Source organism: Ambystoma mexicanum, chromosome 5p, assembly GCF_040938575.1.
Source record: "Ambystoma mexicanum isolate Mex_15411 chromosome 5p, UKY_AmexF1_1, whole genome shotgun sequence".
Classification (NCBI taxonomy): Eukaryota; Metazoa; Chordata; class Amphibia; order Caudata; family Ambystomatidae; genus Ambystoma; species Ambystoma mexicanum.
The window spans coordinates 664463610-664607788 of NC_090930.1; positions in this window are offsets into that span (position 1 = coordinate 664463610).

Here is a 144179-nt window from a genome sequence, read left to right on the forward strand (position 1 = left end):
TGCGACATGGTCCAGGCTCTTCATCCGTTGACTGGTCCTCCCAACTGCCGTCCGAATCCCCATCGTTTTCGCGTGCTTGCCTTTCCAGTAGTTCCTCCTCGGTGTACTCGGGCTCGTACATATACGGCATTATTGTGGCCATTGTGCGGTAAAGATAGTAAAATAATTTACAGAGATGGTACAGGTGTTCACACGGGCTACAAGCGGCGAAGGTAGCTGACCAGAGCACTGAAACGAGTCACAGAATACTCAAAGTAACACAGAGAGAGTAATGGAATCGAAAATCTGCTGCTGTATGTTGTGAAACGGTCTGTTTATACTTATTGGGGAAAGAGGCGTCCTGCCATTTCCATGGCAACACGTCAATAGCTGAGGCGCAGCGATTGTTGACACGAGACGTGCTTGAAATGGGCAGTACGCGTCTGCTGATGTCAGGCTCAGGGGCGGGGGATTTGATTTAGTGCCGCAAAGGCAGGTGAGCCAGGTCGATGCGGCGAAATGATAGGATTATCACAAAATGGAGGCTGATTTCGAGTGCGATAATGGGCGAAAAGTCGGGTAAGGTCCATAGGAAAGTTTCCTACGATCTACCGATTTATGCTTACAAACACATGGCCGACCCGTAGGGACAATAAAAAAAAAGTCCCGGAACTATCCTTTAATAGTGCTCCGGTGCAAAGAGTTCAGAAAACCTACTACTGCCACCACAGTTGAGGTAGTGCATCCTGCCAATCAAGTAAACCACACACTTTCCCAGTCCCCCAATACAAACAGAGGCTCAAACTTTCTAAGCAGCATTATTTGCTTAGCCGTTAATGCATTGCACGAGATCATTACATGTCTCACAGACTCACTTTTACCTAGTTGATTGCAGAAGCTACAATCAGCAGAGTCTGGTTGCAACATACCATATCTAACCAGAATTTTTTTGGTTTAAAACAGATTCCATCGGAATCTGAGGAAGGGACGCCAAATCTTCCTATCAGGATAAATTGCAAGATAGGGAGTTAATGCTTCCACCTGCTTATGCTCAAAGCACAGGTGACCCAATGTCACATATTTATGCAAACCTTCGACAGTTGCTATCCACTCATGTTCGGGCCTTTAACTCATCCTGGATTATCCACAAACTCTATAGTTGATGATCCAATTTGGTTAAGAATGCCAAGACAAAACACAGAAAACTCTGTTACAAATATATTGCCATTCTCCTCTAAAATAACTTTCAAATGATCAAATAGAGAGCCCTTCCAATGGACTCCTAATCTTAATATAAAAGGCTGCTTGTAGTGTATTGCTAGTGTGTGTGCAACAACAAACTAAGCAAATACCATTTCATAAAAAGTAAAGAAATTCACCTATATATGTACATGACTGTCAGCCCCCCTTGAAATCATAGAGGGCACCCAATGTAAAGACGAGTTTCACAAAAGGAGATGGCAGCACTCATGAGGCCATTTTATACATGGGACTACCAGACAGACAGCAGGACCACTCCTAGGGAAATTAGGAAGGCCATGGCCGATTCTAGAGAGGCGAGGGAACCAATAGGAAAGACATCCGTGTCACGGATCCTTTAAACTGTAGCACACAGTGCGGGGGCGACTCTCATCCCCACACTTAGATCAGCACAGGAATGGGGAGATCAGAGGACGTCTTTCTCAGCTGCTGCCAGTCTACCACTGCTTCTCAAAACTGGCTCCTTGCTCTGCCCTATTTATTTTAAGGATCCACAGAGAACAACAGCACAAAACAAAATGAACAAAGCAAACACCACAAGCCCCCATGACAGTTAAGACCAAATAGAGTGTAATGCAAACCAAGTTACTGACAGATTCATGGGCTAATAAAGAGTTTTACTGCATTACTATGGAAACCGGCAGCAATGATGTCATATGCTTGAGAGACGAGCCTCGTTATAGACACAAGCAATATTCCAGCAGCCACAGGTATTTCAGATTGTTTTCATCTTTTACAGTAAAGGTGTTCATTTTGTTTCGCTTCACGTTTGTTCCCATGACAACACGCACAAAAAGTTCCTCCCTTTTCTGCTGCCAACGAAGACTCTAAGCAGTGTGAGATTACTGCGAGCAGCCCACTTCGAATTCCACATTATTTCCAAACAAGGTAATGAAAGGTGTGAAACTCTTTAGGTTTCATGCCAAGAAAATGTTGCTAGACAAACCAATCAGAGCCATGCATGCTAATGGCCACATTGTGTGCAGTAGCCGTCTAAGCGGCCCTTCCACTGGCAGGTGTGGGCTACTATACATGACAGGGACCTTTCCAGAAAGTGGCCGTCTTTTCAGGCTGCATATTAAATTCACATTTCCGCGCTCTGGAAAAACAAAAACAAATTTGCAGGGCTACGTAATGAGTTTGCCGGATCTCGTTTTACCGCCACGTGCAGTATTTCTGGAAATCCGCCTAGTTACGGGAAAACTGCCACAAACTGCCACAGTATTTCTGGAAATCCGTATTAAAAAAAAAGAACTCTACCTTTTCTGCATTGTTTCGCAAAGGCAATTTGATGTCCTAAATAAGGATTTGTTCCTGCAGTGAAGGTAAGTGCTTGTGCTTCAAGTCACACCCGGAAAAAAATAGAAAACTGTGAGGTTTATAATTATGATCTCCACCTCCTGTGTGTACGTAAAAATCAGAGGTGTGCTTGGCGATATTCAGACCTATAATCAGGTGGTATTTACTGCATGCGTAAATTCCAGGATCACCTCAAGCAGTTAATAATCCACAACTCAATAAGGGAGGGCAGTGAAACAGGCACACTAAATGTTGCTAAATGTTGCCCACATTATTTGGCGAAGAGCAAGTTGTTGCAGGCTAAGGCTTTCATGACGAGTTTTGTGGTATTTCCTCTGGATCTCAATCATGAAGGTGATACAGACACTGCTTGCCAGGTACACCTCCTTTGCCCCTTCTGGAAACATGACCGATGGCCGGCTTTATACTTCAGGATAGATGTGAGTTAGCACAGAAGCATCCAAACAGCAATACTACTGTGCTACAAAAATAATAGCTTGTCAACCAAAGATCTTTAAGTCTTTAATTAAACTCAAAATACAACACTAATCAAAAATACTATAAGAAACTCAATATGCAACCTTGTAATTAAAGGGGGCATTCATGGTCTGAAGACAAGGGTGCATAGGTAATAATGTATGCAGTGAATTCAAGTTCAATGAAGAAGTCTTCAAAAAGGTAAGTAGTGTGGTCCTAATGTCACTAGGACCCTTTAGTGCAGGTGAGGGCGACATAACCACTTTAAATACGTTTTAGGCTTCTGCTTGGGTCATAACAGCATTCAGGCAGGCTTCTAAGTGTTTTTTTTTGCAGCTCATGTCAATGTTCAGATGGGTCGACACAATTGCTTCCAGCTGGTCGAGTTGACATCAAGACGGGTCAAAACGATTGCTTCCAGTGAGTCGAGTTAGCGTTCAAGAGGGGTGAGTCAATGTCATCCACTGGGTCAGTTTGGCGTATGAGATGGGTGAGACATAGACTTTCATTGGTTTGAGTAGGCATCAAGATGGATCACGGATGGATCGAAAAGTGGAGAGTGTCAAAGGCAGTTCTGGATGTTTGCAGCACCTTATAAAGAGAATCCAACAAGTCAATCTAGCACAAAAGCACAAGAAAGTGGGCAAACAATGCGTAGAGCTGGTTTCTGATTTCTGCCATTGAGAGGTTCCAGGGGCAAGGTAGATCCTTGCATTGCACTTCCCAACCAGGAAAATTGCCATAGAGCATTTGCAGGTGCTTTCACCCCGAGTATGCAAGTTCCTGTGTACCAGGGGTTTCATCTTGCAGCAGGCCCTGTCCAGATAGCAGATCACCCCAAATGTTCCCAGGGGATGGTTGACGGAAAGGGTGAGTTCCGTTCTTGGAGTCTTTACTTTCTTGAAGTCATTATCTTCATCTCTAAGGAAGAGGACTTTGGGTTTATATGTACCCCAAAACATTTCTTGGTCTAATCTGTCTTATGTTGTCCATAGATGCTCCAACATGAGGGGTGGTCTCAACACCTTAAATAGGCAATCTGTCACAGAAAATCGGTCCCCTTGTAGCCTTTTGTAAAGGTCTGAAACCTGGATGACGTTTTCAGATTTGTTTGGCTTGTTGATGTCAGTCCCAGAGTGCTTAGTCTGTAGGACATGGGGAGGTGGCACAGTAAGTGTGGGAGCCCTTGGAGAATCCATGATGGTGGGAGCCTTCTGTAGACTGCTAATCCTTTCCTGGCTGCTCTGCTCTGCCTTCATTCCTGTTTGCCCAGTGGTTCAAAGCCCATCCCCTTGGAAGATTGTCTGTTTCCTGGAGAAAGCGGCACGCCTCCCAGATAGAGCAAAGGGGGACTAGTATTCCTACGCTGGGCCAAAATGTTGTTTTTGGTTAAACCCTTTCTCAGATGCTGATCACAGAATGCAGTGTGAATGAGTGAAATGAGCCACGATCAACCTAGCAGACAATATTGACACAAGAAGGTTATGGCCAGTATAACCGTACATTTCCACTGACGACTATGCCAAACTAGACATATCTTATATTTAGATTGTAATCTGCCACCCGGCACTGGTGGGATATTATTATATCATTGAAATCAGGGATGCCCATGGTTAATGGTAGTCCCTGGCTATTGGAACTTTGAGTTCCATCAGGGTGTTGTCAGGAATGCACATGTCACCCTGTAACTGCCATCCATGTTGTCAAACTATAAGGAAGCTGCTGATGGATGTCAGTCGAAAGGCTCTGCAAAGTCACATGTTTGAACTATAGTTTTCAGAATGGAGCATTATGAAAGTGGGATATGATTAGCAGATCTCTAAATAGATTTATCTGATTCATTTAATATTATCAAATAAAACCTCCAGTTATTCTGCCCTCACAGATTGCATTCTGTTACACATAGAAACTACAATACATGTAAACCTTTACTAGCAGTAATGTTACTCGTCACCAGTGAAGGATGACTGGGGATATTCTACAACCACAAATAAAAATGAATAATCCCTCTGTGCTGACAAAGGCCCTTGAAAATCTTCTCTGTGGGATGAAACAGGTCACCATATATCCACCAGTTGTGGGCAACTCTAATATTCAGTTAGATGATGTGAGTATCTGCTATCAAATGCATCTCATTGCAGACATTAGTCTAGCCTCGTTTGTTTTAACACCTACTTATGATGCACATATAACAACCATTCAAAAATGCCCAGTATGGAGCTCATGTTGCTCCTGGTGCACCCTTAATTGACAGCGTAAAAGTACTAGTTTTACACATTCAATTAAGGGTGCACCTCATGTTCATTCATTTGTATGGTAGAGATCATAAGCGGAAAGTAACTTACATTCCCACGATTCCCTTCCTTTCCGCCATACAAATATAAACCACCTGTAGAGGAGGTCCCAAATACAGCCTGCACTCCAGTCGCCCACTTTGAAGTACCAGGGGCATTCACAGCAAGATATGTGACGTATGACAAACAAATAAACCAGCAAAGTGCCGCATTAGGTCTCTGCCCAGTACCAATCAGAAGAACAATACCTATTGAAGTTCCAATAACCAGACAACCATGGACAGTAAGGTATCCATTGAGACAACCCTACCAGCAAATTACACGAAATGAAGATTACTTAAACACTGTCCCAGAAGAAACCCAAAAGGCCTTAATTGAAGGCGAATGGTGACGTTACGAGGGCCCGGACAGACTCACAGGTGAAAGAAACGACAACCAAGTGATGACACACAGAGATGAAAACACCATGAATAAGTAGAAGGAGAGATAATGTTGAAATATAAAGAAACGTAAGCTGTAAAGCAGGATGAAGATATCCATCCAGCTAACGCCTGTACATACGCTTGTAACTGCAAGAAGCTAAGAAAACAGTGCGGCTTGCTATGCTTCGTAGAAGAATAGAGCGGCAAGCGCCAACTATATATCTACCTCAACGAAGCACACTATATAAGTGTGAGTCCACTTTATACAAAGCAGAATTAACACAGGTCACTAAGGGTCAAACAGGACAATATTCTTATTCCAGCTGAAACAAAAAAAGAGACAGCAGAATCGAAACTCAGCAAGAAGCAGCTTGTGCCTGGGAAATCGAGGTCAAATCAGGAGAGGGAGGCGGACAGTAGCTTCGCAGAATAGAAACTTAAGAGCAGAGCACCCTGTCCCGTGAAGGTCGAGATAAGGAGGCCCAGGGAGGTGGCAGGCCAAAATGAGAATTAAATGCACAAATAGAAGGAAAACAAAGCAGATTCACGGTGTGCTAGCACGTGACCAGCCAAGCGAGAACAGGCACCTATGCCTGGTTGTCTCCCAAAACAGAAGATACCATACATTTTCCTGACAAGAAGCTACAGTTTCGAGGCCAACCACAGCCAACTAATTGACACATAGCAATAAAGTACTGATTGATGGAAGGGACGCTGGGTGAATCTTGGGGCTTCCTGCATCTGGGTGACCATTCTGTGTGCTGCTAATTTAAGTGGAGATTTATGCATGGGGTTGTAGCCAACCCAATCACAAAGGGCTAAATAATCTAGGACCCTATAGATAGTAGAACCAATACTAGTAGAATCATACTTTTAGTGACGTCTACAGGAGTAATGTTAGAGGGAAGGGCGTAGACACCCACCTGATAAAGGTTATCCAATCCTCACACTCCGTTACCATATACAGATATAGTACCTATAGTAAAGTTACCTTTTCCAACCAATAGAACTGCATGATAAACTTTTGAGTGTTACACGTCAATGATGATGAATTTTGGGTATAACTATTACTGTTTGCATGAAGTCGTTGGGAGTTGAAGTGAGACGGGCTATCGCATCACTGTTGATTTCCATGTTTCCCCGTTTTTTGTTGTTGTCATTAAACGGACTCCCCTTTGCCAAACCATTGAGTTGTCCTTATTGATTAGTTTTTGAGTAAGAAATCCTACACCCCATCCACCTCAAGGTGCAGCTATCTTGTCTTAAAGTACTCAAGAGCAAGCTCTGACTCTATGGACCGTTCAGGGGTCACTCCCTCTCCCGTACACTTGGTAGCAGAGGATGGTTGGTAACCATTGATTATTGATTATTGATTAAAAAAGACACCTATTGACCATCGACATAAAGTAACTCTAGGTATTTGGCAATATCAAAAGTCCTTTGCCATTTGGCTGAGTAGACCATGAAGCTTCCCGTAGACAATGTTAGTATAACCCAAGACTGCAGTCGGGGCCTGAAGGGACCAGTTTTACAAACACATCCCTTCCCATCCCTACGGGCAGCTGATAGGACGAAAATCTGAAGGAGGCGGTAACGGAAGCAGTGATCCTGAGGGTCCAAAGATGAACAATGGGAACGGTGAGTGAAGAAAAAATTGAGTGCTTTGACAAACAGTGTATGCCTTAAGAACAAGTAAAGGGAAAAGGTAACGGAGGGAGGAGGAAAAAAATAGTCAGACGTAGAGAAGACTGTATATATATATAAGGGGATAATGACTCGAGAATAATTGAATAAATAGAGGTTACTGGGGTGGACACCCGAGAAGAGAGAGGTCACCAGGGCGGACACCTGAGAAGTGAGAGGATACACCTTATTCCTGCGCTTTAATATAGCGGCCAGAAGAAACGTGTACCCAGAGTCCCACGTAACGGGGAACAATTAGACTACCACCACGTTTAAAGACGTCGTGAACGGGATTCATTTAATCTCCATGGAGGAGTAATGATTAGAGGCAGCTATATCTGTGTCCATCTGGTGTCCGTCTAGTCTGTCAAGTGTCTGTCTTACATGTTGTGTTGTGACGTCATATGTGAACATTTTTGTTAAGAGAACTGATTGAAAATTTTGCGCGATTCGATAGCTGAGACAGAATCACACATGAATTGATGTTTTTGAGCAAATTGGTAATATAAGATGTTTGTGGAAAATTTGGATTGGAGCTTGCAGTGTTTGGTGCTCGCTCATATTGTCACAAGGTGTTTGAACAACATGAAAGCATTAACAAGTGTCATATAAGAGGAAAGGGAACCGATTTAAACATGGAAGACATAACTCCATTAGCACACTTATGCAAGCAGTTGCCAAAACATGCACCCAAGCTAAAGAAGTATAGCACCGAGTGGGTTAAGGGTACCGCCCACAAGATGTTCATGCAATGGCCACAAAATGGGTCTTTATCTAAAGCCATTTTACAACATATGATGACATATTTGCATGCCACATATACAGGCAAAAAGCTAGAAAAACGCCTTGCGGTTCTAGAAAGATGTTTGAACAGACAAAGGAGGAAGAGCCACCAGCAGATTGGATACTAAATGTATGCACAGAGGGGGGTGAGTCGCCTACCGCGCTACCGGCCCCACCTGAAACGGCAAGTGAAGAAAGTAAGGATGAGGGATTATACCCGTTAAGGGACTTAAAGCAGCCATGGGGTACAGCAACCCTGCATATGAGTCACCTATGTATAGTACTGACAAAAATCAGGGGAAGGATAAGGATAAGAATCTTACCTCCACAGTCCCAAGGGACAAGGGGAGACACGATGATGAAAGAAAGGATCAGGCACAGGCATGTGCATCTCTTGACGAGGAGAGAGAGGGAAGGAAATGGAAGGAAAGTGAAGACAGAACGGATGAGATAGCATTCGCAAAAGACTAATGGATGGGAGGTCAAATCTTATTGAAACTCGATGGGAAAGGAAGTGATGACATGAGATCTAAAGAGAGGTTAGATGAGGCACAGAGAAAGGAGAAAGAGAAGGAGTTAAGAGACAAAAGGATAAGAAGGAATGATAGACTAAGGCGAGAACAGCTATACTGCGAAGAGAAAGAAAAACAGCTCCATCACAGCCCGAGAGCAGCCTATGATTGAGACAGACAGAAACAGCAAAGGTTAGAAGAAGAGCAAAGAGTACGTGAAAAAAGGATAAGGAGACGAAGAGATAAGGAAATTCGGAGGGCAGATGAACGTAGAAATGAAAAGAGAAGGGAAGAAGATAGGGTCAGAGAAGAGGCAAGGAAGCGCAAAGAATTTGATGACTATATGGAACATAAGCAAAGACAGAGGGCGCGCAATCTCAAATATTTGGAGAGCAAAGTTTAAAAACCTGATCCAGTAGTGGACTGGGAAGACATTAAAGAATTTTTTCCTGCGTACGATTCAGTACCGGGCACATCTAGGGCAAATATTTAAGATGATTTTGACACCAGAAGCATCGGAGAGAGGATCGATAGAATATATGATGAAATGGGGCCAGAACAAATACCCCAAGGAGAGGGGGTGGACGAGCGCTTGGAAAGCACTCAGCTGTGTGATACTGAGGATGTCACCCGAAGTAGTGGAAGTAATAAACTGTCCCTGGACAGATTAGAAATCAGTAGAAACAATGAAGACACAAGGAGTTGCGTGAATTGGGAACAAACCATGCCCGACTCTGAAGGGGAGGAGCACGAGGCAAACGAGGAAGGGAGACAGCGCGAAAAATGACTCCCAAGGGAAAGAGGGATACGATGGTCCAACACTAGCGAGTCCGCACTGAGGGCATCGGAGTCAGTCATACAATCTGACCGACATGAAGGAGTACCTCATGGTCAGAGGGGGGTGTCGTCACCGCCCTATGTAAACAGACTAAGGACATTGCCAGGCAGATGGAGATGCAGGAATATTACCCCTGCGATAGACAGGAGAACTATGAGAGAAGAGAAAGAGGGCTGCACATTCCAATTTCCGCTACTAGAAAAAGGGGGAGCAAGACTAACATATATTCCATGGCCACACATGGATCGAGAAAACTTGAAAAGCAAGCTTCGAATGCTGACATCGGGAGCCAGAAAATGGATACATGAGTTAGAAAAAATGACAGGAGTAAACACGCTAGCTATAGGGGACATTAAAGGTCTCCTGATCGCCATACTTGGTGAGACAGCAGATGATGTGTGGACACAGGGCAGGGTATCCTGGTGTGACCACAATCAACATTGTGCATGACAGAGCGCCATTTAACAATTGCAGAGCAGCAGTATGGAGTGCTTTACCCAGATACTTCCGATATGGGAGCTATAATAACTCGAAAAATGAAGGGGTCGGAAGATCCATTAATTTATATCCAGAATTTCCAAGATGCGTGGGTGTTCGAAACGCATGAATGTTGGACGAAATCAATACCTGTGTTTTACCATGTATTGTGCCAAGGGTTGCCAGAACCAGTGCAGAAACAGCTCAAGAAATTGGTAGGAGTGGAGGCTAAGCCTTGTTCTGAAATACAGCTGACTATCGCACATTACTGTAGACTGCTGAAAGAAAAGAATCGCAAGAAGGAGGCAACTCGAAAGGGTGTGGAAGCGAAGCTGGTGCAAATGAAATTATCAAAGTATGCTCTTGAGGGAGACATGCTAACTAATGCAGCTGAACAGAGCATGCCGCAGGTGGTTAATCCACAGCAGAATAACCAGGGTAAGATAGGGTTTTAACCACGTGGAAGAGGATTTAGAGGAACAGGATGGCAGAGCAATCAGGGTGGTTTCCAAAATAAACAAGGGGGCTTTCAAAATGTGCAAAATGGTAATCTGAATATATCAAATGTACAAATAATACGACCACTGCCAGTATGTTGGCTATGGGGAATGACAGGGCATTTGGTGCGCACATGCAGAAGTCAAGGCATGTTGCAGAATGGCTAAGGAATGGGAGCAGGCACGGTGAACCCACCTGCAACCTGACAACACAGCGCTGCACAGAATCACACAGTGCAGCAACAAGCACCAGGAGTGCAACACGGGGCGCATCCACAAAACATGGCACATTTTTCACAAGGACAATCCCAACAGACACCGTCGCACTTGTCACACATGATGAGCACATGGCAGGTCCAGGACCCTGGAAGGGAAAGCAACACCGGGAGTGGGGAAAATCCACAAGTACACAAAGGGCCAAACTTATACATAAACTAGGACAGCTCACTGGGAACCCTGATGTGCTCTATCCTATCAGTGACACCAGACCCTCCTAGGGAACCTAGGATGAATGTTGTTATACAGGTTAAAGAATATTCCATCCTAGTGGACATGCGTGCAACACGCTCGTGCATACGTGAAGGCAGGTTTTCCTTGTCCGGCAAGGCCATAGATACTCAGAGTTTTACAGGAGCTCACAGTCAAGTTCCCTTTACAGACGCACTCCCAGTCTCCATAGGAGAGTGCGAAATGAATGTACCTTTATTGTATTCGCGGCAGACCCCAGTAAACATTTTGGGTCGAGACTTGATGACAAAGTTGAACATGACAATCACGTTCACGGAGGAGAGCATAGTATGCTCCACTCCACGAATGCACCATTCAAATGTATGCGAGATGATTAGAGCATATGCAGGACACATAGTCATGAGGGCCATACCATTAGAGCCAGAAGTTTTCGTATATGGCATGCATGTGCTTATGGCAGGATTGCCAGGCCTTGCAGACGGAACCACGAGAATCCCTGATGAGTTTTTATTTAGACCACAAATACCTATGCATGAGGAGAAGGGACAAGTATTTTCCTTGATGATACACACAGCAGCAGTACGAAGGAAAGTAGCATTGGTTGATGGATACGATGATGAAGGCAGACAATGGTGCGCGATTATCGCCATCGAAGAAGAGAAGAAGGGTATCGAGTGACTGACGTCACCGATGACGATCTGTTTGAAGAACAATCAGACACAGAAGAGACAAGGGTGGAAGTGAGTCTCATTTTTTGGGTTAAAATTATCAAAAGGGAAGTGCCTCAGAGAATGATGTTGGCGCTGAAACATCTGGAATATTTTGATGATGACATAGCTAAAGTGCCTGTCTCAGTGTGGACTACAGGACCCTATGATTTGATTTTGATTTTGATTAATTTCTTACGCGCACCAAGCAAGCAATTGCATTTGAGCGCACATGTTAACTATATGTTATATGTTTAGCTGTGGAGGCTTAGGGTCACCATGGTTACTTAAGTTCATTTGAATAGGAATGTTTTTAATTCCTTTCTGAACGTTGCCAGTGTAGTGCATGAATGAATGCCAAAAGGCAGCTGATTCCACAGCTTGGGGCCGAACACGCAGAACCTCCTGTCTCCTTTAGAGGTGTAATTTGTCCGAGGGACACATAGCAGGAGTTTGTCTCCTGAACGGAGGTCTCTGGTAGGGTAATACTGGTGGATTCTCGTGTTCAGGTATCTGGGTGCTAGTTTGTGGTAACATTTATAAACCAGACACGCCAACTTGAATTTAATACGGTCCTCCACCATCAGCCAGTGGAATGCTTTCCGAGATGTAGAAATGTGATCTCTTTTGCCCAGGTGGGCAGTTAACCTCACTGCCGCATTCTGGGCCTTTTGTAGTCTTGACATTTGTTTCATAGGAATCCCTGTCATGAGACTGTTACAATAGTCAAGATGGGCATTTACCAAGGCTCCCACCACCACTGGCTGATCTTGGGGTGTTAAAAAAGAAAGTACGTTCCTAAGCAAGCGCAGGGCGTAATATACTGCTTTTATTTTTGCCCCAATTTGTGCTTCACTGGCCAAGTTTTCTTGCCAGATGCAACCAAGATTTTTTACTTTCCTAGAGAACGGGATGTTTTCACCTAAGATCTGTGGAGTTATGTGGGTTCCTTCCTCTCTGTTGTTGTTCTCTGATCTGAACAGGATTACCTCCGTTTTGGCTGCATTGAGCTGTAACTGGTTGCAAGCCATCCATTTTTTGACATCTTGCATATGACGTAGGCCTCTTGAAGGGGTTGGGAGAACTAAAGATTAAACTGAAACAAGGAGCAATATTACCAAGAGCCCGACAATATCCCATGTCCTGAGAGGCAGATGAACGGATTTCTAAGACAATTTCTGCCATGATGGACCAGGGCATCTTAGTGACGTCAGAGTAACCATGTAATACGTCAGTTTATCCTGTCACGAAATCAAAGTGGGGGTCTTGGAGGCTAATTCAAGATCTTAGACCGATAAACGATATTGTTGAGGCCGAGTTCCCTTTAGTCCCGAATCCCGGCTACAATATTGTGTAATATACCCGTCGAGGCAAATACTTTACGGTGATTGACTTGAAAAATGCCTTTTTCTCAATCCAGTTGCACCGTGACTCACAAGATCTGACGTCATTCATGTTCAGACAAATGCGTCTGAAAACACAAGGCTGCCACAGGCATACTGTGAGTCTCCGTCTATTTTCAACAGAGTCCTGCAGATGGACTTAAGCAATATTGCATTCAAAAGTACCATCTTGCAGTATGTGTATGACATCATAATCTGCAGCACCACTGAAGAGCAATGCAGGCATGATTCTGTCCAGCTACTGACTATACTGGCTGAGAAAGGTTATAAGGTTGACCAGGAAAAGTTACAATATTGTCAACAGGAAGTGCTTTACATAGGCCAGTTGATCTCACATGAAGGAAAGAACGTGACCCCAGAAAGGGCTGAAGCCATATTCAACATGGCTAAGCCACACACGATAAAGCAAATGCAGAGCTTTCTAGACATGTGCAACTATGTCAGGACATGGGTTTTCGATTACAGCTCCTATACTAAGCCTTTACTTCAGGCTCTAAAGAAGGCCCAGGTGACAAAGGAAAAGATTGAATGGTCTGAGACAATGGAGAAAGGGTTTACTGAACTTACGAGAGCAATTTGCACAGCTCCAGTTCTCGGAATTCCCAATTATGCAGAGGAATTTTACCTGTTTTCGCACACAGATGGTTACATTATGACAGCAGTGCTCGCCCAAAGAACCTTGGTGGGGTACAAGTCCTTAGCATATTACAGTGGGTACCTGGACCCAGTAATGAAGGGTCACTTCCCATGTGAACAAAGTTTAGCTGCCGCAGTGTTCGCCATAGAGAAAGCGACAACCATTGTAATGGGATGCTCCAAGACGTTATACGTCGAGCACTCATTACTTGCCATTTTAGAGAAACATTGACATCGCAGAGAGCTTCTGCCTATGAAGTGATCATATCAAACCCTTCGATTAAAATAGTCCGATGTAAGACAGTGAACCCAGATATGTTTCTAGCAGAGCCGGTCACTGAAGGAGAGCCAATACATGACTGCACGAATTATGACGAATTCTATGATGAAATCCCCAGGGTAAAAGAAAATGGGCCTCATTCCGAGGTTGGAGGTAGTCATGCGCTATTAGCACCATGACTACCTCCAATGCCGGTACCGTGTCTGTCCTCGTTCAATGGAGACTTACCGGTGTAGTCCGACCTTTGCGGGACCGGTAAATCCCCATTGAAAAAGCCATTCTCCATTCCCATTTCAGCCCCCACAGGGCTCAATGTGAAGGGGGAAGGTTCTAATAACGGTACCGCAAATTGTGGTACCGTTATTAGCTCCGAAGTCCCTTAACGGGCCCCGTCCATAACGCCTGGTAAAACCGTAATGAGGCCCAATGCCTTGGCAGGAGGAGAGATCGTCTTTATTGACGGTTCTTCGAGAATCGACCAAAATGATGAGCAAAGATACACAGGCGTCGCTGGGATGAAACACATAGCAAATGAAGAATTTCAAGTACTTGTTAGTGCGCGAATACCATCTCACTACTCAGCACAGGCTGCAGAATTATTGGCATTGATACTCACCATTGAGAATCATGCAGACCAGGAAGTAACATGTATAGTGACTCCGCCTATGTGACGTCAACAGTGCACGCAGGCTTAGCGCTCTGGAAAAGGAGGGGCTATCTCCGAACGGACGGCACGCCAATACAGCACGCAGCCTTATTGGACAGGCTTATGAAGGCACTACAGTTCCCAGTGGGCATAGCGGTCGTGAAATGTGCCGCCCACATGAAAGGGGCAGATTTTTGTCTCACGCGGAAATCACGCAGCAGACATGGAAGCCAAGTGTATGGCATCCAAAAATGAGACGGTTATGGAAGTGGAAGTGGAGTGCACCCATGAAAGGATGATGGTAGCACGAACCACACCGGAAGCCTATAGCAATCTTGGGCAAACGCAACTAATGGAAGAGAAAATCTTGTGGAAACATTTAGGGAGTTCTTTAAACCCCTCTGACAGCTGGTGGCGACAAGACAGCACTGGTAAACCAGTAATGCCTGTAGCCCTACTAAAAATTGCAGTGGAACAGTTGCATTACCCGATGCACATGACAAAAAAGAGTTTAGCAGCAACGCTCGCGGAAGACTGGTTCGTATCGAATTTAGCAGAGCATGTTGCATTCTTTATGGTGAACTGCATAATCTGCCAGCAATTCACCGCTGGGCACACATTAAAAGTTATGAGACAAGTCATCCCCTGGCCAAATGAGCCTTTTCAGCACTTGCATGTCGATTACGCTGACATGATTCAAGTATGCACATGACAAAAAAGAGTTTAGCAGCAACGCTCGCGGAAGACTGGTTCGTATCGAATTTAGCAGAGCATGTTGCATTCTTTATGGTGAACTGCATAATCTGCCAGCAATTCACCGCTGGGCACACATAAAAAGTTATGAGACAAGTCATCCCCTGGCCAAATGAGCCTTTTCAGCACTTGCATGTCGATTACGCTGACATGATTCAAGTATGCAACGGGTACAGATATTTAATTGTCGTGGTGTGTCCATTCTCTAGATGGATAGAAGCAGGTCCATGTACACACCCAGACTCTACCTGTCCGGCCACATTTTTAGTGAGGGAAGTGTTCTCCAGGTGGGGTGTGTGTGAAGTAATGAGATCAGATAATGGGGCTCATTTTGTAAATGCAGTCTTTGAACAGATTAGCTTGCTGGTTGGTATAAAGCACAAGTTCTTGTCGGCGTATCATCCAGAAGGTAATGGGATCTGTGAGAGGCTCAACGGCTTGTTAAAGGAAAGGATAGCCAAATTGAAGCTTACTCTAAAGATGGGATGGTCGCACTGCCTTCCACTGGCACTGTATGCTCTTCGGAACCAACATGGCTCTGACCATCATCTTACGCCACACGAGTCACAGGAAGAAGAATGAGAACTCCCCTCACACCCTGAGATAGAGCCAGAAGTGAAGCCCAGTCAACAGGAGAGGTTCTGGGATTTGAAATGCAAAATTATCTGAACTGCATGACATCTTGCCTTACTGTAATTTCAGACCAGCTGCAGCGATGACGAACAGGGTGCAAGGCAGCGCAGAACACAGAAAGAGACACTACACCAGACTCAGTTCAAGGTCTAAGTGTTCCACTCGTCTTCCCTGGAGACACCGTCTTGGTGAGAAACCACACGAGGAAAAAGTGGGATGAGCCAAGGTTTAACGAACCATTCATAGTTGAAGACGTTACTCCATCCGCAGTCAAGCTACAAGGAAGAAGAGCGTGGATCTTCCTGGGTGATATCAAGCCATACATCAGAGGAACTCCCCTGCCTGCACCCCACCAAGAAGAGACTACAGATAACGGGGAAGAACAACAACACGTGAAGTCGAGGTCCATGGCGAGGAAGAAGTACAACAAACCTTTTGCAAGTTGTGGCTTAACTTGGACACTTCCTCTAAGCAAAAAATGGGATAAGGACATAAAAATGGACACTCTGTGCACCTGGTTGCAGGGTGAAGAAGAAATTTGCACGTATAAGCCACAACATGTTTTGTTGACTCAAACTTTGAATGAAGACACTCTCAAGCCGTGAGGAGAAAAAGACTATGACAAATCTTTGATCAAGGATACATACACTGGAAACAGTTACAGCATCCCGATTCATCCAAAACTGAGACTTTGTTAGGAAGCACTTTGGTGTCCCACAGTAGAGACATCACAAAGGACGTGGTTATATACTTCAACCTCGTGTTAAGATCTTACCCGTCAATGGTAGGGAGGCTAACCGGTGTCACAGACTTTCTTCAAGATCCCGACAACGGAAAAATAATCAGACAACTGCTTACTGCCATTGCGGAAGCATTAATTCTACTCCCTGAGTACAGTGAGAAGGAAACAAATGCTTCCACCACATGCGGAACTAGATGAACACATCAATACACTTTTCTTTTGCATTATCGAAGACTGTCCATCTATTGTCTGGAGAACAACTGATATAGTGACATTCCTTCGAGATCCAGCAAACACTGAACATTTGAGCCATCTGTTGAATAAAATCAGTATTTTGGTCGCACTCGAGGCGACCGGACAGTGCAAACATTGTTTACGTCAAGGAAAGAACATATAATCCGGAAATCTCAACAAAGACTGGACAAATGTCCCTATCACCAGAAGACAGCAGATTAGCGCACAATGTCCTTTTTTGTGAAGTTAATGACTTTCCAGAATTGGTGGGCAGACCTATCGAGGTTGACGTCCTCACCTTCATCAGAGATCCAGCTAATGTCGCACAGATGGGAATGCTCCTGCATGGAATCATACTCCAAGTGGAACTTTCCAACCATCAGAGAGATTATCTGAGGAGATTCGGAGGAAACTTTCCGCCTAGGGACAGATCGAGGAAGCAGAGTCAAGAACCCGATTTGTTATATTTGTTGTCATTTTTCCCTATTTCGTCACACTGACCAGTGTCCGACATGTCCTCGGGACTGAAGCAGATTAGAGGAGTGGACTGGGAACTCACATACTTTGAACATGCACAGTAAAAGTGACTCATCGAAGTATTATTGTAATCTATTTTTCCCATAGTTTAGCAAAGGAACTGTATCCTGTATTAAGAGACAATCGTCACTCACAAGAGGGGGGACACTTGTGAAGCACCTGACACTTTTGACACAAAACTCAGAGAACGATATTGAGTGGGGGAACAATAACATTTACATTTGGCAAATGATCGAGATGGGGGCCCAGAGCAGTAACCTGGTCCTCCCACAAGCAGAGAGGCACCCCCGCTTCTCTGGAAGAAAATGCTGTCACCTTACATATCGAACTATAATGTACTTATGCATTGTATTTATCATTATTTTACTGTCATTAACAATCAGAACTGCATTTTTCATTGGTGCACAAAGCGTTCCAATTTCGATGCACCCACCTGATGATCTATGCATGAAACCCACAAAAGCACCCAGACCTTATATAGTCATTCCAGTCCCTAAGAGATCTAATGGTAAAGTAAATGAATGTGATTAGCAGTGATACACACACACTTGACGTAACGAATGAAGAGACATGCTGGAGACATGGTCAGCATGAGATGAATGAAGAAAGAGCACTCACAACTACACGCACACACACACACACACTGAATGCACACGAATCAGGCCAAGCGGCTAGGACCACAGAACCTCAAACAAAAGTAGCAGGGAAGATGAGACTGCCTACCGAAAAAACTTTCACAGGAGATAGTGAGAAAAAACAAGAAGATTTAAGAGGAAAGCCAACAGAAGCAGTCTTGTCAGAAGCCCTTAAGAAAACAGAAGCGGCTGCAGAAAAACTCTCTGTAAGGGCACAAATGTTAGTGGACCTTCTATTTCCACACCTGACCAGAGCGAGAATAACGACAAGAGGAACTGAAGAATAAAACAACAGAGGCTGTATTATCCAGCACGCATGTTCCAACACAAGGGACAAGTACCAGGCCTACAATACAACCATATACTGGACCAGTGTCAGGCTGGTTGCCATGGGCACTTGCACGCAGTAGAGAAAAAATGCACGAGGACCAGGAAAGAGCTGCCAGACTCTTGTCCACTCAAATGGCGTAGATGACGAAGCCTGCACAATGGACCAGGATGCCTGAGAATCGAGAGAAGCTTACATGAAGATAATAATGACCTGAACGATTACCTGGACAGCACAGCATATCTAGGGAACAACATTTGGTACCTACACATGAAAGAAGTTGGAAGATGAAATTCAGAAGGAGAATGCTTTGTTTGTGCACTTCTACCATACAGCATGGGGAAATCCAAGAACTTTGTGGCTGTAGAAATTGATGTCCCGACAGCACACTGTCTGTCACACGTAGCAATGTGCAACACTAGAGGCCAGTTCAAGGGAAGGGATGCCTCATTGATATGGGCAACTGAGGCAGATTATCCCGATGTAGATGATTATGTTCAAGACATTAATACGAGAAATAGAGCCCATAGAGCTATAGAAATCATGTGATCAGGTACGAGAAACCTGAAGTTAAAGTAGCAGGGATAAGATGGGAAATAAACCCGAGACTGAACGTCCAAGGAAAAACTCCAGAAGAGGCTCAAATTTGGAAAAACAGAGACCAAATGCAGATTTGGGGAACAGTGCTTTCACCAAATGGATGGGAAGAAGGAGTAGTGATCTGTCGAGCATGGATGGTCCTTGGAGCCTGCAAAGAAGCCATAGAAAACTCACAGAGACTGTGCAAACCACTATGGCCAAAGCTTACAAGATTATTGACATGGGTCAAAGACAGAGGAGGACCCCTGCAGATAGTGCCACTAGAAAGCCGGAAATTGTGCTTCAAGAACAATGGCACAAGGAAGATGGGAGAGAATAAGATCTGCGGACAAATTTTTGAGGCTCCAGGAATGACTTACGGGACTGCAGTAATCATGGATCATTATTGGGCGTGTGGATCCAAAGCATATATCAGACTGCCGAAAAACTGGGGAGGCATATGCACAATAGTGAATGTCCATGTTCCAGCACTAGTGATTCCGAAAGGTGACCTGAATATGGACAGTTTCCCGAAAGCAGATGCTCACCTTGGAAGAGGAGATCTGTGGAACTGACGACTCGAGTGAAGAGAGAAAACTATTTCTCTTCCAAATCAGAAGAAGCATTTCATGCAATCCCATATGAACACAGGCTGTTCAGCCTCACCTCATCAGTGTTCGCGACAATCCTCATGCCAAAATTCCAAGTCGAAACAAATACGAAATGGTTGCAGATAACCAGATGGGAGTTACTGCAAACCAACAACTCGACAATAAAGGGATTCAACGCGATCAAGGAAGAGTTAAGAGCCATCCGACTGATGACTCTCCAGAACAGATATGTACTTGACATGATCACAGCTATGGATGGAGGAGTTTGTGCAAAAATTGGAGAATCATGTTGCACTTTTATACCTTCTCATGACGAAGAAAACTGAACTTTAACAGAAGCCATAGGTATGCTGACAAACTTGCAGAACCAGATGATCAATGAAACGGACGAAGTTGATGATGACAGCTGGTTTGGATCACTGTTTTTATGGGTTCCACAATGGATGGCAGATGCATTCAAGCTCTTGGGAACCCTGCTAGTAATGATATTACTAGGATTTTGCGTTATCAAGATAATGATCTCTCAATGCTAGAAAACTGCAAAGAAAGCCATAGGGATGAAGATCATGATTGATGTCAAACTAGGATGGAAGCCCAATCTAACTGACGATGAAATAAGAGACTTTGTGAAGGCAAGCGAGAATGCATGTGAGGGTATAAAGTTTCTCTATCCCAGGAAACGCAGTAATTATGAAGGAAAATGGATTTACTGCATCCCAAATGGACAATGTCAGCTCATGACATGGAACAAAGACGAACACGTAAAAACAGCAGGAAGCCTGAAAGAAGTCATAAAAATATGGACTCCAAAGAGACACTCTTTCAAACCATCATGTACAAACCCAGAGGATGAAGAAGAGATGGATACAGAAGAACCAAGTAAGATGAATCCAAAAAAGGAAGCGGAAGTGGTTGATAAACCGACCAGAGGGGGGAGTGTAGAGGAGGTCCCAAATAAAGCCTGCACTCCAGTCGCCCACTTTGAAGTACCAGGAACATTCACACCGAGATATGTGATGTATGATGAAGAAATAAACCGGCAGAGAGCCGCATTAGGGCTCTGCCCAGTGCCAATCAGAAGAACAATACCTATTGAAGTCTCAATAACCAGACAAACATGGACAGTAAGGTATCCATTGAGACAACCCTACTAGCAAATGACACGAAATGAAGATTACTGAAACACTGTCCCAGAAGAAACCCAAAAGGCCTTAATTGAAGGTGAATGGTGACCTCACGAGGGCCCGGACAGACTCACAGATGAAAAAAACGACAACCAAACAATAACACACAGAGACGAAAAGGCCATGAATAAGTAGAAGGAGAGACAATGTTGAAATATAAAGAAACGTAAGCTGTAAAGCAGGATGAAGATATCCAACCAGCTAATGCCTGTACATACGCTTATAACCGCTAAGAAACAGTGTGGCTTGCTATGCTTAGTAGAAGAATAGAGCGGCAAGCGCCAACTATATATCTACCTCAACGAAGCACACTATATAAGTGCGAGTCCACTTTATACAAAGCAGAATTAACTCAGGTCACTAAGGGTCAAACAGGACAAGATTCTTATTCCAACTAAAACAAGAAAAGAGACGGCAGAATCAAAACTCAGCAAGAATAAGCTCATGCCTGGGAAAACGAGGTCAAACCAAGAGAGGGAGGCGGACAGTAGCTTCAGAGAATCGAAACTTAAGAGCAGAGCAGCCTGCCCCGTGAAGATCGAGATAAGGAGGCCCATGCAGGTGGGTGGCCCAAATGAGAATTAAATGCAAAAATAGAAGGAAAACGAAGCAGATTCATGGTGTGCTAGCACGTGACCAGCCGAGCGTGAAGAGGCACCTACGCCTGGCTGTCCCCCAAAACAGAAGATACCATACCTTTCCCTGACAAGAAGCTGCAGTTTCGAGGCCAACCAAATCCAACTAATTGACAGATAGCAATAAAGTACTGATTGATGGAAGGGAGGCTGGGTGAATCTTGGGGCATCCTGCATCTGGGTGAACATTCTGTGTGCTGCTAATTAAAGTGGAGATTTATGCATTGGGTTGTAGCCAACCCAATCACAATGGGCCAAATAATCTAGGGTCCTATAGATAGTAGAACCAATGAGACATCATACTTTTAGTGACGTCGACAGGAGTAATGTTAGAGGGAAGGGCGTAGACACCCACCTGATAAAGGTTATCCAATCCAAACACTCCTTTACCATATACAGATATAGTACCAATAGTAAAGTTACCTTTTCCAACCAATAGAACTGCATGATAAACTTTTGAGTGTTACATGTCAATGATGACGAATTTTGGGTACAACTATTACTGTTTGCATGAAGTCGTTGGGAGTTGAAGCGAGATGGGCTATCGCATCACTGTTGATTTCCATGCTTTCCCATTTTTTGTACTTGTCATTAAACAGACTCCCCTTTGCCAAACCATTGAGTTGTCCTTATTAATTGGTGTTGAAGTAAGAAATCCTACAGCCCATCCACGTCAACGTGCAGCTATCTTGTCTTAAAGTACTCGAGAGCGAGCTCTGACTCTATGGGCCGGTCATGGGTCACTCCCTCTCCCGTACACACCTTGTTGCCCTCCACTTTTGCACTCCACTGTGCAAATGACTTATATAAGGTAGCAGGGACGTTTGTCAGTTGAAGCGGAAACGTCACAGGTCCCTTTCGTATTTTAATTGGAGACTCAAATATGAGCTTGTATGTCTTTATGTAGAGGTTTCTTTCAGCCCATTTGGAAATCTGAATATTATAGTATTGTTCATACATTCTGACTTTCTTGTATATTCATGTCTTGTATTACTCAATCCAACCTTTTTACTCTGAATGCTATTTGCAGCGAATAAAAGAGATCACCCTTGATTGACCACCAGGAAGAGATGACTGCTATATATGAAATATAGCTACATTTGTAATGTTGGAATTTGTTAAAGAGAGATATCGCTGATTGCACACAACCCATCATGACAATCCCACCCCAAAATCTGGGACAAAAAACAGCCTGATTTAATCTGCATATTCAATTGTATTTAAAACAATAATAAAGAAATTAAAGGTGGTCCACTAACTTTTAATGCAGGGGCAGCTTCCCTACAGAATAAAAACATACATTGCCTTCTATTATTTCACTAATGTTTACATTCACAATACACACAGACATCATTATGTATGCAAGCAAATCTAAATGACTATGCTAGACAAAATAACTTATTTCTCTGCATTATGAACATACACATTGTCCTAGGGTATCAGATCCAAAAAGACAAATCCGTTTATAGCACATTTTGACATCAGAAAAACAAATTGGCTTAACATATAACAAATTCAACTCTAAAGGGTTCACACCATTGGCTTCTAGCTTGGACGCAGAGACAAGAATGTTTGATTGGGTTAACTTGGTTACACTTATTCTAGAGTACTGGGTTCAGGGTAGAAGCTTTTATTTTGGAGAGAAAAATATCTTGCTGTGCTGAAGTGTCACACAAGCATGAGAATATAACATTTAAATAGTAGATGACACCGTCTTTATAATTAGCATTAGGTGTCCATTTAAAGCTAAATCCTTCTCTTTCTGTACAATGTTATGTGGAAAAATGAGTATGGTTATTTAAATATACATTATTATCTCAGAATTGAATCCTAGTCCCCTTTTAATATATTGGTTTTTTTTTGTATAAAATACAATATATCTTTTTTGTAATATGGGTGTGCTGGGTATTTTGGCTTGACTTGCTTTGCCTTAAAGTTTTGGGGAGATTTTTATTTGATTTGCTTGGTTTGATAACTTTAATGGAGATTTCCTGTATTAGATTAGTTTTGTTGAGAGCCAATACATCTGATTGGAGTCTTGATATACTTTTATTGAACTGATTGGTCAAGAAAAGTGACCACGTACCTCATATGTGTTCATAAATATTGATGTTTTTTGTGCAACATGCCTGCAAAAGTATAGAAACAGTTTTGCATAAAACACCTGTTCTTGTGTTTAAGATTAGTTTACATGATACTAAATGCGAAGCCATTTAAAATGTACAAATGACAAGTACTAGATTTAGTCAAATAATTGCTACTGACTTTCACTGTGCCTATGTTAAAATGTCCAGTCAAGCTAGGAATAAGTACGTTTTTTTATCTTCGTTTTTCTTCATTTCCTGTTCTTGTTTTTTAAATTCTTTTTACTGTCCCGCATCACACTCTGTGATTGTGTCATCTTCTAGTGATTTATCTTTTGTTTCCTTTTAGTGAAGGAACCAACCATTCCTCCTGCATAGATTTTCCATTTGAATTCTTTTAAATGGGAAAGAGGTATAGGAAGGCTTGTTTAGTAGAATGCATGGATGGCAAAGATATGTCTACTTCCTACTATCAATTTTTTCATGAACATATTTTGACACCATACTTTTTACAAGTCCAATCCATGCATTCATACTTTTGCCATAACATTCTTAATTTCCTACTAACTCAGATTTCATTTTTAATCAGAGGTCACCTCAACTATTGGTTCCGATAATTTCTATATTTATCTAAGAATATAACCAAGGCAACAGGTCTTCAGCTCTTTGATATGCACCATCATTATTCTTTCTGATCCCCACTTAGTATATTTTCCCATTTTGTAGGCAACTGGAGATTTTGTGCCTTAACTTTTAAAGGCTCTGCTCCACCAAGGCAAGCACAAATGCTCATTATATCGTTCCTTTGGAATTTACAGAGATATATTATTTCATTTTCCCATAAAGTCACAGGCCTCATTACAAGTCTGCAGGACTGGAAATAAGGGTGCCGGTTGCAACCGGCACTCATTTCAGACCGGCTGGATACAACTGCGCCTGCCGGCGCCTATGCGCCCGGCAGGGTCTGACTTGCCGGGCGCATCAGTGCCGGTAGGCACAGTGATCACGGAAGCATCAGCTCCGTTACGAACGGTGCCGGTGCTTCCGTCTCCCCACTCTCATAGAGTCCTATGGGACTCTATGGGAATAGGGACTTACGAATTCCGCTGCCTGAGATCCCGTACCGCTGGGACTTGTAATGTCCTGATGGCACCGGGATCTCAGGCGGCAGAAATGGTACTACAGGGTTGGTAGCAACCAGCTAGTGGCAACGATGGGCTACCGACAACCTCGTAATAAGGCCCAATATATTCATAATGACTGCATGTTCCCCCAGGTTTAACTGTAAAGGGGGAAATTCCTGTGAAGTATTTTTTAAAGATGTTCAACATATTCATGATTATTAGAAACATCTGGTCCCATGTTTGGCATAACAGAGCTGAGGTAATACCATTTTCCTACCAGTCATTGACGGGGGCATTTGGGTGGGTGATGTAGGTGTAGATCTCAGAACCATCAGGACCTGTGTTATCTTAAGTCCTTACTGGGCAGAGATTAAAGTACAAACTTCGTAATAATTTCGGAATTGTCTTGTGATATCACTCTACCTCCACAGCAGATGCCTTACGGTAGGCACTGAGTGATTTCATTTCACTCCTAGAATGTCCCTCATCTTAGACATCATCTCACTGGTAAATTTAGTACCCTGGTTAGATTCAATACTTTGAAGAAGGCCAAAATGAGAAAGGATATGTGATTGATTAATACATTGGCAGCACTCTCTGCCAACAATGTGCGATTGGGGACACTCAATCCATTTCTTAAATAGGCAAGTATCGGTCAACCCTCATTTGTTGCTGTGGGCAGCATGAATTGCTGGTTCAGTGAAATCGATCTGTAGGTCATTCTTATTTCCTGTATAGGAGCCTGGTGAGTGAGTGAACTCTGCTGGAAGCGAAAGCATACCATCACCCCTTTATATATTTAGGTCTTGACCCATGTGTGGGTAGTAAGCAACCTCATGTAGACGCTCCATAATGTTTTTATATCCCTGATGAACAGTTGCTGCTTCATCATGGGTGTGATTTAACATTATGAATTGGAATGAGGTAAATACTACCCGCTAAGCATAACCAGATTGGGGTTTTATTTCCAACAGTCCATCTTGAATCTGCTACAACTCTGATAATAGCTATTATTAGTGTTTCTGATCCTGTTCCGCTATCAGTATGACTTTCCTTGCAATATATGCTAAGTAAATCCTTCAGTTGGAAAATGAACACTGCTATTTTACAAAACGAACATATTAAAGATGAGATTGTGAATGAATTTGAGAACTTTATTGCAATTTATAGAACTGAAGATATTGCTGTACACAGCATATGGGAGGCATTGAAATGCTTTATCAGAGGTGTTGTGATGTCTAAGACCGGTACTTACTGAAACGAAATGGAAAAGGAAGTGAAGAAACTGTCAAAAGAAGCCAAAAAACTGGAAAAACAATATGCAATGGCGCATGACCAAAAATTAAAATCAAACCTGAGGAAAAATAAATCTGAGCTAAACAAAATTATATCTGACCAGGTGGACTCTGCTTTATTTCGAAGTAAAATTAACTATTTTCAAAACGGCGAGAAGGCTGGAAGACTGCTTGCTCAAAGACTAAAAGTTGCAGAAATTGATCGATGTATCACAGCAATTACAGATTTGTCTGGCAAAATGGTGACACAGCAAAAGGCAATTCATTAAATATTTACATTTTTTTACGAGGAAGTCTATAAATCAGAGATAGATTGTGGCCAGAATGAAATAAAAGCCGTTCCAGATTGTGTTGATATCCAACGCATAACGAATGAACATCATCAATCTTAGAGAGCACAATAACAGTTTAGGATATTCGTATAGCAGTCTCCTTTCTCCAAGGAGACAAAACGCCTGGTACTGATGGGTTTCCGGTTGAATTCTACAGGATCCTGCCTGATTGCGCCCTCCTGCTACTTTGTGATGTATTTTCTGCATCATTTGAAACTGGATCTTTGACAGAATCTATGCGCCATGCCTTGTTAACAGTTTTGATTAAAAAAGACAGATCACCAACTAGATGTGGGATCTATAGACCAAACAGTTTGATTAACACTGACTGTAAGCTACTGGCAAAGATTTTGGCCAAAAGACTGGAATATATTGTGGCATCAATAGTGCAAGCTAATCAAGTGGGTTTTGTATCAGGAATTTTCAGTGGTGGATAATATGAGGCGGTTGCATCAGGCTATTGATATTGGGTGAAAGCAAATGCATTCTGTTGCGGTAGTCTCTCTGGATGCCGAAAAGGCCTTTCATAGGGTTGGTGGCTATACCTTTTCGAGTGTTTAAAGAGAATGGGTTTCGGAGACAACTTCAGAAAATGGGTGAAGATTTTGTACACTGACCCTAATACCAGTGTACTTATTAATGGCCTGATCTCAAATCCCTTCAAGCTTAATAGAGGGACTAGGGGAGGATGCCCGCTCTCCCCTCTACTATGTATCCTAAAGATGGAACCTCTGGCAGTGATGCTGCGATCAGATGAAGCTATCAGTGCAGTTGGAAAGGGAGTAGATGTTAATAAAATGTGCCTTTATGTAGATGACTTGCTGGTCTTACTATGTGACCCTGGCACTGGTATTGAACACCTCACGGACAATATTCAGCTCTTTTCATTAGTGTCAGGCTACAAGGTGAACTGGACCAAATCCAAGATCCTGCCGATAAACAACTACTGCTTGAGTCACACATGTACCCAATTTGACTTCATATGATGCCCTGAGAAAGAAAATACTTGGGTATTTGGATCTGTTCTGAGATTGAGAGGCTGCCAAAAATAAATGTTCACTATTTAATGTCCAAGACTAAATACGATATGGAAAGATGATCACTATTGAAATTATTGATATGGGGGAAAATAAACTGCATAAAAATTAACATGGCGCCAAGAATAAATTACATTCTCTCAATGCTACCTATTGAAGTGCTCAGAAGCATCTTCAAAGAACTGGATAGAGCTTTACAAAAGTTCCTGTGGGATGGCAAACTCGCCAAGGCTGGCTCTGTGGAAAATGCTATTTTTGCACTGAGACAAGGTGGTATGAATTTTCCTTACTTCTTTGATTATCATCTAGCCTTTTCCGTTAGGCACTTATGCCAGACTGTGGGTTCTGAACAAGATCTGCTGGATGAGGTTATAGCAGAGTGTAACAATGCTTTGCATTTGGCTCCCAAAGCCTTGTTGACAACAGTGATTAGACCTTCTCGTCTTGTTAACCCCTTGACAGCTTTTCTTCATGAATGTTGGTGCAACATATCACGCCGTATTGGAAGTGGCCCTTTCCTGTTCCTGGACGCATCAATCTGGCAAAATCCAGAGTTGACCTGTCATGGGAAAGTGCTCTTCTGGCCATCCTGGTGCATGGGGGGCATCAGATATATTAAAGATATGATTGTGAATGGAAAAAGGGTTCTCTTTGCATGTCTGTGTCACGATTATGATCTGAGAGGCTGCACCTATGCAGAGTACAGACAGCTAAGGGGAATTATTGCTGCCAAAATAGACTCAGCACAAATAATGTCTCTGAATACAGCATGGAAGGCATTGGTGGTCTGCAGAGGTGCGACACACCCACGATGTATGGCATGCTGTTATCCAGTCGCAGTGGGATCATGAGCTGGCCAATGTTTGGGCTAATGAACTAGGTGAAAGAATTTATCAGAGTTGTTGGCAAAGATGTTGCAACAATGTTTGTCTAGTCAGCATAGATTGGGGCCTGCGAGTGTCACAGACCAAACTTCTCCTCAGGACCTACTGGACTCCGGAGCGTATGTACAAAAGGTGCCTTATGGACAATGACATATGTTGGAAATGCAAATTGGCGAGAGGCTCGTTAAGTCATTTATTCTGGTCCTGTCCTAAAACAAAGGACTTCTGGAAAGGTGTTTTTGAAAGACTGGGCCTGGTTTTAAGCTGCCCTATTAATATGAAAGCATCGATCTTGATTCTTAGAAATGTATCGCTATTGGAGGACGTGCCTTTGTGTAAGAAAGTATGGCTACTCCGGGCCTATATGGTGGGAAAAAAATGATCCTGAGGGCTTGGAAGTCAACAACCTCCTTTTGTATCGATGATTGGGAGGATGAACTGTTGACCATATCCTCATATGATAAAGCCATTTACAAGCAGTATGGAAACTCTGTTAAGTTTACAGACATTTGGGAATCATTTCCGGAAACTTATGGATGAAGCGTGATGAAATGAAACTAATACTATTTATTGTATGTTTTATTTTTCCTCCACCCTTCCCCTTTTTTCTATTTTATTTTTTTGCGCTATTTTTATTAATCTTATTTGTATGTTTACTATGACTATCTGTAATTCCATGTTGATTGTTTTGAATTTGATGTAATGTAATATTTGATGAGTTTCTTGTGACTTGATTCTGATGTACAAAATAAAAATATTGAACTCGAATCTGTAACATTGACATTTGTTTAAGACTCTCAGGATTTCCCTTGTTCAGATAGGGGGAAAGATTTATGGATCTAATAGAAAATGATAACATTTAACAATGCGTAGGTCTCTTTTTTTTAGCAGTAATTAAATTGAGATTTTAAACACCTCTACTCCATTGATGAGTGCAAAGTGAACTTTCAGCATGAGTTTGAGATTGAGTCGCAGCTGGGTTTTGTATTTCTCCAAGCAGGTGTTCCATGTATTCCTCATGCATGGATAACCCCAATATTTGCTAAATGAGGTACCAAATCATTTTGTTTCAATCAGGACCCTCTACATAAGTCCGACATTACATTTTCTTGCAAGAGAGGGTGGTATTTCTTAACGTCACCAAATCATATATTGTTTGAATGCACTTTTTGTGTTTCAAGGGTTTTTTGTTAGCAACCAGAATTCCCATTGCTTTCATGATGATAACCATTTCTACAAATCCATTTCAGGCATGATCGGAGTCAGTACTTATCACTAGTTCTTTGAGTTGATGATTTACAGCAGTAGACATGGCTTGGCATATAGCCTTCAGTTCTCCCACCTAATGCAGGAACCAAGAGAATAACTGGCTGGACGTCCAGGTGTGTCATTCAGCCAAGCATGTTGGCCACAATCTACTAATTAGTTTTCATTATTTTCTCTGATATAGTGAGAACATTCATCCACATAAACTATGGGCATTACTTGACCAGTGGTCTCTGCATACATCTTGTGTTGAGTTGAGTGAATTTTGTATTATATTTGGTAGGTGGTTAACTGAGACTTGAATCGCTGATCTAACACTCCCATTTATGTATCCCACCAACAATTCAGGGCAGAGAATAGACAGGGATTTATTAAAACATTGAAATTTATTTTAAAGAATAGTTATTTTCAAGCAACTGGGTGTCCTACTTTACCCTGGAGCCCACTACAATATGGTGTGTATGTAAAACAAAAATGTAAACTATTTTTTTTTTTTTTTTTTTTTTTAGTTTTACAAAGGTAGCGGGCGCCCCTCTCTCGCAAGAACAGACATGATAACCTGTTCAGTGGTTATTAACCACTTGAGAGTTCGCAGCCACTGCTTTTACTCACTGTGCCTTTCACAGACGGGAAATATCCATTTGCATATCAGTCTTTGTCCTGCCCAGGGGCAGTCCAGCACCGAAATACAATGGCAATTCCAATCTGAACGAGAGTGCCACCAGCAACCCCATACACGTGTTTCACCCTTGTTGGGGATCATCAGTGAGGTGAAGCTGATGCCTCTCTAAGCACAGTGAGAGGGAGACCACGTCTGGTTGCCCCCAGGAGACCTAGGGTTACCAATCCCAGGTTCCTTAACAAATAGTTTTACAAAGGTAGCGGGCGCCCCTCTCTCGCAAGAACAGACATGATAACCTGTTCAGTGGTTATTAACCACTTGAGAGTTCGCAGCCACTGCTTTTACTCACTGTGCCTTTCACAGACGGGAAATATCCATTTGCATATCAGTCTTTGTCCTGCCCAGGGGCAGTCCAGCACCGAAATACAATGGCAATTCCAATCTGAACGAGAGTGCCACCAGCAACCCCATACACGTGTTTCACCCTTGTTGGGGATCATCAGTGAGGTGAAGCTGATGCCTCTCTAAGCACAGTGAGAGGGAGACCACGTCTGGTTGCCCCCAGGAGACCTAGGGTTACCAATCCCAGGTTCCTTAACAAATAGTTTTACAAAGGTAGCGGGCGCCCCTCTCTCGCAAGAACAGACATGATAACCTGTTCAGTGGTTATTAACCACTTGAGAGTTCGCAGCCACTGCTTTTACTCACTGTGCCTTTCACAGACGGGAAATATCCATTTGCATATCAGTCTTTGTCCTGCCCAGGGGCAGTCCAGCACCGAAATACAATGGCAATTCCAATCTGAACGAGAGTGCCACCAGCAACCCCATACACGTGTTTCACCCTTGTTGGGGATCATCAGTGAGGTGAAGCTGATGCCTCTCTAAGCACAGTGAGAGGGAGACCACGTCTGGTTGCCCCCAGGAGACCTAGGGTTACCAATCCCAGGTTCCTTAACAAATAGTTTTACAAAGGTAGCGGGCGCCCCTCTCTCGCAAGAACAGACATGATAACCTGTTCAGTGGTTATTAACCACTTGAGAGTTCGCAGCCACTGCTTTTACTCACTGTGCCTTTCACAGACGGGAAATATCCATTTGCATATCAGTCTTTGTCCTGCCCAGGGGCAGTCCAGCACCGAAATACAATGGCAATTCCAATCTGAACGAGAGTGCCACCAGCAACCCCATACACGTGTTTCACCCTTGTTGGGGATCATCAGTGAGGTGAAGCTGATGCCTCTCTAAGCACAGTGAGAGGGAGACCACGTCTGGTTGCCCCCAGGAGACCTAGGGTTACCAATCCCAGGTTCCTTAACAAATAGTTTTACAAAGGTAGCGGGCGCCCCTCTCTCGCAAGAACAGACATGATAACATGATCAGTGGTTATTAACCACTTGAGAGTTCGCAGCCACTGCTTTTACTCACTGTGCCTTTCACAGACGGGAAATATCCATTTGCATATCAGTCTTTGTCCTGCCCAGGGGCAGTCCAGCACCGAAATACAATGGCAATTCCAATCTGAACGAGAGTGCCACCAGCAACCCCATACACGTGTTTCACCCTTGTTGGGGATCATCAGTGAGGTGAAGCTGATGCCTCTCTAAGCACAGTGAGAGGGAGACCACGTCTGGTTGCCCCCAGGAGACCTAGGGTTACCAATCCCAGGTTCCTTAACAAATAGTTTTACAAAGGTAGCCATTGTATTTCGGTGCTGGACTGCCCCTGGGCAGGACAAAGACTGATATGCAAATGGAAATTTCCCATCTGTGAAAGGCACAGTGAGTAAAAGCAGTGGCTGCGAACTCTCAAGTGGTTAATAACCACTGAACAGGTTATCATGTCTGTTCTTGCGAGAGAGGGGCGCCCGCTACCTTTGTTAAACTATTTGTTAAGGAACCTGGGATTGGTAACCCTAGGTCTCCTGGGGGCAACCAGACGTGGTCTCCCTCTCACTGTGCTTAGAGAGGCATCAGCTTCACCTCACTGATGATCCCCAACAAGGGTGAAACACGTGTATGGGGTTGCTGGTGGTACTCTCGTTCAGATTGGAATTGCCATTGTATTTCGGTGCTGGACTGCCCCTGGGCAGGACAAAGACTGTTATGCAAATGGAAATTTCCCATCTGTGAAAGGCACAGTGAGTAAAAGCAGTGGCTGCGAACTCTCAAGTGGTTAATAACCACTGAACAGGTTATCATGTCTGTTCTTGCGAGAGAGGGGCGCCCGCTACCTTTGTTAAACTATTTGTTAAGGAACCTGGGATTGGTAACCCTAGGTCTCCTGGGGGCAACCAGACGTGGTCTCCCTCTCACTGTGCTTAGAGAGGCATCAGCTTCACCTCACTGATGATCCCCAACAAGGGTGAAACACGTGTATGGGGTTGCTGGTGGTACTCTCGTTCAGATTGGAATTGCCATTGTATTTCGGTGCTGGACTGCCCCTGGGCAGGACAAAGACTGATATGCAAATGGAAATTTCCCATCTGTGAAAGGCACAGTGAGTAAAAGCAGTGGCTGCGAACTCTCAAGTGGTTAATAACCACTGAACAGGTTATCATGTCTGTTCTTGCGAGAGAGGGGCGCCCGCTACCTTTGTTAAAAAATTTAAACTAAAATGACATTTTACCTGCTATATGGACCTCTGTAGTATACGTCCACAAAGGCATATACTTGCAATCACAACAATCTCCATATAAATCTGCTATATTATAATAAATGCTAAGCATACTAACATTCAACTTAGAATGGGTTTCTCTGTGAACATTAACAACATTTCCATAGAACATTTCACATTAGGCAAACAGAGTCAAAGCATTTCATTTTCTCTGACATAAAGACAAGTATTGTGCTAGAGAAATTAGCATTACTAGCATTCTAAAATATCTACGCACCAACTCTCCAGTGTACATGAGAGGTAATGAATGTATTAGCTATGTAGAGACCACTGACATGTAGGCTATAACACGCTAACATGGGGCTCTGTGCTAAGCAATTTACAAGCAAAAGGCAGCTTATTTTCCTTGGCTCAAATAAGTTTACATTCACAAATACCACCCTCAAAAACCTATATTTTAATTTCTGAACTTTCATGTACACTAAGTTTCTTGCATGTTTGGGTGCAGTTCTCTATAGACATTGGGGTGAGCTAGAAATAGGTGTTGGACACTGGACATTGTTTAAACACAAGGTTATTAATTTAAAAGAAAACCAGCCTTATCTGTCATTACTGCTATTGTGCAGCTCCCTATCTACAACTGAAAAACCTCCTTAGGTGCTCAATATGTCTTTGTCAACATAAAAAAGTCGGCCTGAGTCTGAAAGCTGATCTAACTAACTGGCCATACCACTGTACACAAATAATAATACCTAAAGTAAATGGCTGTTGGGCTCAGGATCGGACAGGTGACTCCCTGAACATTGAAAATAAATCTACATCACAGTGTATTTGGCCTTTGCCACCAGTCTCTTGCAAAAGAGTAACAGTTCTTGAAAATAAATGTTCAATCTTAACAGCCCCTTTACCACTACACCTCCTCTCAGGATTGTAATCAGTCTCTGTGTTATTGATACTTTCATTGACCTCCTGGCCCAATCCATTATCTGTATATAGGTTTGGTTGCTTTAGACCTTCACAGGGCCCTCTAGCCCCTTGGCTTACACCGAGGTGAGGTTTTTCCTCTGGAATACTCTCCATCTCATCCATATCTTTGGGCCTCATTACGAGGTTCGTGGAACAGGTTAACGGGCTCCGCTAATGGAGGCAGATCCGTTAAACCCGTCCCGCGAAATTACGAGGTCCCCTTGCGTGACCCGGTAAGGACACCTGGTAAAGCCAGGTGTCGTTACCGGGTCCAGCGAGGGGAAGAGAGAACAAACAACGGGCCGCTCGTAATCGGCCCGTTGTTAGCTCCCTCTCCCATTCCCATTGAGCCCTATGGGGGCTCACATGGGAATGGGGAAGGCCCGGGCCCGGGTTCTCACAGGGAGGAATTACCGGGCCCTCCGTACTCGGAATGGCCCGGTAATTCCCCATTCTGGGAACCTGGTAAAGGAGCCCGGTTTGGCGGCTGCCGCCAAACTCCTAATGAGGCCCTTTGTCTTGTTTTTTATGGGTTAATCGACTGGCATTCTCATTAGCTTCACCTCCCGTGCATATCACTGGGTCTTGTATTTCCCTGTGTTCAGTGCAGAGCTCTACTGCACACCTCCCTTCCTCAGGTCCAATCTGTCTACCTGGTGCTTCACGGCTCTCTCTCTCCATGGGAGGTTGGTGGCTCTAGTGGCAGCAGACTCCCTCGTGTATGGGATGCTTCCTGCCGTTCTCCAGTGGCAGCCTTTTTGTGGCTCGCTAGTACCTCTTCCTTTGGCTTCTTCCAGTGATTGCCTTCTCGTTGGCTTGCCGGTACTTCCTTTGGCCTTATCCGACAATTGGCCTTCTAGTAGCCTCACCAGTGCTTTCTCTTGTTTCCTGTTGCGGAAACCTTCTTGCGGACTTGCTAATATAAATTTCTCAGGTTTCCTCTGGCAGCAGCATTCTTGTGGTCTTGACAGTGTCTCTTCTCCTTCCTCTATCAGTGTCTGTTTTGATGCGAGGGCCATTTTCTTGCGTACCACGTGCACACTGTATTCCCACCGCCAAGGAGTTCTGGTTCCATGCGGTAGCATAGACGTCTGCTCTGTGCATTTCCTCCCCGGTTGATTGACTCTATGTCAGCTGGTCTCTCTTCTCCCCAGGTGAGAACCAAAAGGTCTTTATGGAGGATTCTGTAATGAGTGAAAAAGTTCAGTTGGTTACAAGACTTCACACTCGAAATGGGGGTCAGCATTTCTATCAGGCAAAGACAAAGGTTTTTTATTAAATTAACAACTTCATTTGCTCCCATTTAAGCAGAGAAGACTAGGTCTAATGAAGATCTTAATAAACATTTGGAGTCCTTGTGCCCTAAGGGGGAGTCACTCAAAGGAAGATCCCTCTTGCCCATATCCCTAGGGAGGATCTTGAGTAGCGGGCTCACCTCCCAATGGGTGTGGCTCCTCCTTTGGGAGAAGAGACAAATACCCTGCCTTTTTCAAAGCATGTAAATGTGACTTTTCTTAAACCAGGATTTATTCATTAATTTATTTGTATGAGGTTGTGTATGTATGGTTTTCCTTGCACATGAATGGATTTGTTTCTATCCAGAAAAATGCAGTTAAAAAAAGGTCCTGGGTGTAAGGCTTTCAGTCTCTTAATATTTCTGGGGTGGATATGTGATATTCTCTAGTAACACATATTTAGTTGAAAAATCTCTTATCTCACACAGTACACCTGACTCTGCCTATGCATTGACAGGTAGGGAATGCAGAAGAGTGGCACTTTGGACAGATCTTAATGAAGAGAATTAATTCTTTAGTCTTCCATTGTGTCATGCAAACATCCAGATTATACTATGGCCTACACTGGCTACATCAAAGCATGATATCACCTCAGGCAATAGTACTAGCTTTACACCATGTCCCACATTTACGGAACCTAAACTTTGACAACTAACTATATTTGCAAATAATACATAGCTTTGTGAAGGCAATCCCACTTTAAAGAGGCAGCAAAAATATTTTCATTTTTGAAATGCATTTGTCAATGCAAAATGGAATGAGCATACAGAAACCACATCTCCCTTTGTATTTGATACATAAATGAGGAAACATGGGGTATGCATTTATCATCACTGGCAATCCAGATTTTAAACTACGTCCCCTTTGCATTTCCAGTCCTTTTTCTTCCCAGGCTTTACACTGACCAAAGTTGGAATATATTGGGAAACTGGATAGGATTTCGCTGACTTACCTTTGAAGATCCAACTATTGATTTTGAGAAAATCAGCCAGGGACCCACTCATACAGGAGTCACCTTGTCAGCAAACCCTCAATTCAGGGGACCTTTTTGGAATCAATCAGTGCTGGCTGATCATCCCTCTATGGACTTCTCTGGCTTCCTTCTCTCATTGTTAGTGAAAAAGTATAAACAATGCATACCTTGATTGGCTGTCTTAAGGTTCTCAACTGTAATTAATATTGTGTGGGTGCAAGGGGGTAAACCCTATCCTGACACGTAGACAGTAAACAATATTGTATGTTAGGTCTCCAACTCAGCACACATTTATCCTGTACATACAGGCTACTATTCACTTCGCATGTATAGCAAGTTTTATCAATCACTTGTATTCCATAATTTTCCATGAAGGGTGACTACTTTTAATTTAAATTTTCCAAAAATAAAGACCCAACACATTTCGTGAGTAAACCCTCTTCTTTGGGGACAATCTACAACATTATCCAAATAGAATCAAATAATAGTTTTGGTTATAGCTAGGATAATTCACAAAACAGATCTGCACACTTTTGTATAACAATAACATCTTAGTTAAGTATGCTCGTTTTTACTAAAACAATATTCAAAATATCAGTTAACAGCACATTCTTCTTTCTATGCACTAAATCAATTGTCCTTATATTAGATTCAATGATATATGTGCCACTAAAGAAGGGAAAAATAAATGTAGAATGTTAGAATTTTAAAGGCACGACACCAAGTGTGTATCTAACTGAATAGAATGAAATGTAAAGTACTCTAAAAAAAATCCTAAATACAAATCAGCAACACCATCCTAAAAAACCTCACTAAGGACCCGCACCACCTGTGCATATCAACTATGAGAATACCTGTAGTAAGAAAGGTCTCATGTAGTAGTCTGTCATCTGCTAAGAGTCAGTTCTCTTGTTCTGCATTCTCCAGTTGGTTCTCTCCTGTCTCTTCCTCGCCCAATATTCCATAATAATCCTCCTGTCCTCTGTGCATCCCAATATATTTCCCTCTAATCCCACCCTTCGTTTGTCACAGAGGAGTGGTCTGTTTTCCACATGGCCAAAAAGGTGGGAGATATCTTACTCGCTCTGAAGGGAAGCTAATTTAGTTTTTGTGCTCTAATTTCAGACTTGTCTATGCTACCTTGATAAAAAACAAATATACAGGCAGACATTTGGTATGTTATATGATGAATTTCTGATATTTCCTGAACATTTTACAAGTTTTTAGCAAATCTGAGCCATTTGTTACATGGAAACATTTAATTCCATTTCAATATTCCGATAACGCTTATGTTTATCTCCAAACTGTCCAAATATCACATCAATTGATGCTTGCATGGTAATGCAAGGCCACAACTCGTGTTTTCACTTTTGAGGCATGATGTCTGCTTATGTCAATGCATTTAAATGTGTTTGGTATGGTATTGCAGCAGTTTCCTAACTCTTCCGTCTCTATGTTACCACTATTCACAATGAATGATCTTGTTTGCACATATTCTTAATTAACTTTAACCTTTAGTAATCCAAGAGAGATGGCTAATGCTGTGCATCTAGGTGCATGTTACCCAATCTGTGAACCTTTGAAGACTAATGCACTTTTTATGAATTTATGTGAAATAGATTATTTGAAGACAGGGCCTGGTGTCATAGCTGAATGCCTTAAGACAATTTATAGTGTTGATATGTTCTGAATGCCTGCTTGAAGCATCTCAGGGGGGTCTTTAATAGCCATTTAGCCCCAGCATAACCTGCAACTATCATCTGACTGGCTGCAACTGTACTGGAGGAGCTAAAGTCTTCATGTAGCTGATTCTAAAATTCTAGGCTAAGCCATATTTGGAAATGCAAAGACATAAAGTGTTTCCAATTCTGTTTCTTGGCAGGTTTGAATTATTATTTTAACCAACAGGTTCAGGCATAACATTCCAAATCTCGAATGCAAGAACTCCATGTATATGTATGTGTGAGAAATGCATTGAACTGTAACATTGAGTCTAGTCTTATCGTTCACAGTGTTACTTACTTTGGGTAAATCAAGCTTGCAGTCCTAGAAAATACAAAATGTTTTTTCATGTAACACAATTGTAATTTTTTGATTTCCTGAGCTGGATCTTTCAGGCTCAGGAAATCACACATGGCAGCAACATGCTTTTCCAAGAAGGCCTGTGTGCTGCAAAACACATATTCAAGATGGGCCTTAATGGAAATCCATGTCTGATACACTTGCCGTGGGTTGCACAATGGCTGAAAGAAAATACGCCACTGAGCAATAGTATCATGAAGTCTGTCTTTGAAATGAAGTCCAATTTATTTTGTAACATCTGGGCATGCTCTGCAATCTGACAAGTGACCCGTTTTAACGAAACAGCAAACAAAAAGCAGAAACCATTGATAAGCACCACGTTTCGTTCATCTTATTTCTCTTGCTCTTGCCAGGAAGGCCTTTCTTATTTTATTCATTTTAGGTCTCTTGTTTTTTCTATTATATATGCAATACACCTCTCCTACTTAAATTGACACTTTCAGGTTAAGGTCAGGAATTCAGGTACTTTCTACATTCAGGAGAAAGGCAGGAATTTGGGGACTTTCCAACAACACTATTTCTCAAATAAGACTATTTGTTGGATCTTCTCCTCCCTGAGAAGGACACTCGGGTTACCACCTTGGTTACCTTCATTGAGGCATGCGGTTACTGAACACATGTGTGGAGGAGACTGTCATTCTATGTCTCAGACTGCTCTTAGAGAAAGGTAGAATGGCTGGTTTAGTGTAACAAAAGGATAATATTTACTTTTCTTCATGTTTATGATTCCCTGTTCTCATCTGTCCTCCTCTGTCAACAAGACAATATACAAATTATGGATGGATGTAACATGCATTTTTTAAATTTCAGTCTAATCATTCATACTTACCTCATTATGGAGATTCCTTCGTCTGATCAGAATTTGTCTGATCAGGAGGAGGAACTAATTCCTCTATCTGATGTATAGCATTTCGAGGGGGGCAGGCTTTCAGCTGGTTCACATGAACCCAAAGTTCTTCAGTGTGTTCCCCTTTTGGGATCCTGATCGTATAGGCAACGGGAAAGATCTTGCTTATGATCTCATTTTATCCCTTGCATGTCCCAAGGAGTTTTCGCTCCTTGGCCTGATTTGTTTAGAAATCATACAAGCAAACTTTATCACCTACCTGGTACTCCTTTTCTGATGTCTGCAGATCATAGAAGGTCTTGGTACTTACCACAGCTCTTTCAAGGTTCCTCTGGGTGTAAGCAAAAAGCATATCGGAGGTGTGTTCTGAAATTCTGTACGCATTCATGAGTGGGAGAGGCTCAACGTCAGGCAAGACCACTTTCTTACCAGCCAAGAATTCAAATGGGGAAAATGTGGTTTCAGAAGTGGGTGTAGATCTCAGAGCCATCTTGGCTACTGGTCACAGCGCAAGCCAACTTGGTTCAGAATCCACCACAAACTTCTTTAAAATTCCTATGATTGTTTGATTGTATCACACCACAAGCTCATCTGGATGAGAGTGGTAGGCGATATGGAGTTTTCTCTTCACTCTGAGAATTTCTCTCAGGGGCACCATACTTTAAAAAATAAATTATAAATTGTTTCCCTGCTCCTGTGCGGCAGCATGTGGCTCTTCCATCCCTCTCCCCCGAACCCGCTTCCTAGTGTCTCCTTTCACAGCCCCCTCTTGAGCCACTGTGCTCCCATTGGCCATCCGGCAGCCAAAGCTGCGAGTATCTTCGCTGTCTGCAGCCCCGGCACCATTTCCATTCTGAGGAGCTGGGGTGAGTAATGCCTTCCTGGGCACCTGACTTAAAAAAAGATAGTGTTTCCTGCTCCTGCACCACAGTGCATGGCTCTCCCATCCCCCTTCTACGACCCTGCTACCTGGTCTCTCCTTCCCCACCCTGTCCCACCCACCACACTCCAATTGGCCATTCAGCCTTTAAATTCATCCTCCTTAGGCAGCCCCTGACATGGCAGCCCGCTTTGCGAAGGACCAGAGACAAAGGACAGATCCAGTGGTGTCTGCCAGTGTCCGTGAGGGAAGCAGGAAGCCAGCAGCTGTCAGCCTGCTGCGACTGATCAGGTAGGTATGGTAATGGGGGCACTAATCACTGCACCCCACTAAACTGCCCCCTCTCTAATAATTCCTACATTGGAACTGCACCACACATAGGCACCCCAGTAAATCATTTTGTTAGCCTTCCCTCACATCTACACAGGAAAGTCACATTAGCATTGCTGCTGTGATCAAAAACTAGGCTTTTTTCCCTTCTTCTAGGAAAGCTTAACATGGGTGTTTGCATTGCTGCTGTGTTTAAAAAAACGAGTTCTTTTATCCCTACATTAAGGAAAGTCAAATCTGGTTTTACATTATGGTAACTGTGGTACTGTTAACTGTGTCTCATTTGGCACTCTCCACTTTGCTAGATCCCCACCTCGTGGGAGTACTCATACTGCTGAGTGTACCTGTCTGCTCGTTCTGCGTGTTCACTACTGTGGGAGCCCCCCAGCCCTTGCACATCCTGTGCTGAGCAGCGCTGGGCTATGCATCCCTCCTGTCTCTTCACTCCCTCCTCCTACTACATCCTCCTTGCACTCCTTATGGGGCTTTACGTCTCCCCCATCTTCACAAACTGCTACTCTATCTCCTATCCTATCTCTCTCACCACACCCAGCAACCACCAAATTTGCCAAGCTATAAAACATGACACAAATATCCCTTTTCTTCCCAAGGTTAACAACTTTAACCTAAGGCAACGACTCTTTTATTTATTTTTTAAAAAAACAACAACTGAAAGAAAAATCGCTCAAACGATGTAAACCACAGAGTGAACTCTTTATTAAAAACATAAGACTACACACAGGGGTTTGCTCGAATATAGGTAGGCAAATACAATTCTAGTTGGACACAAGCAATATTGTACCTTTTTAAAATATAACAATAGAAATGACATCCATCTCTATTACAGATACATCAGTCCCATATCAAGCAAGTTTACCAATCTAATTTGGGCCCAAACTAAAATGGCGGCTGCGATGCGCACACGTCATGACATCATCACCTTGCGCATTGGCATTCAAAGATGCTATGCGCTGATTATTCAGCAACCAGAATACCCGGAATCCGACCACAGATTGCAAGGAATCTAAGACACACAAAGGTAAGCACACCAGGCTAAATAATCCTCAGAGTAGAGCCCCATCACTCAACTCACTTCCTTATAAGAAAGTACTTTTAAATATACTTATGTTAGCTCATTTCCCTTTAGGACACACCATCCTTAAGACTATCTACCTCAAAAGCTCAATCTTAAGAAAACTTCATTGAAGCAAACCTGTAAGTATTGGCCCGTTGATTTAGCTAATGTAGCAAATGCCAAATTAAGAATTATATGAGCTCAACACTATGTTTCTTAACTATACTTCATAATCTATCCTAAAGGTAATCCATATAGTGAATAAAAGAACGGAACTCTCTCCCCTGAAGAACCGCCCGTAGAGGGGCGGGGAAACACGTGTCGGCAGTCACCATTGCAAATTGAAATCCAATGTCGTCCTTGCAAACAGAAGACAGTGAGGCAAGAAAAACAGTATCTTTAACCAACATTTACCTCCTTTCGCATACAGCACAAAGTTAAGTAATAAACAATACACAAAGAGCCGATATCAAAATCTAGCAGTTATCCGGGAATTGACTATGATCCAGTGAAGTAACTATGATCAAAGAACAAATTGCTTAAAAGGAAATTGCCTATTAATAATACAGAAACTGCAACAAATTTGAATTGGACCACACAGCTGCAATTGACTATGTCCCAGTGAAGCAACTGTGACCAAGCAACAAACTGAACAAAAGGACATTGCTGTGACAAGTTTGAATGAGAAGAAATAATCAAAAAACACTTTGCTTGTGTCAAAGCACAGCAGCAATTGATTATGTCCCAGTGAAGTAACTGTGACTTCTAGCATAAATTAAACAAAAGGAAATTGTCTATGTAGTATATGTGACAAGTTTGAATGAGAAGGTGAATGTGTGAAAGGAAATGCATAACCAATAACCTGTACCTCACCAATAGTAAAAAATAAAATGCACAAGTTGAAACCTACCACAACCGGCCAATGATGTTCAAAATTATATAAATGTACAAGCACTATCAGGGCTAACTCCTTTCAATTTACATAGAGAAACCTGTGCAAATGTGTGCTTCAGTTTTTGAGCAAATTCCCTAGGAGATTGATCCTTGACACACATTAAATTATAGGCTGCACTGCAGACTTCCTGCGGATTTTTGTGAGTTGAAACATATTTCAAAATGGCCACCTTTTTAAATGAACATTTGTAATGATTTTGATCTTCCAGCCTATCAAAGAAACCAGGAAACCCAAGTGGGGAAGTCCATTTGATGAATTCAGTTATTTTGGTCATCTTTCTATCCAAAAGATGCCATCATCTGTTCATACAGTTCTAGATGTTGCCCAACCAAATGTTTTGCATTATTATTGAAGTGGGTCATATAGTTTATCATTGTCTTATTCTGCTTGAATGGGTCTTTCACAAACTGTAATTGTTGTTTTCTTTTCCTGGGTCCACCTACCCACATCAGAGTCAGAGCCATTACTTGAATCCCCTCTGTTTTGCCTATTGAACTCCCATCCCCCGGGGTCACAATGACTGTAAGGAGGCTTGCTATGTGTATGGTAAAGGAAATCCTCTCTCTTCTCTCTTTCAGACTGGCCTTCTACATGGTAACTACCTTTAATTCAACCATGTGTGATATGCTCAATAAAGTGGCCCCTTTTAAGCCCAGAATGATTAGAGAGAACTTAACTCACCACAAATCGTTTACCCAAGAATTGAGCCTCCTGAAAAAATATAAAAGAAAAGCAGAGGTCAGATGGAGAAAAGATGCTTTCAATGTAAATAAGAACATCTGCAATGATCATAGTAAAGCTTATTGAGCAACCATTCTGTAAACTAAGAAGAATGTTTTTTAAACGCAAATTAATGAAGCATAAAACAGCACAAAAAACTATTTGAGATACTCAGCCTGCTGGAAAAAAACACAAGCTCAACAAATAATAGCCACTCTAATAGACTGTACTAAAGTTCAAACTGCCTTTGAGGCTAAGATCTCGAAAGCTTGTGACAAAATAAAGGCTTCTCTTCTCAAACAGAAACTGGACTTCACTCAGGCAGTGGAACCTTCTGAGACTGGCCAACAGCGTTTTGATTTTCATTCCATCTCAATCACTGATATGGTCAAACATCTATCTGCAATACGCCCCTCGTCCTGTTCTGAAAATATTATTCTGCCTAAGATTATTCTTGATAATAAAGAGATTTTTGCCCCTTGTATGTCTGATAAGTTAATTTCTCCTTCTATCACAAGACAGTACCGGAGGCCATTAAAGTTGTTACCATTACTTCTCTCCCTAAGAAGTCAGGTCTAGATCCCATGGACACCAGAAAAAAGAAAAACAATGTTTTGCCTGTACACGAGACAGCCCTCCAGTAATTCATCTCAAGACGCCATCCAACTACTATAGATGAATAGACAAATCTGCTGCTACAAGTTTCTCGCAAACAGCACCCCAAGTGTCCTGAAGACAGTTCAGAACATTGTATATTCTGTGTCACTCAGAGAACCTGATGTAAAACTACTTCCGAACCAGAAACACCCATTCTTTGTCTCGAAAGTAGATATGTACTGCTAATGTCTTGACAGTACAGGAAATATCACTCTTTGTTCTACTAACCACACTACGTACGGAATTGTATGTTTTTTCGCTCAGTGCATGACTAATGATTTGGTCTTTGTTTTTTTTAAATGCATCTTTTTAAAAAGAAAATATTTTTATTGGCATTTCTTTAAACATAAACATGGGGACTCAACGGTGTTCCGTATCAACCCCCATCCCTCCCCCTCTCCCCGCACCGGCCGCATCGTTCTTCGGTGTCCCACTGATTCTCTTTTCCCGATTCAGAGATATCATGTGAACAAGTCCAGTATTCGGAGTTTAAGTGGACACCATTGAAGCATGTACTCGCTTTGTAAATACTCTATCGCATCCCCCCAGTCTGTTGCAAATCTCTGTCTGTCTCCTTGTATATTGTATGTGATTCTTTCCATTGTCACATATGTCCATATCCTGTGTAGCCATTCTTGACTGGTTGGAGGTGATTTTCGTTTCCAGTTTTGGGCTATCGCTAGCCATGCTGCTATGAGAAATCCCATAAAGTTCCTTTTTTGTGTCTCTGTGAGAGACCTGTCTCAAGGGTCCCACATGCCGCAAATCCAGACTTCCTCTCCTAGGTTTGCCGTCTCTATGAAGAGATTCTGCATTTGTGATTTCACCTCTGACCAGAATGGTTTCAGTTCAGTGCAGTCCCACCATATGTGTCTCCACGACCCTACTGTGTCGCATCCCCTCCAGCATTTTGGTTGCGAGGTGGGATACATTCTGTGGAGTTTTTCCGGGGTATGGTGCCATTGTATCATTATTTTTGTCCAGGCTTCTCTCGTCTGGATCGACGTAGTCCATTTGGGGATTATTTGCCAGATGTAAATCCATTGTTCCCTCGTTAGTTGTTTCCCTAGGGTCTTTTCCCATTTCTTCATGTCACGTCACGTCATGGCTTCCGTCTGGGCGTTCAGGAACTTATATAGGGTGGAGACAAATTTCCTTTTGCCGGTTTGGGTTCATTATATACGTTTCGAACGGTGTCAGTGTTCTTGTCAATGCCTGTGTTATTCTTGGAGTTGTGAGCCAGTCATTCAGTTGTTCGTACTGATATCTGTCCTTCTCCGTGAGGCCCAGTAAGTCTTGACATTCTTTGAATGTTCTAATTCGTTGTCCGTCCAGCATGTCTCCTACTTTTGTGCAGTCGAGGTCTCGCCATTTCTGGAATGCTCCCTTTCCCATCCCTGGGGGGAAGTCTGGATTGTCTAGGATTGGAATGAAAGGGGCTGGATCTATTGTGAGTATTCCTTTCTTGGTCGATCTGTCCCAAACGTTCATTACGGAGCTCATGATCTCACTTATCTTGACGTTCTGGTGTCTGTGCTCGGGTCTGCTCCATAGTAGATGATGTAGATTAGATCTCGCTACAGCTCTATCCTGCGCTTCCCACCATTTGTCCGACGTGTTGGTGATCCATTCGTTCAGCACCCATAGTTGGGCGGCCTCATAATATTTCTTGAAGTGAGGGAGTGCCATGCCCCGTCTAGTTTCTGTGCTGTGAGCGCCTGTTGTGACAGTCTAGGGGCCTCATTACAACCCAGGCGGTAAGTTCCCTACTTTACCACCATGGTGTAAACTCTGTTTACACCATGGTGGATGGTGGATTTACCGCCCCATTCCAAGGTGAGTGGGGCGGTAAATCCCCATTCCCCATTTACCCTTCCCCATTCCCCTTTTTGCCCCATAGGGCATAATGGGAGTGGGAAAGTCGCTAATTACGGCACCGTAAATTACGGTGCCGTAATTAGCACCAAGGCGGGTTAGCGCCTTGCATTTTAACGCCTGCTTAAAGCAGGCGTTAAAATGGTAATCAGGCATTAAGGGTTAACGGCGCCGACGGCGCCGTTAAACCCTTAACGCCTGGGTTGTAATGAGGCCCTAGGTGTTTTGTTTTGCCAGATATAGTTTGTGACTATTTTGGCTAGGATCTTGAAGAATGTCGGCGGTATCCGAATAGGGAGTGCTTGAAAGTAGTAGAGTAGTCTTGGGAGTATTGTCATTTTGATGACTGTTATTCTGCCCCACCAAGAGACTGCTAAGGGGTTCCATCTGTTTAGGTCTATTTTCACTTTTTCTATGAGCTCTGTGTAGTTTCCTGCGTAGAGGTTCTTTACTGTGTCCGTTAGGGTGACTCCCAAGTATTTCACCCCGTCTTCCGCCGTCTGCAAGTGGAGATCCTTTGTCCATTTGTAGATTGCTTGTTTGTCTCCTGCCAGAGCCATCACTGATGATTTCTGCCTGTTTATTTTTATCCTGAGATTGCTCCGTATTCCTCGATTTGTTGGATGAGGAGAGGGAGTGTCTTGATTGGATCTGTTAGGGTCATCATCATATCATCCGCGTATGCCGCTGTCTTGTGTGTCTGTCCACCAATTTCCATGCCCTTTATCGTGGGTGTCTCTCTGATCTTTTGCCAGTAGTGGTTCGAGGAAGACTGCATGGAGCAGGGGTGATAGAGGACAACCCTGTTTGGTACCTCTTCCAATTCGGATCGTGTCCGAAAGTTCTCCATTCACTGCTATCCTAGCCAATGGTGAATTGTAATTGGCCCGAACCATGTTTATGTATGAGTTGCCCATGCCCATTTTCTTCAGTGTCGCGAAGAGCATTGTCCATTCTACCCGGTCAAAGGCCTTTTCCGCATCAACTGATAGTATTGCTGAGGGGATATTTGTGATTCCGGCTTTCTCTATAAGATGAATTATTCGTCTAATGTTATCATGGGTTTTCCTATTCAGGATGAATCCTGCTTGTTCTTGATGAATTAACTTCGGGAGTAAGTGTGAAAGTCTATTGGCGAGCACTTTAGTATAGAGTTTCGCATCAATGTTGATCAGGGCTATTGGGCGATAGGAGCTCGGGTTTTCTGGGTCTTTCCCTTTCTTGTGGAAGACTAGGATCTTTGCTTCGTTCATGGAGGGAGTGATGTTGGCCATGTCTTTAAAGGTGTTGAAGAGAGTCGTCAAGATAGGTGTCAGTGTTCCTGCATATATTTTGTAAAATGCTGCTGTAAAGCCATCCGGTTCTGGAGATTTATTCCTGGGAAGGTCTCTCATTGCCTTTGCGACCTCTTCTGGTGTTATTGGTTTGTCCAGTGCTGTTTTTTCATCTGCTGTTATGGTTGGGAGCGTAACTTCCTTTAGAAAGGCTGCCTGTTCCTGTTCGTTCGGGTTCTGTGATGTGTAGAGTTCCTGGTAATAGTCTCTAAATATTTCTTTGATATCTTTTGATTGTGTTCTTATTGACCCCTGCCGGTCTTTTAGTGTTTGCACCGTTTGGTTTTGCTGTTTGCCTTTTAGTTGTCTCGCCAGTAGTTTGTCTGCCTTATTTGATTTCATCGCATACCAGTGCTTTGTGTTGAGAAGTTGTGCTTCCGCTCTTTTAGTTCTGAGCGTGTCAATCTGGCTCTGGACGTGTCGGTATGCTCTCTTTATTTTCAGGGATGTGTTCTTGGTCATTTCTTCTCTTATCTCTTCCAGTTTTTTTTCTAATTCGCTTTCCCATTTGTAAAGTTGTTTGTCTTTTTGTGCTTTTAGTGCTATGATTTGATCTCTTATCACCGCTTTAAAAGCTTCCCAAATTGCATTTAATGATAGATCTGGAGTGTCGTTGTGTTCGAAATAGTCCACTATCTTTTCCCTTATTGTTTCCTTCAGGACCGGGTCTTGTAGGGTATCTCTGGGGAGTGTCCAGCACCAGAGACCTGACCGTTTACGTATTTTGGGGAGTGTGATCCATAATGGGGCATGGTCTGACAGTGATGTATGTCCTTTCTCTATATCTTGGATCTCGCCATTAAGCTTCCCGAGGCCCATATGTAGTCTATTCTGGAGCTTGTGTTGTGTACATGCGAGTGGTACGTGTAGCCACTGGTCGTTCCTCTGAGTCTCCACCAAACGTCTTCTAGTGCCATCCTGTTCATGTTCATTTAGTGCTGATGAAGGGGTCCCTTGATGGGTGTGTTTGGGGTCTGATCGGTCTACCAGGTGATTCCATGCGATGTTAAAGTCCCCTGTTAGTATCACTTCACCTTTTGCGAAATGTTCTAATTTGTTAATCATTTCTTTGATGAATCCATCCTGGCCCGTGTTTGGGGCGTATATGGTTGCTATTGTTAGTAGTCTGTTTTCCAACTGGGCCACTGTGAACAGGTATCTACCATTTTTGTCCGCCATTGTCTCTTTGATTTGTACGTTAAGGTGGTTGGCAAATGCTATCAAGACTCCTTTTTTTTTTTCCGTGTTGTTGGATTGGAGTATTTGATTGAAACCTCTTATGCGGGTTAGGGTCTTCCTGTTTTTTGGTATGTGTGTTTCTTGGAACGTTATTATATCAAACTTTTCTCTGTGCAGGAAGTTTTCGATTTTTTTCCTTTTTACTGGCATGTTCAAGCCTCTGATGTTATATGTCAGGATTTTTAGCCCCATCTTTTCTTTTGGGGTCGGTTCTGCAGATGGGGCTCTTCTCGCGGTGATTGTGTTTTTCCCCCTCTGAACTTCCCCAACAACTCCCCCCCCAACTTTTTCCCTGAGGAGGGCTCTGGGCCCTATGGTTGGTCGGGCGTTCCGCCTTTGCCCCATGCCCTCTAACATCTCAGGTGTACAGTTCCGCAGGGAGTCCTAAACCCTGCTTGAGTTGTGGATTCCAAGGGTGTCCCCCTGCTATGCCGCGTCCTTAAGTGGAAACGTGCCCAGACGGAGTATTATTTCCTTTTCATCGATCTTTTTCCTTGAGGCCCCCTCCGTTTTTACTTAAGTCTGTCATCCGTGTCCGAGCCCATATCTATTTCCCTCTTATCTGCGGGATTGGAGTCTTGTCTTTCTTTTCTCCGTCTGCCATCCCTTCGGTTCTCTCCTTCTATTTGTTTCTCCATCGTTTGGAGGTTCTGGCTCATGTTCTTGACATCCTATGATCTTGAGGCCTTCCTCGCAAGTTATGATGCAATGTTGACGCTCCTCCCATGTAAATAGAACGCCGAACGGGAAGGTCCACTTGTATCGTATCTGTTTTTCGGTTAGGAGTTTTGTTATTGCGAGCATTTCTCTTCTCTTTCTGAGTGTGGATTGTGCCAGGTCTTGATATAGCTGAACTTCTTTGCCGTTCATTCTTATTTGTTCTATTGACCTTGCCTTCTTGAGGATTTGTTCCTTTTGCATATATTGTGTCATTGCCACTAGAACGTCTCTCGGGCGGGTTCCGGGTTCGCCCGTTCTTTTTGGGCCCACTCTGTGTATCCTGTCTATCTGGATTCATTCCCCGGTGTCATCTGCGAGTATGTCTTTGAAAACCTCTTGTGTTGCAGTGCAAAGGTCCTTGTCCTCCACCGTTTCCGGCATATTCTTAATCCTTATATTCGACGTCTGGGATCTGTTTTCCAGGTCTTCACATTGTGCTTCTAGTTCCTGCGCCAATCGCGCTAGTCTGTCTTGCGCTTCTGCGTGTTGGAGAGTTTCCTTGTCTTTGTTTTGTACTGCCCTTTCCAAAGTGTCCTTTCTCTCCTCCAGGTTTTCTATGTCCCTCTTTAATTCTTGGACCGCTTGCTTCATTTCCCCCTTCATGCTCTCGAATTGTGCCTGCGTTGTGGACATGAATTGCTCCTGAAATTCCTTGAACCAGGTTTTCATATCGTCCTTCGAGGCCATGCCTGCTTTCCCTTCTTGGTCTGGCGTGCTTTCCCCCTTATTTCTTAGTTTGTCGGTTTGTGTTGGCGCTATTTTTCCTGCACCCCAGATTTGGATCAGGTCCTGAGCCTGTTTGGTTCTGTTATTGCTCGTTAATGCTGCCTGAGCTCCGTGTCTGGTCCTGACTTTTGACATGTATGTGTTTTAGGGGACTTTGGTTGCTTGTCTCGCGAATGTTTCGTGTTGATTTGAATTGTAGTTAGGCCGCGCTGGTTCACGTGTATTTCCTTTGCGGTTGTGGGGGTGTCCGCTTCTGTGACCCTTTATCATGAATTACGCGCGATCTGTGTGCGGTTTTCGGTGGTCTCGGTGCAGATTTGTTATTTGTGTGGTGGGGTTCTTTATTGTTTGCCGAGAGCCCCTTTGTCGAACTTTCGGGGGCGTTGGTGTGGGCCCTCGCCAGTCTGCTTCTCGGTGCTGCCCCCCCTTCTATTTGGGGGTTTTGCGTGTTTGTTCTGTCCTTCTCGTTGTCCCTTAATTTATTCAACAGTTTTTCCCCCTCGTTTGGCGGAGTGAAGGGCCAGCACCCCCTGATGCTTTTGGGGGGTATGAGTCTCAAGGGGGGGATGGGTTGGCGCTCCGTGGCCTAGCGGGGTTGCGTTACTGGTGCAGGGGTGGGCCCCAGCCTGCCGCTGCGCGTAGTTTGATAGCTTATATTTAGGGCCTTGCTCTCCCCTCTTCGCGGCGCCGGGGTTGTTTTCTACTTGGATCCCCCTGCCCGCTGTGGTGCCCTGGGGCGCCACGGTATTTTCTGGGGGTGGGGGTGGTCGGCCGATGCTAGGCTCTCTCCCCCCCCACCTCGTACCTGAGTGTCCGTGGATCTGGCGCTTCTGCGGAGCCCCGTTGTCGTCCGGTGGTTTGTTGCCGCGGCCGGATTTCCCTCGCTCCTTCGATCGGGATTGTCTGAGAGCACGTCTTCTCCCGCTTCGACTGCGGCAGCCTCTTCTTTCCGGGTCCCAGCTTCGCCTGGATTGCTATGTCGTCCGCGGCTGGGCTCGCTGTGTCGGGCTGGCGCCCTCCCCGTTTGTGGCTGGGAGTTCTCCGGAGCCGCTCCTGGGTCCTCTGAGACAGACCTCTTTGTCTAGTCTCCGCTCCTTCCTTTCGTCGATCGGCCCTTCTCTCCTTGCTGCAGGCGGGGGGGTGGAGGGGCTCTGCTGGTGGTTGGGCTCCCCATCTGTTCCACGTCTTTGGGCTGCTCCGGGGCCAGGCTTCCGGATCTCGCCCATCCTCCGCGACAGCGTCTCTGGAAAGGCTCACGATTCATGCGAGGTCCTCGCTACTCGGGACTTCTCTTCTCGCCTGTATTTGGAGGGCGGCTGCGCTCCGCAGGGCACGCTGTGCGCTTATGTGTGGTGCTTTATTGTTGCGGCCCGAGCTGAGGGACGGAGTTCCGCTCACGCACGTCCACTCGGCTCGGCCGCCATCTTGGAATCCTTAAATGCATCTTTAATATGAATACATTTTGTTTTAGCAGTATAACTCCACTTTGTTTGTGTGATCAAATGGCTAGTTTACAATGATACCTAGCCTTCTGTAGGTCTGTTGTACCTCCTGTGCGTCAAAGAGAGGGGTAGCCTTTTGTCTCTACATCATTTTGTTCTGGGCTTTAGACCCAGTACCCACAGTACCGAAACTGCCTTATTAGATTTTCAGACCCACGTGTTGAGTAATACGGATAGGAGGCATACATGCATCCTTATTCTTTTAGATCTGTCAGCAGCCCTCGTTCTGTTAGACCTTGAACATCTGCTCAGCACCATCAATGACATAGGTCTATGAAATCGGAACTCTTTTGGCTGGATGTAATCTTTTTTGTCCAATCAGAAGTCTAGAGTTTACTGGGGAAAACCTTCATCCCTCCAGGCCCCCATTACCTGTGGCGTTCCATAGGAAGCGTGTATGTCTCTCTTGTTCTTTATCTTGTACATCAGGCCCCCTTGTACCCTTTGGGAAGACCTTGGGGTCTTCTATACCAACTATGCTGACGACACCCAATTGGTGTTGGAATTATGCAGCGATAATAATACTGACTCAAAGCAAATTACACACCTCTACTCCGCCATTGAGGCCTGGATGAATACCAACTGGATGTGCTTTAATGGCAATACAACGGAGTTGTTGATATTCGCCATGCCCCAAACAAAGTCCAAAATAGAACCCAAATTTCAATAATTCCATCTTGATGACTGTAACATACCAGTCACTAAAAAAGTTAAAACGTTGGGTATTTTTCTTGACTCTACACTCTCATCTGAATACCACACTAATCAGGTACCGAAAAACTGCCCCTACCACCTCTGTTTGTTAAGATAATCTGGAAATTTCTATTGGAGAAAAATTGTGCTCAAGCCACAGTATTACCAAGACTCGATTATTGTAACTCTCTCCTTGCTGGAGCAACCAAAGAATCCCTAAGCATACTTCAAACTATCCAGAATGAGGCAGTGAGCACAGTGAAGAATACATCTAAGCATGCCCATATCCCCAGGTACCGACATATGTCTTTCAAAGCTGCAGTGTTGGTGCATAAGTGCCTTCATGGCTCCGCCCCCCCACTTTCCGACTAGATCACTGCACTCCTCTGACAAAGGCCAGGTTAAGTCCTTGAGCTTTAAACGGACAAGAGGTTTAGGTCAATCTTTTCCAGCCATTTCAGCTAAAATGTGGACTGCACTGCCTCTTGATTTAAGGCTCGAGAATAATACCTGTAGTGTTCGCCACCAGCTCAAAACAGTTCGATTCGAATAAGTTGTCCCCTGTCTTTCTGGCACTTTGATTGTCCCGTCTTTCTCATGTGTCCTCTTGAGTTGATGTTTTGTGCGCCCTGATGCCCGCGGACTGCAGTGCCTTTTAAATAAATAAATACATAATGTGTGGCACTATCCCTATGCTCCCAGTGCTATCTCTCATGTGTGGAAGTTTCATGGTAGCAATTACGAGTCATAAAACACAACAAAAATAATGTTTTTTTCTGGAATCTCTCCCACTTAAACTTTAAACACTCTTCATTGGTCTTTGATTTGATTCTCCCTACACCGAGCCATCTGTCTTGTTCTTAAGCAGCAGCACAGTTTATAGTTTTGCGGCATCCGTTTGCTTTAGGTAAATAGTCTTGGCGCACATTTTTGGTGACACAGTGCAGACCCCTTCCGTCAGAGTTCTTCTGCTGTGTGTGATGGAGAGAACATACGGTATTATTGGAAATTAATTGTCGAAGTCAATGCGTATACATTACTCAAAATACATTTCACATTACATAACCAGACGGGGCTTTTGGTCCATGGCAAAGGTTTTTCTATTGTGGGTGAATAAATCAAGCAAATGAAAATGGGATGAAAGACGGTTTACTGGGTTGTACCTTGGACAATGAGGGCAATCAGTGACTGCGCACCTGCCTTCAAGGTAAGTGGGCGAATGGGGAGTGAAACAGTAGCCACGGAATTTGATGCCATGAACAGGTCTCCAAGGGACCAATGACACTGATTCAACATAACATCAAAATTCTGCACATTATTTAAAATACATACACATGATTGTATCAAACTTCTTTGACAATTCCCAAAGGGATCATCAACGGGGCCCAGACTTTAACTTATTGCATTTAATCGTTAGCTATACCATTTCCTATTCAGATGTTAATTGTTCTAGTATTCCATTTTGATCTCTTGTTAGTTACATATTACATGTTCTGTTCTTTTCTCATGAGTGACATGCACTAGTCATTGTTGAACGTCATCAACCTATGCATCCTGCTTTTCCTGGTTCACCTTACCTGCACACCCCTACCCCTTTCCATAATGTAACTAGCGCCTAGATACTTGCGGGTTCAGTGCGCTGCAACAAATAAATAAATAAATAAATAAATACATAGTCCCATACCTATGCTTCCCAGCAAATAACATACATTTGCACCCTGAAGCGAGAGCTGGTCAATCAGGAATATCATGGCGCAGGCTGTGTTCACTTGTATAAGCCTGCATTCCAAGCATCCTGTGTGCAGCTCAGCTGGTACCCCATTCCCAGACCCACCCTTCTTAGTACCCACATAGCTCACACACGGGTGCAAAGGGCTCTTTTCCTTTTCCTGATTACTTCATGGTCATCAACAATGAAAATGGACTTTACAAGTATGGAGCATCAGGAACCAGTGCGTAAGGTCTGTTTCTTTTTCTTTTTTCATCTCGGGAGGATAGCTCAGCGGCAACGTGCTCGCCTTGGAAACAAGATGACAAAGAGCAACACAGGTTCGACCGCCGGGTACACGCTGAGAAACCGATGGGTATTAAGCATGTTATAAATAACCAATTACAATTAGAATCTTATGAGCCCTTAGCATCCACGTGGCAAGAAATGGGAGTTTACAGTGAGGTTACCATTGGTGCTGGGTCAAGCAAACTGGTAAGGACACTGCCACCTGCGTTAAGGGACCCTTGCTTATCTCAGTCCCTCGTTGCCAGCAGGGTCGCCCCACCACCGTGGATAATATGGCCTCATTGTTGCCTAGTGGGCATTTCTTTGCCATCGGTGTGCCTTTCCCTTTCTTCTAACAAGGCAAGTGTAAGCCAGGTTTTGTGCAGACTGCTGGAGGTCCGAAAAGTAAACACATTGTTAAACTATTTATAAAGACATGCTAATGCATGAAGGGTGAACGCTCCCTACTCTAAGCCCACAGAAGTGGCCCTCATTCACTAATCTAAGGTGGGACCTACCAGAAAGACAGGTACCCTTTGTACCTTTTCCCCCTCGTTTACTCTTTTGCTTGCTGCCCTGGCAGCAGCGTGCCTGCTAATCTGCAGACATACAGGAGTACCCCAACCTGATCAGCAAACTGGACATTTATGACAACTCATCTGACAGCTGAACCATCATGAACGTTTGGTCTGTACTCTAAAAAGCCGTGATACTCTATACCTGGTGCAATCCTCTACAAAACCCACTGAGGATGCCACCATTAGCCTCATGCGTGCTTTCTGTAGAGGAGCAGGGTGTGGGGGGGGGGTGCAAATGCAGGCTCTAGTAGGTGGGTTCGAGCTGTACATGGCATTTGTCATGGTATATGTATGCCACGTGCATACCTCTGGCAATGGTATGGCGGGTGGAAAACCGTATCCACAAAAAGCTTGCAATGACCCTTTTGAAAGAGCCCTTTCCAGGGGATCACGGCATTCGTGCCTCGAATCCTCGTCACTTCCAACCCCTCTCTCATTTCCAACCCCATAAGAATCCCCAACTCCACCATCAATCCAAACTCCAACATCAGCATCAACTTTCTCATCATTCTCAAAGTTACCATCATGTACCACTCGCTCATCATGTCCAACTCCTTTGTAATCTTGCATCCTGACATCACCTCCCACCCACTGCCAACTCCCACTCCACATCCAGCACCTCCCACTCAATTCCATCATCCTAGGCACTCTCTCCCTCGCCCTCTCAATCCCACTCACCCACCATACACTCCAGTCCCACCTTTGCATTATCCACCCCAAAACCCCATGTCTCACACTCACCATCATCACACCTTACCTCCATACATTATCTGACTACCTATGAGACCTTACAAACCCTGCCAACTACCCAAATAGAAAACCAATCTTCCTGTTCAAAGCCTCTATGAAACCAGGCAAATTGGAAAAAGTTATGTTTGGCCCACAAAGAAAAACACTGGCAGTGTCAAGACGCCATGAGAATGGAAAAGGGTGCACGAAATGCATCCCATCTAACAGCATAACAAACTTGCAGGCAGAGGATTCAGATGACAACCTCGTGGGTATAGTGACACCTGCAAAAATAGAAGTGATTTGACTATTCCCTTTAAACTGTATACTCTTTTTTCTATCTGGGAGACCTCAGCAGATTGATGCAGCTCGTGCATCACTGACACACCTTATGATGTGCAGAGCTCTCCCATCTCCCCTGTGACATTTCACTTTTATATGTAGTCCCTCTTCAACATCATTCATTAACACAACATTGATTATCACTCATACGTTCTTAAGCTAGACCATACATCTTCCTAGCTCGCTTAGTCCAATACCTGTCTTTCCAGCATCTGGTTATAGATGAGAAGCAATTGACTGCAGGAGAACAGGTTCAAGGCTCAAAGTTGGCTTCTTGGATCACCCTCGATCTGTAAAACTCTCACCCCTTTGCTACAGCTATCTGGTATGCTAGCCAGAGTTTCCATCTGGTCCAGAACCTTATTGTCTGCATGGAAATTTAAATGTTCCTTCTCTGCCATAGTCTCAAGACAAAAAGCCCTGGTTCTTTCAGATGAAATTCCTAAAACAAAACCCTCCCTTCCCCAGAAGACTGTGAGGTTGTAGTGGGAGCCATGATCAACTCCAGCTTATAATACAGCAACTTCCTTCTCTCAGAATGCGGTGGCCACGCTCTGGGTCTCAGATAATGGGATCATACCTTGGGAAGCAGGAAATCCCTGCACTGGCTCATTGTCAAAAATGGCATCCTGGTCTAGATGCTTTGCCCCGTGCACAGAGTCTTTGGGGTCTTGAACCGGGATATCTTTGTCCTTTTGTCCACCTTCACATCCTTTACTAATTAGTAAGGTCTGCCAATAGAGACATTGTCTAATTCCAAAACCATTCTGCGCCTCTTGTGACAATCAACATTTCTCTGTCTGAGTTCCTAGACACTGGAACTCACTGGCAAAGATCATTAGGCAAGGTCTCATTTGCCGAGGTTATAGAGATCTCACTAATAAATAGCTATCCCTTAGAAAATAAATCAGTTCCCTGGCTCTTTTCTTCATTGGACTCCTCTCTGCAGTGGGATATAGCACCAAGAGGCAATTTAGACATGAAGTGCATGCTATATAATTGATCTCACTCACTCAATCACTCATTCATTAACTCACTCACCTGGCTAAATTTCAAGTAAATAGATCATCATCTGTGTGTTAAGGCCTCAGCAATACGATTCAAAATCTTCAGCACATTTGTAATCAAAACCAAACGCTCTTAAATATTGGTCCTCTTTCGTGTGCTCTGGTCCACCCTACACACTGTAAACTTAATTTGCAATGTTATGAGTAGCATGTACTTCAGTGTTCTTCATTGGAGCATCCTAAATTGCAATAGAGTGTGCATATGAAATTGAAATCGTGAAGCCCAGGGGAACATCGCACCCACTAAGAGATTTTAAAGGAGGCCCCAGCAGAACGCTACTCAAGGATTCAACTAATCCGACCCGAACTGCTCTTTGACTATCACAAGGCCCATGCCTGTCTTCAGCATCATAATAGGTGCACCAAATGCAAAACCCAGAAAGCTATTCAAAAAGTCATGTTTTGCGTCAGCTAAAGCAGGCATGTATACACTTTAAACCCATTGTAAATCCTTTAAAGAGGATCCACTATCAGCTGTTCCACCTTTAGACGGTGCATGAGGTAAAAGGTCAGAGGTTTATTTGAATATATCTCATTTGCAAATTGAGAAGAATTAAAGAAAATCCTGCCATAATTACTATCCTGAAGTGGTATATCTTCCACCAGACTGCAAACTGCCATCCCTTTAGTCACCATAATGTCGGCCTAAAATGTTACTACAGGGCTGATTTTAAGAAACGATGCTCACCTGGAATGAGAAAGAAGGCAGGGACCTTCGTTCATCACAGTTACCTGTAACCAGTCCCACATTTAAAAACACAATAATATTTAAAGTATTTGGTTTCATCGCAAAAACAACCACGTGTATCTTTTCTTTTTTTATATAGCCATTTTTGTTAATCACTTCCATTTATTTTGGATGAATTGTTTTACGCCACCTCATATATAAGTTAAACTATATTCCTGCAATTAAATGACATCTAGAAAGGAGCAGCCTATTAGTGAGGAAGGCGATGCCACGTTCAGACAGGCTGAGAAGGAACCCATCTGTGCACGCGAAAGGTTACAGCACTAAAGATGAACTCATTCATGTAAAGTCAGGCAGAATCAGAGGCAACACGCCTAAAGCCGGGAAAGAAATTGTTTTCCCAAGAAGCGTTTCTGACACGTGGGTAACAGCTTCTAAATACAGCAGCGGCCTATGTGCCGAGCTCGAGGGAATCCAGGCTGCCTTAACAAGGGACAGAATGACAGGTGGACAGCTTTACATGTAGTATCATAGATGCAGGGGGCTACAGCAGGTGGGGAGATGCCAAGGGTGGTGACAAGGAAGAGAAGGAGAGGCAATAACAGTCTAACCTGTTGAGTTTCAATGGCCCGAGACTGTCACAAGCATGCACACAGAAGGTCAGGCTCAATTATGTGCTGCAAAGGTTATGTGGGCCGAAGTGCATGAATGGGCATGTGAGTGCTTTCGCACATATTTTTGAGTGAATGTGCATGACTGTAGCCTTGCGAAGGCACCGTGTATGGTCCGCAGCACGTGTCGCCACAATAGGCTGTTCTTCATGCAAAAGAACCAGTTTATAATTAAAGCTCAACTAAAGTTGCATGTTCCTAAATAAACACCTGTGTGTAGACTTTTGGTCTACAGAATATTTATAACTTGCTTCTCACTTTAGTAATCAGCGAAATTGCAATTTCATGTTTATATGGCTAGCAATTGTACAGCTACGTATGCCACCTGTGACATTAGTGTGCACGTGTATGTCATCAGTCATCTTTAAGCTCCCCTTGAGGCACATAAATCAAAATGCACCTCGGCTGCCCTCCACGGTGCCTTTCCAGGTCATCTTATTGGCATTTCAATGCCTTCAGTAAAAACAACTGTGGCAGAATTCCTGTTTATCCCCCTGACAGGGGGATAAAGAGCAAAGGTATAAATAGTGGAAGAAAAATAGTCATAGGCGCCCCTCTGCGAGAACGAACACAGCTAAATAACCCGTTCTTTCGGAAGGTGCCCACTCGAGAGTCCGCAGCCACACTTGTTCAGAGAAAAATTGCCTAGCATCTCGCTGCTGGACTGCCCCTGGGCAGGACAAAGACTGATATGTTTGGGATATTTCTCCTCTGTGAAAGGGATAGTGAGCTAAAGACTTGGTTGAGACTCTCCCGGGGGCCATCCACCCAAGAACAGGTCAATGGGCTGTGTTTGTGCTGTTAGAGAGACTCCCAGAACCTCTTTGTTTGGCATATAGATCGTGGTGTAAGGCAGGGAATAGGGGCGTAGAAGGAGATTTCCCTAATCCCACACTCCTCCCAGGGAAATCCTGAGAATGTCACTGCCATATTTATACTTCCAGCACTTCTGAGTTTGCAGATTCATATAACATCCTCAGCAATGAGCAGTGGGGCCATGGAAGTTCACTAAGTTTAGGGTGTCCAGCCATCCTGTATTTTGCGGGTGGCTTCCTCTTAAGGTAACTTGATGTGAAGGAATAAAGGAACTTACCTGTGACCCACTTGAAGTGGCTGCAGAGCTGCCACATTTCACTGGTTACGAAATGTTCTTCAAAACGGACTCAGGTAGGCAGATCCAGATCCGAAACAGGAAGATGCCAAGTAAGCTGATGCACGGGGTGCAGAAAGTGATGCCCCACTACCTCTAGCAGTTAAATCGCATCAGCCAGGGTGAAAAGAGGCAGGCTTTCAGAGAAACTGGGTAAGGAGATACCAAGGGGTCTGAGAGGAGTGGAGCCAGTCTGTGGGGCACCCTGAATGAGCAGGAGTGAGAGAAATGAGCTAGCCACAAAATTGCAAAGAAACTGGACACACTTACACGTTTGACAATGGCTGCCAGTCACCCAGGCTGTCCTGTGTCGAGTACTGCAGGGGATGAGAAGGAAAGGTGCTATGGGGCTGTCTGGACAGAACCTTAGGTACCACGAGCAATGGAGAAAAAGATATGTTTTCTGTCCAGAGTTAACATAACACCTCAATGGCTTGGGGAGATATGGATAATCCTGAAGGAGAGAGGTGTTTATGCCAGTCGTAGGATTTATGAATCACAGTGTAACCATGATACAACTGTGCTTCAGGTGGACATTGGATGTATGCGTCCTCTTGTCTGTCCAAAGCAAAAGATAATAGGACCTGCTATTAGCTTTTGGAGGTCTGCAAGGACCTGGGTGTGCGGAAAATAAGGGAGGTTTAATGGCCAAGGGACTCACCAGTGGGAGCTCCATGCCCTACAGGAGAAGTAGTTAATGCAGATTGGGGAGATCCTGAGAGTCTAGAGCCGAGAGCTCCAATCTAAAAATGGCTGAATGAAGAATGATGATATTGGTGTTAGGTTCGAGTAAAGGACCTAACGATACCTCGACATGCAGAGCAGAGAGAAGTGCTGCGGTGTTGACAGCAAGGGCATGGTGGAAGGCACTGGTCAATTTCATTCGCAACCGCTGGCAGTTTAGTATGGCTAATGTCCAGTGCCGAGGAGAGATGCTTGTCTGAGGCACAAGGAGAGATCAGAGGTCAAGTGTATTATGAAAGAATATGGAGTTATCGTAGAGTTACAATGACTTTTTGAGGATGATTGTTTTACACCTTAAATTAGGTCTGAGCTTTGTGATGTAACTCAGACTTTTAAATGAGGGGTGCATTGCTTTGGATATGCATGTAGGGAAAAATTAGGATTTGCAGGGTTAGAGCTGCTAGAAGAATTTAGGAGCATTGTCTCTTAGCATCAAGGACTTATAGTTTATGCATGTGCAACAGTGCCTGTCACAAGATGGATGGTTATTTATTGATGGTCGTTTGTGTCAAGAAAGGTGTCAAGGCACAAGAGTGGCTACGGTGTAGACATGGCATTTAAAGGAGTCTTGTTATTAGTATGTAACATCTTGAGGATTTGCAGGTTAGTGCTGAAAGAGCAGCAATAGACTTTTAGTGCAATGTAACATTGTTGTCTCCTTTGTCTGATGTCACATGTACTGGGTAACATGGTTGGAGGTGGTCATGCTTGTATGGGACTGTTGTTTAGGCAGTCATAGGTAACAAGTATGGGACTGCATCGGGTGGTGGGCCATTGGTATAACATTGGTATAAAGTATGGGGATATCCTCCATTGTATGCGGTAGTGTGACGGGATCACAGTGAAGGAACTGAACACTGAAAGAAAAGAGGCAGCACAGAGCATCACGGCAAAGAAAGGGTCTGAAGCTGACTGGAGGAGGAGGGTCAAAGGGGAATGTATGAATCATGTAGCAGCAAATCAGGGAAGAGCAGCGAGAGGCTGACATGCTTTTCTCTAATGTTTTGAAAACAGGAAGCGTAAGGGGAGGAGGAACGGAGTTACGAGTGGGCATACTGAGAGCCCATGAAGAGAAACCGCCAGGAAAGGAAAGTTTGTTAATAAATCCAGTTGCATTGGGCTGTGACGAGAAAGAGACAGTTACGAGTTTTTCGCTGTTTGTAGACTACTTCTTTTCTTTTCCGTGGACATGGGAAACCTTGCAGAAGTTTACTCAGTCCGCGTTTGGAGCTATGGTGCAATTTCAGGAGGGAGAATCCTGAGACAAACTGGGGAGCGGAGCGGTGGGGGTTTGGGAGGGGAGAATTCCAATGCCATATTGTTCTCTTCCCCTATGGCTGTCAGTCACGCTGCAAGATAATAGAGAACCCTGAGGTACGAGGTGTGTTAAGAAAAAGGACAGAAATAGATGCTCGGCCTGAAACAGAATTTATGGACTACTAAATACAGGTCAGAGAGTCACAGAAAAAAGAACTAAGCCACAAATTAAGCAAACGAGAAAGGCACATTACCCCCCCCCCCCATCACCCCCACACACAATTACGTTGGTCCCCACCAGATCACGTTACGCTGTATCAAAGTGTTGTCCTTATTCCCACATTGAACACTTGACAGGTAGTCATTGGTCATGTGGGACTGCTGTTTTTTGTAGTCATTCACAGAGTGACACCTCTCTTTAAAAAGGTGCACAAGGCATCTATCCTACAGTAGCAAGTACATGCCAGAGATGTCAATTTGAAAATGCAGACATCTTCCACATGTTGTGGGCTTGGATAAAACTAAAAGAGTACTGGGCAGAGATGTGTAAAGCGCTAGACGAAATGACTGATCAGCCCATCGAATGGTCACCTCAGCTATGTCTTCTGGGGGCTGTGGGGGGGATGGACCCGGCTTGGTGGAAGCTCCTGAATTTGAGTTTATTGATTGCTGAGAGGGCAATATTGCTGAAGTGGAAGTGCAATGCGCCACCAAGGAAGGCAGACTGGGACAGAGATATGATATGGACAAACAACACCAAGGAACTATATATAGACTCAGTACAACCCACTTACAGACCCAGAAATATATGGGCCAGATCCAAACAATACCTGTCGGACAAAGCTGAAGCCGAAGACCCAGATTGATATGCAATGCTATTTATTATGATGTAATGTATAGTACCCAAAACAGAATGTGTGTAAGCCCTATATGTGTAAGCCCTGTCTTTATTTGCAATTATAAATAAAGGTTAGAAAAAGGTGCACAAGGGCAGATTGATGTGGTGTGGGACTATGCTCTGTTGTGTGCAGTAGTCACTGGTAATGTGGGACTGCTACTGAGTGTAGTCATCCAGAACGACACCGCTCTTTGAAAACGTGTGTGTCATGTCGCCAATGTGGGTTCTTAGCACTACCTCATCGTTATGAGAGGATAGCCTACATTTGGGTCGGAACAGAGGGAAGTGACGTTGGGGTATGGAGGGAGTTCCAGGGTGGGGTGGAGGAAAGAGAATGTACGTGTGTGCATCATCCTTCAAAAGGGGATCTCCTCAAGAGAAGCCCTCCTGATTCCCAGGGTGAGTCACAAAACCACACTAACGATGAAAGGGCAATGAGTGACTGCCGCACACCAGCCGCCACTCTAGGTCATGGAGGGCACAGTCAGAAATAAACACTGCCTGTTAGGCGAGGGCCTGCCACGGTGTAAACCACATGTCCACGTATGCACGGATGGCTGGGACATTGTAGTCGATGAGGGTGCAGTCGGGCACAGCTAAATTTGTGTCGGTGTGCCTCCAGCTGCCAGAATGCCACCAGATGGACCCCAATCCACCACGGCACAAAAGGTATGAGGGTAGAGGTCAAGGTGGCCTACACATTGCTCTGGCAGTGCCCATGCAGCCAAAGCAACAAATGTGCACACAGTTCTGCCCAGATTTTGCAGACATCATATAGGCTACCATATAGGCTGTAAGATCAAACAAGGAATATCGAGGCTTAGTACCACCAAAAAATGAATCTGCCAGTCACAAAGTATAACGTTATGAATACAGATTTATTCTGTACAGATTCAAATATCAAAGCAGATAGCTATCTGGCTCCCAACACTTCATAGTGTGTACCAGCAAGAACTGTGAGGGGAGTGAGTACTGGTCATCACAAAACATGCAGTATTTGTACACAGTCCTGGTCATAGCCGAGCCCATCCCCAAACTAATAGGTTACAAATTTGGGTTCATGCCCAGTTCGCATAACAAATATACAATGTCCCATCCTTGAAGATTCAATGGTGTTGTTGGTTCTCCAGCTTAGGTTGATCCTAGTTTCAAGAAACAAATTCAATAGTTTATGGCTAAGGCACATAGTTTTAGTTTGTCTACCACTCAGTTTGTATGTTTGAATATGGCTGATACTATTGATGAAGACAACACTTTAATTAGAAGTTCATTTTCTCCAGGGTTCCTTAAACATACTGGCAAACTTTGTTGTAGTCAGCTGTGTGGATCTTTAGCTTTTAGAGTAAGTCCTGTTTCAAGAAATTTACAAAGGATTCCTTCAAAAAAGCACAGCATTAGTTTACATACATTGTATATCACTGTTTGAGGGAGGATGAGTTTTGTAGACATAAATAACACTTTGAATGAGAGTTCATTCTGCCTGCAAGGTCTCTTTGCACAGGACAAATAGTCTGCTCTTCGAGCCCTAGTGTTGACCTAGGCTCAAAGGTTGTTTCTGGTCTGGCTGCTCAAAACATGGTTAATCATTTGAAGTCAATTCTAATTAACCACAGGTTTTAATACAAATGTGAAATGGCTTAGGACAATATTCATAATAAGACAATATTTATGCGAATGTGGTTTAACAAGGCCTCCTAAACAGCAGTGAATGAGACACCAGTACCTCCCTGGCCATAACTTAATCAAGGCAGACCAGCGACCTGCAAATGATTTCTGGAGGTATTACTGTTTATTCTCGACTTGAGGACTAGCGGGGGGCCCCTGAGTACCAGGTGACTGTGAAATACCCAGCTACACCCTTGCGCACCCATCCCTAATGCCAGTACTACCCACAATCCCTGCAGTCATGAAAATGAGTTTGGCTGACCCCCAAATTAACTCTCCTGCAGTATCCCAGTGCTTTCACCTCCTTCAGCCTCGCCTTAACTAGCTTCATTCCTTTCACTGCATTGTTACTCTCATCTGTGTTCAGCATTACCTGTGCACCATCTGCTTTGCATTGTTTGCTGCCTCTATATTGAAAATCAAATTTGGATGCTTTAGCATTCCTCTGCACCATCCGCTTTACATTGTTTGCTGTCTCCGTTTGGAAAATTGAATTTGGGTGCTTTAGCATTCCTGTGCACCATCCGCTTTACATTGTTTGCTGCCTCCATTTTGAAAATCGAATTTGGATGCTTTCGAATATCCTGTGCACAATCTGCTTTGCATTGTTTGCTGCCTCCATTTTGAAAACCAAATTTGGATGCTTTAGCAATCCTGTTCACCATCTGATTTACATTGCTTGGTGCCTCTATTTTGAAATCATATGGGGGTGCTTTAGAATTCCTGTGTACCATCTGCTTTACATTATTTGCTGACTCCATTTTGAAACATTGTATTTGGGTGCTAAAAGCATTACCTGCACACCATCTGCTTTACATTGTTTGAAAATCGAATTGGGTACTTTAGCATAACCTGTGCACCATCTGCTTTGCTTTGCATTGTTTGACCACTCCATTTTTAAAATGGATTTTAGGTGTGTATATTTTTTACATCTCTCTGTGCCACTTATTCAATGTAATTCTACTCCTTGGTTTCTCTCCAACTCAGTCTACTAGGCCTCCTAGTGAGCTTAGCCAGAACTGTGCAGTGCCGCCACTCCTCCCTCATTTCTTGGCTAAAACCTATGCCCTCCTATGGCTCTCTCCATCTCTCGCATATTCTATAACTGCTACACTGTCACCTATCCCCATCTCTATCCAAGTCCGGCAGGAAAAAGCACTAAAAAGACATCATGAGTGCAAACGCGTGACTTCCCATCAAAGACACTGATGCCAGTGCTTCTCTCTAGAGAGGTTTTCATTTATATCCTTTTCTCTGTCCCCTCTTCTGATCTTCGGACCTCCCCAGCTCATCTCCACGCTCTCTCCTTCCACACACTCCTCTATTAATGATGGTATAAAGTGGGAAGTCCTCTTGGCCGGTTTGGTATCCTCACCTTACTTCGTTAATGTCTAACACACTGGAACCATTCTGGACCAGGGGCCACAAACCAACCTCCTTCTCTTCAACCACAACCTGCCTTCTCTCATTAACTTCCTTCCTTCGCCTGCATCTCCCCCTTCTACTCTGTCTCTCTCTCCCCCTCCTCTGATTTATTTACTTATTTTATTTTTTACATTTGTATAGCGCACCCAACCCAGAGGCATCTGGGTGCTGTTTGAGACAATAAAAAACACAGTATTTACATGGTTACGCATATACATAGAGAGGTACTTTACATCCTCCATCTTAAGTTACATAGTTAATTTAGTAGTTAATAAAATACTGATTGTTGATAGAAAGTTATTTTAGTAGTTCCTGTGTGAAGAGCCACGTTTTCAGATGTTTGCGGAAGGTCCAGAAGGAGGCTTCTGACCTTAATGCGGCTGGTAATGTGTTCCAGTGTTTGGCAGCAACCACTGGGAAGATTTTGACTCCAGCTTTCTGAAGCTTGAATCGGGGGGTGGAGAGTAAGTGAGAGTATGCTGAGCGCATAGGCCTATTAGATTGGTTGGTGGTGAATGTGTCTGCCAGGCATTTGGGTGCTGACTTATGTAGACATTTGTACGTTATGGTGAGAGTTTTGAAGAGGATTCACTCCTAGACAGGTAGCCAGTGGGGACTCCGTCTAATCATGGATTTCTGACTGTTTTTAGGGATTTTTAGAGCTGCTCTTAGGGCATTATTTTGAATCACCTGCAGTTTTTTGATATTATGGTCCTTGGTACCAGCATAGAGGGCATTACAATAGTCACGTCTGGACAAGATGAGGGCACTAGCTAGCGTGATGCAGCTGTCAGGTGACAGTAAAGGTCTGCAGGCATTAATGAGCTTAGACGTGTAGGCTGCTGCCGATGACGTGGCATTGATTTGTCTGGTTAAAGTAAGGGCTGAGTCCAGGTAAAAAACAAGGGTTTTTACTTCCTTTGACACCTTGATAGTGTTTCCATCTATGTTGAACGATTTAAAGGAGTCACACAGTTTGTTAAGACGGTATTGTGATCCTATGAGAAGATGTTCTGTTTTTTCATCATTTAGGCATAATCCATATTGGGCCATCCAGGCCTGGATGGTTTGATAGACTACGTTAAGTGATTCGGAGTCAGTGTCATAAGAAAGGGAGATAGGAATGAGGATTTGAGTGCCATCTGCATAATTACTGTAGGTGACACCCAAGTCGTCAAGACCGTCAAATAGTAGTTTGTGAATATATTATAGAGTGTGGGTGAGACACAGGAGCCTTGGGGTACACCGCCGGTGATCGGGGCTGGCAATGCTGCAGAGATAGGTGATTGGTGTACCACATCCCTGTACCCCACCTCAGAAATCCTTCAAAAGCACTGACCTCGTCGTCCTGGTGACTCTTAATGCCGGCTCAGCCAACAAACACTCCTCTGACATCTGTCTCCTTCTTGAAGACATTGACCTCGACATTCTCGCTCTTATTGAGACTTGGTTAAATGCCAGTACAGTCACTGCATATGACTCCCTTCTCCCTGAAGGCTTCAAGATTATCTCCAAGCATCAACCTCACCGCACAGGAGGGGGAGGGTTGCCTTAATCTTCCCCATGTGGGTTCCTGCTTCCATATTACCTACCCCACCCCTATTCCTCTTTTGAAAGCCTGGTTTGCAAGATTGTCACTTCTTCCACCTCCACTCTTATCATTGCTACTACTGGCCTCCAGGAGCTACCTCCCTATTCCTCTCTAAATGGGCTGACATCTGCTCTTCTTAACTTTCATCCACCTTCTCCTACTGGGTGATTCCAACATTCAACTGGACTCCCCTAGCTTTGCATCCACTCTATTCACTGACCTCTGCTCATCTCTTTGTCTCTCCATGCTCCCTTCTGGATACACTCACACAGCTGGACCCACTCTGGATGCACCCATACACTCTGACCTCTCTCTCTCCCCCTCATTAGCCACCCCTCTCTGCTGGTCAGGCCACTCTCTCCTCTCCTCCCATCTGGGTAACATCAGCCCCCTGACCGTCCCCGCAAAAGTCCCGCCTACCTCGTTCACTAACATCCAAGGAATGTTAGGAAAGGAGTGACAGTGGCAGTTTTTGCCTCCACCTTCACGCTCCTTACCCCCCACCTCTGACTGTACCTCTGACTCTGCCCTCATCAACCTCCTTTTTTCCAACACCAACACTCTTGACATTCTTGCCCGAGTCATGAGGATCCACCTGAAACCTGCCTCAAAGCATAACACTTGGTACAACACTGAACCTGCAGCCCTGAAACAAAAGTGCAGGTCAGCAGAACAGAAGTGGCTAACCTCAGGCTCATCCTCTGACAAAATGGCATGCCGCCTGCTCTAAAGGCAATATAGACTCACCCGGCTGAACTTTTCAAAATCTGCTGGGAACTAGCCAACCCCTCTGAAGTCCCCTCCTCCACTTCTCCTTCCCAGGCCCTCTTCAATGCACTGGCCTCACACTTTGCCCCCAAAATTCAGGACATTCTGACCACCCTTTCTTCACTCCCTCACAACCCATCTGAAACCACCCCACCACACCCCAATCCCTCTTCCTTCCTCCTTCTCCTCCTCCTCTTCTGTCACACCTGAAGAAGTCATCAGAGGTGTCCACTCCATGAAGGTCTCTTCTAAACAGGTCTCCCCTTGCTCATCCATGACCATCAAGGATAACATTGTCTCTCTTGCCCCTGCTCCCGCTGATTTCTGCAATCCCTCTCTTGTCAATGGATCATTCCCCTGCACCCTTAAGCACTCCCTTGTGCACTCAGTCCTGAAAAGACTGTGTTCTGACCCTACCTGCCCTGGCAGCTACCACCCCATGTCCATCACCCCCTTCCTGGGGAAGTTACTTGAGAGCCTGGCCTTGCCCCAACTCAACTTTCACACTGAACTTGTTGGTGGCCTCCACGACCATCAATCTGAATTCTGAGCATCCACAGGCACAGAAACTGCTCTTCTGAACACCAGTGAAGAACTGCTTGCATCTCTGGCCTCCAACTCGCCAGGTTTCCTTATCCTTCCTGATCTCTCCTCTGCATTTGACAGAGGTAACCATTTCATCCTCGTACAAAGGATCCATGATACACTCGTTATCTAGGAACGGGCACTGGATTGGCTGTCCTCTTTCCTCAGTAACCGCTCTTCCCAAGTCGTCCTGGGTCCCTTCTCCTCTTCTTACATCTCCACCTGTGGTATCCCCCAAGACTCTTTACTCTCTCCCTGGCTCTTTAACATCTACCTTGATCTTCTTTCACCACCTCTTTGAGTGTAAAGCGTTTTGCTAAACAGAGGGCAGGGGGTCGCTCCCTTTCTTCTGGGGGCTCCCTCATTTGGAATAGTCTCTCCCTGTGCCTTGTGCTGGGTCTTCTTAAATTTTGGAAGCTCCTTAAGACCTTCCTCTTTTACTCCTCCTTCCCTCCCTCTCTCCTCTGCTAAACCCACAGTTGCTGAATCGGTGTCCTGGCCCTTATGAATCTTCTGAGCCTTGACCGCCCACAGCAATTCTTCCCAGCTCCTGTCTATCAACTGCACTTTGCATCTGCACACCCTCCACTCTGGAGGCTCCCACTTACACCTCCCGCCACCCAGGCTGTGTAGCACTCAACATTCCTAGCACTTCGTCTATGGCTCACCCATGAGCTCGGACACCCCAGCACCTACCCTCTCGTCCCTCTCCTTCCTGCACTTGCACATTCTGAATACTCACAAGGCATAGTAGGTTCAATCCCTTTACCCGCTCTGATCTTAACTAATGTGTTGCAATTTATTTCCCATCCTCTCCCTCCCTGCCCTGTGGGTACTTTGAAACAGTATTATACCAACAATAAATAAATAAATGCCACCAAGAATAGCAAGGTGGGGACTACAGTTGCAGGACTACAGGTTTTACATCATACATCGGCAAGGCAAAGAAGACAACCTGGCCGACTGTTTGTCGAGACACCCCAGCACAGGTGGGCCCTTCCAGAGCAGATGAGTACATCAACTACATAATACACCACCTACAACCTCTTCCCATAGACTGGCTCACCCTACTGAGGCAATCAGAACATGACCCTCCCCTCTGCATTGTGGCCCAATGCATTAAAATAGGAAGCTGAAACACTCAAAAACTCTAACTAAAAGTGAGTCGGCACAAGTGAGGGAGGACATACGGTGCTTGGAACTGGAGAAGGATGAACTCACATTGGTAGAGGACAATATTGTCATGAAGGGGTGTAACGTAGTGATGCTCAGCACACTCGCACACTCTGGGAGAGAAAAGTCATGCCACAAGGGTAACCGGGTGATAGCATCAACAAAACTCCTACTGAGACAGAAGATATGGTTTCCCAAGCTGGACGCCATGGTCGATGCCAGGTGGCCTCAGCCCCATATCCAACTCCACTACAAATGTCACCCCTTCCCGAAGCCATATGGGAAGAACTTGCGTTGGGCTTCTTTGGACCACTGTGAAATGGAGCATATGTGCTAGTGCTGCTTGATGAACCCTCACGCTTCCGGGATGCACAGTTAATCAAATTCATGTCTGCCACCTGTGTTATACCAGTCCTTGATTGCATGCTTTCAACATATGGGATCCCCAAGATTATTAATTCGGACAATGGCCTACCATTCACCAGCCAGGACTTTGCAAACTTTGCGAGGTGCATGGGCTTCCAACACAAGAGGATAACACCACAGTGGCCTCAAGCTAATGGCATCATCAAGCGCTTCATAGCCAATATCAAATGAAAGCTACAAGTGGCAAACGTCATCAACAGGCCATTCGAGCAAGCCCTTTATCAACTTCTGCAAGAGTACCAACACACTCCCCATAGCACCACAGGAGTATACCCATCTCACCTCATGTTCCAACCCGACTACCAGAAGGTTTGTCACAGCATCCCACGGGCCTGCTAGAACAACAATCGAGTGCCTCAGACCAGGAGGAGAAAAGAAACATGATGTAAGACCGAGCAGATGCCCGTCAAGAAGCCAAGCACACTGACATAGAAATAGGAGACCAGATGCTAGTGCGTCAGCTGAGAGTGAGGAAAGAAGACCTCATGTTCGTACCAGAACGTCTGGTTGTAACAGGAAAAAAGGGAACCATGATAACCACTCACAAAGAATTGCACAACTCGATAACTCGAAACTCCTCAAGCTTCAGGAAGTGTTCAAGCAAAGCGCCTCCTACTTAGGAATGCTCCTGAGACCATCAAAGTGATCAGGACTCTGATGACTCATATCTGGGGACAGAGAAGAATTGGAAGAGGAAACTAGCAGTGAGGCATCTGATGGCATACCCAGAAAGATTGCACCCAGTCTACAGAACCGACCTCAACATTGTTGCATAAAACCCCAGAGACTGATTGAAGAAATGCTGCCATGTTAAAAAGGGGGGAGATGTTGTCAATGCGGGCTCTTAGCCCTCCCTCATCGTTATCAGGGCATGGCCCAGGTTTCGGTCAGAACAGAGGGAAGTGACATTGTGTAAGGGAGGGAGTTCTTGGGTGGGGGCAGAAAGAGAATGTACGGGTGTGTCATGATGCCTACCCCCGGGCATCTGGACCAAGCCCATCAGCCCCAGGAGCAGGCATCCAGGTGCTTACTAAAAGCCCAGCAGCCCCGGCTAGGGGCTGTCTGGGTACAGTCCTGGTGCCATTGGCACCAGGCTCATAGAGGAAATCAGTCCTGGCGCCATAGGTGCCAGGCTCATGTACATTACTTGCCTCATGTAGACCATGCTGCAATGAAGTCAAGCCAACGTGCGGCCTGAATGGGACTACTTTACTTCAGGGACTATTTTTTACTCGGGTGTGGTTCTGGGGGAACTTCTTACCTGGGACTACTTTGAAGGCTATTTAAACCACGCCCGAACAGTAGCACATGCTTCACGTTATTCTGCATCCAGAAGCGTAACGCTCACCGTGCCTGCAGTCAGCATCCAGTCTTCTGCCACGCCCGCCTCGAATCCAGAGCTCCTAGAAAAAGAGGAAAGAAGAATGAAAGGTTAGAACACAGACATTATTTTAATTCCTTACCTGATTCCGGATCCATCACGTCTTCGAACTTCGAAAGGACATTATTTCTGCACGCATCGCATCGCCAGCTGCAGCGCCGCACCATACTCACCAGTCCTCACAGCATTTTTCGATTCGGCGCTGCCTCCATCATTTTCCTCGCTGAACTCCAGCATCTAGGGGACAAAAGAAATATAAGGTGAGCCGAGAGAGCCAACAAATACAATCTCTTTTTACCACCGTAGACTTACCTGATTTACCACCGGAGGCATTATTCTTTAACATCCCGCAACTTCTTACGCTGCACCTTTAAGGAGAGAGAAAACAGCAAGTTAAATACACGCATGTTTTACCGGACAGTGTTGGGTAATACAGACTCTTACCTGAACGCCATCAGCTGCCACAAGACAATCTTCTCTTGGACCCAGCTGCAACACAAGAAGGGAATGGGACAAGAGTGAACATAGGACATATTGAACTCTTTGGACTTTATACTTACGGGTTCTCGCCAGGAACCTCAGAGTCAATATTCATCCGGAACTCTTCCAACGCCTTCGAACCAGTGAAGTAACTGGTATCTACGCACCCCAGCATTCCACGCAGGATGGAGAGCTCATCATTCAAAAGCATAAGGTGAGATTACTGAAAGGGAATACCGGAGGTGGTTAGTGGGGAGAACAGTGGGGTGCCATTACTAGAATCCACGGGTGGCTAAATCCCTTTCTCCACTTGCAGGAGAATACTTCTACGGGTCAAGCAGACGAGATTAAGTGGGCCAGTCCAGTCTGTCATCTCTGCACTACGCTTCACGTTGGAGGAGACCGCAGCTGTCCGGGTCCAATCGACACCCCTGTGGGAGCCAGTTGAGCGTAACAGAACGTGAAGCCTATCTACAAATCCCCATCCGGGCGTTATGGAAACCTCAGAAACCAACTAACTAGCACAATTATTAGGGGAACTTAGGGCGGAAGGGCACTCCGCGCGCGAAGAAACTAATGCCCTCAGGAGAGAACTGATTGTGTCAAAGGAATGCACTGATGATCTTGCTAGACAACTGCTGCAAAACCAAGCTGGGCAAACGCCCCTACCTGGACTCAGGGAGAACCCAACTCCTGTTTCATCGAGTAATCCTGTGCAAGTAATTCTACCAGGGACTATTCCTTTAGCTCCACCTGAACGCTTTGCTGGGGACCCAAAAAGGTTTGCAGTGTTTATGAACCAATGCTGCTTACACTTTTTATGCAGACCTGGAGCTTTTCCAAATGACCAAACCAAAGTAGCCTTTGTACTATCATATCTTAGTGGCAGGGCAGCTGATTGGTCAATTCTGCTAATCAACCAGGATGACCCTCTTCTTCGGGATTTTCAGGGTTTTCAAAGGAGCATGGAAAGACCATTAGCCAGACATTCACAGGGACAGGCCCTGGATAACGAACTTTTATCCCTATGACAGGGTAACCAGGATCTGCTAACCTATGTCGCAACCTTCAATAGGTTGGTGGTGGAAACCAGATGGCCAGAGGAGAAACGAATTACATTATTTCATTGTGGACTTCGGGGAGAACTCAAAGATGTTTTGGCTCAAGTTGTGAACCCACCTCAGGACTGCGCAGAATATATAGACTTAGTGGTCCAGTTAGACCACCGACTTCAGAATAGAAAGGCTGATCGAGCTAAGTTCGAGAATCGGGTATGGGTTAAACCCAACGTTACCCGCAAAGGAACAGATGCATCAGAACCTATGCAGATCGGGGGGGGGGTTAAAGGACCCTTAATTCAAAAGGAAAGAGAAAAGAGACGGCAGATGCAATTGTGTCTGTACTGTGGAACCGCAGGACATTTTCTACGGGATTGCCCTATAAATCCACCCAAGAAAGTAGTAGGAGTTGCTGACAAAAGCCGAATAGAGCCTGCTTCGGGAAACGACCACGCCCGACAAGCGTAGACGTCCGCTTGCTGAGCTTAAAGAAGGACACTCAGACCTCTCACCTAATCATACCAATGGTCCTAATTGATCCAAGGCAGCCATCACGTATGCATGCAGTAAGGGCATACATTGATAGTGGGGCCGTAGGAAACTACATGGACCATGAATTGACCTCAAGGATGATTTTTGGCATGGGTGGAGTTTTGGCGGGACTCCCTCTCGCCTGCGCACCCTCTATTAGGTTGATAACTGAGTTAGACCTGAGCCAGAGTCCTAGTTTGTCAAGGAACCAACTCCGAGGTTCCTACTGTCTAGAAGATTTGTGGGGTTTGACAAACTCTTGGACTGGAAAGGCGCTGGTTGGATTTGATAATCCAGTACTTGTTGGTAGGTAGTTTGCACAAAAAATAGATGAGTCAGGTTATTAGTGTGTCAAACATGAGGTTTTTAGGTTTATTCCTTGTTGTAGTCAGCACCAATGAAAGACGTCATTGGATGTAAAGGTAATATTCATAACATGATGATATGTTACACAGCCGACGCGTGTTTCAACCTAAGTCTTTTTCAAGGCTGTGTTTTTAGTGAGGTGGTGATGTGGTATACCCAGTGTGGTGACATTCAAAGCCAATTAGTATTGAGGATATTTCATTCACATCCATTATGCATACATTAATAGGCAGTATCACAAAACATAGAAAAAGCAATTGCGATTAGGGCAAAAACACAATGTGATACCCAGGAGAGGTGATTTACCATGTTGGGTGATTGCAAGTGATAGTGACAGAAAAATATAGTTGATTGGACAGAACAAAATCACAGTTTAGGAAAATCAGGTGCCAATTTGCAGTTTGGTTAGCAAAACGAAATGAAAACAATGTACCAAGGGAGAAGAACAGAGGACAAAAAATTAGGGTTGGGTAAGCAAAGAGCTGGATAGAATTCCAAAATAGCCTCATAGAAATAAAAGGGTTGGATTCTTACCCATTTGGGTTTGAGGGTTGAGCTTCCAGGTGGGATGGGCTGGTCCTCCCAAGTGTGGGTGCCAGTGGGCTGGTTAGCCGTGCTGAAAGGAAAAGTGGTAGGAGTGAATGATGATACCCTGGAGTATTGGAAAATGGGCATTAATGTGTTATTGGCATGTTGTCCGCGCACTGGTGGTATTCGGGTGATAAGATATGTTGTGTGGCCGTCGATTGGTTAGTCTAATAGTGTGTTTAAAGACTGTGCCCAAGTCCGGACATAGTTATTGAATTAGTACGGTCGTGCGAAGCCTCTGCAGCTGCTGAGACAGTTTGTTTGTTGAAGCTGATGCAGCTTATCAGGCTAAACGAAAATTGTATCAATGAACGATGAATGGAAACTGCTGCCATGTGGTTATATGGCCTTTTCCAGAAAGTAATTCTACTGTTTACGAGTGCCAGGTTGGTGCGGAGGGAGCTACAGTTTCAGGAAAAACGGTGTGCCCGATTGGGGTGCTTGTAGTATTATCAGCAAGGTATGTTGGTAATACGTGCTTGTATTAGGAGCATTAGGTTTGCAAGGGCTAAGTGAATCTAGGGCTGCGAGTGAGTCCTCGGTGCTGGTATCAAACAACGTGTATTAAGTAATTGGATTCACGTAAAACGCGGGAACAATAAGTGAGCAATAGCGAATTTCCCAGGGGGGCTATGAGTCGGCAGGACGGCGAGATTGAGGGGAAGTAGATGCGTCCGTAGTGGCACGGTGGGTGTCCCGCGTTAGCGCTTACCTTGGCCAGGTTCGGCAGTGCTGGTGTGTGGAGTCGTGGATCGGCTGCCATAGAGTCGCACTCCTTCCTGAAGATAAGGAAGGAGCGCTGTGGTTGGTTCTGTCAACAAGTGATCTGATTCGCTTGTTGCAACCGGCCCGCGGATTGGCTGCTGGGCTAATACACTTCATGGTGCTGGTTGTAGCATATTCAGTAATGTTATTGTGGGCGATGAATATCGAGTATTCCACCATGGTGAATACTGAGATTGGTGGCAGTGCGAGTGCATGGTTTGAAAGTTATGCTCAAGATGTTACGTAATGGAGATTGGTCCAGTTGTGAAAGGGACTAGGAGACTCTGGGGACTGCGTCAGCCCTAATGGGGCGGTGGGTGGAAGGGAATGTGGGTGCACTTGGGCAAGTTAGCAGGACAAGATTTAGCAGAGGGCCTAATGGTGGGCAGTTTAGTTGGTAAGAAGGGCAGAATGAATGAGTAAAGGCCTGTTAAGGGCAATTAGTTACAGGAGGGGCAGGAGAGATTACTATTGTATTAGAGAGTAAACACATAGGGTGAACAGGAATTCAAAAATAGTAAAAGGAGCTGATACCCACCATTATGACGATGGGGTACCGTTTGTGGTGGCATGAGTTCCAAAAATGACAAGAAAGTCACTGAAAAATGTTTTGACATATACAACATGCAGACTACCTACATTTGTATGTATACACTGTTATAAGAACACATGGAAATCATAGTCACTGTTCAATCCAGAGGTAACCGCTCGATATTTGCATATCAGCTTTGCTTCTCTCTGACGTAGTTGGAGTTCTCTGTCTCCACCTCTTACGTTGATTGGTATTTTTTCCGGCCCATGAAGGTGATGTCATCCTTCTTGTCCCACTGGTGTTTTTTCTGCCAGTGTAGCGCCAGTGGATATCTGGTGTCCTGAGAGTGAAGGGAGTTCAGATGTTCCATGATCCTTGTTCTGAGCTCTCTTTTCGTGCTTCCAATGTATTTCCGGTTACAGACACAGTTGATAGCATACACCACAAATTTAGATTTACAGTTTATATATTGCCCAATGGTATGTGTGTCAGTGGTGCTGAAAGTTACTGTCTTAGTTGTAGTGGCGAATTTACACATAGAACAGGTTCCACATTTGTAGAACCCTACTGGTTTGTTGCTGGTGAGCCAGTTGGTGTCAGTTTTGGCAATCTTGTCCTGCTAACTTGCCCAAGTGCACCCACATTCCCTTCCACCCACCGCCCCATTAGGGCTGACTCAGTCCCCAGAATCTCCTAGTCCCTTTCACAACTGGACCGATCTCCATTACGTCACATCTTGAGCATAACTTTCAAACCATGCACTCGCACTGCCACCAATCTCAGTATTCACCATGGTGGAATACTCGATATTCATTGCCCACAATAACATTACTGAATATGCTACACCCAGCACCATGACGTGTATTAGCCCAGCAGCCAATCCGCGGGCTGGTTGCAACAAGCGAATCAGATCGCTTGTTGACGGAACCAACCACAGTGCTCCTTCCTTATCTTCAGGAAGGAGTGCGACTCTATGGCAGCCGATCCACGACTCCACACACCAGCACTGCCGAACCCGGCCAAGGTAAGCGCTAACGCGGGACACCCACCGCGCCACTACGGACGCATCCGCAACTACTTCCCCTCAATCTCGCCGTCCTGCCGACTCATAGCCCCCCTGGGAAATTCGCTATTGCTCACTTATTGTTCCCGCGTTTTACGTGAATCCAATTACTTAATACACGTTGTTTGATACCAGCAGCGAGGACTCACTCGCAGCCCTAGATTCACTTAGCCCTTGCAAACCTAATGCTCCTAATGCAAGCACGTATTACCAACACACCTTGCTGATAATACTACAAGCACCCCAATCGGGCACACCGTTTTTCCTGAAACTGTAGCTCCCTCCGCACCAACCTGGCACTCGCAAACAGTAGAATTACTTTCTGGAAAAGGCCATATAACCACATGGCAGCAGTTTCCATTCATCGTTCATTGATACAATTTTCGTTTAGCCTGATAAGCTCCATCAGCTTCAACAAACAAACTGTCTCAGCAGCCGCAGAGGCTTCGCACGACCGTACTAATTCAATAACTATGTCCGGACTTGGGCACAGTCCTTAAACACACTATTAGACTAACCAATCCACGGCCACACAATGGGCCTCATTACAACCTGCCAGTCCGGGAATGTGCAAAATCCGTGACGGCGATAAAAACGTTTCCGTGTCCGCAAGGTTGCGGAAAAAACCATCCGATTACACTCTGTCGGTCGCGCGCACCACACGGACTCGGAAACGTTGTTACCGCCGTCACGGAAAACCCCACGGAAATGGAAATAACGCAGCCACAAGTGGCGAAAAACCCGTTTCCACCTCCGCCGCCACGGACACGGAACCGGAAATACCATGATCGCCAAAACAGGAAACAGAGAGGCGGCCATCATATAAAAGCACAATCCATTGCCATCCAGAGCCAGCACAAGCACAATCCTAACTCTGAGAAGCCAAAAGGGACCACCAGCATGTCTGCCAGGATTCCTGCTCAGAGGCAGCGCAAACAGCGCTTCAGCGAGGCAGAGCTAACCGTCTTGGTGGAGCACATTGTGGACAATGCGGAGATGCTGTTCAGCGCCGACCAACGGCGTGCCACACAGCAGCAGAGGAAGGAGGTGTGGGCCGAAGCTGCACGCAAGTGCACCGCTGTGGGCATGGCATTGAGGAGCGTGAAGGACTGCCTCAAGCGGTGGGACGACCTGAGGCTGAGGGTACGCAACCTCATTTCCACGCACCGCCAACGCAGCAGTGGGACAGGTGGAGGACCCCCTTCCCCACTGAGGCTGCAAGCATGGGAGGAGCTTTGCAGCAGCATCCTCCACCTAGAGGGAATCCATGGGATCGGGCAGGCTGAGGCAGGAGTGAGCCCACCTGCAGATGCCGGTAAGTGCCCAAACATGAATGCCACATGTAAATATGCAGTTGTGAGTACTGGGCCAAAGGACCCATTTACAACCCCCCCCAGGCAGTGCATGTGTGGGCCAAAGGACCCATTAACAACCCCCCCCAGGCAGTGCATGTGTGGGCCAAAGGACCCATTAACAACCCCCCCCAGGCAGTGCATGTGTGGGCCAAAGGACCCATTAACAACCCCCCCCCCAGGCAGTGCATGTGTGGGCCAAAGGACCCATTATGATCCGTATGGCAACCAATATCACAGAATGCATACACCAGCAATTAGATGCATGTGACTAACACTATTCAATGTACAATCTTAATGACGCATGTGATGCACCCATCTGCCACCACAACAACACTAATTGCATGCCCTTTGTGTCCCCACAGCCGTTTCAAGTGACAGTGATACTGCACAACAGGCCAGCCAATCTGCACCGGCAAGTACACAAGCCACCGCCACCACACAGGAGGATGCTGCCGGCAGTTCTGCCCCTCTGGCCACATTACCAGCCACTACAGATGTGCGGCCCACCACCACCACTGACATCCCCACCGTCTCCACACTGGCTGAGTCTAGACAGGTGCCACGGGAACCTATCATGGCCACCCAACACAACACCGAAGGCAGCAGCACTGCAGAGGGGGCGGCCTGCAGTGATAACAGTGCCCCGCAAGAGCACTCGGAAACGGGGCCACAGGGGGAGATGACCACATTGGAAGACGTGGGCTCCTTCCATGAGCTGGGGTCAGCCCCACTTCTCTGGGGAGTCCCATGAGGTCGCCCACCCCATCCATGGCCGAACTGAATGCCCGCATGCAGCGGATGGAGGACCAGCAGGCTACCCTCACCCAGCTGGTGGAGAGGCAGCTAGAGGAATCCAGGCTGCAGAGGGAGAGCTACAGCGCCTCAGTGCGTCGCCTGTCGAGGTCCATCGGACGCTTTGCGAGCACTATAGTAACCCTTGCACGCCATGTGCGGGAGGGCAACGACCACACCTCCAGGCTTGTAGAGGCCATGTTGGTTGGCCAACAGGCAAATCTGGCACGGATGCCCTCAATCCCAGATTCTGGCCAATCAAACACAACCACCCCATCCAGCTCCACTACTGCCAATCCAAGGAGGCGCTCGAGTAGGCTAACGGGTCCCTCGGGTAAGGTTGCACAGGCACAGAAGCGCACACGGAAGTGATGGCATGTGTGTGGGGCAGTGCAGGACACATGTGGACTACAAGGGTGTGAGAGGGGTGGGCACGTTTGGGTGGTGGGGTAGGTAGTTTTGGGGGTTTGAACAATGGGCTCTGGGTGGGGGTGGGCACGTTTGGGTGGTGGGTGGCCCCGGGTGTAAAGCTTCCCTAACCAATGCACCTCCTTCCCTGTTGTTATTACATCAATACATCACCATTTCAAATCAAGACATACATGTGTGGACATTGATCATTTATTTTGCAGTGCAACTATTAATTCATTGTCGTCACCATGTTCGTGCATTTCTGTGAATGTGCTGTGACTCAAAAGTAAATGCGAATCAGGGCATCTCGGGCTCTCTGGCCATCATGTGGACCCCCAGGGGGAGGCGGTGCCATCCCATCTCCATCCCAATCCCCATCTCCATCCCCATCCCCATCTCCATCCCCATCCCCATCCCCATCTTCCTCATCTCCATCTGGTGGCATTGGGATGTTCCTGCGCAGGCATATATTGTGCAGCATGGCACATACGAGCGTGATTTTACCCGTCTTCATTGGGCTGTACAGCAGTGATCCGCCAGATCTGCTCAGACAGCGGAAACGGGCCTTCAGCAGTCCAAATGTCCTCTCAATCATTCCACGTGTGCGGATATGTGCCCTATTGTATGCCTCTTCATGCCTGTTCCTTGGTCTCCATACAGGTGTCATCATCCATGGCGTGAGTGCATATCCCGCATCACCTACATGGGATGTAGATGGGGGAACATGTCAGTGTTTGTGGCATCATGTCCTCATCTGCTGCTGTGCATTCTTGTATCATCATTCATTCATGCATATGTACCATGCAGTGTATGGAGGTATGTTTTCGGCATCACGATGTATGTGGCTGACTGCATATGGGCCTACACATTAACTTGCATGACTGTGCCCTGCGGGTGACATTTGATTGTGTGAATGTCACGGTGCAGTGCTGTCCACACATGGCAGAGTGACTCCACTGTACGGAAGTAGTATATACACGTCGTCTCATTTACACGCCTCTCGTGCTTTTTGAGGCAGTGTTTCAATTGAGGGTGGGTGTCTGCAGTGGCACAGGGTTCATGGGACAGTGACGGGATTGGCTGTGCCAGCATGTGCACTGGCACATTGTGGTGTCCTGTCATGTCTTCCTTCATGATGTTTGGCATCCGCTGTGTATTTGGTAGATGGAAGGGGGGTGATGCATGTGCGGTCACAGCGGCACACTCACAATGCTCATTGGCCTGGACACACACACACCACTCCGACAGGGTTGTAGCATCGTCAGCTGTACTCACCCAATAGCCATGTGCTTTGTCCGGCATAGCGTTCCATGTACCGTGGCAACGTGGAATTCCGCAGTACCATTGAGTCATGTGATGAGCCTGGGAAACGTGCGGGGCAGTGTGTAATCAGTTGCATGGCATCACAAACCATCTGGACATTCAAAGAGTGATACTGTTTCCTATTGCGGAACACCGCCTCAATTGCATGTGGTACTGTCAGCTCGACGTGGGTGCAGTCAACTGCGCCTATGCAATTTGGCATGCCTGCTATGGCATGGAAGGCCAACTTGGTGGCAATGACCTCGGGGAGGGTGTGGGGTAGGGCTATGTGTTCCGACACATGGCGCAACAGGGCATCCAGTACCTGTACCAGGATTTTGGAGAAACAGGGTTGTGATATGCCATGCAGCTCACCAACCGTGTGTTGATAGGTGCCAGTGCCAAGGAAATGCAGTACTGAGACAACCTTCAAGAGGGGGGGGTGGCGGTGGGGGTGTCAGTTAGGCTGCTGATGTTGTCCTCAATCATGGCGGTGATGTGCAGGATTGGTGCACGGTCCAGCCGGTATAGTGTGTGGATCTGTCCTGGGGTGAGGTTCCAGGGTGAGGCCCTGATGCGTGGTATTGCTGGCTGGCGGCGGGGTCGGGCTGGCTGGGCAATGGGGTTTGCCATAGCTGCAGGGTTGGCTGGTTACCGCCTGCGCCTCCTCCGCTTACGCCTCCTCCTCTGCGCCATTACTGCCACCATGTGCAGTGCTGCCTGTTGGTTGAGTAGGCCCAGTCCCAGTGCTACTAGACCTGCTGCCTGCATGGTTCTGTGTTGTGTTGGGCTGGGTGTGGCCCTTTTGTAGGCTCCCAGTGGCCTGCTAGGTCCAGCTGGGCTGATTTGGTGCACCCCTGCCCTGATTCAGTTCAGCAGGTAGTGTATAACGCCATGTTCGCGGTGGCGGCGGTTCCGCCACCGTGATCACGGTATTTACGCAATTTTTGTTGCCAGTATTTCCGTGTCCGCGCTAGTTGTGATGCTCACAGTGTTTCGTGTTGACGGTAACGGAGGGGTTTCCGTGCAGACGGACTTAACGGGAACCCTATTTCCGCGGTGGCGGTTTACGGTGGTGCTATTACCGGAGCCGTGGGTCATGAATGGGCGGAAATGGAAACGGTGCCGGTATGGTTTTACCGGCCGTGTTAATTCCGGACCAGAGTACTTGTAATGAGGCCCAACATGTCTTATCACCCGAATACCACGAGTGCGCGGACAACACGCCAATACCACATTAATGCCCATTTTCCAAGACTCCAGGGTATTATCATTCACTCCTACCACTTTTCCTTTCAGCACGGCTAACCAGGAAAAACACCAGTGGGACAACAAGGATGACATCACCTTCATGGGCCTGGAAAAAATACCAATCAACGTAAGAGGTGGAGACAGAGAACTCCAACTACGTCAGAGAGAAGCAAAGCTGATATGCAAATATCGAGCGGTTACCTCTGGATTGAACAGTGACCATGATTTCCATGTGTTCTTATAACAGTGTATACATACAAATGTAGGTAGTCTGCATGTTGTATATGTCAAAACATTGTTCAGTGACTTTCTTGTCATTTTTGGAACTCATGCCACCACATACAGTACCCCATCGTCATAATGGTGGGTATCAGCTCCTTTTACTATTTTTGAATTCCTGTTCACCCTATGTTTTTACTCTCTAATACAATAGTAAGCTCTCCTGCCCCTCCTGTAACTAATTGCCCTTAACAGGCCTTCACTCATTCATTCTGCCCTTCTTACCAACTAAATTGCCCACCATTAGGCCCTCTGCTAAATCTTGTCCTGCTAACTTGCCCAAGTGCACCCACATTCCCTTCCACCCACCGCCCCATTAGGGCTGACTCAGTCCCCAGAGTCTCCCAGTCCTTTTCACAACTGGACCAATCTCCATTACGTCACATCTTGAGCATAACTATCAAACCATGCACTCGCACTGCCACTAATCTCGGTATTCACCATGGTGGAATACTTGATATTCATCGCCCACAATACCATTACTGAATATGCTACACCCAGCACCATGACGTGTATTAGCCCAGCAGCCAATCCGCGGGCCGGTTGCAACAAGCAAATCAGATTGCTTGTTGACGGAACCAACCACAGCGCTCCTTCCTTATCTTCAGGAAGGAGTGTGACCCTATGGCAGCCGATCCACGACTCCACACACCAGCACTGCCGAACCTGGCCAAGGTAAGCGCTAACGCGGGACACCCACTGCGCCACTACGGACTCATCCGCAACTACTTCCCCTCAATCTCGCCGTCCTGCCGACTCATAGCCCCCCTGGGAAATTCGCTATTGCTCACTTATTGCTCCCGCGTTTTACGTGAATCCAATTACTTAATACACGTTGTTCGATACCAGCACCGAGGACTCACTTGCAGCCCTAGATTCACTTAGCCCTTGCAAACCTAATGCTCCTAATACAAGCACGTATTACCAACACACCCTGCTGATAATACTACAAGCACCCCAATCAGGCACACCGTTTTTCCTGAAACTGTAGCTCCCTCCGCACCAACCTGGCACTCGCAAACAGTAGAATTACTTTCTGGAAAAGGCCATATAACCACATGGCAGCAGTTTCCATTCATCGTTCATTGATACAATTTTGGTTTAGCCTGATAAGCTGCATCAGCTTCAACAAACAAACTGTCTCAGCAGCCGCAGAGGCTTCGCACAACCGTACTAATTCAATAACTATGTCCGGACTTGGGCACAGTCCTTAAACACACTATTAGACTAACCAATCCACGGCCACACAACATGTCTTATCACCCGAATACCACCAGTGCGCGGACAACATGCCAATACCACATTAATGCCCATTTTCCAAGACTCCAGGGTATCATCATTCACTCCTACCACTTTTCCTTTCAGCACGGCTAACCAGCCCACTGGCACCCACACTTGGGAGGACCAGCCCATCCCACCTGGAAGCTCAACCCTCAAACCCAAATGGGTAAGAATCCAACCCTTTTATTTCTATGTGGCTATTTTGGAATTCTATCCAGCTCTTTGCTTACCCAACCCTAATTTTTTGTCCTCTGTTCTTCTCCCTTGATACATTGTTTTCATTTCGTTTTGCTAACCAAACTGCAAATTGGCACCTGATTTTCCTAAACTGTGATTTTGTTCTGTCCAATCAACTATATTTTTCTGTCACTATCACTTGCAATCACCCGACATGGTAAATCACCTCTCCTGGGTGTCACATTGTGTTTTTGCCCTAATCGCAATTGGTTTTTCTATGTTTCGTGATACTGCCTATTAATGTATGCATAATGGATGTGAATGAAATATCCTCAATACTAATTGGCTTTGAATGTCACCACACTGGGTATACCACATCACCAACTCACTAAAAACACAGCCTTGAAAAAGACTTAGGTTGAAACGCGCGTCGGCTGTGTAACATATCATCATGTTATGAATATTACCTTTACATCCAATGATGTCTTTCATTGGTGCTGACTACAACAAGGAATAAACCTAAAAACCTCATGTTTGACACACTAATAACCCGACTCATCTATTTTTTGTGCAAACTACCTACCAACAAGTACTGGATTATCAAATCCAACCAGCGCCTTTCCAGTCCAAGAGTTTGTCAAACCCCACTGACCTCAAGGATGAATCTACCCCTTTGCAAAAAGACCGCTTCGGATCTCATCACCACAGTCGATGGAACGAAAATTGCCTCTGAGCCTGTAACTCATTCCACTACTGAGATGACACTGTTGGGTCAAGATGGGCATCGAGAAACTATTGTGTTTGATTTAATCAAGGCCCCGCAATTCCAAATAATTCTGGGAATGTCATGGTTGGAAACACATAATCCTTGTATTGAATGTCGAGAGAAGAGAGTGACCTTCCCGGATTGTGCACACACCTGTTACCCGGTAAAAACCTTGAACAAAGGCCTGGCCACAGTCACTAATCCAGTCGTGCAGTTACCTCAGTAATATCAAGAATTTCAGGATGTTTTTCAAAAAGAACAGGCAAACACCTTACCACCTCACAGATCATACGATTGTCAAATCGACCTCGTACCCGGTGCACAACCTCCATGCAGTAGGATCTACGCCCTTACGGAACCCGAAAATCTTCACCTACGACAATACTTGGACCAATAACTTGCTAATGGCTTCATTCGTCCATCCAAGTCTCCTGCATCCTCAGCTTTATTCTTCGTGCCTAAAAAGGAAGGTGACCTTAGAACGTGCATAGACTACCGCGCATTAAATCAAATTACGGTAAAAAACCGATACCCATTGCCTCTGATCCCCGAATTACTAGACCAAGTAAAGGATGCTTGTATCTGCACTAAGTTAGATCTCTGAGGGGCATATCATCTGGTACGTGTAAAGAAAGGCGATGAATGGAAGACTGCCTTTCGCACCAAGTACGGGTTATTCGAATACCAGGTGATGCCCTTCGAGTTGTGCAATGCACCAGCAGCCTTCCAGTATTTTATGAACGATGTCCTTCGTGAACTCATTGACGTCTGTGTTGTCGTATACATAGACAATATTTTAGTGTACTCCTCCTCAGAATCAGACCATGTTAAGCACGTTCGTGCAGTCTTTGAGAAACTACGTCAGCACAAGTTATACGCAAAATTGGAGAAATGTGTTTTTCATTCTACAGAAGTTGAATTCCTTGGATTTATCCTGACTCCAAAAGGAGTTTGAATGGATGCTCGAAAGGTGGATGCAATCCTTAAGTGGCCATCACCCAGTTCAGTTAAAGGGGTACAAAGCATGCTTGGATTTGCTAACTTCTATCGCAGATTTATTCCTGAATTCTCACATATTGTACACCCCATCACAGCACTTTTGCGAAAAAACAAACGCTTCTTGTGGACTGAAGAGGCTGATAGAGCCTTCCAAGAGCTAACATTGAAATTCATGTCTGCACCTATCTTAAAGCATCCACGCCCTGAGCTTCCATACATAGTTGAAACCGATGCATCCAGTTTAGCCATGGGAGCTGTCCTGTCCCAGAAGGATCCTGAAACCGGTCAACTTCATCCAGTAGCATTCTGGTCAAGAAAGTTTTCGGCACCCGAGTTAAACTATGCGGTTACTGATAAAGAGTAATTAGCCATCAAATCTACCTTCAAGGCTTGGTGGCATTATCTTCTCGGTGCCAGGCATACCATCACGGTAATCACCGATCACAGGAATTTGCAGTATTTGAAAACAGCCAAGGCCCAATCATCGGGTCAACTTCGATGGGCATTATTCTTTGCCGAATTCGATTTCGTGATCACTTATCAACCAGGTTGTAAAAACGGCAAGGCAGATGCCTTATCCCAAATAGGGATGGGAGAAGCATATTCAAACTCGGAACTGGTGCCTATAATTTCAGAACAAAGAAATCTTGGCATAACTACTCTACAGACTTTAGAAGATATTCATTTAAAAATCCAACAACTTTTCGATCCTGCAGCCCTGCAGGACTGGGTAAAGAAAGGCAAAGATTATTCAGTCGGCAGTGACTTACCTTACTATAAAGGGCGTCTATTTCTACCACACAAGGAACTACAAGAACTAGTTTTCTCCAATTATCATGATGCTCTGATGGAAGGACACCCAGGTATCGCAAAAACTGAAGCTAAAATTAAAAGATAATTCTGGTGGCCCACCTGGCGAAAAGACGTAAAGTCATTTGTGCTATCTTGTGGTATCTGCACCCAAAACAAAAGTCAGAAGAAAAAACCAGCTGGTCTTTTACAACCTTTGGATACTCCACCTACACCATGGCATACTTTGTCTTTAGACTTTATTACTGATCTACCTCCATGTCATGGATTTAACACCATTCTAGTTATTGTGGATCTTTTTTCCAAGATGGCCAACTTTATTCCTTTAAAGGGATTACCTTCCGCTTCAATTTTGGCCAAGGAATTTCTCGAAAACATGGTTCGAATACAATGATTTCCTTCTGTATTGGTCTCTGACCGAGGTAGTCAATTCATTTCACAATTTTGGATGAGATGTTGTCAATTAGCGCAAATCGACATTAGGTTATCAACCAGTCACCATCCCCAGACCGATGGTCAGACGGAGAGGACCAACCAGACTCTTGAACAGTACCTACATTGCATGCTACACCAAACCAAAAGCAATTGGAAGGATATTTTATGGATTTCCGAATACGCATACAATAACTCTGTACATTCAGGAACCGGACAAAGCCCCTTTTATACCATATATGGACATCATCCTCGAACCTCAGACCTCGATTTGCCTCAACACTTAGAAATGCCCGCAGTGAATTATCTGCACTCTACTATTACACACGCCTTTAAAGAAGCAACAGAACATTTGAAACAAGTGAAAGAGTTATACAAGAAAAATGCTGATCAACATAGAAGTGATGCTCCACAATACCAGATTGGGGATCAAGTTTGGCTGGCTACAAAACACATACCTCTAAAAGGGACCCAGACTTTTAAATTAGATATTTGGGACCTTACAATATTAAGGCCATTATCAACCCGGTGGCCGTCAAATTGGAATTACCCTCTAATATGCGGATTCATCCTGTCTTTCATGTTTCACTCCTAAAACCAGTTCAACCCGGGATAAGACTAGCCAAACCACCCGACCCCATCCTAATAGATGGGAAACCCGAAATTCAAAGTTAAAAATATCCTGGACTCTAAAATGGTTAAATCAAGACTTTTTTATTTAATCGACTGGAACGGTTATGGACCACAAGAAAGGTCATGGGAGCCTAGGGACCACGTTCATGCACCTTGGTTGGTGAAAAAATTCCATCGGAACTTCCCAGACAAACCAGGACCAAGGGGAAGAACACCTTTAGGAGGGGCCTTGGGGGGGAGTGCTGTCATGATGCCTATCCCCGGGCATCCAGACCAAGCCCATCAGCCCTGGGAGCAGGCATCCCGGTGCTTACTAAAAGCCCAGCAGCCCCGGCTAGGGGCTGTCTGGGTACAGTCCTGGTGCCATTGGCACTTGGCGCCATAGGCGCCAGGCTCATGTACATTAGTTACCTCATGCAGACAATGCTGCAATGAAGTCAAGCCAACGTGAGGCCTGAATGGGACTACTTTACTTCAGGGACTATTTTTTACTCGGGTGTGGTTCTGGGGGAACTTCTTACCTGGGACTACTTTGAAGGCTATTTAAACCACGCCCGAACAGCAGCACATGCTTTGCGTTATTCTGCATCCAGCAGCGTAACGCTCACCGTGCCTGCAGTCAGCATCCAGTCTTCTGCCACACCCACCTCGAATCCAGAGCTCCTAGAAAAAGAGGAAAGAAGAAGGAAAGGTTAGAACACGGACATTATTTTAATTCCTTACCTGATTCCGGATCCATCACGTCTTCGAACTTGGAAAGGACATTATTTTTGCACGCGTCGCATCGCCAGCTGCAGTGCCGCGCCATACTCACCAGTCCTCACAGCATTTTTCGATTTGCGCTGCCTCCATCATTTTCCTCGCCGAACTCCAGCATCTAGGGGACAAAAGAAATATAAGGTGAGCCAAGAGAGCCAACAAATACAATCTCTTTTTATCACCATAGACTTACCTGATTTACCACCGGAGGCATTATTCTTTAACATCCCGCAACTTCTTACGCCGCACCTGTAAGGAGAGAGAGAACAACAAGTTAAATACACGCATCTTTTACCGGACAGTGTTGGGTAGTACAGACTCTTACCTGAACGCCATCAGCTGCCACAAGACAATCTTCTCTTGGACCCAGCTGCAACCCAAGAAGTTGAATGGGACAAGAGTGAACATAGGACATATTGAACTCTTTGGACTTTATACTTACGGGTTCTCGCCAGGAACCTCGGAGTCAATATTCATCCGGAACTCTTCCAACGCCTTCGAACCAGTGAAGTAACTGGTATTTACGCGCCCCTGCATTCCACGCAGGATGGAGAGCTCATCATTCAAAAACATAAGGTGAGATTACTGAAAGGGAATATCGGAGGTGGTTAGTGGGGCGAACAGTGGGGTGCCATTACTAGAATCCACGGGTGGCTAAATCCCTTTCTCCACTTGCAGGCGAATACTTCTACGGGTCAAGCAGACGAGATTAGGCGGGCCAGTCCAGTCTGTCATCTCTGCACTAGGTTTCACGTTGGAGGAGACCGCAGCTGTCCGGGTCCGATAGACGCCCCTGTGGGAGCCAGGTGAGCATAGCAGGGTGTGAAAAAAGAGGTTTGTCTTACACCTGGCCGTGTATGCGACATGCTTGGAAAGGGGATCAGTGCTACAGAATCCATCTGGATTCCCGGAGTGAGCCACGACATCACAGTGTATTCTCTGTTGTGTGAGGTAATAAGGGGAAAGGGGCAGATGCCCTTATATATTTTGATAGCCACATCACTCGTTAAAAGGTTGTTCATCGTATGAGATGCTTGTTAAAATGGTATTAGTATGACATGTAGTGTGTGAGAGGAGTGGTGTGAGTATGTGTGTGTGTTCTACTACGCCTGGAGCTTAGTGGGTTAGTGTGAAGGTTTTTGTGTCAGGTGAGGAAGGGAAATGTGCTGTGAAGTGCGTGGTTGATGATGATTGGTCAGCACTGGGTAAGGAAGGCAGATGTGTTTGTGAAGCGATTGGATGGGTGTATGGAATGTGTGAGGTCAGAGAGAATGCTGTGAGAGTGTTGATGTATGAGTGAGCAAATGTTTGTGTGGGGAGGGTGCAGCCCAGGCAGTTGGAGAGATGTATGCCTGGGTGATGGGAGCCAGTGAGCTCCTATTAGGCATCTTACTGTAACTTGATGTAAAAGAATAAAGGAACGTACCTGGGACCTACCTGAAGTGTCTGTGGAGCTGCCGCATTACAAAGGGAGCATTTGGAAACTAATGGGAAGGGAGGATGAGTATTAGCATGTACTTTTTGTCCCTTTAGAAATGCTAGTTATTATGTAATGTGTGCTCTTTTCAAAGCGTTGCTATAAACAAAGTATTATTTAAGCCCATACCAAACCTTAATAAACATTTATATGAACTATACCTGGGAAGATATGTGGTCAAGTACTCATATTGCCCACATCGCAGTTTCGCCAGTTAACCAAAGGCAAATCATTTAATCTCTTTGTGTGTTGTTTGGAGTCCCTGTAAGTCTTTCAATTCATAATGTATCCTATTATAAAAAAGGGCCTCAGTCATGGTTTACTTGAGGACGATCTAAACGATTACTGGGGGTTATGGGATGATGAGATGATCACCCGCATTTCTCCTTGTTTCCTCAGGGTGGCAGTGTTATTTAATTCACATTGTTCCTGCTTGCTTCATACATAATAATATTAGATATCATTCATGTATGTCACACCCCAACCTCTAGGCGTATTAATGGGATCTTCTTGTAATGTCACTTCCCATGGATGGTGCCACTAACTTATTGAAGATTGCTGCTGCTCTAAAAGGTGAGTGTCCTGCCTGGTCCCACAGTGTGTTTATGTCTTAAAATGTCATCTGGCACTAACGTTACTAGAACGTTGATGGGGAGGAGGGCGGTCGGGGGTCTTCACGAATGACACTGTATGGAGCTGCTCGCACTGCAGGCCACTTCAGATGCGCCTAAAGAATGCAGCAAAACCATTGTGTAAAGTTGTCCACCCTAGCAAAACCACAATCGAAAACAAATTCCATAGGCCACTCCAGGTTCTGCCTTATTTAGCACCAACATTTGTGATCGTCATCTCTGCCTGCAATTTGTGTTGCCATAATCCATCTGCAAGGATAGACACACGCCGTCAGAGATTAATTAAATGCTCACAGAAATGAGAGATTTACCAGCGGACGTACATTGTATCCACAGACTTTTTTTTTAAACCTATTATTCTCTGACCCATTTCTACCCATCGCTGGGAAATCTAGTATGACAAAATGCCACGACTGCAAAGAGAGGCGACTGGGAATGGGCTGCCAACTGGTAGCTAGAGACCCTAGCAGAACTCTATGGTGGTCGCGGATTTCGAACGTACACTTCTAAATTGAAGGACATACTCCTTCATCATGACAGACTCGGTATATTATATGTGCAATTCAGAAAGGAGGCACTTCCTTTGCTGAAGTGACTAGTTGTCCACCCGCAATGCGCTATGTCACTTGAGTGTGCAAACACCATTCATGCTCCTCTGCACCAATACTGTGCGTTACCTAAGAAATGGCTGTTTCCCATATTCGAGAATCCCATAAAACGTTCCATTCATAAGGCTATGACTATGGGCCTCATTACACGGATGGCGGTGAACCATGGCGCTTTTAGCGCCATGGCTCATGCCGGTAAAATACCGGCACCGCCTTGGCGGAAAGGGTATTTACCACCCCATTCCAAGGTTGGAGGGGCGGTAAATCCCCCTTCCACCATTGCCCTTCCCCATTCCCATTTCTGCCCCATAGGGCTCTATGGGAATGGGGAAGGCGCTAATTACGGCACCGCAATTTTGCGGTGCCGTAATTAGCTCCGAGGTCCCTTAGCGGGTTGGATTTTAACGCCTGCAAAAAGCAGGCGTTAAATCCCCCAACCCACAAAGGGACCACGTAGTAAGGCGGTAAGGATTTACCGGTACCGGTATTTTACCGGTACCGGTAAATCCCTACCGCCATCCGTGTAATGAGGCCCTATATCTCTGCTCTCACATATTTCTTGTCTCCAGTTTTATTTTATGTTGCCAAGTTTATTTCCATTGCTCAGACAAAGAGCCTTTCTTGCTCAGTGCGTATGCCACTTTGGTTAATCATGTAGGTAGTTTACATTAATCCGCAATTATATTGTAATTGCATTTGTATGGATTAAGAATGTGTTTATTCTATTTTGATTCATCAGACAAAATCCAGGTTTTGATTACCCTTTTTTTGTACTACGCTCAGATGGTAGTTTCATTAGCTTTCGAAGTCATGGACACTGTTCATCAGATGGTGTTCATGCGATAAATGAGTAACCGGGAAAATCACACACAGAGCTGGACAGCACTTTTGCATAGGAAGACAAAATAATAGGGCTTCTCCCACTTCAATCTCCATTGGCTGCAAGAAGTAGTATTGGCAACGTCTGAATGAACTGGAGTTATATTGTACTGAAAGGAAAGCACAGTGAATTCACACTGGACAGAGCTCCAACTCTTGCAGGTATGCCACTGATAACTAGGGGTGAAGATGAAGTACAGGGGATAGTATCCCTTTTAATCAAATCTACTGATTTGAATCCTGCATAGTAATAGATAGCAATAACCTTTGTAATTGTCGGATAGAGAGGAACAGGGCCAATAACGGCCCACCAGACTGCACCTGGGATAGGCCTGAGTGAAGTTAGGGCCTTGTTGAGGGGTCAGGGCTGTTACCAGCTCTGTGTGCCGCCAAACAAGGTTGGATTTACTATTAGCACACCAGGGAATTTGTGCATGGTGCTAATTGTATTTACCATGTTTTTTTTCTTTTGTTTTTTTTCAGAAATAGGTTCTGTGGGTGTTGTGCATGCCCAATTTCCTTAGAAAAAGGAGTACAACACCAAGTGGGTAGTACTAATACCCAAATGACCCCTTATTATTTAAATTCTCGTGTTGAGAGAGGGGCGAGCCAGTAAGAAGAAGCTGCTGGCGAGCACTTACAGGTAAATGGAGGGGTACAAACTGTGAGGGCTGGCAGAGAAGAGGCATTCGGTCTCCAGGAGTGGGAGGTGATGCAAGTTGGGAAAAGGTGGGCCAGAGGCAATGGCTGAGAAAAAATAAACTAGATGACGGACTCAGGTAGAGCGAGAGGTGGCCAGGGGAAAATGCATGTGGAATCTAGCTGGTTCTGTCCAGTTTCCTGGTTGATGCCTCATCCTCCACTAGCCAAGGAACTCACAGGTTCTCCCACAGGTGTCACTGACCCAACTCACTGTAAAGGCTGTGCCACTGATTGGGTTGCTGATCACAACTGCTCATCCATCATCACCACCATCACAGCCCTCCCCTGGGTGGATCACAATTGTATCCAATTCACTGTTCCCACTAAACCTCCAAAGTACTCTCATATGCCCCTCCAGCCAAGGTTAGAAGTTACAAAAAATGTACCAAATCCAACCTCCTCTCATTCCTAGACGTCCCAGAACTCAAACCACCCTTTGTAAACAAACCCACCTATCTCGCCAACATCTACCCCGAAACTGTCACCAAAGCCATTGATGCTATAGCCCCTATTGAAGAAAAAAAAGAAAAAAATCTATGCATGCCAATTCTTGGTTCAGGGAAGAACTATCGGCCCTTCGCATCAGCAAATGCCTGGCAATAGCCAAATGGCAATCCACGCCCAATGATTCCACTCTGGAAGAATTTAAAAAGCTCTCTTTGCTATACAAAAAAGCTATTTTCAAAGCAAAATCTGAATACTTCAACCTATGCATCTCCACAGTCAACTCCAAATCCAAGGAAATGTTCTCAATCTTCAAAGATCTCATCACCCCCTCTACAAGTCCAGACAAGATCATTAAAGATGAAGCTTGGTGCTCCTGCATTCAGGCAGCCCTCCTTAAAAAAAATCAAACTTCTCCAAGACAAAATTCAAGTACAACGCGAAGCACTACCCAAACCTCACCAGAATCCCATACCCATCTCCCCTCATAATCAGTCCACCCCTCTCTTCGTCTTCAAAGACGTCACAGAATCAGAAGTCTCAGATCTCCTCCAGCACCTCAAACCCTCCACATGCAAAGGAGACATTTGCCCCCTGTCATCGTTAAAGAGTGCGCCGACGCACTGATTCCAAACATCACAGCCTTCATTAATGCCTCCTTCTCCACAGGTTCTGTACCACTCAGCCTAAAAGAAGCGTGGGTACGCCCCCTCATAAAATATCTCCCTACATCCCTCATGCCCCAACAACTACCAAACTATCACCACTTTCCCTTTCCTCCTTAAGATCTTAGATAAAGCAGCCCACAGCCAGATCCAACATTACCTGGAATCCAATGCCATCCTTGGCAAAAGGCAATCAGGTTTCTGCAAAGGCCATGGCACCGAAACCGCCCTCTTAGATCTAAAAAACGAATCACAAAGATAATGGAACGGGCAAACCAGCCTTCCTACTACTCCTGGATCTCTCTGCTGCATTTTGATCTTGTTGATCACAACGTCCTCACCTCCCACCTATCAAATGCAGCCCGATTCTCCACTAAGGCCTCTTCTTGGATAAAATCCTCCCTAATGGGCCGAGCCATGAAGGTTTACTCTGATCAGGCTAACGCAGCCCCCATCACCATCCACTACAGAGTTCCCCAGGGATCCCGCACTGCACCCACCCTTTACAACCTGTTAACTAAACCTCTCTTTGATAAACTTGACTCACTCGGCATTGCTTACACAAACTATGCTGATGATACGCAAGTTCTCCACCCTTTCACTGGTTCCTACGACCAAGACGCAGCAGCCCTCCTTCAAATGTATGCCACCACTCAAGCCTGGATGGCAGTCAATGGACTCTGCCTAAACGGGGACAACACAGAGATCATCCTCCTAGGGCCCAAAGAAATACTCGACCAAAAATATGACAACTTTACCATCGACAACACCATCAGCCCTGTTTCTCCTCCATGAAGACTCTTGGAGTCTTCCTAGACTCCACCCTCTCGATGATGCGGCAGATCAGTGCCATTGCCTCCTCATCCGCCCACACCACCAAACTTAGAAATGCCATAAAACCTTTCTAACTAGCCAAAACTGCCTTTCCATTGCCCGAGCCACTGTTGGAGCTAAACTAGACTATTGTAATGCTCTCCTTGCAGGTAACTCAGCCAAAAATCTAAACAAGCTCCAAGTAGTACAAAACAACGCACTACGAGCAGCCCTTAGTATCAGTAAGAGAGACCACGTCATACGGGCTAGGCAGGCTGCCCACTGGCTCCCAGTTAAAGAGAAGATACATTTTAAGACCCTCACCTTAATGCAGAAATGCCTCAGTCTGACCGCCCCTCCCTACCTTTCTGAAACCATCACTAGAGACACCTCTGTGTGTCCCAGAAGAAGTCATTATGGCAACCAACTACGCACACCGCCCATCAAAAGAGCAAATGCATTAGGTATCAGCTTTCCACATCCAGCACCTAAACTCTGGAATGCCCTCCCCAATGCTCTCAGAGCCGAAACCTCTCTCACAGCCTTCTGCAAAACCCTCAAAACGACACTGTTCAGCTAACTCTCTCCCTTACTTCCTCCATCACCCCTGCCAATCCCCTCGCAATGTGTTTTCCTGTCCTCGTACCTATGTCTTTCTTGTAACTATGTATGATTATTCTGTAACCAGCAATCATGGGGAGGATATCTCAGTGGCAACGTTCTCACCTTGGAAGCACGACACGGAGCAAAACAGGTTCGATCCCAGGGTCCGCGCTTAGAAACCTCTGGGTATTAAGCACGTTATAAATAACATATGATATCATATCACTGTCTTTCTTGTAACTAAGTATGTTTACTCTGTAACCAGCAATCATCTCTGCAACAGCGCCACAATGCCTCAGGGCTGATGAGTGCTAATACATAAATAAATCAAAATCTTATTCCACTGGCCAGGGTTTTATAAAAAGCAATCATGTATTGATGACACTCCTAGTGTTGATGCTAGATTTGGATGAGAAGTAGAGATTTCTTTGGACATGCAGATGACCAGGGAAGCTATCAAAGTATGGGGCACAGTTGAGGCAGTGGCGCACAGGTGTATGATACACTGCAATAGTTTAAAAGCACTGTGCGCAAGTGCTACAGTAAGCTGGTCCAGAAGGCGTAAGACTGAAATGGCTAACATGCAGCACGGCAGTAGTGTTCTTCCAATTTTTATTTTCCATGCACCCTACCTACCATCGTTTTTAAAAATTGTTCTTGGCATCTCTGAATTCCTAGAGAGCACAAGCAGTACATTCTATGATGTGGGATTTTAGGACCCGAGCAGTGGTGTAGACTATGACCCTCATAATGAGTATGGTGGGCGCAGTAAAAAGTGGCAATTTATAGATCTTTAACTGAAATGTAGTATTGCAAGGACGTATGGAACCTGGGCGGTGGGGCAGGGGGCAGGGGGCAGCGGCACATGGCTGGAGGTATTTCCTTTGCAAATGTGGAGGAATTATTTACCACTGGCAGTAATTCCTCCAAATACTGATATGGTATATTAGGACTGCTTAGTAGTTAATGTCACAGACGTTGGCAAACAATTAATTTGGTGGATTTACGGTCAATACAAAGGGCAGCATCAGTCTCTAAATGTGGTGGGGTTACCACAGCAAATTTCACCAAACTTGAAATGACACCCTTAGTATCACATTTTCCTGGGCCAGTAACCTCTCCTGGCTGATTGTGAGGAACACACACTATGTGGTGGGAGATTCTAAACTTTCCTTTCAGGGACCGCTGCATGATTCTTCCTACTGGGTGAGCCTAACCCCTCCCCCGTTCCTAAATACAGCAGTGGCGTCTTGCAGTCAAGCAATCTTCCTATCAACAACGTGTGCACAAAAGCAGCAATGTGTGGTCATGAACAGCCTGCACGTAATTGAGGTTCAGGATCTTTATACAAGTTTCAATAAATGCAGAGGTTTTTCGCTAGTTATTTAGAATTAAATGGACGAGGAAAACTGAAGTGCAGATGGCGTGTGGCATCCTGCTTCCAAACCTGAACGACGCTCCTAGACCTTGATTGAGATGGTGAAGTTCTGGCACTTTAGGGAACTGGACTTCAATTTCAAAGAGTGAAACTGAAGCTGGTGCTGTTGAGTGTCCTGACTCACGTTTGGACTATTATGCTGCAACATTTGGTGCTGTGGCCTTAGGAAATCGAAGAGGGTGGAAAAGCCCACATTTTGCGCCAGAATCCTAGAGAACCGTGCAGTTTTGCGCACAACAAAGTGGTCCCCTGACGGGCACCCACCAGTGCAAGCATGATGGGCCACTGGTGCCATGAGTGGAATGTGTGCCAAAGGAAAAACAGCAGTGCCTGTTAGCTTAAAAGCACTTTAAAATCACCTTTGTTTCCCTGTATGCAAGCTAAAAATGCCTATTTTAAACATCACAAGATATTCAAAAATCTCAATGAACACCAGCAGACATTTGGCAGAATGTATTCTTGTGTGCATACTAAATCTGGAAAGAGAAAGAGCCCAAAACCATGTTCATAACAAAACTGGCTGAGCTGTGGATGTCAGCAGCTTAACTGAAATTGGATTTAAAACCACTGAAATTGAAATGTTTAAAATAAATGAGTGACCTACTTTTGAGTGTAACATAGGTTGCAACTGTTAAATGTCATAGTTTTGAACTTAGAATCAGCATTCTAGCTGCATGTGCAAAAATTGTCAGTTTGATTTGAATGTAGAAAACTGGGAACTAAAGTGACATTTAGCTGAAGCCTGCCTTGAAGAGAGTGGATTCTGCCTGACAACTACCCCCGACAGGAGAGGGAATTCAGCAGCTGTGTTCCCAGGCCTGGCTGCATCCTGTTGCCCCTGCCAAAAGGAGATGACACCTCTCTGATTGAATTAGGGGAGTGGCACCTGGGGACTACAGGAAACTAAACAAAGCACTGTCTCTGGCTCAGGCAAATGTTATATTGGGGGGTCGTAAAATGGCTGCCTCTTGGGAGAAACTGGGAGGGGCAGTGCCTGTGAGAGCAAGCTGAGCTTGGGGGAAGTGGATAAACCAGAAATTCCACCATGTGCTTTGGAAAACCTCACCCCTTTGGGGCCAGAGCATGATTTTAAAAAGATGGATAATTCACAGTGCGGACTTGTCAAAATTATATACATAACATCATCATTCTTGTGATTTTTCTGTGAACATTTTAAGAGGTGTTAGGACACTGTGGTATGTTCTTGGGGATAATAGCGGAAAAAAAGGTTGTTACTCCAAATGTATGCATGTTAAAAATCTGACACTTTATCATCTGAAACCCATATCCCTGGTGCACATTTGTGTAAAATCTGGAAAGGTTTAGAGGTCGTTATCTGGATGAAAAGGGGAGAATTCTGTCATAAGTGGACACAACATCGTACAAAGGCAGGGTTCGGATGGTTTGGTGCTATAGAAAATATGTTAACTGGACCTATAATATTAGAAAAATGGTACATAGATAAATATGTATTTGGGTCAGAAATAGATTTGTGTGCAATTTGACAAGGGGAGGTTCCTCTGACCATAAAAGCTACAGCATCACTCTGACACTCCATTTCTTTCCCCCAATCATGGGAGAGAGGAAAGCTTGGCCAATGATAAGAGAGAGGGGCAGGCTTAGCCAGGCCCAGGCACACACCCATTTTCAAAACACATAAAAAGAGCCACTGGAAACCAGGTAGGGACATTCACTTTCCACTTTCTTGCGGGACGCTTTGCTGGGAGACTCCAGACTTCAAATCCAGAGCTTTACTTCAGAACTTGTAGCAGAGAGGCTAACCCACAAGCTGAGTTCTCTTCAGCAGGCCTCAAAAATAATTTGCAAATTATTCAACTGCCGGGCTGTGTGGTTTGCTGCTTGCTAAGAATCCACTTGATCCAGACCTGCAGAACCAGAGACCGCTGTATCCGGAACCGCTAGCAGAACCGATAACAGAACCAGAGACCCAGAGACCAGATCGCTGTGAAGAACTGCTAGCAGAACCGATAACAGAACCAGAGACCCAGAGACCAGATCGCTGTGAAGAACCGCTAGCAGAAGTCCAGCCAATCCTGACCCGATCGGTGACGAAGTCGCATTCCTGTCCAAAATCTAGTGTGAGTACCCAGCTAGCACTTTGCCAAAACCAATCTCTTAGTTTAAAATAATCTAATCCAAACTATTTTAGCCTATTAGAACTGCCTCCTAGAACCGTGTTATTCTGTCATCTTTAAAACTGAAAACTGTCATCTGTCATTCTGAGCTTTAAAATTTCAAATCCGAAAAACTACCTTTACTATATTTGTCGTATCTCTGGAACCATGTGCGCTAGGAATGAGATTTATCTTTCATCTTAAAGCTAATATTCTAGGCTTTCCAACAAACCTAGAACCGACTTCCTACTCCTTATAGTGCCTCTGTAATTCTGCTCGACGCACGTGACTAAATTTGCCGCAATTTGACATTTTGCTTAATTTCAGCCACGTGTAAAAATATTTGTCTTTGCTTCCATTCCTGAAATCTGTTTTCAACCTAACAACCATCCCTGAATCATTGATAGGGCTGGCCTGAACTGATTCAAAGTATCTATCACCTACCCTGAACCTCCTATAGGGAATTAAAAGCATTTTTCGCATATTTTTCACTTCTTTGCATACCACATCAAAGTATATTGCCTGTGTTTCAAACTCCTACCTGTTTTCATCTAAGCTTGCTAGGGGGGATCTGAATCATATTTGATTGCATTCCTGAGAACTGTGTGCTTTCCTCCCATCTCTTTACCTTGCATAAGGGGGGGGGGGTGAACCGTCAAAGAAAAGTGATTACATTGTCTTTTGTTGAAATCATATCACGTTTATTTTCTGTACTGCATTTTCATTCATCATTGCATTGTCCTTGAAGCCGTAAAAGCATTCTCAGCTACTTTATCTTCTCTATATCAACTTCTAAGCCATTAAAAAGAGTGTACCACTATAACATTATCCATTGTTGATCAACATCATATTCTCAAGTGTGATATCAAATATTAATTTACTATAAAAGTGTGATAGATATATATTGTTTAATTTTCAAATAAACCTTTTAATTTGCAAAACAAACCTACTTCTTGGCTCAGTGGGGTCAGGGGGATTCTAAGAGAGGGGTGTTATATAAGGGTTGTCATCCAGAGTAAACAAACTGGACATAAAAATATATCAATAAGGGTTTCCCTCAGCATCCCAGTCTAGGCATTGACTTAGCTGTGGTGTTGAATCCGCTTACAGTGCTCACTTAGTTGTTTACATAATATTTAAATATTTCATATTTGGACAGCAAATCATTCGGCAGAATGCATCTTGATGTTAAACAATACCAAAATAAATGGACTAAAGAATTAATTAGTGGAAGGAAATGCCCATGTTTTTAAAGCCAGTCTGAAGGCAAAAAGATCAGAAAAATATCCTTTGTGAGCGATAAGGGAGTTTGAGAGGTTGCTGGCATGTGCGGAGAAGGCATTGCCTAAGCGCTTTGTGCGGTTGACTTTGGGTAGTAGCAATAGACCTTTTTCTTATTTCAATGTTCTCATTTATGAGCGTTTTAGGAATTTGTTGAAGTTGAAGCTCAGGCCTTTGCCATGGTATTCACAATGGACAATGCAGAAGGCTTGCTTTGAGCTTAGTTCTTGGTAGAATGGAATGTTATAAAGCATTGAGGTTGCTGACAAGGTGCTGTGCCATGGTTTTAGTGGAATGATGAAGTGGGCGGATGCATTTTCAACAAGTGGGAGTCTTTGGATCTGGGAATCCCAGCATCAAATACTTTCCTTGTACATGGACTTGGAAAGCCCAAATCTGTAGACTTCTTCTGACTTCCTCTTCGCCCATGCACCTGTTGGCAGAAACAGCTAGCATGGAATACTTGACTGTTGTTCACCTGAGAATCATCTTCCCAGGTCAAAGCAGCGATTGTACCATCAGGAGACAGAAACCTCAAGAACAGTGATGACCTGCGGCTGGCAAAGAAAGAGGCAAGCAACTTTAAAGCTGCATAGGTTGCTTACTCTTTACAACCTCCCCCTTGTTCACGGCTCTGCACAAGAGTACCAGCTATTCATGCCCCACATCGTGTTCAGAGTGTGCCTCTTCTGGTGCCACCAACCCTATAGCAATGTTTGCACCAGACTGGATTTTCTACATGAAACTCCAGTTGACCTAATCAAGCAGTTCCTTGTGGCACCACTGATGCCCCATTACTCAAGAAACCTGTCTAGAAAGTAGAGTGCGCTCCTCCTACAGCACCACCAGTGATCTGCACAACAAGGCTGCGAGAGTCCTTGAAGCTGACAGCGCTCATTGTAGCTGACAGTTTTAGTTCAAGAAAATCTATATAGCTTTGTGTAATTAAATAATTCATTTATATGATGCGCTTTATATTGGAGACCAGTCTCTGAGTCCAGGATTGGGATTCAAACCTGTGCTGCTCTGCTTTGTCCTTAAGCTATCCTGTGGGCCCACTGTGTGTACTCAGTACAACCTCCCGATTGTTCTTGGCCTTGCACAAGAGGGGCACTGATTCATGCTCCCCAACACTCGAGCAAGATGATTTCATGGGACTGGAAGGTCAGCATCAGACTGCAGCTTGCCTCATCAATAGTCCCATGTGGCCCCTCTGATGAACTATCACCAAAAATGGTATAGTATGATAATGTTTATTTTTAAAGCACCTATTCACAAGGAAATTGTTTCAAAGTGCTCAAGGAGGGAGGGAACAAGGGGGAAAAAACAATAGTTATTCAGAGCCCTTGAATTTCTGAACAATACAAGTCTGCACAGGCAGAGAAGTTACATATAATACAATTAACAGTGTAGATAACAGCAAATAGGTCTGACGACGATTCTGCAGTTTTTCCAAGTGCATTGAGGTGCTACCATAAAAGGAGGGGAGACATGGAAAAAAGATGGACAATATTCTAGACATGGTACATTCAGATCGTGCAAGTGCACAGACGGTACAGGAGAGGGGAGGGGAGGTGAGGACAAGTGCAGGGGGGGATCCAAGAGCGTCCAGATAGCCAGAAACTGGGTAAGTGCTGAGAGATGCCATTCTCATGGGTCATTCATCAAGTGCAGTAGCAATGAGGCAAGTGCAGGCCCGGAGGCAAGTGCAAGAGGACTGGTGAGAGTGCCAGGGACCAGTGAGACTCTGAGGTGCACCCGGTGGGCAGTCGGCAAGCTGTGTAGAAAAGGAGGGAGAGAGGAATAGAGCGAAGAGAGACGTTAGCTGGGTAGAGGGAGAAGGAAGTGGAGATGAGGAATATCTTAAGGAGTTTTTGGAACTTAAGTAGATCAGGTTCAAGACAGAAGGTGGCAGGGAGGCTATTCCAGAGGGAGGCCCCTGCTGAGGATAAAGATCTCCCTCCAAATCTCTGCTTTGGGAACCGGCTCACCCGTAGAAGGTTGGAGGTAGATGAGCGGAGGGCTCAGGAGGAACAGTATTTCTGTAGGAATCATTGCAGATAGGTAGGTCCCAAGCCCCAGAAAGCCTTGTGGAAAATGTAGAGGGTATTGAACTTGATCCTTGCAGCCACGGGGAGCCATGGGAGGGATTTCATTGTTGTAGAGATGTGGTCCCTAGGTTTGAGGTCAAGGATAAGTCACACGGTTCTGTTCTAGATGAGTTGCAGAGGGCGCAAAGCAGAGGCAGGGAGTTTGACAAAGAGGCTGTTTCAGTAGTCCAACACATAGAGAACAAGGGCTCTGGAGACAGTGAGCCGCTGGGGGAAGGTGAGAAAAGGAGGTGCAGCTGATGGTTGGACTTTTTAGAGATGTCCGAAATGTGAGTGTAGAAGGAGAGAGTGGAGTCGAAGATGACCCCAAGGTTTTTTGCCTCGCAGGTGGGTGTGGGTGAAGGGCCAAGGGAGGCTGGCCAGAGTGAGAGTCGGAAAGCGGGAACAGGAGTCCCATTGCACACAATCTCAGTCTTACTGGTGTTGAGGCAGAGGTCGTTTGCAGCACATCATGACTGAATTGCGGACAGACAGTCAGATATTAAGGTAGAGGAGGTGGCTGAGGGAAGCCTGAAGGAGAGCTGCATGTCATCCGCATAACACTGGAAGTTAGAAATGAAAGTGGCAATCACACATGCTAGGGGGATAGGTTAGAACCCTAGGTGATAGTAGAGAGAAAGGACCCAAGTTCCACCTGCGATGTCCAGTCGGAAAGGAAGGTGGTTAACCACACCAGAGCCTGATCTTTGATTCCCTGGGTGTCACGGAGACATGCCATCAAGATTTTGTGGTTTACTGTGTCAAAGGCGGAGGAGAGGAAAAGAAGAATGAGGACAGAGGGAGTGTTAGTGTCAAGATTTGGGAGCATGTCTTCACAGGTGTTCAGAGGGCAGTTTCTGTGCCTCTGGATGCGCTACAGCAAGACTGATGGTTGTGGAGGCAACCAGCAGATTCAGCGTAGAGGGTGAGTTTAGAGACAGCCAGTTTCTCCAGGAGTTTGCCCAGGAAAGGGCTGATAAAGATGGGATAGTAGTTTGCCTAAATGGAGGGGAAGGCAGAGGGTTTCTTGAGCAGGGGGTGCACAAGGGAGTGCTTAAGAGAAGTTGGGAAAACTCAAGTGGCAAAAGTGAGATTGCAGAGATCAGCCAAGGCTTGAGCGAGAGAGTCAATGTTGTCCTTAATGGTTTTGGAGGGGCATGAGCACACCTGTTTGGATGAGACCTTCATAGACCAGACTTGTCTGGTGACCTCATCAGGTGTGATGGTAGTGAGAGAAGAGATGAGAAGTGGTGGAGGGGCCAAGGGATGCTCCAGAGGTGTTGGTGTATGATGTGGTATGGAAGTGAGAGAGGAAAGGATGTCTTGGGTTTTTTGGTGAAATGTGCAGCTGGGGCGGAGCAAAGGTCCTGGGTGGGTGTGACAGAAGAGGAGGCTGCTGCAGGATTGGCCAGTTCCTTGCAGACTTTGAAAGGTTCAGCCATGTTGTTTGATGCCACAGAAATAAAGGCTTGAATAAAGACTCTTTTCTTGGTGCCGATATTGCCTTTGAAGGAGGCAGCAGGCAAGTTTGTCATAGGATCCACCAGACGCATTCCATTTCCGCTTAGCTGCCCTACACTTAAGTTTAACGCCAACAAGATCAGAGTCGTATCAAAAGTTGCACTTTTTGGAAGGCTTCAGTCAGACCCTCATGACAGGGGCACTGTTAAGGATTTCAATCAGGCAATACACCCTGGTCTCAGCCTAGTATGCAGTACACAAATAAAATACTTATTTTATAATGTCTATAGGTTCAATATTCTGAGTGATATACCACTCATATCACACCCATTCTCAAAATACCCCCAGGTCACAATGGACCACGAATCAGGCTGGTTGGTAAAGGTAATATTTATTTATTTAAAATTAAAATCAAACATATGCTTTTTAATATATGGGGCAACAATCTCCAATGTAGTGACAATAACAGATAGAAAGCTATGTAAGGCAGTTAAATTCACTTTTAGCAACACGGAATATAAAACACAGAGAACAGAACAGTTTTGTCTTGTTTGAAAGATAGCACTTGAGTTAAGATGTCCCCCTGCAAAACTCCTTAACCCACCCATAATTAATTCTAAACAGATATAAGTAAGCAGCAGATACTCAGGAATAAATAAGGAACAGTACACAGATTTTAGATACAACCTTCCCTCCCCAAACAAGAGATAAAAACGGGTTGGAAATCTTACACTTTTAAAATGACATTCGAAAATGGCTAATCAAAACAATGAGAAGTGTGCAAAAGTCCTTAAATCAATATAAATCTCTATGGGAGCAACATTGGAAAGATCCTAACAAACATGAGCTATAGGTTAAGCAAAGGTAAACACTTTGAATCTTTGAAAAGTTTGGAAATAATTGAAATTGAAAATCACATGTGTAAAACTTTGCAGAAATGCAAATTCCCGCCTACAATTCACTAAACAGTTTTTAAGAAAAACGGGTGATTTTGGATGCAGTGTTTTGTGTTGGGATGTAGCTAGAGGTCTTATGTATAAGTCAGAGTTGAAATTAAATCTCTAGCTATTAAATTGAGGGAGTTATGCAATATTGAATGAGAGGTATTTTTAGGAAAATAGAGCAGAGAAAAACAGAAAATCGGTTTTAAAATGACAGGTTAATTTTACTTAAACTAGATTTAATGGTTAAGAAAAAGAGAATGGCACCTGTGAATCTCCACAGTTTCACGGCTGTTGGAACCCTTCACGTGGTGGATACCCCGTTTTCTTTATGGAAATTACTTTATTTAATCAAAATCACTAATGGTTTATGTTCTAGTAAAACAAAAATGAAGAGAAAATCAGCGCTAACACTAGGCATCACAGACAGGGTTGCAAGAATGGTTCTGACAATATTACAGGTTCTTAAGGTAAATATAGGATAGGATGGTTTATAGATTGGGATAGGACAAGGCAAGGCAAGATATGCTATGGTTTACTATGATTCCTATTAAAACATACAGTCCACTTTATTTAAGATTTTGGACTGTTAAGGGTTCTGGTCATCACACGGATTGGGTCTACCAAAGGACAACAGGGCACCTCTGGTGGAATAGGGTCAGCTGAGCAGTTCTGGTCACCTGGATGGCACCTCGGACTGGAGATTGCACTGGACTGCGCTGGTTACTGGAGACCGGAGATCAGTGGGATGGCGAGTTTGGAGCAGGCAAGCATTTAGTGGTAGCAAGCCAGATTGGATCCAAATGCTTCCCTTAGGTTTTTGGGATGGCTTTAGAATGTGGGCCTAGCTGAAAAGGAGTTCAGCAATGCAGAGGCCTTGGCTTTGCAAAGAAATCTGGAATCAGTAGCAAGGATGAAGAAATCAGGAACAGGGTGCCACGCAAAAATCAGGATGAAGTCAGGAATCAGTGTGTTTTTTTCAGAATTGCACGGTCCCAGACAATATGAAGCAAGCCTGGGTTACTCTGTTACTGAAAAAACATAACCTGGATCAAACGTTCCCACTAATTATAGGCCAATATCCAATACCCCTTTCCTATTAAAGATTCTGGATCAGGTAGCCTATACCCAAATAGCGCAACATCTCAACTCCCACCCCATTCTCAACCCCTTCCAGTGGGATTCAGACAGGGTTTTGGTGCTGAGACCTCGCTTCTGGACCTCAAGTCTCAACTACTCCAAAGAATGGACTCTCAAAAGGTCTCCCTTCTTATCTCTCTGGACCAATCGGCAGCGTTCGACCTAGTCAACCATGCTATACTTGCAGACAGGCCCATGTCTGTAGCCAACTGCTCGCAGGCAGCAACCAACTGGCTGCTATACTTCCTATCCAACAGATCTAGCAGGGTATGTGCCTACAATGCCAAAGCGCCAGCAATCCAGATATTGTTTGGAGTTCCACAAGGCGCCAGCTTGTCGCCTTGCATTTACAACATCTTTATGACTCCCTTTTTTGCCCATCTTGCCCAGTAGAGCATACTCTTTTCCAACTATGCCGACGACACCCAATGTGTCATCCCTCTAACGGGCCACCATGATGAGGAAGAAAAAGAACTTAATCGCATCTTTGCCATGATAGAACAATGGATGATGCTGAATAATCTTGCTCTTAATCGCAGCAAGACGGAACTCATGATCGCGGGATCGGACAGTACCATAGCTAAACTAGACCCAGCCTATTAACAATTCCAGCTGGGAGATGCCTTAATCCCTACTCTTCCCAAGCTCAAAATCCTAGGGGTGATCTTGGATCAATCTCTTAACATGAAAGCCTACGTGGCCAGCACAGTAGCTTCTGCCACATATTTCAAATCTTCAAATCTTCATATCTTTCAACCCAATGCAGAGACCATTACCCAAGCCATTATAGGCTCTAAACTGGATTACTGCTGTAAATTACTAGCAGGCTCCAGTAAAAAAAACCATCAACCGTCTCCAGGTAGTACAAAATCTCCAAGCAGTTAGAGTGGTATCTGGCCTCGCTTACAGGGCTCATGTTTCTGAAGCATGGCGAGCGTTACACTGGCTGCCTGTGGACTCAAGAATCTCTTTCAGACTCATGGTTATCACATTTAAATGCCTTAGGGGCAAGATGCCCTACTATCTTCAAAGGTATATAGGAATAAAATCCTCGGCTAGAAATTGTTGTTCCAACAATCAGAATCTGCTCCATCAGCCCAAAGTGAAAAGCAAAAAAGCACAATGCAGTGACTTTGAGTTTGTGGCGCCGGCTCTTTGGAACACTCTGCCAGATCAATTGAGAAACTCAGCAGTGCTGAGCATTTTCAAGAAGGGCCTTAAAACAGTCCTCTTCAAATAGTTGTTCTTAGTCTGTGATTTCTCTTCCGTGGACTCTTCCATCTTGTTCTCTCTTTTTCTGTTTGTCTGCGCCTTCACACCTATGGGTCTATGGTTGCGCTTTATAAATGTATTAAAGTAAAGTAAAGTAAAGTAAAGTAAAGTGTGTGCTGTGAGGTTCCCTTATTTATCATGCCAAATGACATCACTAAAGTTTATGGTAGGGGCAGTCTTATTGTCCACAACCCTAATGCTAGGATTGGTCAAGAGCACAGTTTCCACCTTGCTTTTCATTGAATGGGTGACAGAAGAAGTTTCTCATGTTTATGGGATGGTTTTGTGCAATGACTACAACCTCCCCTAGCCACTGGAACCAAAATCTAACTTCCCCACAAATACATATTTATGTAGTTATGCCCTCTAAGAAAATCAGATGCATAAGTTGCATATTTCGTGGGTCACACTTCTATCCAACTCCCAAGTCTGTGGGACCTGGTTTAGTCTTTCTGTTGAATTTTGGCAATTTTAACCATGAAAGGTTTGGCCTAACATTTCCCAATTCGGTACATATATGCGCAATTACCCCTAGAATAAGTGTACCCAATGTTATGTTTGCAACATTAACAGTTTCTGCGCAATTGGTCATTCTTTATAACTTCTGTTCCTTATGCAGTAAGAAATTCTACCAAGTTTTTAAATGAATAGCATAAATTCAGATTTAGATGTATGCACTGTACACATTTTGTTCTCATTCTTGCTGCCAAGTTAAATGTCTTGAAGTTCAGTGGCAAAATAAGCATTCTAAACCCAAAAGTCACATGTCAGTTTATTTTTATTTTTCCCAAGTGCAAGCAAATGTCAAATCCTTTGAAGTTGAATGAGGGGCCTCTCCCTGGAGAGTGGCACTTCCTGCCCCTTCCACTGGAAAGGTGATTGGCCAAGCCTGCTATTATCTTCACATGGGGCAAAGACAAATGTCTAATGAAGTCCCTTTGTCATGAGTATTGGAGGCCTCCCAGCAGCAATTAGCCTTTCCTGTGCCAGCAGTGGAGGTGTCAACCTTTCTCAGGGCTAAGAACTGTCAGAGCAGGTTTCTTTTTTATATAGTTGATTGACTCAGACTGGGTTTAGCTCGTAGTTTCACATTTTAAATCTTTCCTTTAAACATATAAAATGTAAACAGTTTATAGGTGGATTTTTAACATTAGCAAATCCTTTGACATTCTTAAAGAATTAAGCCTTTACACAAGAATATACTTTAGAAACAGGCGATTTTGCTCTTCATTCATAAAAAAGCACACTAAACTTATTTCTTTAAATCAGGTTTTCATCTGCAGCAAATACACGGTTGTGACACAACCACAGTTTTTAATATTTTGGTGCGCACAGGAGGGAGCGTGGTCATTTTGGGCTGTTTCCTTCACCATTGCAGTAAAGTGATGTAGTGAGGCACATTGGAATGGGTCACAATATCCCACAGCATGAGTATAATGGGTGTTAGAGATAGAGAGATTGAAGTTAGGCAGGGATGTGTCAGGGTGGGAGACAGCTGCAGGAGTAGGAAGCAGAGAGTAGAGGCAAGCTTCAAGTTTGAAGAGAGAAGAGAGTGGTCTGTCCAAGAGATAGTTAGTGAGAGGGATAGAGAGAGGGATGTTGGTAGAGATGAGAGCATGTAAAGTATTGTCCTCTGTGTGCGTGGGGCCAGACGGTAAGATAGAGAGGGAGAGAGAATCGCATAGGTTGTGGAAAGGTCCTGAGGAGTAAGGAGAGTCCAACCAGCAGGAGGAGTTGAGAGGAGGAGGAGAGTAGAGAGGAGGCCAGGTCAGCCCATTCCGAGAGGAAGAGAGTGGACTGTCCTGGTGGCCGATAGAAGGTGGCCATAAGGAGAGAAGACTTAGGAGATAGTGAGAGCCTGAAGACTAGGCATTTGAAGGAGGAGTAGGCCTTAGTGGGGATGATAGACACAGGTATCCATTCTGTGAAGATCAATGCCACATCAAGATCCATGTGTTCAAGGAGGTTGCAGATGTCAGACGAGTGTTTGACAGCAGAGCGAGAGTTAAGCGTGGCAATATGGAGCAGCTTGCCATCTTTGAAGGCCTTCCACGGGGGCGTAGGGGACGATGGTCCCCCAAGGGTGGCAACAGAGCCAGCAGGATAGTGGAGGATGACGGAGGGGCCAAGGCAGACAAGGGAGCTGGGACAGTGAGGCAGGGCAAGGTTGCCTGTGCAGAGGACGACAAGGGCACAGCAGGCAAGGGATCCTGTGCAGAGAAGGAGCAAGGGGCATTAGGCAAGGGAGCCTGTACAGAGGAGGAGTAAGGCACAGTGGCAAGGGAGCCTGTTCAGGGGAGAGGTAAGGTTCCATTCAGATAGACGTGAATAATGACCCTGGAAATGGTGAAGAGGTCAAGGAGGACCTCCCAGCGGGTGCCACCATTAATGGGAGAGGAGGCGATAGGAGAGAGAAAGACGACCATGTACCGGGTCAATAGTTCAGATGAGGTAACGACAAAGAGGATATCTGTGAGAGTCTCTCTGGCGGAAGCCGTGCAAAGGTGTCTGCAATAGGAAGGCCTGGGTTGGAGCAAAGTATGTCCTTCTTATGTTTCTTCCCGACAGATGTAGTGATGGTATAGGGATAGGAAATACAGAAGCAGTTAGATCAGGTAGGAGAGATAGATAGTGACACAGCTAGCTGCAATGGTGAGGAGGACACTTACCAGGCTGATGTACTGAAGCACATGGAGGGTGGGGGTCCAGGGCAAAAACATGGGGGTGGGGGACAGAGGGTGCGAAAGACACGCACTTTCAATGCAGGGAGGGGGCATTGCTAAAAACGATTTTCAAGCAAGCAGGCACTTTTAATGTAGGAAGGGGGCACAACCAAAAACGATTTTCAAGCAAACATGCACTTTGAATGTAGGAAGTGAGCATAGCTAAACACGATTTTCATGTGAACAGGCACTTTGAATGTAGGAAGGGGACACAGCTAAACGATTTTCAAGCAAACACAGATTTTCAATGTAGCAAAAAGGCAAAGCTAAAATGATTTTCAAGCAAACACAGACTGTGAAAGGCACAGGGATTGCAGCGCGGCAATACAGTAGATGGTGAAGTGAGTCACAATGAGTGAAGGCAGAAAACAGAGTCACTGTAGAGCTTGGGCAATTGCAAGGTTGAGGACTTGGAAGGCAGAGAAGAAGAGATTCAATGGGGCTGAGGCCGCCACTCACTGAACTCACTTGATAGCGCAGGTCGGGAAAGAAACAGGCAGAGCGTTGAGTGTGAGTATGGATTGATGATGTCAGGAAGTGGGACCCGCAGCATGTCCAGACACTGACAGGGATGGACAGGGGCCTTAGTTGTGGGCCTTTGCAAGGGGGCCGGCTAAGCCAGCCGGCTTCCCAATTTCCCACGAGTGTTGTGAGCAGCCCAATCAGGGTATTGCCGGGCGGGCCCCGGTGGAGCTCAGAAAGGAACTCCAGTGCCTGTTGAATGTGGTGGCCATCATGAAGAGCAAGTGAATGCCATGATTCATGAGGGACAATGCCGGCTCACACACTCACCTACTTTGTTGATGCAAGGTCGCAGGTCTTCAATGCGGCCTCTTTGCGGCTGTGGCAAAAACAAAAATGCAGCCAGTCTTGGAACAAAGGGCCTAGTTTGTAGGCCTTTGCAAGGGGGCCGACTAAGCCTGTTGGCTTCATAATAGGCCACAAGTGCTGTGAGCAGCCCAATCGGGGTATTGAAGGGCAGGCCCCGGTGGATCTCAGTAAGGCACTCCTGTACCGGTTGAATGTGGAGGTCATCCTGAAGAGAAAGTGAATGCCATGATTCATGAGGGACGATGGCGGCTTACGCGCTCATCTAGTTTGTTGATGCAAGGTTGCAGGTCTTCAATGCAGCTTCTTTGTGGCCATAGCGAGGAGGAAAATAGAGCCGGTCTGGGAACAAAGGGCCTAGTTCGTTGGCCTTTGCAAGTGAGTCGGCTAAGCCTACCGGCTTCCTAATAGGCCACAAGTGGTGTGAGCAGCCCAATCAGAGTATTGAGGGGCGGCCCCGGTGGAGCTCAGAAAGTGTTGAATGTGACACCCATTATGAAGAGAAAGTGAATGCCATGATTCATGAGGGACAATGCAGTCTCACACGCTCACCTAGTTTGTTGATGCAATGTCGCAGGTCTTCAAAAATGCTGTATCAAACAAAGACGCCTGTCTGCAGAGTAGCCTGAACACCCATAGGACCATTAGTGATCTGCAGAACAAGACTGGGAGAGCCCTGGAAGCTAACAGAGATGAGTGTAACTGACATCTCTGGGTCAAGGAAAGCCATAGAGCCATAGCCATGAAGTACCACCCTAATGTTCAACAGTTCAGACCTTCCCTTAGCTGAAAAATTTCAAAAGCCAGGTGCTGTCCACACACATTATCTGATAACCAAGCTAGCAGACCATTGCCATGGGACAAAGACAAAGTGGATATGTCCTCGAGGTGTTTTTATTTGTTCATCTAGACATTGGGAGTCCAAGAGAGCACCTAGAACCAGGGTAATCCCTCAATCCTTGTGTTTAGGTACTTTCAAGCACTTCCATATTTGGTGGTTTTCACTGAAGAACACTACTTTTACCTGTACTTCTGTCTTGACAATCCACAGAAATCAGGTAAGGTCACTCAAAGCATATTTAAAGCGGAAACTCAGAGGTTTGAAACAATTCCTAATGCAGGCTGATTAATAGCTGAGCGCTTACAATAATGTCCCTCGACAATGCAAAATATATTGAGACGCTGAAATGATTTACACTACTTTCCGTATTAACTGTTGGTTTTCACCAGGCAATCACACTGACCCAATCATGAAACCTACAGAACTGGTGTAATGGTGTAGTACACTTTACTCTACATCAATCTTTAAAAGAAATAAGAATCCTTTCTAGAATTAAGTCATCTATAGGTGAAATAAAAGAATGTGAACAATTCCACCAATCTTCGACAACAGTTATTGGGAACCTCCCCCAGCAAAATAATTGCTTCCTTTTCTATAGTTCATTAGCACGTATTTTTTGCATCCATTTTCCATGATGACCAGTGAAAGATAGAACCCGATAAACATAAAGTGAATTAAAAATGCACTCTGAGGCAATCAAGAGCCCTACCATGATAATGCAATAGTGGTACCATCAGAGTTTTAAAGGTGGACTTTTACAACACACCTTTTATTTCTGCGGAATCTTTTCTCCAGGATATCTGTTCAGTTTTCTAGCTCTGGGGTGGGTTCAAGGGAGCCATTGAAGTGCGGCATAGACTATCCACTACTCTGCTTCGGCAATGATTGTACAGAACATGTCCTTGACTTTGATTCTTGACCTGAGATGGTCCAGCCATGTCTCCCCAGGAGGGAAAATGTTTCTTTGGCAACCCACATGGGAGAGAATTATTTCAAAGTGGTGCCCCTGATCCACCAATGACTTTCATCTCAGCTTTGCTGTGCTCAAAGAAGCTGCGTAGCTCCTTCTGTATATCCAGAGCCGTGGGATCTTAGTCGCAAAGCTTGTTGTTTGACATTGGATTCAGCTGTTCTCCTTTTGACTGAGATGATTTGCAGTCAGAGGTCACCATTCACAGAACAGTCTTCCTGTTTCCTTAAAATGTATTTCCGGATTTTCAGCTTTTTACAAAGCTTGAAAGAGTTAGAAAGAATTTGTTGCAAATGTGTTTTCTTCTTTTTTTATGTACAGCTAGAGTTATCGACCGGCAAAACTGCAAAAACCTGACAGGTTAGCATCATACCACTGTGGAGTATGTAGAAGATCGAAATGATATAATTAACTATCCCCTTACAAAATGACATGCCAAATCAATGAAATAATTGAATCAATCATTCAAATAGGGTTCATAATTATTGTACGGAATAGGTTCCATATCAAAACGCAAACTGCACTAATGTCTACAGTTCATATATCAAGTACAAAATATAGTATACTCAAGTGTCAACTCTGAGCACTTTGGTTCATATCATCAATTGTTAACATGGTTTCTTTCATTCTCAATTTCAGAAGCAAATAACAGTGCACTGCACCTTGATAACATAAATTTTGTCTGTGGCACATTATGTTACGTTATGTCAATTGGCTTTTATACTGTGCAAATCACCACCGTACTTGTCTCAAAGCGCAGGGAGCTTGACAGTATTGGCGGGCTATGACCCGACCCAGGGTGTAACCAGACCATGTTCTGTGGGATGAAAAGGAAATGGGGAAAAGTTAAGTGGGAAATGACAAAGAGGGAGAGAGTTGAAGAACAAAACCGACAGAAAATAGTTCACAACAGAAAAAGGGGAAAAGAAGATAATACAAGTAACAATTTACAATTACACTTGATGCAGATGTTCCAATCTGAGCCACTCTGCTACAGTCTGCAAGTCATTTGTGAAATGTGGAGTAAACACCTAGGCAGGCTGTTCTATCAAGATGGCCTAAGTGGATGAGGACTCCAAATAGAACTCGACTTCCTGTAGGAAAAATCAGTTCTTTATCTGTGGAGCCAACAACAAAGGGTGGCTCTACACCAGAATGCAGCATCTTCACCAATAATGCATTGTAATTTTTCCTCGTTGATACTAGTGGTTAAGCCAGTGCAGTACCTCAGAAGAACTTCCTGCTTCTGACCATAGTACTTAATCTTCAATCCATGTACCACACAAAATTAATATTCTGCTGCACTAAATCCAGTCTGCCACTCAGAGTCTTCACCTATGCTCTGCTGCATGCAGCTCATTAGACTCAAGAAGGGGTGTGTTTAGCCAAGACTGGGTCTGATCCTATTTAACATCTAGTCATCTGTCGTGGATGATGTGATTGGCAAATTTGAAGTTCTCCAGCACAGAAAAATCCCCTCATCATGCTCCACGTCGACAAAAAATTCAACCCAGAATGACAAGACACCACAGAGTGCCTTTCCACGTGTGAGCAAAGGTAGAGCGTGAGCTGCTTGCCCTGGTAAAGCCCAGCATCTTTAAAAGGGCCATGCTATCAACAATAATGAACACAAGAACGGTCAAGCAAACAGGACAGGTATGGATCGGCATGGATATTGGGAAGGGGATTATACCAACTTTGTTGACTAGCTGATTGCCGACCTAGCAGGTGCAGCTGCACTCTCCAAAACAAAGTTAATAGCATGGCATCGCCAGTTATAACTTTGAAAAGAATCACACCCAGTAACGCCTTTCTCTATGCACGTGTATGTAGTACCTTAGGAGACCTCAAATGTGTCATCAGCATAGGTGTTGACATCCTTGGTGTACTCATGTGGAGGATCACCTGCAATGATTGAGAGCAGTGCTGCAACAAAACACTGGCTGTGGCCTGATTTTACTGAAGATGAAATGAGAGTTCTTTAATGACCATCTTAATTTATTGTGGGATTAGTCCAGCTGTAACAGCATCAGGGCAGGCCTCTAAAAGGTCAGAGACATTGAGGAGACCTACCGAGCACAGCCTATCCAGTATGGCCAACTATTGTGTGTGAATAAATCCAAGGTTCACAAAACTCACACGACTAGTTAACCTTAACAAGGCATCAACAACGGGGGAATTGACCAATTAGCATCAAGAAAGTCAAACGATCCAAATAATCTTGCATGGAGAAACAACAATGGCACACTTTGACAAAAGGAGAGACACCAGAATTATAGCTTTTTCCAGCCAGGTTGGCCTATGTGCTGTCTGTGCTCAAGCTTGGCTCATGCATCATTTCACTACAGTAGTTACGGGCAGGCAGCCATCTATCAGAAACTACTAGCCACCATTTCCAAAGAACGTCTTCAAGGCCTCAAGCCGGGACTGACTATTGGATGGTCCAATTAAAAATCTGCAACTTTAAAATGAAAAAGATAATGCAGACTTTCTATTGCATGATGCAGGACCAGCAATGCCCATGGTAGGCTAGAGTTGGATAACACTGAAACACATGTATGAGTGGTGACAAAGAAGGTGCCCACTAAATTGCTATAGATAGATGAAATTTGGAAGAAGACAGATCATCCTAGCAATCCTGGAGTTGGTAACACCCTCCTCTACCAACATCATGCTGGAGGCCAGTGTACATCTCCAAGCCATGACCACTCACAAGGAGCTGTTTTGGATTGAAGGGGGTTTGTTACTGAGAGGAAGGTTAATAGCCATTTTAAGTACTCTGAATAAATAATTTTCCCTGCTGGTGCACAGGAGAAAGTGTAACTCCTTTGCGTTAATTAGTTGGTAGAGGACCTTATGGGCACTGGAATTTTAGGCCAGATTTCATGATTACCACCCTGTCCTTTCCCCTACACACACACAAGACTGGGGATGGGCACCAGGTTTGCATGTATGCATGTTCTTCTGTTCCCTGGAAGGGAGCATGCACACCCATGTAGTTGTGTGTGAATACTAAATATATCCAGATGAAGAAGCATTGAGCTCCCCCAGTGCAGAACTTTTGATCCCACATTTGGAGAAGGGTTTAGTGACCCAATGCATACTCCAAAGCCTCAAGGTGTACAGTGGGCTGGCATTCCAAGAGATAGAATTTCAGAGCAAAGTAGATTGGCTCTGCAACCAACACACCTGCATCACCCCGTGCTGGCCCAAACCAATGGAGATACAGATCAATCCATGTGAACTCTGAACAACGTCTGCATTACCCACAAGCATGTCTGACACGTTAGCTTTACTGATTCTTGCACAACTATTGGAGAGCTCTGCACTCATACACTGTGATCAATGCTGCAACCCTCCTCGCCAGAGGGCTACCTGCAACGACCATACAGCTTCTTGTCCCCTGCCATGCTAGCTCTACATTTGGTGTAGGAAAGGAGAAAGAAAGAGATCAACCCCCCCACACCCTCTCAGCCCTTACCCGATGTTCCCAAATGTCATACCATGAACACTTCTCTCTGCCCGGGAGATCAGTTTCACTTTCAGAACAGATACCCTCACGAGAAAGTTAGAGCCCCATCTGACTACTGTGATGACTATCATGCAAACAGAAATTACCATCGTGGAAGCTGAGAGACCAACAACTACAGATGAAATGCAACTCATGAGAAACTGCATGGCCATGGGCATATTCCGCACACCCAGGACATGCAATGTGAAATGACAGCGTAAGGGACCTCGGCAGTAAAGGGCAAAAGAGAGGGTCAACTTCTCATAGCAATAATTCTCTACTGCTGCCCCATTGAGTGGAGCAGAAAGAGTCCCTGTTGACCCACTTCTGGTGTCCACTTGTGGTGGCACTGTGGGCAGGCGGGGATCCAAGTAGAGCCTAAGAGATCGCCTTACTCCTTCTAGGAGAATAAATTACCCTGACGTGGGACACTGTGCACAAGATTGCAGGTATATAAAGGGGTGTTATGTCAACCGATTTCCTATCCATGTTGAAAGCTGTGTTACATGCAAAGTGCATATTGATGTCCTGCATTGGCTCTAGAGCTGCCTTTCTTCTCATCCTGACTCACACATCTGCACAGGTGGTGACAGTGTGACAGTCCACTCTGCCAATGATCTGCCTGCCCAGGTGGGAGAACGAGAAAGAAGGTGAAACTAATCTACACCTCACCTGGTCTGAGTCCCACGTTGTCCAGGCCTATGGTCTTTAGTGTCCCTGATAAGCGGAGACCCCCATCAACAGACACATGACAATCCAAGACCAAGCGGTGTAAAAAAGTAAAAGCGTCAGTGAGGACTATTGATATGCTGTGGGGACGTCTATCATGTTTGTGTGCAGAGCATGGCGGGGAGCTGCTCCTGTACATACACAAGAAGGCACTGTAATAAGCAGCTACACGACATCCACTGTTGCATTGTCGCATTTAAATCCCCACATTAGGCTTTGCTCCCGGGAACAGCTATTCAGCAGAACATCAATGGTCTCACCTCTGTATTCCGGGGAGTTGTGGCAATATGACGTTATGTTATGCACAGACTTGGAGCCTTGACTCCCCTCCACGCTCTCAGACAGACAATGCATAACTCCATGTACTTTTTCTGCACCATTAACTCCACGCCCCGTTGCATCATTGGAAATGTTCCCTTACCAGGAAGTGCATAGATATTCCTCAGCTGAGGGATTCTCCTGCACAGGATGAATGGGCGGCCACTTGTTTTGAGCTGAGGGTGCAGATTGTGCAGCAGCTGTTATAATTTTGAGGTAGACAGGATGAGATGGGCAGACATAATATATTCAGACATGCATTTATTTATTTGCCTGAGCAGCGTGGAGATAATTGAATTTTGTAAATCAAGTGTAATTTACATGACACTTACAGAGCTTATGTTATAGAATTCTGCCTTATCACTGGCCCATTATCCCGCACACCAACCAAACAGATTGCATGCATACATTTTGCGTTTGCACTGTTTAAATATAGATACACGTTGCTACACCAATGACAAATGAAACACTCATCTCATCTTTCTTAGATTCATAAAGCTGACATCGGGTTCTTGGAAAGAGTATTTACACATACCAAGCCAATTGCCTAAACATATGACTCCTTCAATAGGAACTCAAATTCAAGGCCTGCTCTATTTCAGTTTCCTACATTTTGAACCTACTATTTCCAGTTAGTACCAAAGAGGAACTCCACATTGATGAACTTAAAAAGAAGCACGTATACATCTGAAAAAAGTCTGTTTATACATTGTCCTTTAATCATGGACGAAGAAGGCAGGTTGATCCACAAGTTAATGATGACATGCCAGTACTTATAGTGCCAACCAAATGATGACATGCCATCACTTATAGTGCCAACCAAAATATCAGTTTTATGCCTTGTAGAATTCATAATTTACCACTGAATGCCACTATGCCTGTAACTAACCTCTTGCAAGTAACAGCGCCTCAATGCCCATGGGCTGCTAGCACGCTATATACATTTAAATAAATAATAAATAAATACCATGGGTGGAACAGGTGCTACATCCATGAAGAAAGTTTAGAAACATTGCAAGAATCTCTCCACTGAGGATGGAGAGGTACATATAGATAGAGTTCCCCTTTTGACTGAGAGGATTTCGAGTACACGGGGATGCAGCTTTTGGTGCAAGGGGATGGGTGGGTCCTGAGGCACCAGCATTGTAAAGAATTCAAGATCAGTGCAGGCTGTTGAATATTTTCAGTAGACGGGCATTACCATCTCCCCCGAAGTAATGTGAATGACCACATGTGGCAAGCCATCACTAAGCAGTGCAAAGGGGCTTGCAGGGGTTGGGGGTGGGTTCTCACTCGGAGACATTTTTTTAAAAATTATGGGTTGAAATGTTGAATTTTACAGCACAATGTATTAGGAAAATTGGGTAAAAATGCCTTACAATTTATGATTGGTTCTTTTAGATGACACTTGAAAAAAAATATATAATAATCAGTAGATGTCAGGTCACGATCATTTTAGAACATTGTACAACATGTTCATGATGTCTGTGTCGACAGTATATGTCATTGAACTTGTAAATCACATTCATGAAGATGTACCCACAATATATGCCAGCTTTGACATTGCAAATAACTTGGATGTCATGCACACAATCCATGCCAGCAGTTCATGTGTATATCATCTTTATGTAGCTTTGCCCACATATATACCAGCATTGCCACTCTACGTCCCATTCATGATTTAAACAGAAAATATGCTCACATTTAAAATGTGAATCACTGTGATGTTGCGTCAGAATTTAAACTTTACATCTTTTTCATAATGCTGCACCCAGAATATATGTCAGCATTGCCATTAAAAATTACTTTGATGAAAATGCCCCAGAATCTATGACATAATTACCACAATACATCATTTTCATGATGATGCACCCATAATACATGTCAGTATGAATACTGCAAATCAGTCCGATGTCATACCTACAATACACACCAGCATTGCCACTAAAAATCACTTATTGAAGCTGGAACCACAGCATATGCCAGCATTGCCAATCTATGTCACATTAATGTTTCTACACACAACATACACATCCATTCATAATTTAAATCACCTTGATGGTTTACCTAAAGTAAATGCCAGTGTTCCAATGGTATATCACTTTCATAAAGCTGCACCCAAAATATATGTCATCATTACCATTGCACATGACTTTCATGAAACTGCACCCTTAATATATGCCAATATTCATACTGCAAATCAATTAGATGCCTTACCTACAAAACGATATCCCCATAAATGTTGAGAATATACACATGCCACAACTAAGATTTTTCCAAAAGCTAAAGAACTTGCTTCTTGCACAACACAATTTCCTGAACGTGAAAGTTTTTTTTTTCTTACACACATAACAACTACGAGATGAATCTTTGACCAATTTTGTTTTCAAGTTTGTTGTGTCAGATTACTTATGTCAGATTTATAAAATGTTTGTAGACAAAGGCTTTGCAAATAGCTTAACACTTTTAATTTTCATGTGATAATGGCGCACCCATGTGTTAGCATTAAATGAAATGTTTAATACAGTAAAATATTTACACAGATATCACAACTGACACATATTTACAATGTTATAATGTAGTTTTGTAAATCATGTTGCATTATTACAACACACATTACGCTATAATACACGTGCAGCACCCAAGCGTGATGACGCCATTGCAGCGATGAAACCACATCATGACATTGTCATGGTAAGTGCAGGAGGCCACAGGGTAGTACTATAAAAAAAAAATCAGAACCATCCTATTCTTGCAACGTCTTCATCGAGTCCTGCACCATAGAGTAGACCCACCTACTCACACTCGATTTAGGTTAGAGAATATTTAGTTCCTCCACTTTTTGGTAGCCCTTACTAGTCAACATAAAAATAACTCAAATGAGTTTACAAAGATACATCTGGTTTCTCTGGCAGAACTGAGGCAACTTTGGATTGCTTTTTTGTTAGTGTACTGTGCTCGCGATTGATGAAAGGTATGGTTATAAAACATAACAAGTACTCACTGACCATGCTGCTGGTACCGTGTAATTAAAACTAGATTGGATTAACAGCGTGCTACCAAACATCGGCGCACTTGAATAGAGTCACGCTGGCAACCGTATCTATTGGTCTGCTCAAAATATAGACAGAGCTTGTAGATGCATTGTCTATGAAGGGATCATCTTAATGCTGAAAATGAAGTCTATGAATGTGGATGGCATTGAGAAGTGGTTGCAGCAACTGACCTCTGAGATTCCAGTGCATGCATCCATTGACATCATGTTTGACTATAGAACAAATAGAGCGTTTGATAAGGTTATAAGAGACAGGAAGAGATAGATGCGTGGGGAGGTTAGACGCACAATGAAAAATTGTGGTGATTTTCATACTGTTTCTGTACTTGACAAAAATATCATAAACACGTACAGAAACTGGGTTCACTGGTGGCGGTCATCATCCAGAGGGGCTGGATGGCAAAGATTGTTAACAGCCTTGAATTCCAGAAATTCCACAAATATCTTGACTTTTTTGGGTGAGGCTAAGGGTAATAAAAGGAAAATAACCTTAAACTCAGTGAACAAGGCTCAATGGAAGGAGCATTTAAGCGTGAAAGCCACCTTTTTTTTATTAAGTGCATTTGGTTACATCTGTACCTTTTACACTGTTAATAAAAACACAACAGCAACTTTTTCCCTATAAAAACAATCAACAAAATAAATTACATTTCCTGCAATTAAATGGGAAATTGTGCTCAATAAAAGGTCATGTTACCGGGGTAAAATTTCCAACAAGAAAACCAATTTATACAATCTGTTTCCCACCCGCCTTAACTAAACACTACTAAAATTACCGAAACGTCAAGCTTTACATTTATATCTTTAGTATTCAATGGATAGTCTTCTAACCACCAGTTGCCATGCATATAGGCTGCCACTGTGACTACTAAGGGCTCTGCACCACAGATCATGCTCCAGAATTGATCCCCCTATAGGTGGAGAAATGATTATACGCTCTGTTATGCTCCAAGGTGGGAGCGGGGCACTGTGTCAATATATGTCTTGGTGTCTCCACCAACCTATGGCAAAGTCTGCACAATCTCTGTCCCCTAGGGACCCCCACCCATGCCCCTGTGATTTGCGAAACAGGGAGTGTAGACAATCAAAGAGCAATTATGAACCTTATCAGTGCAGGTGAATGAAACTTTGTCAGGTATGACCTCGGGGTACCCAGGCAAAATCTCTGTTGTGAAAAAGCACCAAACTTAGAAAGTTTGGCCAAGTAGTCCAGGGCCTCTGCCCATATCATGACGGTTTGTTTTGTCTTCTATTTTTGCTCAATTAAAAAATTAATCTCTAGCCATGATTCTGGGACTCTGTGAGCACCAATCTCGATAAAGTGGGGTTTCACTGTTGACTTCCAGGTCCTGTACCATATATTCTTAGAAAATCTGGTGGAATGGTGTGGCGCCCGGCTGGACAGATATCACCACCTAGGGCATAGTGCATTTTTGCCTTCAGCTTGCAAGTTAACATTTTACAGAGTGAGAGTAGAGACAGAACTCCTTGCTCCAATCTCATAGCCTTACACTACCTGGAAGGGCCAACAGTGATCGGAGGATTCTTGCTTCCACTTTGGGGAGCTAAGCCACTGCTCTCTGAGGGAACAACTCCAGTGCCTAGACTATGCCCCGTATAATTGAGCCTTTATAGGCACTCATCTTTGCTTCTATAGACCGTCCCCCATGACAGTCGATAATATTTTCAGTGAGAGCCACTTCTGCCAGGCCATATGTGATATCCTATTTGCCATCTGTGAGTCTGACAGGAAAGCCTTAATGGTAACCCCCAGGTTTTATATCCGTGCACCTGCTCCAACTTTGTGTCCCCTAAATTCCAAATCTGAATTGGGGCACCATCTTCCCACAGACCATTATTATTGTGTTTGCTGCATTAGGCCTTAAACCGTGTTCTAAAGAGAGCACAGCTAGAGTGTCAAGCGAGCGATGTAGGCCTACTGGTGTACGCTCTAATATCACTGTGTTATTTGTGTATGTTAAACACGGCACAAAGTCCTCTCCAAGCCAAGGTGTATGATTGTTAACTGACTTCAGTGCCAGGGGGAGCTCTGAGACATAGTTGTTCTAAAGCAGGGGGGCCAACAGGCACCCCTGTTTCAGCTCATGCGTGGTGCCGAAGGGGCTCAAGAGCTTACCCTCTTGGGACAGTCTTACTGTAAGCTGTGTCTCACTGTACAGCACCTTGATAAAATACAAAAGTGATGGATCTATGCCCCAGCGTGAAAGCTTTTCCCAGAGTTTCGTTCTGATCACACGATCGAATGCAGCCGAATAGTCAATGAAACATAAATAAAGTGCAGTTGCAGCATAGGATTGGGTATCGGAAATCAAGTTTAACAGCAACCATATTGAGTGATTGAGTGTGTATTCCCACATCCTCTCATAAAACCCATTTGATGAAAATTCAGTAACCCTCTATCTGTAAACCATCTGGAAAACAGTTCCCGGGGTATGTTGGCAAATATCTTCGAGCTGCAATCCAGCATGGCCAGAAGTTTGTAGTTTACTGGCTGGGTACGTGGTCCCTTTTTGTTCACCAGGATTAGAATATATTGTTTCCAGGAATGAGGGACCAGCCCTGTTTCACAGATCTGGGAGAACATTTGGTGCAGGAGAGAGGCCCACCATAATGGGTCGCTCTTCAGGACCAGATTACAGAGGCTATCAGGGCCAGTGGCACTGGAGGCCTTCGACTTAATGATGTTCGCAGTCAAATCGGCCTCACGAATGTAGGCACAAACCTGGGAGTTGCGCATCGACCTTTGTTCTTCTGCCCCATTGCGATCCTCTGCACCCCCAAACAGAGATTCAATATGCAATCCCCATTGTGCTTCCAATATCACCAAGACCTCCCTGGGCCCCACCCCTGACCCATGACTACGTATGAGATGCCAACATTTTTTGTAGTCATGGGTCTTGATCAAGCGGGCAATGAACTTCCAGCCTGGACTGTTTTTGGAATTTCTGTGCCCCCTCAGCCATGATCTCTATCTCCCCTTAGCTGCCCCAAGGTACTGCAGTTTCTCCATTGCTGATAGAGTGTAGTTGCACTTAATTTTCCTTAGTTCTGTATTCAGCTATTTTTTCTTTTTTGCAATAGCATAATCAAAGGTAACCCCAGGCTTAGTGACTTGGATACTTTTTAACAAGTGCCTGCTGTATGTTCGACAGAACTGGGCCTGTAACTTCCCCAAGTATCCATTGGATTTTCTCAAGATTCCCCCCCCGGGTCAAGCCTGCACTGTCCCAATAATATGTTAAACTGATCAATGTTCCCCACAGTTCCCTGTAACCTGTTCTCTTGAGGGTTTATCGTGCAGTTGTACAGTAAAGTGGCCCTAGGTGTTACTTTCACCACCTTACTAGACATTATTAACATCACATGATCGCCAGCTACTGAGTCTCCAAGGAGCAACTTCGGACTAAGTCTAGCAATTGGTTGGTTTATAACAAATGAAGTCAATGTAGCTTTGATACTGGGTGTTAGACCAGGTGTAATCGATTGTTCCCCCTTCATCCTCCAGTGGGGTAAGCTCAAACTCTGCCAGCGCATCCTTCCATGCCCGCGACTTTTGCCTTGGCCTGGCTATCTTTCCCTCTCCATCCTTATATTGTTTTTTTTTCTACAATCCACTTTGAAATCACCAGTCAGTGGTAGAAGATCTGCAGGTTTGAACAACCACTGATATTAATTCAAATGTCATGTCCCCTCCTGGGGGGTCATATAAAGTGTCGATCAAAGTAGATTCTTGACCCGGCCACACATTATCAATATGAGCAGCCAAAAAATGTCCATGTGGCTTGCAGACGGAGTATTCACTCAAATTATGAATGGCATTAGCCCCTATGCACAAACCACCTTTGGGGCAGCCACTCACCGGAGGCATGGAGGGGAGGGACGGCACAATATTGTGTAACCATTGAAAGTGAGAAGACACCAAAAAATGCACTTAATTCTCCCAATTAGAGTAAAAGAGGATGCACCCCAGAAGGGAATGAGACCAGGACCAGGTGCGTGTGAAATCAAAATCTTTTATCTAAAGTAGGGTAAGCAAAATGTACTCTGCTCACGTCGAGAGTGCTCTGCAGAAAACATTTTACAAGTCGATTTTATACAGCTTTTGCATCATCCAGGAGAGGGGAGGCTTAGGGGACACATGATGAGTTGGGATTGGTCACTAGGGACTGGCACATATAGGTGCCATAGGGTTGGTGCACTGTCATTGGTGCAAATTCACGTGGTGCTGTGCTCGGTCAGCTGGGCTCATTGGGTTGGTATGTGGTGTCGGGCAGTTTTCTGGATGATACATATTGTTTGTTACTTAACATTTGCCCTTGTGGCCACACATACCCATTCATACAATACTACAATCTCTCATGTTTTGCAAATTCTATGACCTGTAAACCTTAACACCAAAAGAAAGACATTTCTCAAATTTACGTTAGTTATCATTGGGCATAGGTCACAGTGTGTTTCTTGAGCCTGGTGTTAGATCTACTGATGGACAGTTTAACAATGTGTTAGTATACTATAAGATATACTGTTAAGGGCTTAAAGCCTTGAGACGATTGTGTCCATCTGGTACACAACAAAGAGGGCATTATATTTAAGGGCTAGATTACATATTGAAAGGTGGGGTCACAAAAAGGCACATACTACAATGGTTATACGTTTTGCTGCGGAGATTAGAGGCAAGCTGTCTAAATACCATCATTACGCGTCTCCTAGTCTGTTATGGCACAATGAGGGGTCGGGGGAGGAATCTAAACACCTTCAAGGTGCAGTCTTGTGTTACATGAGTGGACGGGATCTCCCAAGAAGTTCTTTACATAAGGTTTATAGTGGCTGGCCTGCCATTAAGAGAAAACAAAATGGAGTTGGTGGGCACACAAGATGGAGTGCTAATGGGTTTTAGTCTAGGCTGGCTTCAAGGGCTACAGTTCACTGGTGACATTCCTGCATGGGTGCCCTGTGGCCGGGGCCCTTTGCCCAAAGCAGCCGCGCAAGAATACAACCAGGAAGTGTGCATTGACTCTGAATGGATGGGGGGGCTCTGGAACCTCCTCCTCCCACTCATTCCCCCCTTTCGTAACTTAAGTAACGAATACTGTAATTCCCCCAGTCTCTTACGTTCTTCTTCCTCAGCTACTGCTTCACCCCATGCGGGAGTTCCCTTTATTGGCATCCATTTTCTACACACTGCCCTGAGGCTTTCCCCCCTTCCAGCATACTCATCCGGGGTGCACGTCATGTAAATACAACCTCCATATCCCTCCAGATCTACCCACACTTCCTCATACCATTGCAATTCCCTTGGTTCCTTTATGGTCGTATGATACAAATTATCTACTATGTACCCTGTATTGTATATGGCCGTCATTCTATATTTTGGCTCTGATGCTTCTCCTGTTTGAACTTTTGTTTCGTGTTTTATTTGCACCACTCAATTTGCACGGCCCATTGTCACCATCATTAACACACCATTAGGTACTGCATCAGCGCAGCACCTGAGACCTAATTGTCACACACAAAAAATGAAGAGCAGAAAAACGATGACGTGTATTAGTAGTTTGACTGTCATTCCGAGCCATGAAGGTACCCAAGAAAAAATATTGTCGAACCAGGTGCTTTGCTGAGCTCCTCCCTCGTCCTTCATGCGTTCCCCAAGGTCATGAACTGCTGCTATGACATGGGAAAGCAACCCATTGTCTGCACCTGCAGAAGGTACAAATGTGCAACATGCGCTCACGATTATTCGGCAAACACTTCCATCCATTGCTGTTAATATATCTAGCACATATCTGTTCTGCATTGTCATCAGTCGTAAAGCTCTGAGTTCCACTTTGATGACATTGAACCCTTCTTCTGTGTCATTGGCCAGTTGGATCAGCTCCCATCTGGTAATCTGAAGCCATTTTGCGTTTGCTCTCACCTGGATGCTTGGAACAAGAGACTCAAAGAATGTCTCGACAGAACTGAACAACCGGAATCGATCGGGAATCTGTGCCAGAAGTTCTGAAGATTTGGTTCAGATATAGTTTGATGACCTTTTCTTCCTCTGCACCATGCTCTGCAAGCTTTCCTCTGAGATACACGGGAACCTCTTCATTCGGCATCGGGGACAGTTCGTTCCGTGCCACCATTGGTGTTTTTTCTCCTTGGATATGACTTTCTGGGATCACCTTCAGGGCAGAATGCAGCGATGTCAGGGAGCATGTGCCCCTCCATGATTGCGGGAGGTGCAAGTACGCCAGGTTGCCGCAAACCCAGTATGTATCCATCATTACAGCTGTCCCTTTCTTCATGTCGGGCATTATGAGAGTTTTGCTGCAGTTCTTGTTTTCTCCCATGTTCTTTTTCCCTTCTCCATGGAAACACAGTTCATATGGAATGTCTTTTTGTAACTTGAAGGGCTTCTCGAGTGCTGAAATCCACGTGTGTTTTGCTATGTGTTCAGTCCACATGGGAGCACATGTTCTCTGTACCCATGATAGTTATTCTTCGGACAGTCCTCACATTGCTTCTGTTTTGCATAGTATCTCTTATTGTTTGAATGTAATGTTCCTTTTATTACCAAAAAAAGGCTCCTTAACGCAGATCCTTGCGGTCTGGAGTAGCATGTTCGCTCGTTCTGTAGCACTTCAAACGAAACAGGGTGTGCTTGAAACGTGTTTTTGATTCTGCATAACGCGAGATGTAGGAGGCACTGTGCCTCTGCAAATGGAATTTCTTGCGGCAACAATACCTTAGGAGTATCTGAGGCATGGGTTATAAGTGAGCACACGTAAAAACGTTCATTTATTGTTTCTTTGGCTGTGTTGCTCATGTCAGCATACTATTTGTTTGTTTGATATGGGTGTTGGGGATCATCCACTGTGTCAAGACCAAAGTTATAATGCTCCTCCCATTTTTCCTGTTGTGTTCCCCTCTTCCCTCTTCTGTTACCGCCCCCTTATCGTCTTTAGGCATCTTGTCATTCTCTTTTTCTTCCCATTCTATGTGGTGTCTAAGATAGCGGTCGGCCATGTGTTTGTTATGACTGTCCTCCTTTCTGGTAGCTACACTATCCGGTGGTGAGAATTGTGCAACTGACATTGTGGTTGGATATGGGTGGTTCTGCACCCACGTGAGTTCGGAGGGTGTTCAGTCATTCATTGAACAAACACTAAAATTGGAGTCATTGAAGTGGTGGGGGACTGAGGGGGTAGGTGTAGCATCATTAGTGCTATTATTGCTATGCGATTCATTCTTGTGGCTTCCATGCGCCCAAATCAACCTGAAGCCATCCCATATCAGGTGGGTTCCTTTTTTGATTGATTTTATCCCACCACCCCCCTCGTTCATGTCAATTGAAATGAAGGCGATAGCCCAGTACAGCACCAGGCCGAACAATGTTGAAAAGAATATCACTGTGCATGCAAACAACACACATTCATACGAATAACTTGGATAAGCATTTGTTCTTCTTCTATTTGTAGCTACTCTATTGCTGGTTGTCGCTGGGGCCTACTCCACAGCCCTTGTAGCTCCTAATGAATAAGATATATGCATTTGTTAAGCATATTTTCAGTTTGTTTATTTACAACCTATGTTTCCTGTTACCTCTACTGCCCTACGTGTTACACTTATACTTTAATACATTTTGTTTTGCGTTCCTCCGTTCCTCCTCATCATGTCTTTCACCATGAGGAAGAGGAATTGGTGAAGGCGGCATTATGCGTGTGGGGCTTGAGAAAGAGCGAGAGGAAAAGAAAAGAAAACACAAAGACAGAAGAAAAAGTAAGAACTGAGATCACACAATAGGGGCATGTCAATATATGATATGATATGATATGATATGGTATTTGTAACGCGCCTATACACAAGTGTTTCAAATATCACTGGATATTTATATACATCGCTATCTTTTTCACAGTTAATACTCAATAGTTAATGTTTATACACTTTTATATTTACTATTCTTTCTCAGAAAATTTCTTTGAAGTCACACATTGCCTTTTTTCCATGGACGAGTGTTTATGTAATCCTTTTCTCACTAATTAACTACGTCTGTGTGTTATCTTTGTTCACACTCTCTTCCTCATCTACACAATCTGTGCTCCTGTGAGCTTTTCGGACATCTGTCTGGTGTACCAAATAACGTAGGTCCTGCACTTTCACTGCAGTGGGCATACAGTATATTACCTTGTAGGGGCCATAGAACGTAGGCCTGTTCCATCGGCGTACAAAACTCCTTACATATACCATTTCACTTGTCATCAGCTGGCAGTTTGATCTATCTGTGGCCGGTGTGGTTGTATCTGTGGCCATATTTTGTATTAAAGGGGGTGCAATTTGTTTTGCTATGGCTCGCACTGCTCTTGTGAGGTGTCTCAGATATTCATGGAATTATTCTCCCAATATTGTAGCACCTCTGTGTGCGTCTGATTATCTACGCAAAGGGGAGTGAGCTGTGTGCATTCTCCTACCTGTCACGATCTCATGGGGTGACAAGTGGTGGTCCTTACTGGGTTGATTTCTCATTTCGTACAGAGCCAAAGGTAGGCAGTAGACCCAACTCTGTTTTAGTGTATGGCACAATTTTGACAGTCTGCTTTTGAGTAGTCCGTTAATTTTTTCCACAATCCATTCGATTGCAGGTGATAAATCGTGCAAAGCTTGTGAGTTATACCTAGCATCGCTGTTATGTGTTTGAACGTGTCATTTACAAAATGCGCCCCATTGTCAGACCAAATGACATCACAAATGCCCCAGCGGGGGAAAACTTCCCTCACTAAAAATTTGGCGGCACAGGGCCCACCTCCCCCCACCGTGAAAAGGGGCAAACCACCACGATCAAAAATCAGGACCCATTGCATCCCTCTCCCATGTCTGCATAGTCTACGTGGTTTTGGCAATGTCCCTCTCAATGTTCGTAGTGTCATGACACATGACACATTCTTCTGTTAGCCTTGTAATTTGTTCCTATAGCCCTGGGACGAACCAGTCTTCTTGTATGTCTGCGATAATGTGTTGTTTTGCATTGTGGGCGGGAAAGTGCAATTGTTGGAATGCTACTTCCAGTAGTTTTACAGGCATTACCACCTTACTAGTATTGTTTTATCTCCATAAAAAGGTCAGTGGATGTCTGGCTACACCCTCTTTTTACCTACATCTCTTTTTCCTCAACTGTTGCATCTGGTTGAAGTTCAATAATCTGTGAAATTGGCAATGAATTGAAACCATTTGGGTGCTCTTCCTCAACTACCTTTTGTAGTATGTACTCACCTGTTGGGTCCTTTTGTAAATAAGAGGCTTCCTTGGTGGCAGCATCTGCTGCCGCGTTTCCCAAAGAGATGGCGTCATCACCTTGTGTATGAGTCTGGCTTTTCACGACAGCCACTACTGTAGGTTCTTTTAGTGCATCAATCAATTATCCTAGCAAATTTGCAATCCCCTCCTTCCCCATCTTGCTAATCCTCCATGTACAGTTGTTGTCATATAGGCAAAGTCTATATAGATCGTTACTGCACACCCTTTAGCTGTATGTTATGCTTCTATGAGCGCTACTAGTTCTGCTGCTTAGGATGAGAAGTGATGAGGTGGTAATCTTTTTTGCACTATCACTTAGAATTCCCCGTCCTCCACTTGAACCACTGCTGCCCCTACGTGTCTTTCTCCTGTCTCAGAATCTATAGATGCTGAACCATCTATGAAATATATTTCTCCCTCTGTGAGTGCATTTTCATGGGCTGCGGGGGTGTCACCATCCTCTCCCCTGTATGTAGCACAATCATGTTGCTGCATGTCCTCTACTGTGCATGCTTCTGTAATGTATGTGGCAGGGTTTACACTCTTGCACCGCACGATGTGAATGTTTGACCTGGATATAATTAGCTCGTATGCTGTTGCTCTCTGTGTGATAAGCGTGCTTTTTGATCTTTACAATATTGCAAAGAGGGAGTGTTCTACATACAATGTGACAGAACATCCCATCACGATTGTAGAGCTCTTTCAATGGTGAATGCGGAGGCTGCGAGAGCCTGTTTGCAAACAAAGTGTCCTAGCATCACTGCATTTTATGTGCCACTGTAGAATGCCAGAGGTGTATGTCCTAGCGATGTCTTTTGTGTCAGTACTGCGGTCATGAGTGTTCCGTTACAGTGCGAGAACAGGTAAAACCTGCGATCATAATCAGGTATCGCTAAAACTGGTGCTGTTGATAACAATTCTTTGAGTGTGTCAAAAGCTGTGTGCATTTCTAGTGTCCATTGTAGCCGAGGATTTTCTCGTTGCGCTTCCTTAAGTGCCTGCAATAGGGGCCCCATAATCTAGTATCCAGGCTCGGCAGTAATTACACATACCGAGAAACGTCTGCATTTTCTTTACTGTATTAGGGTCCTTTACTACTTTTATAGCTGCTGCTCTGTCAGGTATTATTCCTTTGCCATCTTTTGATATTAGCTGGCCCAAGTATAAGACCTCTGTTAGACAATACGGCAATTTCTGTTTGTCTACCTTATACCCTTTTTGTGCCAACAGGGTCAGCAGGATGATAGAGTCTTCCCTGCACTCTCTCTCATCTTTACCGGAGACCAACAAATCATCTACGTACTGAATTATGGTACTGGTTGTGTGTATGTGTCCAAGGTCCTCATGCAAAATTCTGATAAAAATGCAGGGGCTCTCACAATATCCTTGGGGTAGTCTGCAGTGTTCATATCTCTTCCCTCCCAATGTGAATGCCATTAGGTACCAAGACTCTGGGTCCAGTGGAATAGAAAAAAATGCATTTTTCAAATCCACCACAGTGAAGTGTGTAGCCTGTGTTGGTATGCTACATAGTATTGAAGCAGGATTTGGGACGAGAGGGAATTCTTTCTGTATTATGTCATTAAGGGGGCGTAGGTCCTGAATCATCCTCCACCCTCCTCCCTTTGCTTTCTTAATCTGGTAAATGCAAGTGTTGCAGGGTGAGTTGGATGGCACTATTATTTGATGCACCATTAGTGCATGTAATGTCTCTTTTATTGCTTCTTCTGCCTCTCTAGATAGGGGGTACTTTTTCACCTGGGGTAAAATGGCCCCTTCCATGAGTTTTTTCTTTACAGGTGTTACTTCGTGTAGTAGCCCTACATAATGTGGGCCTGTGGTCCACAATTCCTGTGGCACCAGGGACATGTCTTCCTCAAAATATGCTGGTGGTGCTTTAACAACTGCCATGATGGGTAGTGGCACTTGTCTGGTTTGGATCATTATATCACAGGGGATTTCTATTTCCATCACTATTTCTCCATCCTCATCTGAGTCAGTGAAAAGTTCCTCATCTGTTAAATCATGCAGGGTCGTATTGGCGTTGATGCACAGCACTGTTATCCACTGGCATCCCTGCATATCCATAGCAATTACTGCTATCCTCTTTGGTGACACCTGCACTGCATGTATGTCTAGAGACCCTATTGATCGATCCTGGCACTATTTCTGGGTCTGTAATCGGGCGGAAAATAAACTCTGAGGGCACTCTTCATTCCTTTCTTCTCAACTCTGGCACTACTTTCGCTAATATTCTCAGCCCTTGTATGAACATGTCTGGATCCTTCGGTATGTTGCATGTTTGTGGGAAATTTGCTTGAGTATGTATCACTAAAATGCAAATACTGCGCATATTCCTGGTGTAGAGCACACTATTCCTCTTTCCGTAAAAGATATGGTCATGTTGAGTTTGCTGAGAAGGTCCCTTCCCAACAAATTAATGGGTGAGTCTTTGTAATACAGTAAGGGTGCGCGTACCGTTTAACCATCCACTGTTACCTCTAATTCTTCATTGTACAGAACCTCTTCTTTTATACACAATTTTTCCGCTCCCGAATCTACCATAAAAATGAACTGTTTGTTTCCTATCGCCGCCCCTACCAGTGGTTCCACTACTGCTTTAAGGGTAGTCCACAGTACTGGACATGCAAGTGCTCTCTGTGGGCTGTCCTATGCTGAGTATCTTGGTAGTTCATCTCTGTCAAAAACATTACTGGACACCACTGCTGCCCCCCTGAAGTGTGTAGAAGCTCTGTTTGCTGTAGTAGCATACGCGTTTCCACGGCTGGGGCTGTACGTTCATGACACTGAGGACGTTGCGGGACATGCTGTGTTGCATGCTGTGGGTCTACCTGGTGCTCATTCACATACCTAGGGTCAGACTGGTCTTCCCTCCTGTTCCCTACCATTGGTAGGCCATATGGGCTGATTGGGTGAGGATGTCCATACTGTTGTTCACTCGGGTATTTATTGGTGGGCCTACTCCAGCATTCCCTCATGAAATGTCCCCATCATCTGCATTTCCAAAATTGCCCTTGTACCCCTCCTCCTCGGGGCCCTCCATATCCGAAACCCACCCCTGTGACCCTCTGAATCCTCCTCTATCTCCCCATCCACCTCTCACTGACCACTGCTGGCTCTCATACTGGTGTTCCCCTGGCTATGAGTCCTGGTTGTTACCTGCCCAATTTGCTTGGCTTCTATCCAGGCCTTCTGTACTTCGTTTGGGAGCCCTCTTTTTATAATGAAATAAAACAGGGAGGTAGATTGGTCCCAGGCCATGCCCGTTTCTGCTCTCCACATGTCCAGCACCCGGAGAATAAAAGACATTGCATCTTCGTCATCTCCCATTGGTACATTGCATCACTGACTGTAACTCTGGTGTGTCTGGAAATCTTTCTCGGAGCGCATCCCATACTCTTGCTCGCACTGTGTTAAATGAGGCCCCACCGTGCCAATCACAATCCACTGTTATTCCTGGGAAGCCGGCCTTCGCCCAAACCCTGTTTGCCTGATCTCCAACTGCAGATACCAGCAAGCTTTTAACTTCCCCCACTGCTAAGGGTACACCCACCGTGTGTTTTTCAAATGCATATATCCATTTACTAGCACCTCCGGATAGTGGTGGCAACTGTTTCAACAGGTTAGCCTTATCCATTTAAGCCCAGGGTATGTAATTTGGCCTTCCTGCCCCCCTGTGGATGAGTGGTAGTTGTAGGTTTTTCCCCCCTTTCCAGTACTCACCGTTTTCCCTTTTTTCCCTAGCACTGCCATGCGCCCGTTCTATTCCTTAGTCTCCCCCTCCATTCTTCCATGGGGCACAACCCTTCTAAAGATGTCCCGCCTGTAGCTGTCCCCAACCTTCTTTCCTCATCTTCATGCTCCTCTAAGTCACACCAGTATTCTTCCTCCCGATCAGCTGTAGGTATTTTGATTATTCTTGTGGGGGTGTCATTTATTCGAAATAATATCTCTCCCTTTTTCCACCCATCCTCCGCCGCCCCTTCACTAGGTTGGGGTGTCGTACCCCGTTCTGCCCTGGGGGTAGGTGGCCCCCCTTGCTCGCACATGCCCCTTAGACGGGACAACTCTGTTCAGGCCAATGCTAGTCGTGAATCTAAGTCTTGTGTGAATTTCTTGATATCTATTGTGGGGGTACTCACCTGGCCGGTTATTCCTTGACTATCATATGGTCGGGGTGCTGTGGCAGTTGGCTTAAGTGCAGATGGTGAAGGGGACTGTGCTAAATATATGGGGTTACTATATCCCTCAGTGGGCACTGGCTTAGTCAGTAAGGGGTATATATGTGCTGTTTCTGATCTGTTCTCCTTTTGCTCTATGGGCCCTTCGCTGCCAGCTGTTGTCAGGGGAAATGTGACATGCTCTCCACCCTTACCTGGTGGAACCTCTTCAAAGAGTCTCCACAAGTCTAATATTTCTCTTTGATTCTGCAGTTGTTTCCCTTTGTATTTAATAAACAGACATGTGGCAACCATGTCCAACACAGCCTTATCAAAGGACACTTCCTGGGGCCATACTTGGGGAAGACCCTCCCCTTTCAATTCTTCGACCCACTGATCATTGTATTTAACAATCTTCTCTGCATACCCTGGCAGTGTTTTACAGATATGGGCCAGAGGTGTTTCTGCACCCATTTTATCGGACTCTAGGTATTTACTCAAAACAAGGAACATTTCTGTTAATCTTACACTTATTTTATAACCTGTTCACTATATTTTAAAACACTTTTCAAAATTGTTTGTTCACACTTTGTTACTCATAAACCATGTCAATATACAAATCTCCTTCAACACAATTTTAAAACATTCTCGTTAATATTCACTTACAGAGAAAAATGCTTTTACATAAAACAACACCTTAGAACATAAAACATAGCGCTTGCAACGGATAGCACAGACAACATAAAAGACAACATAAACTCTTCCTCCACTTAGTACCCTTATTCTCTGTATATTTCCCTGATTATTCAACACCTTTAAAGAATTCTCTCCCTGCACCCTGTCTATACTCAGACGAGAAGGGAAGAGAAGAAAAGGAAAAGTAGGAAAAAGCATTTCTAAATACTACTCCGAGCCCTCTGAGACCCCTACGTTTTCAAATTATTTCTCCATATATATCCTGTACTAGTCGAGATAGTACTATGCAGTGCCGACTTCTACCCCCCAACGGAAATAGGATCCCCTTAACCTCTTTGCACCTTATTTTCCTGTCACTGTCCTAATGGCCATAAGCGATAGAAAAAGAATAGAGTGGAATATAGAACAGACCCATAACTTGCCCCTCGGGGCTTATGACCTCCCGTTTTTATCTGACCCTTATTGATTCCCTATTTCCCAAACCTCCTAATCTGATTCTCACCCAACTTTTGAGATCACCCGCACTTGATACTCACGTGTCCGTCTTGATCCGAGACCCTCTGGGCCCAATCGGTCAGGGTGCCGCCTCACACTCAAAGACCACGCCCGGCTCCAGTTAGTGGTATGGTGGGTTTTGTAAAGGGGGATCCCGTACCCTCTCGCCCTACTGCGTGCACACGTCTAGGTGTACCAGTTGCAGTTGGCGGGTAGCTCTTGAGGGGGTGTGCTCTGGGTCGTAACGGGGGGCGTCTCGTGCCAGAAAGAGAAAAAAGAACGCTATCGCATCGGGGTCACCAATTAAAGTGAGAAGTTCCCAAAAATGCACTTAATTCTCCCAATTAGAGTCAAATAGGACGCACCCCTGAAGGGAATGAGATCAGGACCAAGTGCGTGTGAAATCGAAATCTTTTATCTAAAGTAGGGTAAGCAAAATCTACTCTGCTCACGCCGAGAATGCTCTGCAGAAAACATGTTACAAGTCGATTTTATGCAGCTTTTGTGTCATCCAGGAGAGGGGAGGCCTAGGGGACACATGATGAGTTGGGATTGGTAACTAGGGACTGGCACATATAGGTGCCATAGGGTCAGTGTGCTGAGATTGGTGCAAATTCACGTGGTGCTGTGATGATGCTTTTCAGGTCAATCGGTCAGCTGGGCTCATCGGGTTGGTATGCAGTGACGGGCAGCTTTCAGGATGATACATATTGTTTATTACTTAACATTTGCACTTGTGGCCACACATACCCATTAATCCAATACTACAATCTATCATGTTCTGCAAATTCTATGACCTGTAAACCTTAACACCAAAAGAAAGACATTTTTCAAATTTACGTTAGTTATCATTGGGCATAGGTCACAGTGCGTTTCTTGAGCCTGGTGATAGATCTACTGATGGACAGTTTAGCAATGTGTTAGTATACTATAAGATATACTGTTAAGGGGTTAAAGCCTTGAGACAATTGTGTGGTCTGGAATGTCCATCTGGTACACAACAAAGAGGGCATTAGATTTAAGGGCTAGATTACACATTGAAAGGTCGGGTCACAAAAAGGCACATATCACAATGGTCGTAGGTTTTGCTGTGGAGATTAGAGGCAAGCTGTCTAAATACCATCATTACACGTCTCCTAGTCTGTTATGGCACAATGAGGGGTCGGGAGAGGAATCAGAACACCTTCAAGGTGCAGTCTTGTGTTACATGAGTGGACGGGATCTCCCAAGAAGTTCTTTACATAAGGTTTTTAGTGCACAATTATTGCATTATAACTTGGTCAAATATAACAAGTTATCATCACCACATTACTGGGTGCTCTCATGATTACATAAATTACAGCGATGGCTTATGTCTGCACATGGATGTTGCATCTCTCGATACTCCACATACATTTAAGAAGTTCATGAACAACCCATTCTTGCATTAGAAAAAAGAGAATTTAAACGTGGGCAACCATTACATTCTTGAGGTTCGTTATCAGTCGCTCAGGCATGTCAAAGAGTATGGGGGTGGTATTCTTTATTGCCTGGGGCTGCGTGGTGGGGGCAGGCTTATAGCGATGAACGACTCTCTGCAGCCAGGCCTTGAGCTCGGCTGTGGTCGGGTCACTGAGGTAAGACGGAAGACAGAAGATACAGTGTAAAGTTTGTTTCATTTGCGCGGCCAGTCTCCCATGAGAACCGGACGGTCGCAGTGATGACAGAGGGGAGGAGGTGGGGGGAGTAGCTTGCTCGCTGTGTGCGTCTTGAGGGGAGAGCTGCAGGCCTGCGTTCTAGTTTCATGTCTGGCCTGCCATTATGAGAAAACAAAATGGAGTTGGTGGGCACACAAGATGGAGTGCTAATGGGTTTTAGTCTGGGCTGGCTTCAAGGCTACAGTTCACTGGTGGCATTCCTGTGGCCGGGGCACTGTGCCCAAAGCAGCCGCGCAAGAATACAACCAGGAAGTGTGCATTGACTCTGAATGGATGGGGGGGTTCTGGGACCCCCTCCTCCCACTCACCGTCCAGGTTAAAGGTTGAACTGAGCCATGTCTCTTGTAAGCAAAAACATTGTACCTTCATCAGCATAGCAAGAGATTTAAACACAAATTATGACCCCTGGAGTTGAAATTAATCTATGAGGTTCAAGCCAAGCCTCCCCTGAGCATGAGCATGAACCACAAAGTCTTCATGAGCATCAAGCAATTTGATATATTGTATAAAATCAGTATTCTAACATGCATGCAATGGACGGGTTCACAGAGAATAACTTCAAGTGCAAATAATTGACCTAACTCAGGAAAGTGACAGAGTATTATTTTATTTTATTTTTATTAACAATTATCCTAAACAGGGAGTTACAATGAACATAAATGGACGTACGCTCAATTTCTCACAGCACTCTTTTCACAAAACAGTGGTTAGATATCAAAAATACGTCAGAGGTGACGTTGTACTACGTGGCAAAAAATGAAAAACCTGCTAGGGATTGTGATTGGTTTAAGGGGAAAATCTAAGTGTATTATCTATAGGAACTAGGATTGTGATTGGCTGCCCACTGTCAGTGGACAACATATGGCTACCTCTACAACATGTCATCTTCAGAAACATTAGATAGACGGTTTCTCATTGGTTTTCAAACTATAAGATCCTTCGTTATATGGACCACTAAAATTAGTTGCCATGCGTGTGCCATGCCTGGAACATTCAGTTCACTTAGCAGCACGTAAGCCCAGACCCAGGTGCAAGGAGATGGGGCCTGACTCTATCTCCCCACTCAATTAGCCCAGCATCTCCCATCATCCAAGCCTTCTGCCATGAAGATTGTCTTTGAACTTGGCCTTGCAAAGTATCCTTGTCTCTGAGAATACATGAGAGTGTGGGCACTCACTATCGTGTTCTGCGACTCCAAGCTCAAACTCTTTTTTCATCCTTGGCTCATGTGACTGGAGACCACGATTTGGTCCATTTTGCAGCTTTTAAATGTCTTAAATGGATTAAACTTTTAAACTCTTGGTGTTTCTTCTTTGCACCTTAACAAGGGATGATTCATCCTTCACGCATTCGCTCCTATCACATTATTTTCAGGGTGATAGCATATAATTCTTTTTAGAAATAACAATATCCACTCATTGTTTTTTCCCAGTGTTGGTATTTTATTTCCTGTGTTTTTCTCTCAAATCATATAAGAACATGTATTCCTTTTCCTTCTTTCAGTTTTATTCTTTCTTTTGTAATCTCAAGTCAAAAAATGAATCCTCATTCCTTTCTCTGTCATCGCGGATCAATAATGAGATAGGGACAAGCGGATCTCCTCTCAAGAATAAAGTCTATACCGATGGTGAGAAAAATAACAGAATGGAAACAGGATAATTAAACAATAGAAATCTATTTCTGTCTAGCGAGAACTACACCAAGCAATGATATGATATGATATGGCATTTATAACGCACCTATATACAAGTGTTTCAATGAACAGGAATCTCTCCTGATGACTCGTTATAGAAAAATGGTGAAACACGTGTAGAGAGAAAGGTAAGACAAATCTTTTCTTGACCTGAGATTACAAAAAAAAGTATACAACTGAATGAAGGAAAGGGAATACATTTTCTTGTATGATTTGAGAGAAAACATGGGAAAAAAAATTACCTTGGGAAAAAAACATTGAGTGGATATTGTGATTTCTAAAAAAAATGATATGCCATCACCCTGAAAATTATTCCTAGCACCAGTATTACTCCAAGAACCTCAAATATATTCACCAACCACTGAGTAATTGTCATGACCCCTGCCCCTGGCCCTAATAGGCCTGCGCCACGACCCTCCATCTTGGCCTTGAAGGCCTCACCATCTCGCCCAAAACTCTCTTGGAGTCAGTCCTGGCGCCTTTGGCGCCAGGCTCATATGTGAAGCAAAGAGAACCTTCAAACTGGGCCTGGCAATGGGCCTTTTGCACAACATGGATGCCCCCGCATAGCTCAGTCCAAGAACCGAGCTATGGGGTCTAATGTTTTAGGTGTGGTCAGGCCTAGGGATACCTGGGATACCTGGGGGCTATATAAGCCACTCCCAGGCTGAGGAACACGCTTCGCGTTACTCTGCGCTCGGCAGTGTGACGCTCACCACGTTCTGCTCGCATCTTCATCAGCATTCCGGAGCTTGTTACCTGCAAGAACAAGAATACTGTTAGTATACACTTACCTGAGAGGGATTCCTGCTCCTGTCCTGCACTCGTGGGTCCTGAGAATACAGCGTCTCAGGGACGTTCCCTCGATCTTGAAAGCCGCAACCTGAGAAGAAAGAGAACAAAAACAGCATTAGTAAGCGTTTACACTCCAAACTCCAATACGGAAAATAACCAAATAATCGTACGCTTTCCTGGGTTTGAGTCGCCCTCGGATCACGTCCACTCCGGGCCATAATAACGACCTGCAAGAGATCAGAAACACAGATTAGCACACAAGAGTTCAAGAAGGTGGCGCGTGCTACACTTTACTCGCTGCTCTCCATCTTCTCAGCAGCATCCATCCTGGGACATCGCAGCGGCCTGCAAGGAAGAGAGAATAAACAGGTCAGCATAAGAAAAGGCACATAGCGCTGTGCATCACGCTTTCACTTACCATCTCGTACGCAGCCCCAAGCAGTACAGCACCACTAGAACTCTTCTTGCACTTAAGGAAGAAGGAGCGAAATTAATAGGGGCAATTGCAAAGTAAAGAACAAAACTGCCAAACCAGCAGTCTTACCTGGACGAACACGAATCGCAGCAGGTCTGGACTCTGAGGGCCCGCACCAGTGAAGCAACTAGGTTGCAACGCATCCATTAATCCAACAATGCACCCCTGCACTGAGAAGCAGGACGGAGAGCGCACCATACAATAAAGCACGGTGAGGAGAGCACTAGGGGAGAAGTTGGGTCCACAAGGGAGGTGGGCTCTGGACAGGAATAGACACTAAAATTAAACCCAAATTCCTGTGTTTTCAGACCCGGTCCTCGGCTGAACAAGAGTCCAAGGGAGGGGGTTTGAGGTCAGAAGTGGTCCAACCAGACTCATTGGTGTCCCCGTGGATATCAGGTGAGCATTACAGTAATCTATGAAAACAAAGAAACAAACCAACAGTCATCCTCAATATCATCTGTCTCCTCTTCCATCTTGTTATGCAGATCTGTCAACATTGTCATGGCCTCTGTCAAGGTTCCATTTTGGCCGTCATGAGGAGGCATGAATGTGCAACATGATGGCCCAATTTCGGCGCAAACTCCTCCTTCCATTACTGTGATCACATCAAGGACATATTGATTCTAGAGCGTCATCAGTCGCATGGTCCTCAGCTCTTATTTAATGGTGTTGAATCCCTTTATGGTAGCATTGATTGTCTGCAAAAGTTCCCATCCAGTGATTTGTAACCACTTGGCATACGCCAGTGTTTGGATCCCAGGCATGAAAATGGTTATCATTATCATAGCAGTTCTACTGAGCAACCTCTGCTCTTCAGGAATGTTATCATACTCTGTTATCGATTAGGCTAAGAATTAATTTTCTCTTTTTGTCTGTCTGAGAAGTTGGAGTGATCTTCTTTTTCTCAAATGGGCATCCTCATTTGGAAATTCACCAATATTCAGGTCACTCTGAGGAATCACTAATGCAGGAATATGAATGAGCACCAAGGAGCACACTGCACCCCAGTCCTTGGGCAACTTCATATAGGCTCTAGATCCACAATCCCAATATCGATCCATAAGGACTGCTGTTCCTACTCCCATCCTGGGGACATCAATTGTAGTCTTGCATTCTTTATTATGTCCCACATGGTTCTTTCTGTGTCTTCAGAAGCATATTGTCGCATTAACCGATGGGATTACAACTACTGGGCCTGATTCGTCTCCTACCCATGTCAGTAGTTTGCAGTACTTGGCCCATGACTTTAAGCAACCATTATTCACTTTCTGCACTTCTTGCACATAGTCCATCTTCAAAGGATGAGCTGCACAGGATACCATTCCTTATTTCCATCCCTTCTTGGTATGCACTCGTCCATAGATCAACATTTGAGTTTGTTCTCAACATCCAGTTGATCCTGCTATTTCTATAACATCAGGGCAATTAATTCTCTTCATTTCTTCAATGATCACCTCATCTGTCCTGCAGCAGGATACAAAAGCATCTTGCTCTTCCATCCAGGCTCCTTTTCCATTTGTCTAGTCTTGATATAGTCATCCTGGTATGGAAACAAGCATTTTGATCTCCATCTCAAGGATTCTCAACTTCCTTGAAACTGTCCTTGTGTAGTACATGTTACAAGATGGCTGAGGCACTTCGAACCGTGCTCTGGAAACTCCTTCGCAAAGAAAGTCCTTACTGTATTCATGGCATAGGGGATGAGAGAGTAGACACAGCAACACTTTTCAGATGCTTTTTCTTCCACCTTTTTCATGTGTTGGTTCCACATGTTATTCCCCAGGTGACCTCTATTATCTAGATAGGTATTTATACGTTTACTATTTTCCTCTGAATCTTTTTTTGTGTCTCCCAATATACTTATAGAAATCAAAGAGTTCATCTTTTTCTGTTTTCACAGTCAGGAGAACCAGAGGAACCTTTTTTTCTGGCACAAGTACTATGATGATAAAGACTGTGAAAAATAAGGAACAGAAAGACAATGAGAACAATCATGCAAATATACATCATGCATAGAAATCTGGACAAACATTTCTCGTGCCATCCTGCTGCTCGCTGAACTTGTTAATTCTTTATAACCACACAATTTTCTTCATTAATCATTTTACAATCATCAAGTTTCTTTATATTTGCAACTATAAAATGTGTTCAGTTATAATAATAAGATGTCTTCTTATCACTGGACCTTTTTTAGGATCCTGTAAGAAAGTGTGAATATTAACGTCTCTTCTAACAAGAGCAGGGTAAGATTGAAGTATGAACACAAAAACAGCAACCACAAGCTATGAACATCACTGTCGGTAGATACCATATGTTTTCATCACTTAAAACATATATTCTCCACAAAATGAATCTGGCTGCTGATCTCATTTCCAATTTCTAATCAAGAACTGATGTGTAGATATAACTCTGATTCATTATAGTTTGCTTCAATATATTTCTAAAAGTTCATTTATTATATTCCTGGAATTCTCTGCAAGTCCTCACACTCTTTCTAAAATATATATAAGTAATGTCTATTGAATTCCAGTCTAAATAAAGTACTTGTTAATCACTTGTTGCTTTAACGTTCTTCTTCTTAGTTATCGATCGGGTCTGCACACAAGGACATTCTTCTTCTTGTCTTGCTTCTGGATCAGCAACAGTGGGAAGGAAGGTCTTGCCTTTATAAATCTTCACGTCGCTCAGGTGCAACCAAGCTCTTCTTCCTTGTACTTTAACTGCGGAAGGAGACACTTCCTCGGCAATCAAAGGGCCATGGAAACAAGGATCATGGCACTTCTTGGTAACATTTTTAATGAACACTACATCCCCAGTATATAACTTAGGTGGTGGTAATAGTTCACTTGGATTGGTTGCCAAATTATCTTCTTCCGTGTTCTTAGACCGACCCCCCTGACACTTGACTTGATCTGAAATTAAAGAATACTGGAAGTCGTACATGTCAAATAATCATGCATCTCATCACTTACAAATGTTTGCTACACTCTGGGCATCACTCCTAATCCTAGATAGAGATGTGAGGGGCATTCTAAGTTGACGCCCCCTCACTTGCTCATGTGGGGTGAGGTGGTGGTCTGATCCTGGCTGATTCTAAAGGGCATATAAGGCCTGGGTAGGCAACACAGCCATCCCTTTCTCAAAGTCAATTTAATCTTGGCGATCCTTTCCTTGAGGAGGCTGTTGAGTCTCACATATCCCGTTGGCTTGCGGGTGATATTCAGGAGAGAACTTGTGCTTTATACGCAATAAAAGCCCTATTTGTTAAAAAAGCTCATTGACAAAATGTGGCACATTATCAGATCTTAGTACTTCACACACAACCCACCTCAGGAATACTTCATGCACTAAAAACCTTGCTACGCAAGTGACATGCCTTGATCCACCTAGAGAAAGGACACGCCACCACTAATAGATACCTATATCCATTACATATCTGCAGCATATCGACATAGTCGATATGTAAATGCCGAAACAGACCACTCGGTTGAGGTATTACTCCTCTAATCGCTCTCAGTATATGCCCAGCAGTAAACCTTTGACACACGATGCAATTCACCATAAACAGTGCAACGTGTTCCAATAAACTAGAGATGAACCAGTCTTCTGCAATACTAGCAGAAAGACTTTCTCTAGCTCAATGCAAAAGGTAATGCAGCTGTTCAAGCGTGAGTTTCAATACATTTACTGGCACCACAGGCTTTCCATTGCTATCCTGTTGCCTTAATCCTTCTGTGAGGGACAAAGAACATCCCCTTCATTTCCCCAGTTCCTGCTCTTCCTTTGGTGTGCTTCTCTGAATCTCTATTATTTGGGTTATTGACAATTTATTAAATCCCTCTTGTACTAACATAGCTGTAACTGTATTCTCTTTAATACTCTCAGTATCGACATTTCTGGAGAATATGCAACCCTTTTGGCTTCTACATCTGCAGCTTCATTCCCACAAGGTATATAATCTGTTCACTTAGTCTGCGCTGTGCATTGAACGACCGCTATCGCTACTGGGAGTTGTAGTGCCTTAATGAGGCCCTACAATAAGGACGCATGCTGCACTGCAGAGCTGTCTGCACAGAGGAAGCCTGTCCTCTTCCAACGTGCCAACCCTATGTGTATGGTTGACATCACATAGGCAGAGTCACTGTGCATCATCACTTTCTGTCCTTCATGTTTCTCAAGTGCAACAATAAGCACTAATAATTCTGCTGCGTGAGCTGAAAATTTAGATGGCAACCTTGCACTTGCTACTACTTTGAATGGTCCGTTTAATCTGTGTCTTACTATTGCAGTACCTGAATGCCGTTCCCCAATAGTCTAATCAATTTCCAAAGAACCATCAATAAAAATAATCTCGCCTCCTGCTAAAGCATTCTCCTTTACACAGGGTATATCATCATAAAATTCAACATAATTGGCAGTCATTCACATGATCATCATCTTCTATGGGTTCAGAAATGACCGTGACTGGGTTCACTATTTTACAACTTACGATTTTAATCGCTGGTTGGAAATCATGACCTTGTAAGCCAAAGCTTTTTGGGATGTGAATGTGCCCTTCAGTTTCTCTAGAATGGCAAATAGAGCAATCTCCACGTAAAGGGCCATAGAGCAGCCCATGACAATACTTGTGGACTTCTCAATTGCAAATGAGGCAGCTGGCAAAGATTGTTCGCAAGGGAAGTGTCCTCTCATAACTGGGTATAAAATACCACTGTAATATGCCAAAGGTTTGGACCCCAATGTGGTTCTTTGTGTAATCACTGCTGTAATTACTGACCCATCCATGTGTGAAAACAGATACAATTCCTCGCCATAATTGGAAATTCCTAAATCTGGGGCTGTACAAATAGCTTTTTTCAGTTCTTCAAATCCTTCCTCAATTTATTTGGTCCATTCTAATTTTGTTTGACCAATTTGTGCTTTCTTTAACGCTTGCAGAAGTGGCCTTGTGTGCGTACTATAATCAAACACCCAGGCTCTAATGTAACTGCACAAACCCAAAAAGTGTTGCATTTGTCTCACTGTGTTTGGTTTTGATGTTTTCATGATTGCTTTGGCTCTCTCAGGGGTCACTTTTTTTCCTTCCTGCAAAATCAACGGACCTATGTCTAACACTTCTTCTTGGCAGTATTGTAACTTCTCTTTATCCACTTAATATCCCTTGTCTGTTAGAATAGTCATTAATCAGAGTCTTGTCTGCACTAATCACCTGTTTTACTGCAAATTAATATGTCATCTACGTATTGTATCACTGCACTTTCAAGATCGATATTGCCTAAATCCATCTGTAGGACTCTGTGAAAGATGTATGATGACTCACGGTACACTTGAGGCAGCCTAGTATGTTTAAGTCTCTTTTGGTGAAATGTAAATGAGGTCAAGTCTTGGGAGTCCTTATGCAACGGGATCGAGAAAAATGCATTTTTTTGAAATCGATCATCATAAAGTATCGAGCTTCTATTGGGATGGTTAACAATAATTGTCCGGATTAGGAACTAAAGGAAACTCAGCATCTACAATCTGGTTAAGAGGTCTCATAGCCTGGATAAATCTCCACAACCCTCCTTTAGATTTTTTAATCAGATACACTGTTGTATTACACACTGACTCTGATGGCACCAGAATCCCCTGATTCATCAGTGCTGAGATAGTCTGAAATATACCTTCATCAGCTTCTCAAGACATGGGGTACTGTTTTGCTAGGGGTAAAATTGCTCCTGGCTTAAGCTTTATTTTAACCTCCCCTATACCCTTCTATAAACCTATGTTATAAGGACCTGTGGTCCATAGGGCAATTGGCACCTTTTCAAGATCCTCCTGAAAGAATGCTAGTTGGTGCCGCATTATCGACATTCTTTGTGGAACTTGCCT